Genomic DNA, 124904 nt, shown 5'->3' on the forward strand with positions numbered 1-124904 from the left:
TCTGTTCCGTTCTGGCTTCATCTGTCTGAAGAGGACGTCGCTGCCGTCGGTTCTGGTGAGTCACGAGTTCACGTCAGTGAATGCAGCTGCTGTAATTTCACTTCAGGTCTTCGTGAAACGTGTGAAAGTCTCACTGTGGAGATAAAAAAAAAAAAAAAAAAAACGCAATGAGGTGGACGTAGACAGAATATCTACTCTTATGATGTTATTCAACAACGATCTCTGCAGCATCAGAAATCATAAAATCCCTGTTTTTTTGGGGGGGGGGGGGGGTTTCTTCATTATTTCTACTTCTTAAGAAATGCAAGTGCATCAAATTCCCCAAAAAATGCATGTGACAAAGTATTGCGTGAGTTTGGAGTTTTTGCGGTTTTAGAATCTGTCTACTAGAATAATAATAATAATAATAATAATAATAATAATAATAGTAGTAATCTGTAGTCTGAAACAGAAAAAAAATAAATGAGGAAAAACTAAAAAGTAAAAAAAAAATTAAAATCTAAAGAGAGATTGATCATGACTGAAAGTACAACAAATGTTCTGTTGTCATTTGTGGTTTTGGCAGCGAGCAGCATGGCATAAACATTTTCTGAGTAAATTAACAGGAAAGAACAGCAGGCGGAAACATGCACACACGCACACTCAACACATAGCTGGAAGTGAACTCTGCCATGGTGCTCTGGTTGAGCTGTGGTGCAACAAGAGAAAAGAAAAACGCCAGCTGCAGGAGAGTTCTTCTTCCTTTTCGTTGTCTTTTTCTTCTTCTTCGTCTTGTTCTTTTTCGTTGGTGTTGTGTAGATGAGGTTGAGGTGGAGTCGAGGTTAGAGGATCAGAAAGATGAGAAGAGCTCAGAGAAAATGGCTTTTCAAAGTTCCTTAACAGTGTGTGTGTGTATGTATATATATATGTATATATGTGTATATATCTATATAAAAAAAAAAGTCCTGTAAACCAACAGCAGCAGCTAACGAGCCCGAAGATGGAGGAAAACAAAATCAGAGCTAAAAGCATCAGGAATATTGATATATATATACTTCACTGGAAAAACACTGTCGGCACAATGCGGCTAATTAACGCAAAACTCCCATAAAATGTTTTGAATTAAATGCTCATTATCAAAGGAATATTAAATTAGTTTTATCCACACGTCTAGTTGTCAGAGACGTCTCTTTGTTTGTGTGCATCCAGCAGGTCTATGTGTTGAATGAACATGAATTAAACAGCATCTAAAGCTCTTATTTTGACAGCTGATGGAGTCGTTGTTTCTATATTACAGCCACAGACTTTCTGTTCTGGAAAGAGACGTGGCTTTTAGGAGCTTTTAGGAACTTTTATCTCCGCGGTTCTTTAAGTCCAATAAATACATATAGAAAGATTATAACGAAAATATTTTACACAGGAATCAATTACAGATTTATTTCTTTATCAGGTAGTGCTTTAAAAAAACAAAAATCACACTTTTCATTCTGGGTTTGTGATTTTGTTTTGCTCATTCACGCAATTTTTACGTAACTCTTTTTTTTTCTTTATCAAAATGTATGAAGACTTAAATACGCAGATATAAAATAGAAAATTCATCTCATTTGTTACAAGTCATTTTCACACAGTCCTTCTTGGAAGAATCGGATTAATAATAAATCCGCTGCGATGAGGGGACTTACTGTGACATTAAAAGCTCTTGTCACTGATAGTTTGTGAAACGTTCCATTAATACCAGTATTTTCCTTGTTTCGCGATGGCGTGCCAGGATAGAAGAACCGTTGGGGACGTGGGTGCCGTTACGGTTAACCTTTTATTATTGGCTGCATCTGAGGGGGGATTCGAACACGCTTTGTATGAAGCAGCGTGCAGTTTCAGGTTCCATTATTAAGGGCCACAAATCAACCGGAGTGACAGCGAGATATATAGACAGAGGGGGTTTCCCCTCATACGAGGCAGGTTTGTGGCCGATGAATTCAAATTCGTAGAAAACGCTTGTCGCATTTTGTCGAAGCTTAACTTCCTCTGAAGTGATTCGGCAGCTTCTTTTTCACCCGGGGGGGGGGGGGGGGTTTGAGGTCGTTTTCCGTATGAGGTAAATGAGACAAATAAACCTATTATACATTGAAGTTTTAGTTTTAAACTTCTTCCTTACATATGAAATGCTCTTCATATCTGATGGTTGTAGATTTGATTATTTGTACAAAACTTGTGATTTGTCTGAATGTTTGCCTCTTCACAGATTTTATTTTTATAAGACGCAGCAGTCCTTTTAGTTTGAAGTTTCACACAGGAAACCTAGTGACTGTAGGACTGTTTACTCTGGTAGCGCCGGAACCCCCCCCGCCCCCCAACCACTGTGATTAAAACATTAAAAACAGTGACTGAAACATTAAGAACAGCCATTAAACATTAAAAAACAGTCATTCAAACATTAAAAACTGATTCAAACATTAAAAACAGTCATTCAAATATTACAGTCATTTAAACATTAAAAACTGATTCAAACATTAAAAATAGCCATTCAAACATTTAAAACTGATTCAAACATTGAAAACAGTCATTCAAACATTACAGTCATTTAAACATTAAAAACTGATTCAAACATTAAAAATAGTCATTCAAACATTTAAAACTGATTCAAACATTAAAAATAGTCATTCAAACATTAAAGACTGAAACGTTAAAAACACTGATTAAAATATTAAGAACAGCCATTAAACATTAAGAACAGTCATTCAAACATTAAAAACTGATTCAAACATTACAAACAGTCATTCAAACATTAAAAACTGATGCAAACATTAAAAACAGTCATTCAAACATTAAAAACTGATTCAAACATTAAAAATAGTCATTCAAACATTTAAAACTGATTGAAACATTACAAACAGTCATTTAAACATTAAAAACTGATTCAAACATTAAAAACAGTCATTCAAACATTAAAAACTGATGCAAACATTAAAAACAGTCATTCAAACATTAAAAACTGATTCAAACATTAAAAATAGTCATTCAAACATTTAAAACTGATTGAAACATTACAAACAGTCATTTAAACATTAAAAACTGATTCAAACATTAAAAATAGTCATTCAAACATTTAAAACTGATTGAAACATTAAAAACAGTCATTCAAACAGTCATTTAAACATTTAAAACTGATTCAAACATTAAAAATAGTCATTCAAACGTTAAAGACTGAAACATTAAAAACACTGATTAAAACATTAAGAACAGCCATTAAACATTAAAAACAGTCGTTCAAACATTAAAAACAGTCGTTCAAACATTAAAAACTGTGATTCAAACTTTAAAAACAGTCATTAAAACAGCAGATTATTATTTAATTCTTTTATTTATGTTTTAAATAATGACACGCAGAACATCAGAACAAAGTTTCCTCACAAAACACAAGCTGGAAATTTTTTGGGTTTTTTTGTTTTTGGTTTTGTTTTGTTTTGTTATAAGACATCATAATGAATAAAGTGTTTTCTTCATCAGATGTGTCTGTTCTCTGTCTCAGGAGACCGTCCATCACATCGAGGAGGTGCTGGTCATGACGCCCCGCCGCTCCTCCTCGTCCTCCTCCCTCCTCAATGTTTTGCAGATGGCGCCCTCTGCTGGTGAGAAGCGGAGCGGGCGGTCGTCGTCAGACGAGAGCGACGGAGAGAGCGAGCCGACGGAGGGAACCGGCGAGAGCACAGGGGGAGATTACAAACTGAAGATAGGCGCCAACCTCCTCTCTTCCTCCTCCTCCTCCTCTTCATCATCGCTGTCCGCCACTCCTCAACACCCGGCCGGCGTCCCCTCGGAGCGGCCGTCAGACTTCAACCTGCAGGTCAGAGGTCAGAGTTCAGACGGTGTGACCGGAGGAAGAAGAGACGAGGAGGAGGAGAAAGAGGAGGAGGAGGAGGAGGTGGTGGTGGGAGGAGGAGGAAGGGACAGCCACAGTGTGAACCTCCTCACGTTAACCTTCAGCAGGCTTGAAGAGGAGGAGGAGGAGGAGGAGGAGGAAGAGGAGGCGAAATCCCATCCTGACATAGAGTCTCTCTCTCCTCCTGTCCCGCCCTCACAAACATGTGGCGCCGAGGGAGTCGCCATGGAAACCGTCTCCCTGTTTGAGGAGGAGGAGGAGGAGGAGGAGGAGGAGGATGTAGACGAGCTCTGTGGATATATGAGGCGTTAGTGCCGGGCAGGACGTTGGCTGGTTTTGAAGGCTGCTTCACAGGAAGTGATGTCATCATCAGACAGACATTCCACATTCCCGATGATGACTGATCAAGAATCTCTTTTCTTAAATATTGCGAAGCGCCAAAAACTCATCAGAAATAATCCTGGTACTTGATTTTATGTGTCGGACAGCTAGAAGGTTCTTTTTTTTTTGCATAGGACGAAAACCACTGTGGAGGCGCACCAATCAAAAAAAGAAATGAGTACATCTCCCTCCGAAATGACTCTGAGCCGCTGATGGAAAAACTGGTCCACCGACCGGACCGAACCTCAGGACGAGACACGGCTTTCCCACTTTTATTTTTATTTTTTTTTTTTTTAAGGCAAACAAATCTGCCTTCAAACAGGATTAAACTGCTGCTAATCAAGTTTCCGGAATCTAAACTCTGAAATATGAAATAATACTCGGACGTAGTACAGATGAAATGAAAAGGCGGACTTCTCTCGACCTCTTTATTTCTTTTGAGCATCGCTGTCATGACAACGCCGACAGCAAAGCTGACGCTCGCATCGTTTCGTACTTCAAAATAAAAGCGCAGCAGCAGAAGTTCTGTAGACTTTAAAATTTAACGGTTCGTCTTTTCGTCCACACTCCAGGGGGGAAAAAATGGGCCCTAAAAGTGTGCCGGGACCCACCAGTTGAGAACCACCTCCTGATCCCCCTTTGAATCTTTTTTTTAAGCCGTTTGTTTGGTGAAGAACGATCTTTGAACTGTAAAAGTTTATTTAACAAAAGAAATGTCAGCTGTTTTATTGGAACAAAATCAAAAACTTGATATTGAATAATAATGATGAACTCTTGATAATGAAATATTGATATGAAACTCTTCAGGCGAGGAGAAGGAAAAGTTTCTAAAGTATCCTGTGTTTGCACCTCTTTGATGAGCAGCTAGAGGGCGAATGGAGGAGGTTTTATTGTTTGCAGAGACCAAACAAACACATTTGATCAAACATGACATCCTGACTTCATTGTTTTTATAATAATCTGAACAAAGAGCAGCATTTTCAAAGTGTCTTCAGATGTTTGTTTGTTTGTTTTTTTTACCTGAAACTGTAGAAACAGAAAAACTCAAGAGAATTGTAACTGAAAAATAAGGTTTTTAAGGGAATTAACTGTCAGCTCTGAACGCAGAACCGTTAATCAACTGACAGAAAATGGATTTTATTCTGAATCCTTCGTTCGTTTTGTCTCTCGGGAACCGTCAACAGAAACGACGGCACGTAAGTGACGAACCTTTTTCAACTGTTTAAGAACATTTATTTTTTATAATCGATAAGAAATAATTTAGTCTTTAAAACCATGATGTTTTCATGTTGTTACATCACTTACCTTCCGATAAAGTTGAATGTTTACTGCAGTGAAAGTTTAATATTGCACAGCCTGCTGTCATTTGTGCCATTATGTGTGTTTTTTTTTTTAATTATTATTAAATTCTGCCAGATTTCATGTTTAGAACAATATAATCCAACATATTTTGGTCCACTTTAATGTATTTATACCGACCAACGTGTATCAACTCAGTGTTACTCAGCCAACAATATGTTATAACTCATACATGTTCCATGTTACACCTACTGTCCTGTTTTTTTTTTTTATTTTTATTTGACTCTTCAATGTCAAACTTACTTTACACAAATAAAACCTCACAAACATGTGAAACCAGTGTGTGTGTGAGAGCTGCATGATCTGAGGTTCAGGGAGGGACTTCACGGGAAACAGAAACTCAGCAGCTGTGTGTGATAGCTGTGTTTGTTTCCCTCCCTCTGCGTTCTGCCAAGAGCTTCCAGCTTTATAATAAAACCCCCGGCAGCCTCCTCAGCGAGCCACAACACAGTCCATGGAGGGACGATGGAGCTGTGGACGCTTCTCCTGCTCCTCCACCTGGGTAAAACTAAAATGCTCCGCTCCCCGCCCTCCGAACGCCACGACTCGTCGCTGCATTTCTTTTTTTTTTTTTCTTTTTTTTTAACACCTTTTACAATCAGATTTGTGCATTTTGGTGTTGTAAATCTGCAGGAAGTCTCCCTTTTTAATTTGCAGGTTTAGTTGCAGATTTTATAACGGGAAGTTGTGATTGTTCTGCAGCGCCGTGCGTCTCCCTCCCGGCGCCCTCCAACGCCTCCATCTCCTCCTTCAACATGGAGCACACGCTGAGCTTCCTGCCGGGACCCCGGACGCCCTCCGACGCCCGCTTCGCGGTGGAGGTCCTCCGCTCCAGGTACCGGATCCTCGGAGGTTTTTCTCTCTCTGGCCTTACAGGAAGCTCCTTGCTGAGATCTTGGATCGTTGAGGTTTGGTTTCATCCTCAATGTCTTCGATTTGGCTCTCGGTTCATGTGTCGACTCACGGGTTTGGTTCAATTGTTACATTTTCCACCTAAAAAGCTCAGCCAGCACGTGGTTTGTTTTGCACATTGTAAATGAGGAGGTTTTTGTTGTTGATGAAGCTGTTTTTTGTTTTGCAAAGAGCTTCTGTTGACTTTTAGCAAAATTGAAAATTCGCGCAAATATGGCAATATGGAATATGCATTAATATTTTGATATTTCTTTAGTTTAGTTTTGTTTTACAGCTGTGTTCTCAGTTTTGTTTAGTTTTGTCTTGAAAACAGCAACTGGCTGCGACCTCAAAGGTCAGCACTGCCCAGGTCAAAGTTCATCCACACCACATGCTCATGTTAATGTTTTGGGTCTGAGGCTGATGGGATTGTCGTTAGTTCTGCAGTTCTCTCACTGAAAATCAACCTGTTGGTGGCGCTGATAGGACGGACAGGTCGCTATGGATACCTGTGGCAAATTTTAAATCGTAATTTACCGTCAATCCAAGCCGACAGCCAATAATCAATCATCAGGATTTGGATCAACATCCTTGATGTCACTGAATTGCATGACGATCCAATCAAAAGAGTCGTTGGAGATGTTTCGGTCCCAAAGTTGTTGACAGCTAGTTCATAAGTTTCATGTTTCATTTTGGTCCCTGAAGTGTCTCTGAGTCAGCACTTCCCTTTCTGAGTAATAGAGCACTTGAAACCATCTTCATAATCAATGTAAGTTTCCTTTTTACTCGGCTGTAAATGATTTATTGTTATTGACATGTGACTCTTGCCTGCGTTTGGTTGGTTGTTTTTTTTTCAATTTGGAGGAGGAGCTCGTGGAGGCCGGTTGTGTCGTGTTCGGAGCTGACGGCCGGACAGACGTGTAACCTCACCAAGGCCTTCAAGGACCCGTTCGACCACTACCAAGCCCGCGTCCAGGCCGCCGTGCCGGGCCAGAAGTCTGGTTGGACCGTAACCGGGCTGTTCCAGCCGCTGTCCGACAGTGAGACGCCGGCTTTACTCACATGACTCAAAAGTTTCAAATGTTCCTCACAGAGGGGTCAATTATTTATTATTAAATCCCATTTTTCAGTACTCGCCGGTCGTGTATAACAATAATTTATAATAATGTATGGAAGGATTAATCCAGTGATTCATGTTTTTGTTTTTTTCCCCACAGGTCCCAAAGTGCTATTTTTATTTGATTTTTAGCCGGAGGGTTTTTTAACAACAATACATGAAGTAATCATTTTAAAATATCATTTTTTGTTATTTGGTCAGTTTGTGTTCTTACGATTTTATTTTTATTCCGATGAAAAAAGTTTCAGCTATTTATCTATTTAGCAAACAATTTTGAACCGTTTTCCATCAACTATAGCTGCTTCTATCATTTAACCTTCACTTCAGCTGATTTTTTTTTTTTAGATGACAATTTAATCTGTTACTTTCATCTATTTATTACTTTTACTTAATTCAACCAAATCCATTCCATTAACTTTCATTCTCGCATCTTTGCTTCATTGATTTATTCTGAAACTAATCTCTTCCCACGTTGACTTGAGATTTGATTTGTTCCCACAGCCGTGTTGGGACCTCCCGACGTGTCCGTGTCCGGCTGCGGGAACTGTTTGGTCCTGACGCTCCGACTTCCTGCCGTCAAGACGTTCCAGCAGAACCCGCAGCTGAAAGACCTCTACAGAGAATTAATCTTCAACGTGCGGAGAACCAGGGACGGAGCGCAAGTACGTGTCCGGCTGAAAGATCGAGAACTGTTTGGGGATTTTGGTTTTGGTTTTGCAGTCCAGTAAAAACTCTTTCATTCACGGTATTTCCTGCAGGGAGCTGAAACATACCTCATAATAAATCATTTCACGATGGATTTTTAGACAAAAAGGTGACATTAAAAAAGGGTAAAACATAAATAATTGCACTAAACCAGTGCAGCGTTGATATCATGTGATATTAACAGCAGACGGACGCAGCGGAGCATTTAGTTGGCGGAGACCAAAAACAGAGCAAAAAGTAGCGGGAATATTGAAGTTAATTCGTGTGGTGGACGTAACAGGCTTCATATTAATATAGTCTTTTTGAAGCTTGTTTTTTAATGAATGTTTTATTATTTCCAGATGGACCTCCAGAAAACGAATAAGAAGGAGTGACTTTAGCTAACAACACCGAGATAACTGCTGGAGACATTTTATTAGGGCCCGAGCACCGATGGTGTGAAATCCCTATTGTTATCCAAGGAATTATTATTCTTTTCGTTCCTTATTTTTCTCCGCAAAGAACTGCATTTTTGGAGGCTTTATCATATTCAAGAACTCATGAAAGTTGGTACACGAATGTCTCCCGGCAACGGGTTTTTTTATTTTAGTGGCCCCGACCCGCCGGCTCCCCAATGTGCACCGTGCAAGGGCCTGCATATCACTACTTGCAGTTTTAATTGACTTTGTATTTGGTGAGAGATGTTGAATGATAGTCTATGGAGCCGGAGGCTTTTTGGAGCCAACGTCTAGTGGCACTCAGTGGTATTGCAGCTTAAGACACTTCTGCTTCGGCTTCCTTTTGAGATACAAGTCTCGCTTTTATTCTCCACACCATAAAATATGAGTTTTGTTTTCCACAGAGGCCTTTTGCAGCAAACAGGGACACGTAGCGGTCTGCCTTGAAGATTACAAGAGTTTTGACAGTAATAGGGTCCGTGTTCTGTGTTTCTACTGTTTTTTTTAAAACTGAAAAACCACAGCGGTGCAGTAATCTGAGCTGTTTATCCTCCCTACGATAGGTTAACCTGATAAGATATCGTGAAACCACATCTGCATGTTTTATCTGAAGTCGTGTGCGTTTAGATGATCTGAAACAGCAGCGTGGAATACGGAGAAATCACAGCACGGCCTGCAACTCTCAGAGGAATTCACATTGTTGAGCAGAACACACGAGCTGAGAGGCGTTCGAGTTCCCTCAGGCAGCTGGTGTTTTTTTTCTCTGACTGTGGTTTTAGTCTTCCTGTCTGCGACTTGTCTTCAAGGAAACACTCGGCCTCGATGAGAAAAACAAAAACAAAAACCTAAACTCTGTTTTTTTTTTACATCAGAACCGACAGTCGATGCTAAACTTCTGATATTTAAACGTCAAGCTGTCAGAGTTTACTCCCTGTTTCCTGTTCGTGTTCAAAACTTTATTTTCTTCAGCATGTTTTACTAAACTAAAACTAGAAATCTGAAGAGTTAACCCGACAGACATCAGTGATTCGTGTTCATTTCCTGTTTTGATGACCTGCCTGTCGGCAGCCCTTTATGGGAAAAACAACACTGAACCAGGAAAATAACGAGCATCACTATGTTTTTTTCTACTGAAACAGTTTCTCTGGAATTACAAGGAATGTAATTAAAGCAAATGGTGAGCTGGAGTCAGACAGAAAAGAGCGCCACATTTTGAGTGTAAAGACCAAATAACATTTGCGACTTTCATCTTGAAATGTCGACTTTTGTTTCTCAAACTTTCCATTTTAATCTGAAAATTCTAAACAGAAAAAGTTCTTTCTCTTACTTTGTGGCCGAAAGAAAACGAACAGCAGCATTTTTACAAATTGTATTTTTCATTTACATGTCATAAAAAGTGTATTAAAACGAGTACCGAGAACTTCTGGCGGAGGCTGTTGTTGTTTCTGTATTCTGAGAAAACTGGTTTTGCTTTTACGGTTACGTTTTTTTTTTTAAGACAGACACTTTCTCTCTCCGCAACATCCTGAACGCGCAAACCCGACCTCGTCTCGGGTCACGTGTGGGAGGTGTTTACCTGGAAATAAAAAACCGTCGCTTGGTATCTCTGCCTGTGTTTTCAGTTCTCGCTGAGTCTGCCTTACAAGGAGGAGACGGTGATCACGTACCTGCAGTCCGGCGTGGAGTACTGCGTGACCGTCTCCGTCAAGTCGCTCTTCAGCTCCAAAGCCGTCTCCAGTGCGCCCCGCTGCGCCCTCACCAGCCCTCCTCCGGCCCAAAGCTCGCGTACGTCACTGCCGTTTGCACCGTCACAGCATCCCACCGCGCCGAATACAAAATAGTTATGTTGTTGGTTAATATTCACAGTGCACGTGGTCTTCGGCCTGATAGGCGCCTTCTCCGTGCTGGCGCTGCTCTTCACGGTGCTGGTCGTCCACGGCGGTCAGCTGAGCTTCGACTCGCTCCGGCGGCGCTTTCCCGGATCTCTGGTAACACATCCGGCTGCTGCGCCCTGAAAAATTGACTGTTCATCATCAGCTGTAAAGTTTTCTCCAAAAAAAAAAAAAAAGAAATACTTCACCTGCTCGTAGTGTCTCCGATGCCTTTGCTGCTTGTTTTCGTAGAGATTATTCCTGTTAATTCTTGTTAAAAAAAAGGAGTTTTTGCTGTCGAAGGTTTTTATCCTTTTAAAAGCTTTTTTTTTTTTTTTTTTTTTTTTTTTTGTACTTGTTAAAAAGACATTTTTTCCTTCCCGCTGTCGGACATATCTTCATTTTTAAAGCGATTTTGTCCTTCCAGCTGTCATCCGTTTTATTCCTTTTAAAAGAGAGTTTTTCACTCTAGCTGCTGGAGCTTTTATTCCTGTTAAAAAGGGAAATGTCCTTTCCTGCTGGTTTTATTAATGCTAAAAGGGAGTTTTTCCTTCCAGCTGTCCGATGTTTTAATCCTGTTTAAAGCTAGTTTTTCTTTTTCATTCCCATCATTTCTGTTAAAACCAGCTGTTGAAGGTTTTTATTCCTTTTAAATGGAAGTTTTTCCTTCCAGCTGTTGAAGGTTTTTATTCCTGTTAAAAGGGAGTTTTTCCTTCCAGCTCTAAATTGAATTGACTCGTATCCACCGCCCTGCTTGCCTGAAATACTCACCAGATATAAATGTGCTAAAATTAGTCCCTGACACATGAACTGTTTTCTCCGATTAGAGTAAAAACTCTTATTGTAGGAACTTTTCTGTCTGATCCTTTGCAGTTATCGGAGGCTCCTAAACAGCCCTAATGAGACTTGAAGACGAGTTACTATTATCGGCGAGCTTGTTTGAGTCTGGCTCTCTTATCTGCAGTCGTACTTCCTCCTCCGAGGCCTGAACTGTGGGAGTGCGCCGCCCGACCTCTCGGGTTACGGCTCGGCCTCTCAGCTGCTTGACAACGACTCCTCCAACTGTCTGAGAGGAAGCTCAGACGGACCGGACGGAGGCCGGACGACCGCAGGAGCTTGTTTGGATGCGTCTGATTCGACCGACGGGTTCTGAGAGTTCTCGTCGAAACTTGGCATTTACGAGGAGAAAAATATGACCTTTGACCCCACTGAACACCAAGATATCACAGCACCTGATTATGTGTTCCCATTGTTATAAAACTGGAAAGCTTTTCACAATTATTTTCTTAATAAAAAAAACAGAATAAATTAACAGACATCTTGGAGATTTATTATCATGAATAGATCATCATTTCTTATTCAAATTTACTTTATTTAAATATTTTCACTACATTTATTTAATCTCAGATTGAGATTTTACAAACATCAGTTATTACATATTTGAAGCATTGTTACAGTTTTAAAGGCGCAAATCTGTACGATTTTGAGCACCGTCTTGCAATACCACTTTGTACGTTAGGGGGCGGTAGTGAGTCCCTCGCGTCCAGTATAGCGTTTCAGCAGTTGTTAGATTTTGCATACTCTTGCCTGCCAATATTTACCAGTTGTCTTTTTTATGTTCTAATAAATGATTTCAAAGTTAAATTGAATCGACTCAAGTTGTTGTTTGACTAAAAAAAAAAAAAAAAAGTGGCAGTTACATTACAGCTGTTTCGGTTTGGAATTGTCCAAACAAATGTCCAATATGTAATTAATGACGAGATTATTTATATTATTACAGAGCAGATCCACCATAGGTCTGTCCTCCTGTATGGTTAATTTCTAGTAGCGAAAACGAACCACAGACAGTTAAACAAAAAAAAAGCCAAAACAAAACGGGGGCGCACACACACACACACACACACACAAACACACACAGACACATAAATCAATGATGGAATTAATTTACCCGTATAATATGAGTGTAGGTGTGATTGTTGGACATTTAAAGGCAGACTGCGACTCTTGGATTCCTTGAAACGCGCACGTTCTTCTGCGCAAGAGAAGTTTCGTTTCCGCGTACTTCCCCGCCTTCTGTCACTGAACGCTACCAGGAAACAAACACACACACACACTCTCACACACTCTGCCGGACTACATGACAGTGAACGGATAACATGCCCGCTGCTGTTTGTGTCTTTGTCCTCGTGTTTTCATCTCTGTGCGGGTCCACAGGTAAAAAAAAAAAAAAAAAAAAGAGGAGAAGAAAAAAGTCGCTTTTTTCTGTTTGTTTTTTAATCGATCCGCTGATTTACAGCGTGTGTGTGTGTGTGTGTGTGCGTGCGCGGATCATTAACTGTCCTACCTGGATAAAACACTGCAGGCGAGAACTTCAGGCCGCTGTTAGTTTAATAATATTTACAAGTAGATGAATTGAAGGATATTTCAACACCTTTCAACTGAATTTATTTTATGTGAATTTAAAAACAGGTGTTTTTGTGGCTTGAAAGGTGATCAGCTGACTAAATATGCATCCGGGGAACCAGAAGCTTTTCTTTTAATCAAAAGGAATAAGAGGTGTGAACTTTGAACCCCCTGGACTGAGGTAGTAAAAACAACAACGGCAGTAGTAGTTATGTAAACTGACTGTGTACTTTGGATCTGTGCAGCGGTGTCGGGACTCCTCAGCGGACCCTCCAATGTCCGCCTGACCTCCTACAACATGAACCTGGTGCTGAGGTGGGACCGACCCGAGGGGGGGGGGCGACGGCCTGACCTACACCACCGAGTACAGGTGAGTCCATGCGGTTTATTCGTCAATAGAATCATAAGTTAGACTAAAAAAATGTCAGAAAAGTAATGAAAAATGACAACACAAACCAACAGATTATTCACATTTAAAGAGCTGGAAACAGATGGTTAAGAAACAAAGGATTTGATTGATAAAAAAAAAAAAAAAAAAAAAAAAAAAAAAAATTCCAGTTAATTGCTGGTTTCCAGCCAGCAGTGCCGGTTATTTATTTAAAAAATCTCCCAGTGTTTCACGTTTGAAGTTGTCTGACCTCACTCAGAGATTCACTCGGTCCTTTCCAGCTGGTTTAACGCTGCTTTGCGTATGAATAGGTGATAATGTGCTTCATTATTTGTGTGGTTCCGCTTCTCCGGTAAAGAACATTTTACTTCCTGTTAAAATAAATGATTAGAGAGCAGAGCTTTGGGTTTCTGTTAATCAGATGCCGCCGTGACATTCGAGACTTTTCTTGTTATGAATCTTCTCTTGTGACATAAAAAACGTGACTGAGTCATGATAAAAGACAAACAAAAGGTTGGTCTACTTCTGCAGGAATGTAGAAGGTGTTGTTCGTTGTGACCTACTTATAGAGAACTATCATCTATCTTAGGTTTTTCATCCTATGTTGGATTGTTTTGGTTTTTGCTGGACAGTGTTGTTTTTGAGGTCGTTCTTTCTCGGGACAAATCTCCAAGGACGCAATCGAGGGAATTCCTTCACAATTGGCGGAAACGCTTAGACGTACTGACTAGATTTTGGGGGTCAAAGGTCAAAGTCATCGTGACCTTTCGACCCCTTTCGTCCAATCGCGTTAGAGGAAATTCAAATTTGACACGAGGGTTCTTTCGGACTCGAGGAAGATGTGATTGGTTGACCGCACCTCCGTCTATATACTTGCACTTAGTTGCGTTTTGCGTGACTTTAAACGGAGTTGTGTCGTCTCAAATCACCGTTAACGCCAACACATCTGCAGCTTTGTTTGGTTATTTTACCCCCAAAAATGTACAGTGGTACTTAGTGAAACATTTTGAACAGTTTGAAAATACTTTACTGTCTGCTACGTGGCCACGATGGCGACTGTTGGAAAAACCAAAACAGCAAAATATAAAAAAAAAATTAAAAAAAGGAGTCTAAAAGTCCCCCGCCCAAAAAAACAGTAAATGAAGATGAATGCTAATGCTGCTCTGCTGGAAGTTTAAATAGTTTGATAACATATGAGCCATAAAAAAACAGTATGAGTATAATAATGTGTTAAGGTGGTCGTAACATGTTTTCAATGCATATTCACAAAAAATAGACCAAATGTCAGAGGATAATTTGGATTAATTAAAAAGTAATTTAAAAAAAAGAGTATTGACACACGGAAACACACTTTAAAACACACACACTGTCTCTCTTGGTGTTTCTCCCCACAGTCGAACTATCGAGGGTTTTTTTCTTCTTTTTTTTTTGTGTGTATTTTGTTGTCCCAAACACTTAAAACTGAAGATGTGTGATGTCAGAAGTGCGTGTTTGTTGTCTCAGGAGTTCAGTCACGGAGTACCGACCCGGCTGCGTGAACACCTCCGGCCTCCAGTGTGACTTCACCTCCTTCAACGTCACCGTGTACGGGAGGTATTCGGGCCGAGTTCGGGCGCAGCTCGGAGCCAAGAGCTCCTCCTGGGTGCAGAGCAACGAGATCACCTTGGACAAAGACAGTGAGTGAAAACAAAAAAAAAACTCTTCGTATTCAGTCTGAAACTCGGCACACGTGTCGTTTTTTTATTACCGGGGAAAAAAAACATTTGAATACATTGTTTAATGGATGGATTTAGAATATTTTGTGGAAGTTATTCTGATGAACTTTTGCTCTATTAAAAGTTAATGCAAAAACAACAACAAAAGTTCATAGTACACGATCTGATTAGCACCCAGCTAACAGATATTTACAGATTCAATAATATATATATATATATATATATATAAAATATAACTCTGGATTTACAGAAGTCCTCACGGAGCCGTGCAATTTCCATAATTAAACTCTGAGCTCTACTTTCCTACTTTCCTTTGCTGCTTTATCTACAAGCGGTTTGTCAGCTTTTACCTCCCGTTTCATGCGTATATGTTCTTCTCTCCTCGTCTTCCTCCTCAGGCGTCATCGGTCCGCCCGGCGTGTCTCTCCTCTCCAACAAGGCGACTCTGGAAGTGAGCATTATAGATCCGCAGTTCATGATCTCGCCGCTGAGGCACATGTACAGCGTGGCCACCTACAACATCACGTACTGGAAGGACGACCAGAGAGAAAAGGTCGGTCCCCCCCCCCCTGCGGACGTCTGTGGGAGGATTGTGGGAGTTGGAGTTTGTTGGACCAACTTCTTTTCTCTGCTGCTTTCCTTGCAGACCAGAAGCATCGGCAACCTCCAACAGAACCGGGTGGTCCTGAACGACCTGGAGCCCTGGAGCAAGTACTGCATCCAGGTCATAATCCTCACGGACAGGAACGTCAACCCCAGCGAGCCCAGTGCCATCGTCTGTGAGAGCACCACCAATGGTAGGCATCTTTACCGGCGAGTCAGCAAATCCTGAATCCGCCTAAAAGGATTTGATGTGCCAGTGCCGAAAATCAGTCATCGGTCAGCCATCCAAAATTATGTCAGAATATAAAAGATTAATTGTACTGCCAGCAAACCTCACTCACTCCTCAGAGACAGTTTGATCATGGAGTTTTAATGGTTTCTGAAGAAACTTTCTGGAACTGACCTTCATGTCTCAGAGCCAGTTCAGATCGTAGACTGAATATAAAAGTGTTCGTAGCTTCCGGGTCTGAAAAATGGTTCTGATGCAGAAGTTTCTTAAACTGCAATGTCACCGAGTGCTACTAGAGGTCGGCTCCAAAAAGCCTCCGGTTCCATAGACTCCTATTCAACTTCTCTCTTCAAATACAAGGTCAATAAAATGTCTCCAGCAGTTATCTCGGTGTTGTTAGTTAAAGTCACTCCTTCTTATTAGTTTTCTGGAGGTCCATATAAAAATAATCCCTCATTCATTAGAAAATAGGATTCAAAAAGACCTGTTTTTGGGGGTGTGTCTGTTTGATTGACAGGCCTGTGGTGCAGTCATGTTACAGCTATCGGTGGGGGGGATGTAGTATCGTCAGGTTTCCAATCAGATCAGTCAGATCCACCGCTGGCTCCTCCCCCCACATTATCCAAATATGGTTAATTCCTGCTCCAAACTGCTCCGAACTATCAAAGATGGTGACGGCTGAAATACTGAACTGAACTTGACGTGTAATGTCACTCTCGCTTTAGATTTGTGACGAGATGATTTAATTCCCGAGTCTACAACATCCTGAAAGCTGCCAGTTTTTTTTGTAAAAAACCACAGCAGCGACTACAATATATAGAAAATATTCATTTTTGTGTAACAAAAATAATCATAATAATACTAATCATAAATTGTTATTTTTATATAGCGCTTTTCAAGATACTCAAAGACACCTTACAGGTTAAATTGATCAAAACAACACAATAAAAAGTATAAATCACTCAAAAAAAATCACGTCAAAATCCGCTAATAACAGTAAAAACCATATGAGTCAGACATTAACTGTATTAACTGTAATATCAGCTTGTGTTTGTTTATATTCCATTTTTGTGGTCATATTTGCCTGTTGCTGCCTGCAGCTTCGATGTTGTCTGTGTACGAAGCTGGACAAAAATATTTACAGGATTTCACGTGTGAGTTTGACGGCGAGTCACACAGGATTTAAAGCCGTTGTCTATCTGGTTGTTTTGCAGAAGAAGAAGCTCCGTGGGTGGCGGCCGTGGTGGCGTTCGTCGTCATGGTGACGGCGCTGGTCGTGGTGGTGCTCGCCGTGGTGTACTGGAGGAAAATCTACCAGTTTCTCTGTCCCAAAGATACGCTGCCGGAGTACCTCAAAGATGTGTGTGTTGTTGTTGTTGTGTTTTTTATTTATGTGTCTGCACTGATTTTAGTGCACGAGGTTGTTTGTAATGACTGATTCACCCCCCCTCCCCCTCCCACTCCCACGCCCCCTCCCACTCCCCCCACCTCCACAGACGATGCTGGTGCCACTCAACTCGACCATTTACCTGGCCATGCGGGACTCGCACCCAGTCGAGGAGGTCTACCACCCTGTCAGCATCGTTGCTGTGGAGGAAAGGCTCCCTCTGGAGGCAGCAGGGAGCAGCTGCAGCGAGTAGCCCGAAGTCACGGTGGAGGAGAGGTGGAAGGTGGAGGAGGAAAAGGGCTGCAGGCTGCAGTCAGGTGGGACTCGTTAGAGATCACCGGCTGGGGCAACTTTTAAAGACTCTGACGTGGTCAGTTCTCGCTTGACCTTTGAGTTTTAAGGCGACGAATCCCACATTATTCCTGGAGGCAGGTGTGGAGCTGCAGAGACGAGCCGGTAGAGGATGGAGGCCTCATCCAGGTGGCGTATTTATGAGCTCTACGGTCGCAGCAGAAGACTGTAATTAACTGAAGGAGCACGGCACGGCGCACCGCGCCGCTCGCCGCCCACTCTGATAGTGATACTGTGAAAATACGGCTGCGGACCTGTGTGCGATCGGTGCATTGTGAGAAGCAGACATGGATTAACGTGCCCCCGTTGTGGCATTTTGAAGGTTTTTCTCAATGAAAGTAAATGGAGGAATCGGTAGTGATAGAAGCTCAGACTGGACGTGTGTCAGTCAGCAAACAAACACGAAGTATTTATGTTTTTACTCAGTCAAGCTTAAATAAAGTTTTGCTATGAGTTGGTGTGTTCATGTTGGGTTCATTTGGTTTTACTGTGTCACACTTTCATGTAAATAATGAGGAAGTTTGAAGGATTTTGGAAAACATTTAAAAATGTTCTGACGCGTAAACCGGAGAAGAAATATTCCAGAGTTGATCAATCGAACTGCAGCTGATCAGACGTATTGATCGTGTTTCCTCCTCTGTAGGAAAGGTTTGATTTCCTTGAGTTTCATCTTCCCGTTGAAGCAGCGTTCAGATTAAACTCTCTCAACAGGATGCATAAAGTAAAAAAATTATAAATAATAACCCTACAAACAGCAGGTTCCCGCTATTTCCTGGAATTTCTGGAATATCCTGGAGTTATAAAACATCTCTTCCAGGCATTAAAATCAGGGGGTTGGATCATTTTTTTCCCTGGAAAAACATGGTGTTTAGTTTAAATGTGATCACACTGTTATATTCTCCCTGCAGTATTTTTCTATCTGGTGTTATCGAACTTGTTTACAAAAATCATTTCAGTCAGCAACGAAGGCAAACATGCAGGAAAATCAACATTTCAAGCGCTTCGGCTCAAAAACGACGCTGTGTTTTGGCAGAGAAACGCCCGTCAACTAGTAAATAAAGCTCACAAACTGCTGGGAATAAAATAATGTGGCTGCATTTTGTCTGATTAACACAAAGATAACTGTTTTTCCTTCATTATAGGTCATGGAAATTCATTTTTAGTCAGTGACAGTCAGGGAATTTGACATTTGACTTTCCACAAAAATATATTTTTTTCCTGTAAGATGTGCTGTACACCTGGTTCACTGGTCATTTACTGAGTTTTAACCTGCATTTGTGGATGAGACTTTAAACATCAAACAAAAAGTGTGGAAATGTTCCTGAGCTCATGCAGTGATTTCCACTGTAAATCCGTGTCTGTTTTTATGCAGTGCCAAGGTAAAAAAAAAATGAAATAAAATAACTAAAAAAAAAACCTATTAAAGTTATTTCCAACACTACTTTATTCAATCTGTCAATTTACTACATACCTTTGAAATCCCCAATGAGGAAATATGATCAGAAACATGGAAGTGTTTGGGCCTTTATTTTCTTGAAAAATCGGTCGGTTAGAGTGAAGACAGCCAAAGGCAACTCTCCAACTCTCCTTGCCTCAACCTTCATCAAGCTGCAGATGTACCACTGGAAAAAACATTACTGTGAATATTTTGTGATTCTTGGTTATCTAGTCACAAATATTCTGTGTCAAAGACAAATACTGTAAAGCAGAGGAGACCATTTTGGGGCCCCGTGGGGAACATTTGGCTCCTTCTTTGTTTTGGCCAACCAATGCATTTAACAAACTCAGTGCTTGTTCTCCTTTTTCTTAAGTGCTGTGATATCCTAACAGTAATCACGGAAAAACTGTGTCTACCTGTGTCCCTATATAAACCTGTACTACTGTACTGTATTTACAGTAACTGTGTTCTCATATAAGCCTAACCATATCTAACGAGCACATTTTTGTTCCTCTTGCATGCGAGGGAGTTGACTGTATCCCCCCGCAGCTTGTTATCAGACCAGCACAGGGCCGATCTGAGCAAGGTGCGGTCAACCCTCCCGTTGTCCTTTGGTCAAAATGACCCACAGCTGTGTTCAACCAAGTTCTATTTCATTTTCATATTTATGGGGATCATTGGTGACAAGGAGGCTGTGAGGGTTTCTTTAAAGAATGATCACCAATGATCCCAAAAAATATAAAAATATTTCTATATTTTTATATTTTTATAAAATAGAACTTGGTTGAACACAGCTGCGGGTCATTTTGACCCGAGGACAACGGGATCGTTAACTCTATAAAAATGACACACACACTGCGCTCTGAGTCAGACTTTCACAGATTCTCTGTACTCTGTATTGTCTGAACCTTTCTGCAGAAAGCTTTGACTAAAGAACCGTAAAGACAAATCTCGACTCAGACTCATCATTTCCAGATTTCCACCACATTACTAACTGGAAATTTTGGGGAAACTGGCAAGATGACGATACAATTTCTGACAATCATTTCTGCAGAATACTAAAATTGCGCAATTTTGTATTTATTTTATTTTAGATTTGGTTGTTTAATTTAATTGAATTTAATTCTATTTTATTTGTATATACTGTACTTTTTTATACTTTTACTAGGTAGGTAGGTAGGTAGGTAGTTACTTTATTAATCCCCAAGGGGAAATTTTTTTTCGCTACAGCAGCATACAGGAAGCAATAAGATAATAATAGAATAATAAAAAGCAATAAAATAGCAGTAAAAAAAAAAAATTAAATATAAAATGCACAGTATATACAGTACAGTATATATCTATATATATTATATATATATTATATACAATATATATTTACTACCTCTATTTGTATTCTGTGCCCTCCTTGCTGTCTCTGAGCAGCTTCACACCGCTAGAGCAGCCTCTTTCTCCTCTGTCCTGATCCTTTTTGACCTTTCTGCTGCATTTGACACGGTGAACCTTCATGGAAAAATAATTTGACGTCTTTTATTTTGAAGCCCCACCGGAAGAGCGCATCCAGGCAGCAAGTCGGAGAAGAGGGGCGGGGCGAGCCGAGTCCGTCCGAGCGAGCGAGCGAGCTGGTGTCTGGCCGAAGTGCACGCGTCGAGCCCTCGGTGGGAGCTTAGCTGTCAGTCTCCGGCTAAATATCGACGATGGCCGTCGTGTTTTCCTTCGCTCTTCTGCTTCTGAGCCTCCGCAGCTCCGCCGGTGAGTTCCCCCCCCGCTGCTCCGTTTGTTCCACCGGAGCCACCGACTGTTAAATACTAGCACGGAGGCCTGATATTAGCTGTTAGCTTCTCCGCATATTTAGGGGAGGTCTTCACCCAAGCAGGGTTGAATTTATCGATATACATATATGTGTTTTTGTTTTTGTTTTTTTAAAGAGCCTCCTGTGTCGTAGTCAAGCAGCTATCAGTCTGTTGTCGTCGCGTTTCCAAGTCATTTACATCTGCTGGCGGCTTACAACGCGTAGTTACGACACTTTATTGTCTTTGTAGACGTGCAAAACGTGAAGTTTGGTGGGTTGTCAGCAGCAAGCGATGGATAAAATTGAATCAAAAACTTGATTAAGAAAACAAGGCGTAAGAAGGAAAACCACATGAGCTGCATTGTAATAAATAGACAAACTAAAACTGGCTCATGGAAATGAACATTATCGTCCATATACATGTTTTTGTAATTCTACGTACGTGCAGGTTGTGCAGTTAAAAAGGTGACATCTGGTTTTAAAGGTGCTCAATAACCCACAAATAGGTTTTCCTAATAACAGCTTTATTAGTGTAATGCAGTTACTCTAATGCAATGGACTAAATGCACCACTGGGATTTATTTTTATTTTTTATTCTTTATACCAGGATAAGGTTTGGGAGTAGACCCTATGATGCCAAATTAAATAAAAATCACCAAAAGGTTTTGTCATTAAGCTCTTTGGATGTTGTTTATTTCTTACTTTCTCCAGCTTTTTTTTTTTTTTTCAATTCTTTTGGAATATCGTACACAGATATGGTGACCGACGAAGGTGAAACGTAATGTGAAATTGCATAATTTTTAAGCACATTTTGGGGAAAACGCTGGGTATTTTTCTGATTGTTTGTTTTGGCGGTTTGCTGATTGCAGATATCTCATTTTTATCTTCTTCTGCAAACCAAAAATACAGCATTTATGCTTTTTAAAATCAAATTGGCCACATTAAAAACATAAAAGTCGTCAACATTAAGAGCCCGTTCCACCCCTTTACTATCTATTGAAGCAATCTCCAGTCGGCCAGTGTTTATTCGTTCTAAAACCAGCTGTGACCCATATCGTCTTGCAAAGGTGATTTAAATGTTGGTTTGCATGCTGAATTGTTTTCCTTACCTTTTATAACACTTAAGCGCAGCACCAACGTGTTTATTCTCTGCACCTAAACCCACAATATCTTCACTGCAAGCTTAATTATTTCTGTGCTTGGTGATTATGCAGCACAGACAGTACATTTTTAAACAGTCATTGTCATGATAATAGTCCAAAATTATGTAGAAATGCAGAGTTTATAGTTCCAGTAAAACCTGACTTCTCTTCATGAGAAAAATGTGGCTTGAAAAGTCCAAATTAAACCGTGTGTTTTTGGGAGATGTTTCCAGTTCCTCTATCGAGCGCCTGTGAACACTGCGCTGACTAGAACTTTTCTCTTGTTTGAAAAAAAAAATGGGGAGTTTCAGTCCCGGTTGGTCTCTTCCTGTTCATGGGATATAAATAAAACAACAGCGTGTGTGTTTGAAGAGCAGGGAGGAGCTGGCTAAAGTTGATCTTACTTTTTAAAAGACAAAAAAAAAAGAAACAATTTTAATCGTTATATAGACAGAAAAAACATACTAGGTCTTATTTTATGTTGGATTTTAAACTGAAGAGTTTGCTTCCATCATGTAGCGTGTGGTCTCTGTCTTCTAGAGGGATCGTTGCACCCACAGACTGGATATAAAAGTGTTCGTAGCTTCCGGGTCTGAAAAATGAGGACGATGCGGAAGTGTCTTAAGCTGCAATACCACCGAGTGCCACTAGAGGTCGGCTCCAAAAAAAGCCTCCGGCTCCGTAGACTCCCATTCAACTTCTCATTAAATTTGAAGTCAATACATTTCAGTTTAACTAAAGTCTCTCCTTCTTATTATTTTCTGGCGGTCTGTCACTGAAGGCTTTATTTGCATGTTTTAGTTTTTTACAGAAGCGTCTAATCTCACACGTTTTTACCAGTTCTTCGTTTTAATGCCGTCTTCTTCTGCGTAGTTTTTGGTACATTGCCGCCACCTTCTGGTGACAGTACCGCGCCACTACCACCAGGCGGTAGTAAAAATCAGGGAAAAAGACGGGACGATAGTCGCATTAACTAGTCACTTATTTGTAATTTCATAACTATTCAAGCGTTCGAACATCACGATCTTCCTCTTTTAGTCCGTTTATAGTGAGACATTTAGACTCGATTTGGATAATATAATTATTTGGTCGTAATCATTAAAGTTGACAGCGATTAGTTTCCATAATTGTCATCTGAATAAAAATAGAAAAGTCACATTTCCATCAATAATTCGACATCGTTTTAAGGTTTGACTCTTTTGATGACAACATCTTTTTACTTCTTCTGTGGTTTAATGGCACACGAGTGGTGAATTGGCTTCCCACAGCTGTTTATCTCAAATCTTTTAACTTGTAATATTTTACATTTCAATGAGATTCTTCTGACATTCACTTCCTGCTGTTTCAAAAACGATAAAGGAGCCCGAAGACTTGAACGAATGTTTTCCAACATTCAGAGCCAATAAATGACTCACTCTCCTTTACGATATGTTGACAATACAAACATTAACGGTTGTAGAAAATCATGCAGACCTTCCTGCAGCAGCTTGACAGACTCTGGTCTGGTATTTTTTTTCTTAATGTTTTGCTCTGCTGTAAAACTTGAGATGAAACGATAAATCAAAATTCATAAATCAACTTTTCTCTCATGCCGAGTCTTCGTTTGGTTTCAGTTTGACGGTTTCTGTGTGTGACTCAGAGGCTTTTTCTATTGAAGGTTGTAAAGGTGCCCCACCTTTATAACCTTTATATCCTCAGTGCTATGAAAGCTACGTGTTTATGGAAAAAGGAAGCTCTTTATCTGCCCTGACTTAAAAAAAAAAAAAAAAAAAAAGATGCCATGACTGCGGCGTTTTTTTTTTTTCTTCCTTCTTGCATTACACGTTAACAGGACTTTGGTTTTAGGTCAAAGTGGAGATTTAAAAGAAGCTATTAATAGTGTAAGATGGGTGTGTTGAAGGTGACACACCATTGGTGTATTTAGAGTTGTGAAACACCATCACAGTGGGAGGACAGTTTTCTGGACTCACCCCAGTAAAACTTTTATTAAACTTTTAACTTATCACAGCAGTAATCTTTGATTTGAGGGATTTTTAGAGTTGCGAAAAATCAGTTCTGTGTTGTTCAGAAAGTCGCAAACTTGCAGTTGCAACAATGAATAAAAAATGTAAGCAATCTGCGTGATAGTTATTGCAAAATGTCCTCTATTTTCTAGAGAATGTTGACAACAGAGGTGTTACAGCACAAATTAAGCCTTTCAAAATGAAACTTGTGACATCAACAAAAATAACTTCTCGTAAACTGCATCGATTTTATGAATTTTAATGGTTAATTTTTTTTTTTTTAATTCTCTTAGCTAATTTTGGCAATTTTATCGCAAAAATAAAATCCCGTAATACTGCAAATTACATCACTATTAAAAAAAAAAAAAGAAGCCTTTTTGTAACTCTTATTTGTGTTGATTTTGATGAATTAATCAAACTTGAGAGGACTTCCTCACGAAGGTTGCGACTTCTCGGCACCCCGCGCTCGTTGCGATGCAGCTCACTGTTCACGCGCAACAGGAACCGACTCGAGACTTTCTGATCTACCGTCCATAAAAAAAAATTTTTTGTTGTTTTTTTTTTAAATAAAATACGTACAAATGGTCCTGTTCTAAAACCCTTTGGAGACTTTAGGTATCATACTCGGAGGATTTAAAGTGGTTGGTCTCATGTTTTTCGGAGGTACGTTGTTCACAACAAACTTCATTCGTAACGCAGAATACTGCTTTGTTTCAGTAGTTGATTGTAGGAGATGATTGTGATTTTTCTTTTTGGGTATTTGTGCGGCGGCGGCTGGGAAACCGTCATGAGACGGACAGACGATAAAAGATTGAGAAGAACTGAGTCGGTGAGGAAAAATAGCTTTCAACCATTTCGTCCAAAAACGATTCCACAGAGACCGAGACTCTGCATAATATCGCGGTCCACCGCTCAGACATTTCCTGCTTTTGTCATGTGAGTCATGACGGGGATCGAAACTTCTTTCATGCACTTTTTTTTTTGTAACACTCTTTCCCCTTCTTTTTTTGGAAGCAGCAGGTGGTGGTGTATTGTTAGAGTTCACCATGTTCCTTCGTGTCTCATCTAAACACAGGTGTTGGAAACAGACAGAATTATCCGGTGATTACTTCCTCTTTTTGCAGGTCTCGGTCTCAAGTTTAGATTTTTCTTCTTCACATAATTAATATTTATGTTCTTATTTCTTTTCTTTTTCATAATGAGTTTTCTAAATGCAACTTCCTCTGGTTTACCGAGAGGCAGTTCAAAACTACACGAAATGTCTTCAGTACTCTATAAAAACGTCATATTTTGATACACATTTTTGGAAACCTTTCTGCTTCTCGGGCGGCAGGGGACATTTCTGCATTCTCACTTCCAGTGCTGTCGCAGTAGTTTCTGTTCCACACCAATGCTGCACTCACGGCATTTGTTGTGAAACCTTTTCTAAATGCTTCTGCTTGATGTTCTGCATTCGTCTCGGTGTCGGCCGGGTTCACGTGCAGAGCCGAAGCAACGCTGAATGAGTCCCACCAACAAGTCCTGTGTGGAGGCTGCTGTTGTGTGGTAGAGGGAGGAGAAACTGGAGCAGAGGAACATCAGATTTTAGGGAACAATAATCTTCAACATCAAGAGCAAAGTGTTCCTGAGCCCATGCGGTGATTTCCACCACAGAGTCATGGCTGTTTTAAAGCAGCGCCATATGGTCCCTTGCGTCAGATTTTCGGTCCATTCTCTTGCCTCTTCGCAGGCAGAGAACCCTGGAGAACCCTGTTGCCGTGGCGCCACAGCTCAGGTAGTTTCCAGGTGAATGTTTTCTCCCTCAGGGTCCTGAGGGCAGAGACTGAGATACTGACTCGCACACGATGTTCGGATTTGTTCAGCCAGAGAAACACTGCAGCTTCCTCCAGACCTCATGTCCTCATGTAAGTCTCTCTCTCTCTCTCTCTCTCTCTCTCTTTCTCGCCCCCACCCCCCTTCGTCTTTTTTCCTTTTTCAGCTGGAACGGAGCTGCCTCCGCCGCGGGACGTCACTATGGTTACCCTGAACACAAATTACACCGTGACCTGGGACTGGGACGACGAGGGCGCCCCGGAGCCCGAGGCCGTCACCTTCACCACGCAGTTCGTCGGGTAGGCGACACGCTGCTATGTTCGGCCGAATCTGTGGTTTCCCCGTCGACGTTAATCTCTCCACTTTGCGATCGGATCGACCGTTACGTCGAGCGGCCAACATCCTCTCAGACACGTTTGTTCGCTCCGTTCCGGCGAGGAGACACAAAAACATCTGTCCGAGGTCCGCTGCCGTGGGCTGAGGCGGCGAGAGCGCCCCCGCCGGACCTCCAGAGTGTGTAACCCAACACAATGAGAGGAAACGGCGTCGGGAACTCAAAAGCCAGGAAGTTTGTCACACTTGAAGGAGCTGAGGAGTAATTCGAGATTATACATCGCACAGTGAAAACTAGCGCCGATATGAGAGCCAAGATAACAAAGAAGAAAATATGATTCAATTTCTTCACGCGGACTTGAGTCCCGGTGCTTCTCACCGTCGGGAAGGTTCCTCGGTGATTCTCGGTTCCACCGAATCCGTCGCTCCAGGGTCTTTGTGTGCGTGTGTGTGTGTGTGTGTGCGTGCGTGCGTGTGTGTTTGTTGCGATTTAAAATAAACCCCAAAAATACTTGTTTTTTCAGCCGCTTTCCTTTATAATTTATAATGTGATCGTTGCAGGGAGGAAACGTATGAAGTAACGAATGCCTCTCGTGCTCTCCGGTCTCCTTCAGGAAGTACCAGCTGAAGCGGGAGACTGCGAAGTGGAAGCCGAAGCCTCCGAAGTGGATCACGCCGTGCGACGGGGCCGCGGGCCGCTCGTGTGACCTCACGCCATCGAACCTGCACTACCTGAGCATCTACGCGATCCGAGTGCGAGCCAGCGCCAACGGGCGTCACTCGACGTGGGTGATGAAGTTGTTCTGTCCCGACAAAGACGGTGAGACATAAACCTGTTGTTTTTTTTTATTATTATTTAAACCAGGCGTTCACGTTGACGACTGCACCTGCCTCCGCGCAGGAGGGGATCTTGGTAGAAGAAGAACATCTGGATTTTCCCGATGTAAACGATTAGCAGGGCGGGGGGGGGGGGGACGACAAAACAACACAACAAACGCTCAACAAACCAAAGACTTTTGAGGCGGCCGTCAAACGTGTAGTTTACAGCGGAGTTTTTAATCTCGCCTTAAATGTTCAGGCGGGCGGATACTTAGAGAGTCTACAGGTGTTCACACCAGCCTGCTGCAGCACGCGATCTCAGGGTGGTTCACCACAAACCATCAAAACAGGGACAGTCTGCTCTTAACGTGCAAGAGGCGCAAACAGAAGAGCGAAACCAGTCTCGCGGGGTAAGAGCAAACACCATCAGGAAGTGGAAACACGAGTTTCACAAACGGAGAAAAAAAAAAAAAAAAGGAATCTCACAGCTCACAATTGTTTAACCGTTTTGATTCCTTGGTTTAAACTTCAGTATTTATTTATTGTTTTGGGACGACATTGCGGACAGAACAGGAACCTCGCGCGGTCGCCGACCTGACCTCTGACCTCTCACTAACGCTCCGCCCCCTCCTCTCTCTCCTCCAGCTGCGGTGGGCCCGCCGTCCCGAGTGGTCCTCACTCCGGCCGGAAGCGACCTGGACGTCGTCATCTCGGACCCTCTGAGCAGCGCCAACACCTCCATGAAGGAGCACATCCCCGAACTGAACTACCTCATCATGTACTGGGAACGCTCGGCGCAGGTAAGAGGGGAACGCCTCCTCTACGAAACACCAACCGCCCCGTTGTGTCACGCTTCACCGATTCCTTTTCCCCTCTCCCGGAATGCACCTGCCGAACCCTCTGAAGCCGCGCTGTCAAACCCAGCGGCGTCCGTACGAGCGACATACCGGCGGGCCAGTTATGAAAGACGCACGATATTTGTTCACGGGGCGGATGTCGTCGCCACTCTTTACACGCCCGCTCTGAAGGCTGCAGCAGTCGCACGGCGAAGAGCACCTGCTCTGTTGTCGCACGTCTGCAGCAGGGTGGAGTGTGTGTGTGTGTGTGTGTGTGTGTGTGTGTGTGTTTTTTTCTTTTGTGGTTTGTTTTGTTTGCATTCGCACTCGTTTCCTTTCTCCGTTGCATGGCAGGTTTTAATGACACGGGTCGCCATGAGAAAACCGGTTTTGACGAGAGTGAATGCGGCTCATTGCAGCACGTCCTAAAATAAGGAGCGAGGCGGGAGACTGAGACGAACTCGCGTCCCTCCTCCTCCCTCGCGAAAGCACAAGGAAAACAAAATGAGGCTGCAGGGAGATCGATCCGCCCGACTCTCTGAGTGTTGCAGCTGTCGCGCAGATAAGAAGCCGACAATAAGACATCCGAAGTGTAAACGGTGAACGCACGCGATTAAAAAAAAAAAACAACACAAAAACTTTATAAAAGAAGGCGTCAATGAGACGGAAAAGAAGGTTTAAAATGTGAACGCAGTATGCAAATCGAGAGTCGGGCTGCAGAGGCGGGTTTTAAAAGGTGTGACGCAGCATTAAAAAAAAAACAAAAAAAACTACAAATATTCACGACAGCGTGTCAGAATTGGACCGTTGCATTAAAAGTACTTTAGAAATGAATGCATTTTTTATATTAAATATCGATCATAATGTTCCTTTTTTAAACTTAGAATTTTCCCTGTTTAAAAAAAAAAAAAAAAAAAAAATCTGGATACTTTGTTATTTCATTTAATTCAACAAATATACAACTTATTTTTTTCAATAATGCCTATTTCCTCAGATAGAAAGCTGTGATGTCCTGCAGGCAGTCTTCATCTGAAACGCCTCTATTTGCCCGTCTGCTTTGCTTTTAAATTCTTCACTTGTTTCGTACACTGCAGCTCTGAAAACACTGTCTCGCTGGTCGTCACACTAATGCACCGAGGTCACAGAGGACTGTCTGGACCCTTTTTAAGTAGATTCTTTATGGGAGGCAAATAAATGATGTAATGGTTGAATGCGCAGCAATATGCTGATCAACATTCATGAATCCTGATCAACAGTTAACTTTGTGGTAGAACTACATCCTTCCTTATTTACTTACATACTTACTTAATTGCCCTCCCCCCCCCCCTCCCACCCCACCCTCTTGCCTTCCCCTCAACGTGCTCACAGATCCAGACTCTGACTGTAACTGTACCGTGAAGTTTAAACCGTCTCTGTCCCATGATCCTTCAGGGCCCGACGACCCAGACTCTGATCAGCAAAGTCAACATGGTGACTCTGCCCAGCCTGAAGTCCTGGACCTGGTACTGTGTGAGCGTTCAGACCCACTGCGACTACTACAACAGGACCAGCGGCTTCACGGTGCCGCACTGCATGCAGACGGAAGGTAACGCCACAACAACACGTTTACATCCGACTGGAAAGAGTGGACAGACCAGCATTCACTGTGAAGACTGAACGCAGCCGTGGCAGACTGATGATCTGCTCGCTCCACCTGCACCTCATCTTCTTTTATTTTGAAGGAGTTCCACTCAGAGCTTCCTGTTGACGTCTTTGCATGTTCAGTAAATAAACATCTGGTCTTCAACTGTCGACTGCACATATATAACTGTGTGTATGTGTTTCCTCACAGGTGCGATCCCCTGGTGGCAGATCTTCCGCTACTTCCTGGCATCTCTGGTGGTCTGCTTCCTGATCATGCTGATCTCGCTCTCCGGCTCCTTTTGGTGCTGCAAGACCCTGAAGGCGACGTTTTATCCGACCAACCAGCTGCCCCACCACTTCAAGGAGGTACAGCACAGTGTCACCACGTGTCACTACGTGCATGCAGCCAGTAAAAACGAGGTGATTAAAATAAAAGACGTCTCCTCTCTCTCTCTCGTGTCCGTCCCACCTGCAGTACCTCTACGGCCCCCCGGGCTCCGAAGCTCCTCGCCTCCTCAGCCCTCAGCCCTCGGAGTCCGAGCTGGTGTATGATCACGTGATCGTCTGCACTGAGCCGGCCGTCCTGGAAATCCACAACCTTCCTCCGGAGACCCTGCCGGCGCCCCCCTCAGGCCTGGAGCTCGACAGCAGGTCACTTTTAAATCTCTGCCGTCTGCTGCTTCACGTGTTCACGAAGAACCACGTCCTGGTATCGAAACGTTCATCGTCCTTCTTTTTTTTTTGCTCTCCAGTGGCCGACACAGCCGTCAGAACAGCAGCAGCAGCGGAGACTCGGGGGTTTACTCCGCGGGGGGGAGCTCCAACTCGCGGCAGCCCGACAGCAGGCAGAGCCTGGCCGACGGCCCGAAGGGCCCGTCGGACCCGGAGCAAGTGAAGCTGCGGGAGATGGACCCGCGGCCGAAGACTCGTCCCCCGATCGTGGACGAGGGCGTCGTCGTCGACGTGTGCGTCTGAGGCGGGAAAAGGAAAAAAGACGTTTGGTAAGAAGGAAAAAAAACACGAAAGACGGTCTGTGCAGCGGTGCCTTTATTTCCAGCCGTCACTGTGAAATCAGGAGAGGAGAAGCTGCCTGGCATTAAAAAAAAATATATATATATATGTATATATATTACGAAGCTGATGAGAAACAGAACTAAACCACCTCAGTGCTGACTCGGCTCTCTTCACACACATGTTTGAAGATCCTTGTTTGGACCCTACAGGAAGTCCTGCTGGTGCTGATTTGAAATGTTTTCGTTCCCCACCCCTCGTCTCCTGCAGCCGCCGTCTTCACGCTGACGGAGGAATAAATCACTGTCTCGTTGCTCTAATCAGTGGACGTAATCAATCAACATTAACGGAGATGAAGTTACAGCGAGGGGGAGGAGCCTCCTGCGGGTGTTTCCATCTGCTCCTTCGTGAAGGTTTTAATGTTTCAGTTCATGTAGAAACATGTCTACTTCAGGTCTGGTTGTAGGCCCCTCCCCCTCTGAGGCCAAAAAAGGTTTGGACGCAATCAGAAAACAAAGACAAAAACAGCGTCTCTAACGAGAGAAACGTAATCTGAAGAGTCTCATTCACATTTCATTCGAGTATTTCTCCGACCTCGCCCTACGAAATTCTTAAACTTAGAAAACGTCACCGTTTTTCGTAGGATTTTCGTCACCGGGAGGAACTTTTTTGTCGGAGGAATCTTTTGCCTCAAGAGTTTCACCAAAAGAAAAGAATGTGAGGACGAGAAGAGCAGAAACAAAACGACCACTTTCTCCCGCATGTCGTTTCAACTCATTATTTGATGTCGATAAACAGTGAAAAGATTTCTGTTGACTTCCATCTAAAAATCAGCCGAAACCATTTCCGCCTGCTGAAATACTTTGTGAGGTGTTTGTGTCTGAAAGCGAGGAAAGGAAAGGGTTAAAAAAAAAAAAAAAAAAAAAAAAAGAAATCTTTGTAGAAATATAAAAACGTGGCTGTTCACCTTTATCAATGTAAAAGTCTTCTTTCTTTCTTTTTTTTTTTTTTTCCCCGCATTTTCATTCTTCCATTTATGATTCTTATAGAATCTCGGTGCTGTGTTTGTTGTCGTGTTTTTTTTTTTTTTTTTCCCCCCACACTTATCCTCGACATTTTGAGGCGGCGGGTCAGACTGATCCGAAAACTGTCGGCAAAACAAACCAGATGTTAGAGAAAATGGAAATGTGTTTCAAAAGAGGCTGAAAACATTCATTGTGCTGCGTCGCCTCAACGTGTCGTCCGCCGCTGCTGTTCAAACTGTAAATAAGCGTATTGTGTAACAGGTGAAATGAGCGTCGCTCGAAGGCGTGCTGACGTCCATGAACACGTTCATGGACCGATCAGAATAATAAAAATAAAAAAAATCAATAAATGTCCTGTGATAAGAAACCATTTGTGGATTTTCATATCGTCATTGATGAACCTTTTCAGTATTTCCTTGATTAATCAATAAATCTTTTCTCTCAGAAAATGTTCAAGAATTAAAAAAAAAACAACAATAAACATCACAGCAGTGTTCTGATAAACAAGTTTATTTATAGGTCAGTTTTTTACAGTTTCAGGAAAATGACAAGAAAATGTTCAAATGCTGAATTAATTACGACTTCATTGGTTAATTTCTACCTGATTCTTCTTCAATGTAAACAAAACAGAATCATGTTTGATGGCTTAAATGGAAGAAAATTCTTGTACCATTAAATGTCTAAACACATAAACGAGTGAATTTATTTATCTCCGTTGAAATATAGGATGGTACGTTATAAAGTGGGGTTTATAAAACTCTTTACATTTGACATATTCTGCCTCCTGTAGCTCTTTATAATCGTTCCAAATTTCAGACTGATCTGTTGAAGTCATCTTTTTTCTTTAAAGTTGAAATCGTTGTCCCCCTAATCAAACTGAAATCTCTAAAACAGCAACTAGGACCAAAAAAAAAAAAAGAAGAAGTGTGAATCGTTCTTTTTAAAGTCTGGAAGAAACCCTTCAAGAAAAGATCGCTCTTTTCATATTAAAAAAAAAAAAAAAAAAATCACACGTTTTTTACAGAAGGATTCCTTCCACTGAGAGGTTTCCAGATGTCTGACTGCACCTGAACACAACAGCTTCCTGTTTCTTCCAGAATATGTGTCGCAGACATGGCTTTGTGCGCTGCTCTATTCAAAACTCCCTTTCCTGTCACGCCTTTGTTTTTGCAGCATGTGACATGAGATCTACGGAAAAGACCTGCTGGGTTGGTTGCAATCGAGGCAGAAACTGGGACGAGTAAAACCAGAACTACTGACTAAAACAGGAAAGTTATCGGGGGAAATGTGACTTACTGATTATGTTTTTGTGTTGTTTTGATGTGTTCTCAGGCCTCAAGACTGTTATTTTGTATGAAGTGAGCAGCGGGTCCACACAAACACAAACACACACACACAAACACAAACACAAACACACACACACAAGCACACCCACAGAGAGAGAGAGAGAGAAGGACAGACAAGAGTCCTGGAGTTGTTTCACAGGTTCAGGTTCCTGGTTTTTCCCGTCTGCTGCCGGCTCGTCTCTCGTCAGAAGGAAAGTGAAAGGAATCATTACCGAGGATGATGACGGGAAAGTTAAATGAGGCAGAGCAGGTTGAAACCTGTCCCCCTTTCATGGAACAAACGGACGCCTCGAAATGTGACACCACTGAGGGCTCCGATAGACTCCCATTCAAAAAGCATCAACTTCTCTCCTGAAGTCAGTAAATGTTTTTTCCGTGAGTCATTATTGTGTCTTAACAGGAGAGAGAGCGTCAACACGACGGAATCCTTCTGATAAATGTCGCCCTCTGCTGGAGTGAATTACATGCTTGGTTTTATTTTAATTCACTGAAGCTCTATCCGGGAGTTAAAATGTTGGATAAAACACTTATCCAAGTGTTTTGTTTTTTTTGTTATGTTTTTTTTAGCCCCATTCGGTCAAACTTTTACAAAAATTATCAGGAGTATTAATCTGATCAGACACAGATAATTATAATTTTCACCATAATGAAAGCGTGTTCCCTTCTGATGAATCAAAAGTGAGAAAAAATATAACCGCGAGCAGCAATGATAGGGGTTCAAGTATCAAGGTGTTTCTGTCTTTATTATGCAAGCAAAAAAAAATATGAAACGAGAATAAAATAACTTGCGTTAAACAAATTTGCTCTTACAGTTTTGGTCACAGAATTAAGAATTTTGCTTATGAAACTAGACTTTTTGGCTGCAAATTGAAACTCTATTGTACTTTATGGAAATGAATTTGCAATGCAATAATTCTATTCTCAGTTTATATGTTTTTGCTGACAAACTTGATTTTTGATTGCAGTGCAAGAAATTTGCTTTTGAAACAGTTTTTTTTTGTTTTTTTTTTGCTTGCATAATAAAGACAGAAATACCTTCATACCAAGCAAATTGCAAGCAGTAGAAGAGAAGTAGCAAACCACTTTCACATAATGCAGAATTATTGGTGAGGTGTACTCGTCCAGAGGCGGATCCGAACCAGCAACCTTTCGGATCCGAACCAGCATCCTTTCGGATCCGAACCAGTAAAGGTGACCTACAGATTGTAACACCAGATAAACCTGCATTTGAATAATGAGCATACAAAGGTATTATTTTTTTTTTTTTAAAAAAACGTTTTACAAATAGTTATAGTGTTTGTATGTATTTTGACTTTTAACATAAAGTGCGCCGACTTTTTTTTTAAGAAAAAAAAGGGCTCTGTTTAAAAAGAAAAAAGATTAACATTATTCCGCTAACAAACTTTAAAAAAAAAAGAAAATGCTTTATTGTTATTATTATTATTATTATTATTATTATTATTATTATTATTATTATTCGGACGTTACCTTTAAGGGGCGTTTCAGGAAATGTCGACAATTAAGGAGAAGTGACTCCAACGCGGAACCTTCCCAGATTCCCTCGCCGTCCTCCTACGCTGGAAGTCGGAGCAGCGGGATGTCCGCATGAGGCCACAGACCCGTCGACCTCTGGGAAATGAGGCCGCCACGATGTTTGTCCGCCTGGCGTGTTTTCTGATAGTCGTCCGAGGTAAACTACTCGCCATTAGACGGGGTTTCCGGTTAGCCGTTCGTGCTAGTGGCGCACTGCGTGTGCGTGCGTGTGTGTGTGTGTGTGTGTGTGGTTTAGCGCAGCCTGTCACTACGTTCTATTTTATTCAGGAAAAAAACAGCGCGCCAGACTCGGTCGTAAACTCAACCTTTTTTTAACGTTTTGTTTCAGTTCGGCACGCGAACACCAGTTTTCTTGGTCTAAATGCTTTTGATTTATCTAATATAAAGTGTTGTGGTAAATTCGGCATAACGTTATTCCACCAATTCATGTCAATATAATATATTTGGTCACTCTGATGCTGAAATATGTTGCTGAAAACTACACCAAAACTTTTAGTATTTGATTTCAAATCCAAAAATACATTCTTTATTTAGTTTTTTTTTTGGCCTCATAAATGCAAAAACAAAACCATACAAAACAAAAATGGTGCCACTTGGAGGGTTGAATGTCATTTGAAATGAATGAAGTGGATTTCGAAAAGCCAAACCTTTTTAAGCAGCACGTACATAAGGATCCTTGAGCAACAGGAAATTACAGAAGATTAATGGAATGGGTCTTTTATTGTTACTGCCGTTCAGCCTTCAGTCTAAAGAGACGACGGCGACCGGCGAGATAATCAGCAGCTGTCTTTGTGTGTCTGTAGATGTGTAAAATTTCTGTTAAATTTCAAAACCTGAAAACACAAAAAGTCCCGTCCCGAAGAAACTCAGTCAAAAGATCTTTCTCTGCTTCGTCCTCCTCGTTTATCAGACTTGATGATTCAAATCAACCGGGTCTTTTTTTTCAATTTTTTAAAATCAGTTTCTGTTTAAAATCAAAATTATTTATTGCGAAGTGTAGTGAGGAAGAGAAACATGCTGCATAAACCTTCTGTGCAAATGAAATACAACATTTTAAATGTATTGACTCATCAGAAGAAGAAACGGTCCCGTCTGAATGACTGAATGATTTATCACACAACCAGTTTGTTGATTATCTGAAAGGCTTTTCAGATACTGTTCAGAAGAAAGTAGATCCCCAAAAAGAAAAGTAAACGTTCCCTCTTCTCCGTGTTCTTCCCCGTCTGTCCCAGCGCTGCCTGAGCCGCCGCCGCCGCCGCTGCCGCTGGACGTCCATGTTGAAAAGGGGCAGCTGAGGTGGACTCCTGCCACCGACGAGCCGGACGTCACCTTCAAGGTCCAGTACCGCAGGTGACCACTCAACACGGGCAGAATTTCAAACCAAACACACACTTTGAAAGAAATACGTTTAAAAGCTGTTAAATCGTTGAAGGATTGTTGTTGTTGTTGTTGTTGTTTTTTTTTTAAGTGAAATTCGGTCGTTTTCAGCTTCTCGCGTGAAGATTCGGTCGTTTTCTTTGTCATAGCAAACTGAATAACTTTGGACTGTTTTTGACAAACCTGAAAAGAAAATTCAGAGTTTTCCTGCAGATTAAATCACGAATGAAAATAAGTGTTAGTTGTGTTTTATAGTTCAGATAAAAGTTATTATCACGTGTCCCTGCTTTATTTATTTTCTGTCAGGCACATATTTTTTTCAAATTGCTGAGTCATACAGTGTCCCACAAACATGGTTCAGATATTTCCAGATTCAAAACAATCTCCTCCACACAACTATACAAATATATTTTTACTGACAATATTTCATGGTGAGATACATGTAAAAACACAACTTCATTGGACGAAATCATCGATATTATCCCGTGATATAAAGACTGTAAAATATATTTTTTTAAATCTCCAGTTGTGTTTTATAGTTTAGATAAAAAAAAAAAAAAGTTTCTGTCGACAGGACGCAGATTACGGAGCTCGTGTGATTTTTTTTTGTTTTTGTTTGTCGTCCTCAGTTCCAACGTCAAAAAGTGGAGCGACGTGCCGGGGTGCGGCCGGACATCCAACACTTCCTGTGACTTCGCCGACGCCGCGGCGACGGCCGAGCACGGCTGCGTGATGCTGCGCGTGCGAGCGGTGCGGCGCGGCGTCGCCTCGGAGGAGGTTGCGGCCTGCAGCCGGCACGGTGAGGACGCATTCGAACACAAATCTCTCCCGGCATCGTCAGACGGCATCGTCAGTGCTGACATCATCTCCCCTCCTCCCCATCCTCCAGGCGACTCGTGCAGCCCCGAGTTCAGCCTGAAGGCGTGGCCCCCCGGCTCCCTCACCGTCCTACTGACCAGGAACCACAGTCTGCATCGGGACTACGCCGACCACACACAACACAGGGTTTACTACGGGAAGGAGGGAGAGAAGCCGCAGGTGAGGGCGCCCACGAAACCATCCTGACATTTGACCTTTTATTCATATGAGCCCGATTATAGTTTAACAAAACGCGCTTTTTTAAAAAAATGTTTTTATTGACATCAAACAGAAGACGAATTTTTGCGCTCCAAATACGATAAACGATCCTCCGAACGATCAGATTCCGCTTCTGCTTATTTTTCATACAAGGAACGCAGTGTTTCGCATAAAAACGGACACGAAGGAACATTTAAAAAAAAAATATGTATATATATAGAAAAGGATTCAATTCCGTAAGAACAGATGAAATTAAACGCAAACAGAAGTATATAATAAAGCAATTCAAGCAGTTCAGGTGACATCAGGTGGCACAACGTCTGCTGCTCTTCACCAGCTGTACGGAGATTACATTTCCCAAGCAATTATCAACGACCTGGAGGTGGGGCAGAGGTACTGCGTGGAGGTGGAGTTCGTCACCCACCGTCAGCCCGTCGGACTGTCCAGCTGCGCCCAGTGTGAGGTCGTCCTCAAGCCAGGTAAGAGACGCCCCCCCCCACCCGCCCCGCTCTGTGTTATGGTGCCTTCCAGACGCCGATTTTTAACGCAGTGTTCCTTTAAAGGTGCTTCAACATGCTGATGTGTGAAGTTGTGTTTTATTTAAAGCTCTTAAATCCTCTGAAGAATAAATGGACTCTGTGTGTGTGTGTGTGTGTGTGTGTGTGTGTGTGTGTGTGTGTGTGTGTGTGTGTGTGTGTGTCCTGCACCCTCTCTCCAGGAGACACCTCGCACGCGGGGACGATCACCGTGGTGGTGTTCGCCGTCGTCGTCCTGTTCGTCGGGGTGCCCACGATCGCCTACTTCATCATCTTCCATCACGGCAAACTCAAACAGTGCCTGCGACCGCCGTACCAGATCACAGACGTGAGCACCAAAACACTCTCGCAGGGCGCACGCTGACCTTAACGACCACTAGGTGGGGGCGTAAATGCTCTGTGTTGATGATTTGATTTGACGTCTCCCGCTGAGCTGTTGGCTGGGATTGAGAGGGGAGGTGATTCCACTTCTAGAGAAGGAGCAGCAGCACAAAGCTGTGTGATGAATGTACATGTGATCCGACAGGAAGAGCCTCCTGATGCGGATCTCGTGTTTTCCTCTCCAGTCAGTCTGAAAGTTTTAGCTTTTTTTTTTCTTTTCTTTTTTTTTTTGTCCGGATGTTTATTTCCGACTTTCTCGCTTCAACCCAAATCTCTACCAATCAGCACTGCCAATGAGCTCAGACCCCCGTGATGTGTACACAGGGTGGACCGGGTGGACCGGGTGTGAGATGTAGCGTCTCCTAGGTAACCGATGATGTTCTTCTCTCCTGCAGTTGATGGAGCGTCCTCCTGAGCGAGCCGTCCAGCTCCTCGACAGCCCGACCGAGAACTACGACGTCATTACCAGCATCGAGCCGAAGGACTGAAACCAGTCGTCCTCCCCCTTGTCCTCGTCCTCATCCTCGTCCTCGTCCTCATCATCGTCCTCGTGTGTTACTAAACGTTATCATGATTGGAAAAGGGGTGGCGCGCCCAGGATACCTTACTTCGCGCCTTACTTCTGTGAACTTTTTTTGTTTGTTTTATCAATCACAGCATTAAGTCAGTTTGTAAAACTATTGGCACACACACACACACACAATGTCCACCACCTCCGCCTTACTTCTGTGCATTTTTTGGGCCTGTTGTTGTTCATAAAATATGTTTTTTCTAAAAGTTTAAATGCATTTTTTGGAGGCTTTATCTCATGAAAGTGGACACACATATGTCTCCCGCCGAAAAATTTCGTATTCTAGTGGAGTCGCGAATGGGCGTGGCCAAATGGCTCGCTAGCGCCCCCTAAAGAGATTCCCCGGCAGCTACATTTACGTACACGCGCGAAATCCGGTGGACACGTGTATCACACCGAGACGCGCAAAAAAGTTATATTGCACCGTTACGTCAACTCAACAGAAAGTCCGCCATTTTGAATTTAGTCGCCATTTTTGGCGATTCGCACGTTGTACTTTAACGAACTCCTCCTCGGGGATTTTGTCGGACCGACTTGGACATTTTTTCCGTGCACTATGAAACATTTATTTTCATACTTTCAAATGCTACATCGAGCCGGTTGATCACATGAACCTAAAGTCGGGTCGCAATAACCTAAACATGCGGTCGATGATATATTGAGAATTTCGTTCGATTTGTTTCAAAGGGCGTCGCCGTGGCGATGCGGCAAAGTTTGACGTTTCACCGGGACACAGGAAGTTGATGTTTAAGGTGATGGGATGCTTGAAACCTCATGAAACGTGTCGCATACATCCGGCGTGGTGAGACGACACATCTGATATGCGTTTTGCGAGTGGGCGTGGCCAAACGGCTCGTCAGCGCCCCCTAAACTGCAGCCCCGGCACCCAGTTGCACATACATACACCAAATTTGTTGGGACAACTGTATCACACCGAGATGTAGTCATGCAGTGTCCCACAAACATGGCTCAGATATTTCCAAAATTATAGGCAATCTCCTCTACACAACCATTAAAAGATATCTCTACTGACAATATTTTATGGTGTACATGTCAAAACATAACATAAAATGTTTTCCCTTGATTTAAAGGCTAATCTAAAAAAAACAACCTCTAAGCCTCACCTCCTGCTGTCAGTATGTGGGGTAAAACTATGAACCCCAAGTTTCCCCCGATATCATCAGAGGACCTTTTTGTCATAATGTGGTCCAAGATGTCAAAGAAGTATAATATCTGGAAATTGACATAGGAGGTGATCAAACCACCAACCTTCTGATGACAAGGCAACCCCACTGTACAAGCTGAGCTACAGCCAGTATTTATTGTACACTTACCAAAATGTGAAAAAAGTCATACTATATGTCGTCATTCACGTCATCCGAAATGTCATAAAAAAGTCATAATATAGCATGTCATCTAAAATGTTGAAAAAAAAAGTCATTTTATAGCATGTCATCCGAAATGAGAAAAAGAAAGAAGAAAGTCATCAAAAATGGTATAAAAAAAAAAACTCGTCCGAAATATTACAAAAAGTCATGTTGTATCCAAAATTTGAAAAAAGTTATACTATAGCATGTCGTCTAAAATATCATAAAAAAGTCATACTGTAGCATGTCGTATAAAAAGTCATCCAAAATATGAAAAACAAATTCGTCCAAAATAGCGACATACCCATCGTACCATATCGCTGCGTTCAAAGCCACCAGATTAAACTGCAACTGGGAATCGGACAATTATGTTTTCCTTCACAACGGGAAATACATAGAAAATATACAGCAAATAACGAGAGACAGACGCGTTGATGTTCACAAAAGGAGAATTTATTTAACTTATTTTCTACTCTATATTGGGGGTGTGTGTTATGGTTAATGTGTGTGTGTGTGTGTGTGTGTGTGTGTGTGTGTGTGTGTGTGTGTGTCATCCATTGCCATTGTCGTTGCCGTTGACGATCTTATTGGAGATGGCCCCCGGCAGTGTGTAGAAGAGCAGAGCGAGGAAGAGGAAGGTGATGAGCAGCAGGAGGGCGATGATGATGTACTTCTTGTAGCTTTTCCACACGAGGTGGAAGAAACACTTGAAGGGGTTGATGAACCAGGAGAAAGACGTGTCCGGGCGGCTGGGGGACAAAAACGCCGTGTTTGTTTACGCGGTACGACAACACAAACAAACAACAACGACTGTTCTTTTCACGTCGGTTAGCTCCCTGAAGTTGAACTCTTACTTGGGTTTGGGCAGCGGCTCCGGCTCCTTTCGCGCTCGGCCAACGGGGTTTTTCTCGGCCTCCTCGACGCTCACAAGATGAAACTCCGCCTCCACTTTCCCCTGCAGCATTAAAGCACGACTGTCCATCGGTGCCTCACGTTGTTGTTTATGCTGTTGTGTACAGTGTGTGTGTGTGTGTGTGTGTGTGTGTGTGTGTGTGCGTGCGTACCGTCAGCTCTGCAGACTTGCAGAAGGGCCACCAGCCTCGCGCTCGCTTCTGTTGGAAGATGGAGATTCTCTCCGTCACGTCCGTCAACATGTCCGCCTTACAGGACTTGGAGGTTTTTGCTCCACGAGGAAATCCGTGGAGGTCCAATTCCAGTGTGCCTGCACACACACACACACACACACACACACACACACAGACATTAACCATAACACACACAACACACACACACACACACACACACACACACACATTAACCATAAGACACACACAAACACACACACACATTAACCTTAACACACACACAAACAAACACAGCGCGCGCACACACATGCACAACACACACACACACTGTGGTAGATTATGCTTAAATGTGGTAGCTTATGCTATGCCCATTTATATATATATATATATATATATATATATATATATATATATATATATATATATATGTTTGATCCAGTCTTTAATCAAATGCTATTATGATACTATATGTAACCCTGTCGACTCAGCATTAAGATGTGCTGCACACAGCTGTGTGCCCAAGGTCATGAGAACACGAAGTAAGTTTCGGTACGTGACAACTCACACGCGAGCTGAACTCAGATTCAGGAGGTCACGGTACCAACTCTCGATAAGGAGTTGGTACTCCTCTTGTGGAACATCCGAGACTAAAGTCCCCGCCCTACCTGTATAAAAATATGTAATATCGAGTGCTCAGATCAGACTCCAACAGAGAGACCTCTGGTTGATGTTGGGCTCTCCGTGATATCATGTATGCTGAAGTTGCTGAATAAATCAACTTGCTGATTGAATCTGCCTATTGGTGTCTCTGATCAAAACAACTCGGTGGAATCAATTGGTGAATTCCAACAACACATACAAACAAACAAACACACACACACACACACACACACACAGAGTCAGACGGACAGAAACAGGAGTGCCATTCGTTCACTCACCCAGGAAGTCGTCTGACGACAGCGTCTCAAAGTCCCAGACCTGCAGGATGAGGATGGCGGGAAGCTTCTGCTCCGTTTTATCCAGAGAGAAAATACTCTCCCTCTTCCTCACCACCACCACCTGCGGGGGGAGGGGGGGAGAGGAGGTTTACTGTTTCACCGCTTTCCTCCTGGGGATTACAGATCAGGTTTATCTGGTCCGGTCGGACCCGGCCTGTCGGTCGGTACCTTCTCGGCGGGCAGGTAGCTGAAGGGGAACACGAAGCGCCAGTTGAAGTTTCCTTCTCCGGTCAGAGAGTTGTAGTGCACGTCGGTCTCCTGCCGGTCGTCCTCCAAACCTTTCAGCCAGCTGCAGAAGGAGTCGTGTTTTACAGCCACACACACATGTTGTTCCTCCATCCTGTTCTCGTGAAAGCGATACCTCAAAAAAACTTCTCCATACCTCAAAGAAACGCCTCCATACCTCAAAAAAACATCTCCATACCTCAAAAAACGTCTCCATTCCTCAAAAAACGCCTCCATACCTAAAAAAAACCCCGTCTCTATACCTAAAAAAAACCCGCCTCCATACCTTAAAAAAACGCCTCCATACCTCAAAAAAACGTCTCCATACCTAAAAAAAAAACGCCTCCATACCTCAAAAAAATGTCTCCATACCTCAAAAAAACGCCTTCATACCTAAAAAAAACCCCGTCTATACCTCAAAAAAACGCCTCCATACCTCAAAAAAACGTTTCTATACCTCAAAAAAACGCCTCCATACCTCAAAAAAACGCCTCCATATCTAACAAAAATGTCTCCATACCTCAAAAAAAACATCTCCATACCTCAAAAAACGTCTCCATACCTCAAAAAACATCTCCATACCTCAAAAAACGTCTCCATTCCTCAAAAAACGCCTCCATACCTAAAAAAAAACCGTCTCTATACCTAAAAAAAAACCCGCCTCCATACCTTAAAAAAACGCCTCCATACCTCAAAAAACGCCTCCATACCTAACAAAAATGTCTCCATACCTCAAAAAAACATCTCCATACCTTAAAAAAACGCCTCCATACCTAACAAAAATGTCTCCATACCTCAAAAAAACGCCTCCATACCTCAAAAAAACGCCTCCATACCTAACAAAAATGTCTCCATACCTCAAAAAACGCCTTCATACCTAAAAAAAAAAACCCTCCATACCTCAAAAAAACGCCTCCATACCTAACAAAAATGTCTCCATACCTCAAAAAACGCCTGCATACCTAAAAAAAAAAAACGTCTCCATACCTCGAAAAAACGCCTCCATACCTCAAAAAAACATCTCCATACCTCAAAAAAACGCCTCCATACCTCAAAAAAACGCCTCCATACCTAAAAAAAACGTCTCTATACCTCAAAAAAACGCCTCCATACCTAAAAAAAAACGCCTCCATACCTAAAAAAAACCGTCTCTATACCTCAAAAAAACGCCTCCATACCTCAAAAAAACATCTCCATACCTCAAAAAAACGCCTCCATACCTCAAAAAAACGCCTCCATACCTAAAAAAACCCGTCTCTATACCTCAAAAAAACGCCTCCATACCTAAAAAAACGCCTCCATACCTAAAAAAAAAAACGTCTCTATACCTCAAAAAAACGCCTCCATACCTCAAAAAAAACGTTTCCATACCTCAAAAAAACGCCTCCATACCTCAAAAAACGCCTACATACTTCAAAAAAACGTCTCTATACCTCAAAAAACCGTCTCTATACTTAAAAAAAAAACGTCTCCATACCTCAAAATAAACGCCTCAATGGAATTTCTTCAAACTTGGCCTAAACCTTCACTTGGTCCCAGATTTTAACTGATTAGAATTTGAGGGTCAAAGGTCACCAATTCAACCCATTCTTACCAACATCATATCTCAAGGATTCATACATTAATTGTGACAAAATTTCAAACAAATATCTAATAGGATCGAATGACGAGGCAGGACATTTCATATCCAAAAGGTTAAAGGTCACCTTATAGAGAAACAATCCATCTAATGACTGACTAAAAGTCCCAGATGTGGAACAGATTATAACAAAATCTCATTAATTTGTAGCCTCTGATTTATGAACTTCATCCTAATTAAAAAAAAACAAAAAAAACTAAAAAGCAAACTGATTTGGATTAAATGTCTGCAGTCTGAACAGAAGGGAGGCTTTTAATTTTGAATCACCCCTTAATGTAGATATCACTGGACTGTTGACCGGTCAGGAAGTTGCTGTCCTCCAGAATCACATCCTCCGTGTTCCAGATGATGATCCGCAGCTCGTACCTGAACACGAACACGAACACACACACACACACACACACACACACACACACACACACACACACACCTGAGTGTCAGTTGGTCCTTTTCAAAAACAAAACTTTTTCTCGGGTCTCCAGCTGCTGCCGAGAGACACTCACTCACCCTTTTGGTTTTCGAGGTGAGATGTCCACTGAAGGTCCTGGATGTGGCAGGTCCATGGGAAAGATGTCCACCCACATCTGGACCTGTCCCTACACACACACACACACACACACACACACACACACACACACACACACACACACACACACAGTAACATGTCTTATACAACTTCATTTTGGCATTTGCTGCCTGAATGTTTATGTTTTGATCGTTGGTGTTGGTACCCGACCAACAGACTGGACTATTCCAGTCAGTTGGATCTTTGTTGGCTGCCAACAAACCTTTAGTTATGAAGACGGATTGACCAGGATACGAATTAGATCAGACCTGGAGTGAGGTCATGTAAAGAAAATACCTGGTCCATTCCAGGCCGAGCCTTGTTGAACAGGGTCCTGGTCTCGATGTGTTCAGGTACCAGTTTGCAGCCGACCGCCGGGATCTCGGCCCAGCGGTGCAGGATCTTCAGGGACAAGTGCTCGTAGGACTCCACCGGCTCGTCTGAGACGTAAACACATCTATTTGCCACATGTCGACAAGCTGCAGACGAACCGGTGAAACGGATGATTTCCACGTGTCTCTACCTTCATGCATGAACAGCGTCTTGCCAGCGAAGACTTTGCCGGCCACGACGATGCGTCCCGGGTTGAAGTGAGGACCGTCCACACCGTTCTCTCTGCACATCTTGGACAGCAGCTCTGACGGCTTCAGGCAGTCTCTCCAGGCGTTGTAACCCTCACTGACAGACAGACAGACGGACGGACGGACAGACAGCACGTCATTCCTTCAACTCTCCACCCAGTAAGAGTGCGGCGACGAGGTCGGACGCCTGGACTTACAGACTGTACTCGCTGGGCAGTCCGCAGGTGGCTCTGTGTCGGCTGAAGAAGCGGTTCTCCAGGTCGACGCGAGTCTCGCCGATCAGGTCGTCCCCTCCCACCAGGTCGTAGTCGTAGATGACCACCGACAGCAGGGACTCCTGAGGAAACCTCGCCTGCATCTCGAACGATCTGAAAAAGGAGGAGAGCGAGCTTCGGGAAACATGAAACCACCGGGACGGGTTCGACTCGAGCTCGGTCCGTTCATTTACCTTCCAAAAACAGGGTTCAGCTGTTTAGGAATGTAGTTGTCTCTGTCTTTGATTTCGTTTTTGCCAAGTCGGAGGACAATGTAAGGGTCCGCCTTCCCGTCCGGGTCGGCCGGGTGCAGGTTGGATGCCTGGCGAGGGGAGGGGGAGTTCATTCAGCAACGTCTGAGACAGTAATTTAGAAAGGAGGCTCGGAACAGAGCGGGACTCACAGAGACGATGTAAACCCGGATGAGGACTTGGGTCGGCCCGTTTGGGGGGATTCCTCTACTGACTCTGAGGCTCCCGGTGTCCGCGACTTCGTCCCAGTCCTCCGCCTCGTCCTCAGTCAGTTTGTAGAGGCAGAATTTGCCCTGAGGGAGCAGCACACGAGGAGATGCGTGAAGATCTGTTTCAGAGACACGGGGGACGTTCAACCTGCGCAGCTGTCTCACCTTAAACTTTCCGACGAACCTCTCCTCGCTCGCTCCTTCCTCCTCGTTGGCTTTTCCTCTGAACAGCTCGTACGTGTTCACCCAGTCGTCAAACGGCCCGAACTCTGCCTCCAGCTCCTTGTTGTACAGCTGCAGACAAACGCGGTGCAGTTCAAAGCGGGAGAGTCCAACACTCTACTAAACCACCAGATTTGTTCCAAAACTACAACCCGGATTCCCCAAAAGAGTTGAGACGCTGTGTAAAATGTAAATGAAAAAACTGAATGTGATGAAATCACGTAAACTCATTCAATTTAAAATAAACCAAAGACAACATATCAGATGTTATTGCTTTATGTCAAATAAATGCTTATTTTGATGACAGCAACACGTGTCTAAAAAGTTAAGTTGAAGTCTAAGTACAAGTTTGTAAAATTCAGGAGTTCTGCCTTTTATGAGTAATTTTTACAAACATTTTAAACACATCTGTGATATTTTGACAAACGCTGTTTGGATTTAAATCTTTCAAAATAGCCTCCAAAGCTATTCCCATAGAAATCGAACAGTGAAGTACCTGAAGTGTGGCTAGTTTAGTGCGTAGAGCAACGGTGGGCTCCAGGGTTGCCTTTCCTTTCTGCTTCTTCTTCTTGTCTCCGTCCGAGTGGCCGCTGACTGACGGAACAAACATGACATACGATCAGCAGGAAGCGCAGGAATGTATTTACAGCCAGGTGGAACCGTTATTTTAGCAAGCAGGAAACAAACTCCAGCAAACGTTTCACAGCAGGTACAATCGTTTGTTTCCATTCAGAGCTGTCTTGTCTGTCTTTTAGCAGTTTGTCGTAAACCTTTGCGTATATTATCTCTGATATTTACCAAAATGCCATGCAGATCATGCAGCGCCAGGACCCGACCCAGTACGTGAACAGTGCAACATCATAATCACAGGTCCCTACAGTTGGTCTGCAGGGTCGGACCACCGCAGCCGATACGTTCCCAGGGTTACCAGGAAGAACATTTCCTGAGTGTAACAGAGGCTTAGCGTGACCCTGCGTGTTTTGATCCTTACCCAAAGAGTCTATTCCATCGCTGAGCAAGCTCTGGTACGGCAAAGCTGCAACGCACAACAGTGTGTGTGTGGGTCAGAGGGCAGAAGACGGGGCGACAACCCTCCCTACGACCAGGTCGCTCACAAAATGTGTCCCAGAGGTACATTTACGGTTCCTGAACTCAACGCCGATCGGCGGTGAGACAGAGGTGCACTTTAAAGATGTTTTAGAACGGTTTCCTCACTGACATGAGGTGTGAGAAGTGAAAAAAAAACAAAAAAAAAAACAACAACAAAAAAACCCACTTTGTGTGTAGGTTTGTTTGTTGCTTTCGGTTTACGCAACATTTTAAAACCCGCAGTAACGGATATTCTGCCTCGCTGACATACGATCAACTTTAAAGCTGATACGCGCAACCAGTTAGTTTCCTATTTACACGTTTAGCAGTTGAACATCGGAATGAATTTGGAGTTGTTTTAAGTCCATTTACTTTCTTTTAGCTCTGTTTTTGGTCTCTACCACCTTGCTCGTCTGTAACCGACAATGACCTTCGACTCTTACCTTTCTGAAAGACCTGTGGTAACGGAGGGACGTCCTTCTGTTTGGCCTGAAACACACACAGTTTACACTTTACATCTTTAAAAACACGTGTTTTCCTTGTTGAGATGACGGCGAACCATCAGAGCCACCTGTTTCTCCACAGACGCGTAGTATTTGGACCACCAGTCGATGACGCTCTCGGCCGACTCGTCGGCGATGGTCCGCCTCCTTCTCTTGGTCGAGCGACTTCGCGTGCTCTTCGTCCTGTCGTCCTGGGTGTAAAACGTGGTGCACACGTGAGGAGTGTGTGGCTAGATGTGTGTGAGTGATCCACAAGAACACGTTGCTGCAGAAACCTTACCCTCTTCTTCCCGAACTTTTGGTGAAGAATGGGCGGGGCTGGAGGCGGGACTTCTTTCTCGACGGTGATTAGGAAATCCTGGTGGGCTACGACATTTGAACTGGTCTCTCCAGCGTCCTGCGACGGTCCTGCGGGACGACGGACATGCTGTAAGTCCTCGATCAAAAGTGGCAGTGAAAGGACCCGCGAGCTTCCAGCCACATCAGCACATCAGAGTTTGATGAAGATCAAATGTGACGGCACCCACCTGTCACTCAAAGCAGCCCCGCCCCTTAATTCTGCATAACTTTAATACTATTTAAAAAGTGAATTCTATAAAAGTTCGTACGGTTGTCGTGAACGGGAAAGTTAGCTACAAGGACCGAAACAGTTTGTTGTGCCAAGCTGTAAACATGTTTATTTCTACTATAAACATTTTTATTTCTGCTGTAAATATATTTATTTCTGTAAACATGTTTATTTCTGCTGTAAAGTTTTAACATGGAGGTCTGTGTCTCCACAGCCTCTCTGCTGGAGCCTCTAGTGGACATTTGAGGAACTGCATGTTTTTCATTGACGGTTGCTGCTTGAAAAAAATGCAACAATTTGTTTTAGTTTTTTGCCAATTTATGGTAATTTTTCAGTGCTTTTGTGCCCCTTTATAGACGTTTTTTTTTTATTTTTTATTTATGATCATTTTTCTTTTTCTTTATGAATGTTTCAGTGTCTACATTTGTTTTTTGTTTTTTTATACATAAGTTTGTGATCATTATCCTTCGTTTTTGGATCGTTTTAATCATCAGCAGTGCCTCTTGCCGCTCAGGTCAGTTTCTCTGTCTCTTAACCACCAGGTTTCTAATGATCAAAATGTGCTGTCTGTCGTATGGAGATGCAGCAGGTGTTTGATCATATTTATGGGCAGTAAAGTGTTTTTTTTCCAATAACACCAACACATAAAATCATTGTACCCCCCCCCCCCCCCCCCCCCCCCCCACACACACACACACACACAGGTTACCCTCAGCGCTGTGTGGCTCTGGTGTCGGATCTGGCGCAGGTGTGTGTGTGACCTCGGCTGGTTTGTGTGTGTGCGTGCGAGGCGGCGGCGGTGGAGGTGGGAGGTACTTGAAGGCCTTCAGGTTGTTGATGATGTGGTTTCCCACCAGCGTGCTGCGACCGAACGCCCGCCAGTCGACCACAGTGATGCTGAGAGGAGGATGGAGGTGTTCGTTCTCCGGTAACTCCTGCAGCACAGCGACAGGACAACGATAAACGCATCGAAGCTTCAGTCAGAGGACGCTGCATAACCGCAAAGCACGTGGACACCCGAACGCCACATCCGTACATTACCCCGCGGCTCGAACTAACCCCTCCTCATCAGCTCTTACTACCTTTGTTCACATGCTAGGGAAGTGTTGGTCTCACCAGCTCGATGGCGTCGACCAGCGTGCTGAAGTTGGGGTTGGACTTGTACTTCTGAATCACGGAGGAACGCAACGTTTTACCCGCACACTCTATGAAGACCTGCGGACAGAGAGGGAACCGATCCAGGACACATGAGGACGCATCAGGGGGACAGTGAGTTTCTACTGTGTTTTACTGCCGCGGTCAGACTGCACACACAGAATCAGGCGTAAACCGGTTGAAGCAGATGTTCAAACAGGTTCAAACAGGTGTATACAGGTTTGTAAACAGGAGAAAACAGGTGTACAGACAGGTGTACTCTCATCAGAGTTGCTCTCTGAGACGGTGTGTCTGACAGTTTGTGTGTTTGCACCTGAGGCCGATCAACTGACAGGAACTGAACCTTCTTCAGCTCCCTCAGACCCCAGAATAACACCTGGAGGAGAGACAGACACACAGACACACAGACACACACACACACACACACACACACACACACACTACAGTGTCAGAAGTGTGCCAGTGTGATTGATGACTAATTCTCACACACACTCGAGCAGCCGAACCTCGAGCCTGTAGGTGCTGAGAACCGGCCGGATGTTGGCAGGAACTGAGTAGACGCCTCCTTCCTGCTCCTCTAACTCGGGCAGACGCTGCTCTCCCGACTCCGGGATCTGCAGACACGAGACACTTATCAGCACCTCAAACCCCGCTTTAATCTGACGGGCTTCACGACCGACCGGCCGACCGACCTGCAGCAGCTCGAAGGCGGCCAGCAGTTCTCCTCCCTCCTGGCTGCCGCAGTGCAGAGGGCTGTACTGCAGAATCGGAGGAGTGTAGGGGTCAGAGGTCAGGCGGACTTCAGGCACCGCCACCGTGGCTCCCAGATACTCAGCCTTTCCCTGCCGGGGCGGTTCAGAGAGAGAGAGAGAGAGAGAGAGAAGGAAAGAAAAAGAAAAAGCCGTCACCATCTGCAGCAACAGGTGTGAAGCGGCGATGTGTCCGGACGGAGCGTTACCAGGGCGTCGTCGTCGTACACCTCGACGAGGACGCGCGGCGGCTCCTCCCGGATGTGCTGCAGGTCTCCGCTCAGCAGCAGCCGGCTCATCGGCAGACACTGATTCCAGGTGGGACTGAGAGTCTGACTGATGATCTGACAAACACACACGAAAAGACAGCAGCGCATCAACACTTCATTCAGACGGACCCCCGACGGCGGTGAGGAGGCGAGCCGCTCCGTCTCCCCTCGGTACCTGGCGGTCGTGAGCTTTGGTGCCGCGACTGACAGAACGAGATCGCAGGTACACGGAATGAGAAGAGTCCAGCTGGTAGGAGACGCCCCCGGGTCAGAACCAGAACTCACCGCGGGTATTTTTAGATCTCTACTGGTCTTGAGGACGCCTCGGGGTAGCGGGAATGGACGGTGTTGGACCGGTTTCTGAGCCCAGACAGACTCCATGATGCTGAGGTCAGGACTCTTGTTTTGGACCTGGTTCAAGACTTGGTTTGGACCTGGTTTCTGGCCTTTTTCTAGCGTGGTTCTGGGTGTAATTTTGGGACCTTTCTCTAGTTTCAGTTCTGGTTTCAAAGCTGGTTTCAGACTTTGTTTAGGACTAGTTTGGGCCTGGTTTTAGACTGGTTTCTGCTCTGGTTCTGGACCCAATTTAGACTTTGTCTCGAACATTTCTTTTGGACCTGCTTCCTGACTGTCTCAGTCCCAGTTGAGGTGGTTCAGCATCTGATCAGGATCCTCCTGGACGCCTTCCATTGGAGGTTTTCTGTGGGAGACCCCGGGTCAGAACCAGAACACACCGGAGGGATCATAGATCTCATCTGGTCTGGGGGTAGTCCAGGAGGAGCTGGAACATGTTGGAGTGGAAGGGGAGGTCTGGACTAACCCGCTCCAGGTGCTGCCTCCGAGACCGGACCGGGACCGGGTCAAAGGAGGAGGATTAACGGATGATTTTTTTTTTTAACAGTGGCAGAAAAATGTGGAATTATGGAATTGCGTTTTGGTTAAAAGTTACTTGCACCTCTCAGATTTTATCCAAATATAAAAATGATGACATTAAAAGCACACACACACACACACATACACACATACTTACGTTGGTGGTCTGGCTGTGTGACAGGTAGGTGACCCGAGCGAAGGGGTCGGACAGGCCGGAGGTGTCGGCAGCGATCAGACCGCGAGCCTGGTACATGTGACACCTGAGCAGGAAGTGATGCTGCTCTGCAGACAGAAGCAGTTCGATCGATTAACTTGACTCTCCGCTGATCCGACTGTTCTTCCTCCTTAAACCGAATGTCATCTTCCTCTTCCTCACCTGTGCAGAGCAGGTGAGCGGGAGGGGAGCTGGCGTTGGCGCCCCCCGAGGCCGGACTGAATCCTGCAGGCAGGTCGTCCAGCATGTGGGCGGAGTCTGAACAGGCTCCGAACCACAGGGACACATCGAGCTTCGCCTGGACCGACAAGCCAGCAACGCGCTTCCCTGGAGGCTGCGCACAAACGCACACAGACGCACACACACACGCACACAGGTTGTTGTTTTTTTTTACATTTTAACCATCGCTATCTTGTTGTTGTTTTTTGTAGTCAGCAGTGACCATATTTGGACGACCAAGTGGATCTGACTGGGAACACGCGACACTATGCCCCGCCCACCTATACTGGAAAAAACGGCATGTCAATCAATGTAGCCCCGACCCCCAAAACATATCTGAGTCGTCATATCTAATGAATGCTGGAGTTATTTATTTAGGGAGTTTATCTAACGACACCACGATGACTCGTGGAAAACATTTACTGACTTTGTATTTCAGGAGAGAACTTGATACTTTTTCCGTGGGAGTCTATTGGAGCCCGCCCCTAGTGGCCATCGGTGGTACTGCACTCTAAGGTACTTCAGAGACTACGAAACATATTGATAAACAGTCTGTGGTTTTGGGAAGAGAAGGTGTGTTCAGCCAGCTGTAATCTGCAACCTCACCACCAGATGCCACCAAGTCCTACACACTGCTGCTGTGTGTGTGAGAGAGAGTGAAGTGTGTGTGTGTGTACCTTCAGGAACAGCGTGATTATCTTGCCACAGTGGATTCCTCGGGCCTCCCGGCTGCCGGAGAACAGCAGGTCTCTGGTTCGAACCCGAGCGTACGCCACGCGCTTGTTGTTGCTCAGCAACCACACAAACATGTCCGGCACCGTGTGCTGGGGCTGCAGTGCATGACCAGGAAGAGTTTAGGATGCACCGAGGTGAAACAAAGAGATAACGCACACACACACAAACACATACTGTTGAGGTGTTCGTTGTACCTCCTCCACGAGGAAGCGAAGTCTGTGTGTGAGTTTTGTTGCGTCCTGCAGCATTTCTTTCACACCGCCAGTTTTTCTCTTCCTCTCTCCCATCGACTGGGCCTCTCCTATCATACTCTCCTGCAACACACACACACACACACACACACACACACACACACACACACACACACACACACGTGGTTGTATGCGATTGTATGTGATTAAACAGCTTGCATATGGGACATTCTTGTGGTAATAAACAAAAAACAAATCAAAATGTGTGTGTGTGTGTGTGTGCATGCACTCTCCCCACCAGCTCCTGTTTACACATGGTCAGGCGCTTCTTGTCCAGCTGTGTCAGGTAGGTGGACTTTAGCTCCGCCTTCAGCTTGGCCTCCGCAGCTGTGATGAAACTCCTGCAGCAACGACAGCACACAGACGGAGTTCAAACACCCGTCAGTATCTCGCTCACCGACCGACCGACAACGTCTGCTTCAGTACCTGGCGTCCAGGCAGAAGTCTGAGAGGACGGTTTTGATCGTGGGCTCGGCTGCCGGGTCGGACTTTCTGTGGAGCTCGGCGGCGCCGGCCACGCCTTCCTCCTACGAGACACGGAGAGCTTTATTCGTCAGCAGGAAGGCGTTTAAACCCGCAGGAGTAAAAAGACACACTCGCAGGATCAGACGATGTATGATGTTATTCTGGGTCTAAATGGGATCATACGGTGTGTGTGTGTGTGTGTGTGTGCGTGCGTACAAACAGAACAGCTATGTTCTCCAGCATGTTTGAGTTGTACAGTCGGTAGGTTCGGTCCTCCCAGTGAGTCAGAACATTAACACACGGCTTCTGCTTCTCCAGGGGCAAATACATGTAGTACCTGAACACACACACACACACACACACACACACACACACACACACACACACACACACAGAAATATACACACATTAAACCAGGAGATGAACGACATCATGAGGATTCAATAATATCAAACTTGATGTCTAACATCGACTAGCAGCTACTCGCAGCTCCACAGGGAACATTCTTTATGCTGTTCTTTTCTCTCTCTGCTCTCCTCTCCAACCGCTAGCGACAGATGCTCCGCCCACCTCTGAGCCAGGTTCTTACAGAGGTTTCTTCCTGTTAAAAGAGAGTTTTTTCCTTCTGTTGGAGAATTTTTAACCCACTCCCTTACGTGGCAATTGTTGAATTCCTCCGTATAACGCTGTAAAGTTCTGTTGTAAGGACTTCACTTTATATAAATTTGGCCCAATATAAGTAAAATTGAATTGAACTCAACATGGAAAAACAAGGCATTTTCCAAAATCAACAACTTTGGAGATACATGGTTTTTAGCAGAAAAACTGTTACCTGAAAAGTAACTCAAGTTATCAGAATTTTTTTTTTTATAAATCACAAATTTACACTTGAGTACAGAACTGACTAACATCACAAAGTTCATGAACAAAAGCGACTCCACCTGTTTCCCTCGACGATGAGCGGCTTCTCCGGAGCCGTGCTGGACTTGCAGCTGCCGCCGGGTTCCTGAGGCTCTCGGGGCAGGAGGAGGGAGGAGGCGCGAGTGGGGGAGGAGCCGCGGGAGGAGGAGGAGCCAAACACGTCGCCGGCGTCCGGGAGGTCCAGCGCTCTTCTCCTCCGAGCGATGCCGGGGCTGGTGACGCTGATGAGGGGTTGGGCGGTCGGCTCCAAGACGTTACCATAGTTACCTGAGGGAGGAGACACGAGCAGAGGATGGAGGGGTTTTTACGTCCCTCCGGCCACACGAAGGCCGTAAACACACGGAGCCTCATGGGCTCTTTACAGACGGCGTTTGTTGTTTTGTCGACTCACCCAGTGAGAACTCGAAGCTGATGGGTCGGTCTCCGATCTTCCTGTCGATCATGGTGGCTTCAAACACGACGCCGAACAGCAGGAAGCTCCGCATGTGGTCGGCGTTCAGCTGCACACAGAAACATTCCTTCATTTCTCGGTATTCTGACGTGCCACCACAGTCGCCCAACACCATCCTCCTCGCTTCTTACCGCCGGAGGAGCTTCCACCGGCAGGACCTCTGCTGCTGCAGCTTTTCCTTTGTCGTCATCAGCTGCTCCTCCTCCTCCTCCTCCGCCTCCTCCTCCAGCAGGAGTCTTCCCATCCTTCCCTCCAGCTTTTCCCGCTTTAGCGTCTTTCACAGGTTTGACCATCCGGCTGAGTTTGGACTCTGAGCCCGTCCCTCCTGACAGGATCTCCACGGCGAGCTCCAGGTAGACCCGCCCCCTGACAGCACACACGATCAGTCAGCTCGTTTATTACATTATTCATCCATCAATCCATTTTTCTTTTAATGGAAACGTTTTGAATAAAGATCGACCTGTAGGACACGCCCTCTCCAATGCCTTCGTTCAGCTCCGCTGTGTCATCACCCAAAGAGAAGTTTTGGGCCGAGCCGTACAAGTTGATCCAAGCAGGGCCGAACGTCGGTAAAAACCCTGGAGACAGAAAGAACCAGAATTACCGACTAGCGGTTGTTTGCCTCCGCTAACCGCTCAAGTTGTAGTTCACGCGTATGTCTGGAGTCACAAGAACAGACGTACAGATGAAGGGGAACATGAGGTCACAGTGACCTCGAACTTTGACCTTTGACCGCCAAATTCGAATCTGCTCATCCCTGGGGCCGAGTGAACGATTGTGTCACATTTGCAGAAACTCCACGTCTGCCTACCTTTGTCGCCGTCCTGCTCATTGGAGATGCGTCTCAGGTCAAAGTAGTGGGTTCCTATGGCGACGTCACTCATGCTCCCCTCATCCCAGACCTGTGTGGAGACAGCAGACTGCTGACTACTTTTCTTAAACGTCTCTCTAGATAGTGCTGAGGTCTGCAGGCGGTTCCCGACCTGGATCTTCATTCTCTGACACAAAGGGGGAAACATCTCGGTGAAGACGATCTGCTCGTTCCACACCGGGTCGGCCGTGGACTTCTGGGTGGATGTGCGACCCTGAGAGGTGACGCAAGGAGAGTAGACAACTAATGATGACGACAACAACACCCGCTTAACCGCACAATCGTCTGAAGAGGACGCAGGACTGGACCCAGCAGGAGTCATTCAGTCTGTGTTCATGTTTCCTTTGGAGGATGCAGCGGTGTCTGTTTGATTGACAGGCCTCCGGCGTCTCTGCCCCGGGGCTCCTGGTTTATCTCCTACATCGATTTATGAAGCTGCCTCTAATCGTTGGAATCTAACTGCCAAAATTTATAAGTAAAACCGCCACGACTTCAATAATTGCTGTTAAACACCTCAGGGTAGTTTCACGCAAATCTCTCTGGAACCACAGATTCCCAGTCTCTCTCCGATCCATTTTAAAACAACGTCCAACCCACCACTTGCTTGAAGAAGCCGACGACCACATACGGGTCGATGAGCGCCGTGTTGTCTCCGATGAAGGCTTTGGTAACGTTGGCCATGATGCTGGAGTTGTTCCGGGGGAGGCCTTCGGCACGGTACACCTTCACGCAGAAACGAGCCCACGGTCGCTCGGAGGGGAAGCCCTCGGGAACCAGCAGGTTCCTGAGGACAAATAGGACGTTACGAATACATCACGATGCTAAGAAACCACCAAGAGAGGAAACACATCACAGCCAGTTGAAAGCCTCTGGGGACCATGAATATACCAAATTTTCTTTTTTTCCATGCACTTCCAAGAAGTCAAATATTATTTACCTAAAAATATCAGTGTGTCATCTGTGTATAAGGAGATATAAGTTACTATAAAGTGAAATTAGAGGAGGCAATAGAATATAATAAAGACATACAAGAGGACGTCGCTCCCCATGAAGACTATTCAACATGTTTTAGAGGATCTCACTTGTCTATCTGTTCCTCGGTATCACTCGCTTTCGGTCCCGGCTTTATGGCGTCCCCCTTCGCTGAGACGCTGATGTCACACTTGACGTAACCTTTGACCCCGGTGCTGATGTCGCTAGGATTGGTGAGCATGGCCCACTTATTGATGAACTGGTGACCTGTAGGGAGCAGAGATCGACAGACAGACGGACGGGTGATGCGTCTGGAGGCAGGAGGGCAAACGAGAGGAACGCTGCAGGAGGAGAGAGAGCAGAACGTCCTCGGAGAACCACGTCGACCGGATCAATGTCTGCTGGAGATGACGATGCAACCTCAGTTCACCTCTTCAATCTTATTTAGGGATTATCATCAGTTATAAGACGAGTAGGTCCAACCCAGAGAGCTGATTGGTCAACTGAACGTTTGGAACAAATCATCATGACATCACACCCTACTCATCATTACAAATATCACTCCGCCTTCTCAATGGGAATATAGAATTAGAATAGAATTTCATATAATATGTAATATAATGTAGTTTCTACTTGTTATAGGTCTATTAAATGACCCATTTGGTGAAGTCAGGTCTCTTTTAGTTTTTAGTCACACCCAAAGTGTTGCCATGGAAACAGAAATCGCACTCACAAAAAGTATAATATTTTGAGAGTGAATCACTCCACAATATGAACACATTCAGATTTTACATGTTTTATTTAGTCGGTAATATGTTGTGTAATCGCAGTATCACACGTGCCTTGACGTTGTTATTGTTATCGGGGGTTATGCGGCCGTTAAAGCGTCGCCCTCTGTTTTTTTAATATTACTGAATGTCAGCCTCTCGAGTAGAAGCCATGAGTGGAAACCAGCAGACGTGACCTCGAATGCACCGCGCAGCTCCGAGAAAGCTCCACTCCACTTCAACCACGAGATACCTGGCTGCTTGTACACCGTCCACACGTCCAGCTTGAAGGATCCCACGCAGAAACTCCGCAGCATCTTGGAGTGCATCACCTGGACAGACAGACAAGGGGAGCAGCTCGCGTTTCATTCTTCCAACCGACGACCAAAAAGCATTTCTGATTTGCTCACCGTCAGCTTGATGACTTTGTCAAAGAAGAGTTCTCTGTGGGCGAAGAAGTCGAACACGAAATACTGATGGAGAGAAAGGAGGACGGAGACACATTAACACGGAGACGGAAGATTCAAATGTTTGTTTTTCCTATGACTTCTCCTCCTCACCTCGTTGTAAAAGGGAGCGTTGGTTCCTTCTTTGACCGTCGTCTGCTTCTTCTCGTCCCCGATCTCGATGACCACGTTGGGGTCGATGTTTTCTCCTACCAGCTGCCGTGCCTCCGTGATGTTGATGGCGATCTACGAGACGGACCGGCAATAAGACACTTTCAAACAAAAAGAAGTCTGTCCAGACGACGGTTAAAGCTGCGTTCTGGTGTTACCTGGAAGCTCTGCGGTTTCCCTTCGCTCTCCTGGACCAGAGTTTTCAGTTTGGACCTGAGGAGGTTTTACTGAAGACGTCAGTGTCACATGGTATCGTCACTAACATTATCAGTCCTTATCAGTAAACCTTATTGTTTTTTAAACAGGTCGTAACATCTTTATTTAACAGGAGGGACCTGAAGACTCATCAAAAAAAAAAATCTATCATAATTAAAAGAGACATAAAAACATCAAATAACAAAGTTGTAAAAACTGGAGTTTGAGGGCAGTTCAGACGTTTAACTGATTTCTAGTGCGCAGGTTGTCAGAAACATCCACCTGAACCACTTCGCAAAAACGGGGGGACGAAACGACGAAACTTTGAGAACTTCCTCACGAAGGTTTCAGTTTCTCCGTGCTCAAAGCACATGGCGATACTGTGCACCGTTCACGCGCAACAGGAACTGTCTGATCTATCTGAAAAGAAGAGGACCCAACACGGAGCCATGTGGCATCCCACTTATGAGGACGCTTTACTGGGAACAATCGATAATCTGATGGAGCCTTTGGTTTTAGTCTCGGAGCGAATAATTGTATTTACTAATACTAATACCCATATCTATTCATTTGTGGACTACGTTGTTCATATCATTACTTCGATTCATTTGAGTAATTGTTGATGCTTTTATTTTGAAGGCTCCAGGAAGGGTTTATGTTTTTTTTTTGTTTTGTTACCAGGATGACAGAGGCAGCAAACGCCGTCGGTTTGTTTGCTTGAAATGGTCAAATTCATCTTCTGAAACGTTCCGCTGCCTAACGGACCATTTTCCTTTCCCTTGATTTATTGTTGTTGTTAAGTTGTCACTAAAAGGACACATTTAATACTCATTTAATACTTTACAACCTGCTGTGAGTCCACGATCTGGACATTCAATGTCTCCCACCTCTTGTTGTTGGGGAGGTTTCTGGTTCTGGTTCTGGCTGCAGAGGTTTCCGGTTGATCCTCCGTCTTTTCTTTGTCCTGCAGCGTAGATGCTTCAGCCGTCCCCTCCACCTCGCTCTCTGTACGATGAGACCAACAGAGTGACTACAAGTGGACCTGTCCCACGGCTGGATGTGGACCAGCGGGGGAGTGGGGAGGAGGAGGAGCGGTGGGGTGGGGGGAATCCCTGAACCACTTCCTGTCATAATAATCATCTTAAAATCATTTCACAGGACGTTTATTGTCAAACCAGACAGCCGGATGATCTACATCAAGGAGAACCATGTTTAACAAAGGTTCGTCTCTGCGTGTGTGTGTGTGTGTGTGTGTGTGTGTGTGTGTGTGTGTGTGTGTGTGTGTGTGTTTTGCAGGCCTTACCCTCAGCTCCTTTGTTTGCCAGGACCAGATCAATGTTGACTTTCTTCTTCTTCTTCTTCACTTTCAGGCCAAACATTATCTTGGCCTTTCTGTTCACAGAAAAAGAAGAAGAAGAAGAAGAAGAAGAAGAAGAAGAAGAAGAAGGAGAAGGTGTTCAAACATCCTCCAAACGATTTGTTTTCCTGTAAAGTTAGTTGAGATGATCAGATCATCATTTACAATAACTGAATATTAACATCAGGTGTCGGAGGCTTCAGACTGTTCACACTCTTTCACTCGATATTGTGCCTGAATAAATGAATAAAATAGCAATTGTTTTTTTCCAACACTCAGAATCCCAGAAAACATGTTTTTAGAATGTAAATTGAAAACCTTTTCACTATATTATATTTACTTTTACAATTTATTTGTATTTATTTATTTTTATTTGATTGTCCTTTTTATTACTTATCTAATTCTTTATTGTAGCTCCTATCAACTCTAACTTGTTATTACTTTTTTAGAATTAAAGCTTTGATCTTTTTAATACATTTTACTGTCCTCATTTTTATTCTTCTATTTTGGTTTCTTACTCTTATTGTTATTTCTTCTAACATATTGTTTCTCTTGTCAAAGCGTCTTTTTAAAATTTTATTTTATTTTTTAAAATTTTTCTTTTTGAAATTATGTCTTCAAATTGTTTTTAAATGTATTTTATTTTTTCTGGTCTACAACTGTCTGTCTGATTATTGACCTGTCAATCATCTGTTGAGCATTTCGAACCGGACCAAAATGTATGAAAAGTGCTAAATAGATCACATTTGATTGATTGATTGATTGATGATTGATTGATTTAGATTTTTTTTTTTTTTTATGAAATCCTTTAACGTGTTCCTTTCAAGATGCTCATCTTTTCAAGTATTAAAACTCCTAAACGATGTGACGAGGCGGTTTATGACTTTTACGTCCGTTTGACTAGAATTTAGACTTTTCTGACCTAAATTGTACATGATGTTCTTAATTTGAATTAACGAGACATTAATCGGAACTTTTTCTTCCTGTTTCAAAACAAAATATCCTCCTCTGACATCTTAAAACTGTTGAACATTTTCTCGAATAAAACAATCAGACTGATGCTGCAGAGGTCATTAAGAAACTCAAGTGTTCACGAACTAAGATCGTCGGCGCTCGTGCTGCTCACCGCTGCTGGCTCTGAGGACTCTCCGAAGGATCCATTCTGTCCGCACGGGTGATCCGTTTTCTTTCACAACCGGCAGGTTCTTCAGTTCACACCTCAACATGGACTTGACTGACTCAGACTAAATTATTTCTGTCCTCACCGCAGCTGAAGGATCTCTGCACAATGATCCTGTCAGTAAACAGACTTATCACAACATCCCTTAACTTCTGCTGCCTGATAAACCACCTCGGTCCGGCTCAGCCCGTATGTACGCCCGCCTCTCCTCAGAAAAAAAATCCCTCCCTCCGTGTGGTGGTTTCAGTAGAGAGTTTGTGGTTTCTATCAAGTGGACCTGCCCTCCACTTTTCTCACGCTGCCTAAACTGTCACCTGCTTTTCTTGCTTTATAGTTTATGTTGTACAGGTGAGAGGTACGCTGCACGACAGACGACCAAACAAACCAAAAAGGCGCAACGCATTCTGGGTAGAAGAATATGATGGAACCATAGACTGTATAAAAACATGTTCGTAGCTTCTGGGTCTGAAAAATGAGGCCGATGTAGAAGTGTCTTAACAGACACGCCCCCAAAAACAGATCTTTTTGAATCTTATTTTCTAATGAATGAGGGATTATTTTCAGATGGACCTCCAGAAAACTAATAAGAAGGAGTGACTTTAGCTAACAACACCGAGATAAATAATGGAGACATTTTATTGACTTTGTATTTGATGAGAGAAGTTGAATGGGAGTCTATGGAGCCGGAGGCATTTTGGAGCCGACCTCTAGTGGCACTCGGTGGTATTGCAGTTTAAGGCACTTCTGCATTGGAACCATTTTGGAACATTGGAACCTATGAACACTTTTATAAACAGTTTACACATCGGGAAGTTCCAAAATCAGGAAATGTGACGTCACCGTTACTCGAACCTCGTAAATCTGATGGAAGACGTCGACACTTCTTTGTGACAGAATATGACGAGCGAATGTGTCGAGTGTTTCCTTCATCCGAGCGCCCAAAACTGAAGCAGCTGCAACGTGAAGCGGTACTTCGTAGTAAATTAAAATAGGAGAAAAAATATACTGGCAGTGATTGTCAGTGGCTCAAACAAACAGCCAATGTATTTCATGAGAGAAGTTGAATGGGAGTCTATGGAGCCGATTCTTTTTGGAGTTGACCTCTTTTGGCACTCGGTGGTATTGCAGCTTAAGACACTTCTGCATTGGAACCATTTTTCAGAAGCTACGAACACTTTTATATCCAGTCTGCGGATGGATCTTCAACAATCTTTTCCATGAATGAACTCTGACACTTCACACACATCCGGTTTTAACATTTGAAAAAGTCAAACAGATCACGAGTGAGGAGAGCAGGCGTCCTACCTCTGTTTGGGATCCATGCTTCAGTGCGAGGACGGTGTCACTCGTCTGTCTGGCTGCTTGACACGCTCTGCTGCAAGCGGGAGGAGTGTTTGTTCAGAGGATGAAGCTGCAAAGCCGAAGCAGCAGGTTTCCCTTCATCACCCGCCAGAGGTCCACAGCCTGGGAAGCTCTCCAAAAATCAACTTTTTATTATTTTTATTTTTTTTTTAATTAGATTTTTTTGCTGCATATTTGATAGATTTCTGTTATATAATATTTATGTTTTTAAATGTGGTAGCCGTACATCATGGAGCAGGTAGAAATTAGTATCCAATAATCCACCAATAACAACAATAAAGAGGAGTTGTCATCTGTGTGTCGCCTTACAGGAGGATGGAGGGACATTAAGATGCAGGCAGGAGCTGTTTAACTCTGTGTGTGTGTGTGGACTGTTGATCATGTGACCAGGATGTAAGCCGCCGGCAGAGTTAACAAACCCGCCCCTGGTAAACAGCTGACGCCCTGCTGTCAGCACGGAGGATCACGAATTCTCTGACAGCCGACTTCATGTTTTAAATCAGCTGCTGATTAAACCTGACACCGATTCAACACGTTTCACGTTGACGTTCGGCCCAACCATGACGATGTCTGTGCTTTAAATCAGCGAGACGTCCTGAAGCCAAACAGCCCTCAGGTGTGCGTGTTTGCAGGAAGTGTGACTTGGTGTTTAATGTAAAGTATTATGAAAGGAAACAGACAAACTCTCAATGAGATCCCCACTTTTCTAGCAAGGAGGCGGAGCTTCGGGGGAAACTTCTCTGAGGAAAGAAAGCGTGGAAACTTTTATCTCGGTGAGGAGGTGTGGTCGACGCTGTTGCCAGGTGACACATCCTTTTAAAGCAAACGGCAACCACCAGTGATGTCACCCGTTGGTTTGTTAACATTATGAAACCTCCAGTTCAGATTCTGTCTGTCGCCATTTTGCTAGTTCGAGGCGGTTTGGAGCAGGAAGTGACCATATTTGGAAGAGCTGGGGGAGGAGCCAACGGTGGATCTGCCTGATCTGATTGGAAACCTGACTATACTACGTCCCGCCCACCGATAGCTGTAACCTGACTGCACCACAGGAATGTCAATCAAACAGACACGCCCCCAAAATCAGGTCTTTTTGAAGGTTATTTTCTAATGAATGAGGGATTATTTTCAGATGGACCTCCAGAAAAATAATAAGAACGGATACAGAGCCGGATGCCTTTTGTAGCCGACCTCTAGTGGCACTCGGTGGTATTGCAGCTTAACACACCTCATTTTTCAGACTGTTCACAAACTGGTTGGCTCAGGCCAGGCAAAACGCGACACTGCCACGCTGCCCTCTAGTGGACTGACGGGTGTATTACATGCTGAATTGCATTATGATTAGCACGGATTAGCAGTAAACCAGTATTATACTGGTTTCTTTTCATGCGAGTTTGAATATTTATTTTTATTCTTTGGTTTATGTTTTTTAGTTTGTGTTTGATTTTCTGAAAATTCTTTGTGTCAATAGTTTTGTGTTAGTATGCTTTTATTTTGATAATGCCTATTTTTGATAATATTATTATCTGATGGATCAATTACCAGGCAAATACAGGCTATTTGTAATTACAACCCTGTTGCTCCTCCAACATTTCACTTCTCCTCCTGCTGTGTCTTCCGTGATCACTTTAAATTTTCAGGAAACAAAAAGATAAGGCACCTGACCGTTTCTGTATCACCGTAAAGTTTTAATATCCTCATCAAAATAAGATACAGATACATATCGGATGAGTTTGAAAGTTTTCCTCCCCCGTCATAACTAAATCGTCTCACAGCAAAACAGAAACTACAGCGTTTCTCTGAATTTGTCTGAAAACACAGCAACACGTTTATTTCCTCACAACGACTGGAGCACAAATGCTTTTCCAAAAATCTCATCTCCGTTTCCAGGATCCAGTGTTTTTCCTCCGAGACCAGGAAGTGACATCACTTCATGTGAGTAACCCGGCGGACCAAACGAGTCTCTGGATGTTCGCCGACCATTCCAGGACAGGATGCTTCACTCTGGAACAAAAGGCGTTGCCCCTGACAACCCCGCTCTGCTCAACTCTGTCCACTTTGTCACCTCCGGATGTCTCGATTCATGGAATCAGCCACCATCTTGTTTTATTTCACTCTTGACAGGACGGTTGCTCGTAAATGTCTGGAAAATTAACAACGAAGGAAAATATTATCCTTCTGACAGAGTTCAACCTACAACATGACTAAAAACCTCACTCACAACTGCAGGAAGTAGTCACACCTTCACCTTCAGTACAGGATCTCTTGTAGATTTAATTTAAAGTGGATAAAATTGGCCTTTTTTTTCTTTTCGTCTAAACTCAGTGACCCAGCGTGAAGTAGAAATAAATCTTTCCACCTCATCATTCTGGGTTATTTAGTGTCGATTAATCTGGAAAAAAAAAAGACCATTCTTATTAATTTGAATTCAAATCAGCATCACAATGAAGTGTGATTGCTTCCTGATGCCACTGCGACTCAGCGTTGGTGGACAGAAGGGAAGCACTGAAAGACGCAGGCTCAGATTTAAATCCGTGTTCACATCATATCAGAGGAACCAGAGGACCCGGACGACCGGGCGCATTCAGATGTGGCCGCAAAGGTGGGAAGTGTCACATCCGAGATGGCCTCTTATATCTGAGTGAATCTGGTATGATGCAGAGACATGCTGACGGAGATCCGGAGAGACAACTCGGGTCTGGTTTGGTGCTCTTCAGCCGGGCAGCAAAACAAGAGGCGGCATACAAAGTACGATCAATAAGTTCAGAGGGTGTTCCTGAACGCAGCACAGCGATGCACACGGAGCTGCAGGAAGCAGCAGGAGTTCCACACGTTAACGTGACCGCTAGTACGCAGGAGAAAAATAACGTCAACACGCCAAACAAGTGTTCCTGAGCCCATGCAGCGATTTCCACAACAGAATCACGTCTTTTTTTAAAGCGGTGCCGCCTGAGGGTCCAGAGAAACATCAGATTTGAAGTCAAACTCTGTATATGGTCAACAGAGACCGTTGAAATGCTTCAGAAAGTCGGTAAAGTGACGAGCCAGGCGAGGTGTTCTGAGTGAAGTTCAACATTTCAAGAGGGGCGGAGCTTCACTGTCCGAGACCGAAGAAGGTGCATCAGGTCAGGAGACACCAAGTGGATTTTCTTTGTGTCAATGTGAATTCGTCCCCCAGAGTCAGACTGTCAACGCCGAGTTCTACTGGCACTTTCTAAAGGGGAAAATATTCGCTGCAAACTGCCTAAATTGTGGCGCCATGGCAACAGGATTCTCCAACATGACAACACACCAGCTCACAGTGAGTTGTAGATTTTCTGTTATTGGCAGGTTATTAGCAATATTGGACGATGGTGATCTTTGAGCCCTCAGGTGGGACCGCTTTAAAACACAGCCATGATTCTGTGGTGGAAATCACTGCATGGGCTGAGGAACACTCGGCTGTAAGCGGGCGTGTTGAAGATTTTTTTTCACTCCCAAAATCTGATGTTTCTCTGCTCCAGTTTTAGGTCCGTGGTGAAATCACTAATGTTCACGTACCAGCGGTCACATTAACGTGTGGAGCTCAGTGATGATATTGAACTTTGAATACTTCCTCATGAATGTTGTTGCTTCTTGTTGCTCCGTGTGCGTCGCTGTACTGCGTTCAGGAACACTTTCATAAACCTATTGATCGACCTTCATACAAGCAAACTAAATTCAAACAATCGTGACATGACTTAGATTCAAGTGTGTTTTGGATGTGAATGTTGGGATTTCCAGTGAAGAACAAAACTGAAGTGGGATGCATTGAAGCGCAGACGTAGCTTCACATTCTCCTTATATGTTTCATATAAAGATGCAAGCTTAATGCCAATTCTACATGTAATTCTCCTGATATTCTCCTTTTTTGTAGAATCAGCAGGTAAAGCCACAGCAGGCGGCAGCGAGGCGTCGCTGCTAGAAGGAAAAGAGAAGATGCAGGCTCGGCAGACCAGCAACATGGCGTCCTACCTGAGAGCCGGGGAGATTTGATTGGTTACTCGGCAGGATGACAGAAAACCTGGGAGAGGTGCGGTGACTAAAGTGGACGATTACGGCCGAGATGGAGCAGATGGTTGGTTAGATTTCAAACGGGATGGGTTTTTGGTTGATTTAGCAGGCGGCGTCCTGGCAGGTTTCGGACGGGAGCTCTTAACGGAGGTGGAAGGACGTTGGTGGGAGCAAAGCGAGGTCTCTGGAGGAACAGAGGATCTTCGAAAAAAGGTAGATCAGACGACTTCTCGGTGGAAACGGGGGCTTCGGATTTGTCAGAGAGTAAAAAGAAAAAGGCAGCTGGTTTGGATGCATCGGTTGGTGATTGTCGGAAGCAGCAGGAGGCTGTTAGATTGGGTGGAGGGAAAGAGGAAGGGTTGGCGTCAGGAGTACAGGGCGTCAATACCTGCAGGAGTGAGGACCAGAGCCTGTAGGAGGTCGGACAGGGAGACGATCCCCCTCACCACATCGTCACCGTCGACCAGCACCAACCGATGCACCTGAAGGGGGGAAACACAGCGCGGGTTCGCTTATGACACCCGGTTTACTGGCAGATCCGATCCAATGGGACGGATTTCAGGTAATGTCTGGTTTCATTTTGGAAAAAAAAAAAAGCAAAAGACACGGCCTAAAATATTCCCCATTTTTATTCAATTCTGCATCTTTTAGTTTTTACCTCGGCCTCGGCGATGCGGTCGATGACGGCCTCCAGCGTTTCGTGCGGGTAACACTTGAGGACTCCCTCCATCCAGCCGGCTCTGGACGAGATGGCCTCCCGCATCGTCATGTTCAGGTTGTTGTAGTTTTTCTGGGCTGCGAGGTTCTTCGTGAACAGAGAAAAATAAGGGAACGGAGTTGTTTCAGGTTCTTTCTTTTGCACTCTTGAAATACTCGCGTTGGACCATTTTCTGCAGAAGGACTGAACGAATCAAATAAAATGTACTTACGATGACGTCGAACCGGGAGTACAGAGCCACCACTTTACCTGCAGAGGAGAAAGAAATAACAGATGTAGAGGAGCATAAAGTAGTTCTTATGATAAAATGTTCTTTAAACGTACCATCTAGGTGCACGACTGACATTAGCTGGTGTAGGCTAAAGTAGCCGCTGATATTATTGTTTAGGCTAATAATAGCGTCTAACTTTAGCTTACTAAAGCTCGCGTAACAGCTAAGACTAGCTTGTTTAGGTTAATTTAGGAATGAAATTGTTTGGGCTCATGTAGCAGCTAACGAGGGAATTAACGTGAGCTACTAATGTTAGAAACTACCTTCATTAACACTTTGTTCATTGAAATATAAGGTCATGACAGGTGCAGCAGTTGTATTTAACTATCCTCCTCTGCAACAGAAATAACCTCCCCCCCCCCCAAAAAAAAAGAAAAGTTTTCCAGGTGAACGTCGTGTTAGCACGACGGCGAACCACCTCGCTCGTCGACCACCGGCAGAGCCGACACTCTCCGCTCCACAAAGACGGTCAGCGCGTCGTAGACAGAAGCCGACTCCTGGACCGTCGCGATCTGTGTGAAGGTGCCGATCCCGACTTCGCCGATCCGCTTCTGCAGAAACCTCGGTTTAGGATACATGGAGCCCTGCGGGCGAGCGGGGGGGTGGGTGAGGGTGGAGGTGGTCTAATGTCAATCAGAAATATGCTAAAACGTGTTTCAGGATTCTGCGTGCGATTGCGGAGTCGCTCACAAAGATGTGGAGGAACTTGAGGATGCGTTTGTGCGTGAGGATGTGGAGGACGTTTCCCGACGCCGGGTCGACGACGGGCAGCCGGTGGATCTTATTCTTTAACAGGGAGTAGATGGCGTCAAACAGACTGAAGAGACAAACACAGGGATTACAGGTCGTTCGTCGTGACGACTCAGCGTGTTTCAGACAGCTCGGATGTTCAGCTGGTCTGAGGTCGGCGCGTGCACGTCGTACACGCTGATCATGTTCTCAGTCTTAATCACAAAAACCTGCAGCGGCGGCCGATTGTAAAAGCTTCACCTGCAGTCGGGAGTGATGCTGATGAGCCTGCTGATGGAGTGCAGGTAGATTTCTGGAAAGAGACGACGCAGAATGAATGAATGAATGCACACGAAGTCTTTACAGAGGAGATGCTGCAGTTTGTCGGCGGCGACGAACCTCTCCACGTCTCGATCTTGTGCTCTTCCAGCTCGTAGATCTGAACCTGCGGAAAAAAACACAACGGACACCCTCAGATGGAGCAGCGACGGATCTCTCCGCTGTTTTACCGGATAATTCGATTCGTCAGCACCTGGCATGGCTTCGCGTAATTTACTTTTCATTCGGAGGCTCACCAGAGGAGACTTGTAGTAACGATGGAGAATGTTGATGAAGTCGGTGATGGTCAGCATACCTGCAAACAAGCACACAAATAGTAAATACAGACTCATCGGTAGTCAGTTTAAAAGGATTTTCAAGCTTGAAACGTGGTTTAATAACGAAGGGCAAAGCAAGTGTCTCCGATGATGTCAGTCCACTGGAGGGCGCTGTATTAGTGTCACGTTTTGCTTTGCCGAGCTTTGGGCACACAGACTGGATATAAAAGTGTTCGTAGCTACCAGGTATGAAAAACGAGGTCGATGCGCAAGTGTCTTTAAACTGCAATACCACCGAGTGCCACCAGAGGTCGGTTCCAAAAAGCCTCCGGCTCCATAGACTCCCATTCAACTTCTCTCATCAAATAAAAAGTGAATAAAATGTCTCCAGCAGTTATCTCTGTGTTGTTAGCTAAAGTCGCTCCTTCTTATTAGTTTTCTGGAGGTCCATCTGAAAATAATCCCTCATTCATTAGAAAATAAACTTCTATAAGACCTGTTTGTGGGGGCGTCTCTGTTTGATTGACAGGCCTGTGGCGCAGTCATGGTTACGGCTATAGGTGGGCGGGACGTAGTATCGTTAGATTTCCAGTCAGATCGGTCAGATCCACCGCTCAAATACAGAAGAGGTTTCAAGCTTCCCAAGTCCTCCACGAGATGTACTTCACGAGCACGTGTCTTCACGCTACAAACACTCACTGAGCACTTTATAAGGAACAGCAGAGCTCTAGATGACATGTTGGAAACCTTTCTTTAAAGGATACTTTAAACATGCATGTTTTCAGGTATTTTCTACTGCATTTATAAACCTAACTGTAAATCAAACAGCCCCGCCCCCAAACATATCTGAGTTTGAGTCCTAATATCTTAATGAATGATAAATTATTTCCAGAAGGAAACACTGATCAGAAGGAGTTTATGACTCGTGGAAAACATTTACTGACTTTTGTATTTCAGCAGAGAACTTGATGCTTTTTCAATGGAAGTCTATTGGAGACGCAGGGTTTTTTTTAGACGACCCCCAGTGGCCCTCAGTGGTACTGCACATTAAGACACTTCTGCATTGAGTTCACTTTTCATACCCGAAGACTAAAAACATTTTTATATAAATTATATGCGAGTACGGTAAACTATGATTGCAGAGATGATTCAGATCATCCAGATTATTCAGTTACTGTGATAGAATAGAAATAGAAATAAAAGGGTGTAGAGATATGGAGATTTGAAGATAAAGGGGTGTAAAGATGTAGAGATACAAAGATAAAGAGATTTAGAGATAAAGAGATTGAGAGATAAAAAGATGTAGATGGAGATAAAGGGTTGTGGAGGTGTTGAGATTTAGAGATATAGAGATTTACTGTGGCTCACCCACAAAGCACTTGAGCTTGTTGTCCCACAGCGGCGCTGCCCTCACACCGTTGGCCACCAGAGCAAAGAAAGCCTTCTTCACCTGTAGAAACATGAACTCAGTCGTTTACAACCTCGAATCTCACGTCACTTTTTAGCATTTCGAGTCTTTTCGCCGTCAGAAAGCGAGAAGTGGTTTTAAACCGCGACCTGCAGCGTTGTGTCGAAGATGACCAGTTTGGAGCTGGTGGGAACGGCGTCGTAGCAGCAGTGACTCTTCATGAAGTTCATGTAGATGTAGGTGTCGGGGTCGGAGTCTGCAGGGGGCGCCGGAGCGTTTGCTGCATACGAACAGCCAACTGCGAACAAACAATTAACAGACGACAAACGGTGGCGTCAAAAGTGTTCTTGAAAATCACAACCAGGTTCAATTCTGGCTCCTGAAGTTTAATTTAAGTCTTCTGGCGAAAATTTGTTTTAATTAGGGTTTTAATGTCAGTCCAAAAAACAAAACCAATGGAGGCCGCCTGTATCTTTTTTGCATGGTTACCATGGTTACAGCGTTATTGCGGTCTGTGGCAGGTCGATGCCGAAGCTCTGCAGGGAATCCGGCCATCAACTCCGCTCACCTAGCATTGGCATTTCCCTAAAATCCTGTTCGATAGCTACACATTCGCCTCCTCTTTACCTGCGCTCTTCATGGCGAGCACCTCCTCCTCTTCGTCCTCGTCCAGCTCAAACAAGGGAACCTGGGAGACGAAAAAATATCCACAGACTTTAGTGTTTTGTTCGCTCCCTGAGGGCCTGACACCGCTCTCCGAGATCTGGATTAGCTCCTGACTGTTTGAGCTCGTCTTCGAGTCTGTAAGCGAGACGAACAGCCTCGGACACCGAACACTGCAGCACGAGTCTGCGGATCCGGGAGGTCAGTGCTGCTGCTCAGGTTTAAAGGTTGCAGGTGGTTGAACTCCTGCGAGAGGTCATCGAAGGCTTTTTAACCTTCACGGGCACCAAAAGATGATGCAACCTTGGCGGGACGAAGAAAATGTCTCTGCTGTAGTAGTTTTGAGGATTCAATACCATCTTCAGGTTTCAATTCAATTCCATTTTCATTTTTAAAGGCCCAATCACAACACAGGTTATTTCATGGCACTTGACACAGTGAAGTTCTTCCAACAGAACGTTAACAGTTTCATACAGAGAAACCCAACAGTTCAACACTTCATACGTAGCCTAGGAGGGAAAACCTCCTCTTTCAACAGAAGAAACCTCCAACAGAAACACTTAATAATGAGGACTTTCTGGAAACCATTAGAGACTAAACTTTCAGTGAGAAAATAGTTGCAAACTAACAATGTGTTTGATTTGAGCGTAAAACTGTCAGGTAAAGTTTAGTGATGTTTCTAAAGTTACAGAGAACTGTTCTTACTTTATTAATGCAGAATGTTTCAAATAAATCAGTGACAAAAGGGTGCTTTAAAAAAAGACAAAAAAAACCCAACAAGTTTCTTGATGTGTGGCAGGTTCGGCCTCATTTTAAAAACATAATCCTAAACGGAGCAGGACGGTGAAAACATTGGGCATCAGAAAATGTAAAAGTAGCTCCACTGTTGTCCCTCTGCAGCTTCTTCAGTTACAAAGGCTTGTCCAGACACATACCAGCGCGCACACGCTTCAGACCCGGAGGAGGGAGGGGACGGGGGACGGGGGGTGTCCTACCTCAGCGAGAGGCTCCATGGCTGGGGAGGAGCAGCGGGACGTCTGCCTCTGTGGAGCTGGGGCATCAGAACATAAGTCCCAGACCCTCAGTCAGCCCGAAGGACCCGCGAGGCTCCGCCACCATGACAGGTGACGAGGTGATGACGGAGGAGGAGGAGGAGGAGAAAGAGGAGGAGGAAGAGGAGGACGAGGAAGCAGCAGAGCGAGGAAGACGACGAGGGGGATCTGCGGAGCGGCCGGGCAGCTGGGTCTGAACGTCTGGGAAAGACTGAGGTCTAAATCTGGACTGAGAGGGTGAGAGGCCTGTGGCATTCACAGAGGGGGTGAGGTGGTGAGGGGGGAGTGGTGGTGGTGGTGGTGTGTGTGTGTGTGTGGGGGGTGTTATCTATCAAACACGGGTAGCAGCTTCATTAACATTTGGAGAGGTGAGACGCTCGGCTCGTGTGACTGACGGACCGACGCTCATCAGAGGATTTACTCAAAAAATAATAATAATAAAAAAAAAATGTAAAAAAAAAAAAATGTTGAAAATGTGATTATTAAAACACAAAACATACAAAAGCAAACAAAGAAATCCGGTTAATAAGAATAATTCCGTTCAGAATCCTCAACTTAACTTTCGTAGCGAAAAGATTTCCCCTTGGGGATTAATAACGTAACTACCTAACCTAACCTAACAACCGCCCGTGGTGATCTTGACACACAAGTTGCACTATTTTTAAAGTGCCCTTCAGCCCTCAGCCGGTCTCAGTTATCAGTGACAGCGACACGTTTCTTCCTGTTGCTTCAAGCGTCGGCCGCTAAATAATATCATCATGATGAGGTCGCCCTTAAAACGTAAATCAGTCACAGAAAATAAAACTCAATTTAGTTCATCGTCAAAACAAACCACTCGTTGGTTTACGCCCCGCCCACCGATAGCTGTGACCTGACTGCACATCAAGCCTGTCAATCAAACAGACGAGCCCCCCCCCCCCAAAATAAAAAACAAAACAAAAAAAAAACAGCCAACATCACCGAGATAACTGCTGGAGACATTTTATTGACTTTGTATTTGATGAGAGGAGTTCAATGGGAGTCTATGGAGCCGGAGGCTTTTTGGAGCCGACCTCTCGTGGCAGGAAGTTTAAAAAAGAAAAATTATAACTTTGAGCGGTTCTTTAAGTTCAGAAAGTAAAAACGATGAGAACTGAAATATTTGCAGATATATTATTGTCACAGGAATTGCATACACACTGACTCTTTCTTTTTTTTAGCAAAATCAAAAACTTTCCTCGACTTGCAGTTTTTGCCGATTCATGCCAATTTACTCAGAACAAATATTCACATGAAACTGCAAATGGAATTTAAATATGTTTAAAAAGCTGCTGCAAAAATCCTTTTTCTCAACAAAGAAAAACCTGGTGCGACTGCCCTCCATATAAAGCTGCAGTAGCTGGTTGTGACCACTCGGGGGCAGTGCGACAGGGCCGTAATTGACGAAGCAGTCCGGCAGACGAAAGAGCAACATTGCAATTCCTCTGGATTATTATAATATTTTCTTTCTCCTCATGCTAACCGTGCTAACGAGCCAGCTGCTAACTACGGGAGAGGAACCAACTCTGATGAGAGCCGTGAGAGTCAACCGAGCTGTAAAACCAAAACGACAGGCTGAAAGGCGTTGAATGCTAAATGCTGTGCAGCCGTGTGGCAACCTTCTGCGTGTCGAAGCAAATCTTCCTCAACATATTTTGAAGTTTACGCGCCGATAAAACCGCCAGCGCGAAAAAAAAATTCTCCGAATACAAACGTTCCAAATTTGAATTTTCGGATTCGAAATTCGGGAAGTCGAGTTTCCAAAAAGTTTCCGGTTGCTCAAACTCAGCAGAAATCTAATTTCAAAAATCAAATCAAATTTCCGAAATCAAATCAAAATCCAGCCAATCAGGTTACCGGTCCAGCGGTCATGTGACATCGATGCCCGAGATCAGAGGAAGAGCAATCGACGGCCCTCCAGCAGGTGTATTAACTCTCTGATTGGCCTCAGCAGGTAACAAGATGTGATGCTAGCTGGGGTTATTGTTTGTGCAGCTTTAAGGCTCTGCTGGTCCTTCAGAGTGAGACGTTCAGGTTTCATTGGCTCATTAACTATTTATAGACACACCGAGCAGCTCCAGTCAAACTTGTCCTCCTTTGACCTGCGGCCTCTAAAATCATAGCACGGCTCAACGTTTCCTTTTTTTTGGTAAAAAGGTTTAAATTTTGCAAACTTTAAAAACCAGCTGCACATATTTAGTGAAACTGTGGTCTCTAAGTCCAACAGAGCATCTGTGTGGGAATAAAAGGATCATGACTGTAGGTCAGACTAAGAGTTTGGGCAGTAAATTATACATATATGTATATATAAATATATATATGTATCATTTAATGGACTGCTTTACTTTCATGCTGCTTTGTGTTCATTGGAATTGAACAACAGAAATCAAATAAAAATAAATATGAATTTGCTGTGGCCTCACAGCAGTTGTAGAACAGTAGTTCTCAAATGGTCGGTCACGACCCCAAAGAGCGTCACGAATGTGCACGAGAGACCAAAAAAAAAAGAGTCAAACTTTTATTTATAAGTCTGCAGAATTTCTGCTGCTGTGCTTTTATTTTGAAGGGGCAGGTTTTCCATTAAAGCAGCGCCCATGCAGTTAACCATCTGGAGCCAGTGATGTCATGAAAGTAACGACCAAGAACGACGTCATCACATCAGCAGTCAACTCACCTGAGCATCTGTGGACGGAGCTGGGACTCGAAACGTCTGCTTTTTTATGTCATTTAAGATAATTCAGACTTTTTATTTCATCCAAGATAAATCACTTTTTATTTAATTTAAGATAAGTCTGACTTTTTTTTTTAAGCCAAGATAAGTCTGACTTTTTATGTCATTTAAGATAAGTCAGACTTTATTTAAACCAAGATAAGTCTGACTATTTATTTAAACCAAGATAAGTCAGACTTTTCATTTAATTTAAGATAAGTCTGACTACTTATTTTCATTAGGGTTTTAGCCCAATTTACACTTTTTTTTTAACAGGGCATTCAGGCGTTGTGTGTCTCAGCACCATGTTTGTGAAATCTGGTTTGTAAAATCCTCGTTATCAATGTGGGTCCTGGCGTCGGACCCGTTGAGAGCAACTGCTTCAGAACATTTCAAACAGGAAAATAAATGCTGCTCTGTTTTCCTGCAGTTTTCCACCGGAGGTCCACGGCAGGTTGGATTTACCGTCGGTAAATATTCCACGTCGTGTTTTAACGGTCGGCTACGGGGAGGCTTGTTTGAAATAAACTCCCTTGTGCTCCCAGAAACGCTGAAAACATGTTTTAAATCAGCATATAGAGACCCCATCATGAGAGTTGTACCACAAATTAACTTTTATTTTGAAATCCTGAGCAATTGAAACAGCCCTTTTAACACGTGACAGCTGTCGGTCAGTAAAAATAATCTGCACTCAGCATTTCACTTGTTCAAAACAACTTCAAATGCAACTCTGGAATTGAAACTGTGCGGAGCAACACGGACAGGGTCGGGGGAGGGAGAGGGGAGGGAGGGGAGGCGGCGGCGTCACCACGTGTGTCCAGGTTTGCATATTAACTCTTAAAGTGTTAATAAAAGCTGCTACATCCTGCAGCTGCACAGCAGTTTGGCATCTGTTAGTATTTTGCATAATAAAACTCATCATGTAAACATGTTAGTTTCCGTCCACGCGGCTTCTCTGCTTCACATCAGTTAGTTCGGAGAATTTCAAAATTCTAAAAGTATAAAGTTGTTTTGATCTCTGGCGTTTCAAGAAGTCCGACGTTGTTTCTATCAAAGCGTCTCCTGACAGCAGATGTACGCCAACGTCGTTATTATTCCTGAGGAAACAATAAGAACCGCAGGCGGTGCTTTGTGGGAAAACTCGGCCTCTGCAGTGAAACGAAGATTCCGCCAGCAGCGGGATCGAACGCGGCGCGACGACCCTTTAAATTCTGCTGCTTCACTTTGGCAGCTTTCAAGAAATCCTATTTAAAAAAAAAAAGCGGCACAGAGGAGCGAGAGCCCCCTTTTTTTTTTTCTTTTTTCTTTTCTTCCTTTCTTTTTTAAAGGTAAAGTGAGTAACGAACATGCGTCTGATCATCGAGCATCGGGTGCGTGCCTCGGCCTCGTAAACCGAAAGCGGACGCGGCTCTCGCCATGATGGAATCGGGATACTCCAGCGCAGAACCAGAACACACTCCATCCTCCTAAACTACAGTGTTTGGCATGTTGGTGGCGTTCAGTAGAAACTCTGGTCCGCTCCTTTAAAAGTGTCGATTAGTGGCAGAGAAGGAGAGGCGGAGCCTCCCAAGAACGCAGGCGTCGGCAGTGAATCCCCGCGAGGAGAGGCGCGTTTGTGAGGAGGGTGGAGCCCTGAGCCGTGTGGTGTCTGTTCTGGGTACCGGGCGTCGGACCGGGGCGGTCACAGCGAGGCGAACTGCTGAGGCAGCAGGCTGTGGGCGAGGCCGGGCTGAGGACTCGCGCAGGCGCTGCTGCTCACGCTCGATCCGGGACTCGCCGAGGTGGGCAGGCTGGAGGCGGAGGCGGAGGCGTCCTCCCCGTCTGAGCCGTCCTCGTCGTCGCCGCTTCGAAGGCAGCGGTGCTGATGGCTGACCACCACCCTGGAGAGCAACACGGGAGGGAGTGAACTCGCTGTGTCCACAGAAAGAAAGCCCCGATCCCGCTCTGAATAACTCTGATGGTGACGCCACGTTATACAGTGAGAGATCAGACGGAGTCGGTTCCTGTTGAACACGGCATGCGTTTTTGTGCCCGCTGGTACGTGAATATTAGTGATTTCACCACGGACCTGAAACTGGACCAGAGAAACATCCGATTTTAGGGAGAGGAAAAAAAAAAGTTTCAACGCGCCCCCTTACAGCCGAGTGTTCCTGAGCCCATGCAGTGATTTCCACCACAGAATAATGGCTGCCAAAGCGGTGCCACCTGAGGGCCCGAAAATCAGAGACATCCAAATATTGGTTTTCAGCCTTGCTCCTTGCATCATTCTGGGAAAAACCTAAATCAACTCGCTGTGAGCTGGCGTGTTGTCATGTTGGAGAACCCTGTTGCCGTGGCGCCACAGTTCTGGCGGTTTGAAGCGAATATTTTTCCTTCAGACGCCCCAGAAGGTCCCAGTTTCAGGTCCGTGGTGAAATCACTAATGCTCACGTACCAGCGGTCACGTTAACGTGTGGAACTCAGTGCTGATGTTGAACTCTGAATACGTCCTCATGAAGGCCGTTGCTTCCTGCTGCTCCGTGTGCGTCTCCGTGCTGCGTTCAGGAACAGTCTCTGAACGTATCGATTCGCATGTCGTATGCACCAGGGTGCAGGAGGTTCTTTACTGTATCAACCGTATTTTACACATTCAAAAACGTGCTTTATATAGGAAATAATTGTGCGAGTCTGTGTAGAGTGTGTACCTGGTGTGTGTGTAGGAGTGTGGAGAGTGTGTACCTGGTGTGTGTGTGTGTGTGTGTGTGTAGGCGTGTGCAGAGTGTGTACCTGGATCTGGATGAGCCAACGAGGTCTCGTCTGTGGGGTTCGAACCTGGAGACGTAGCTGCACTTGGACCACTGAAAAAAGACACAACGAGGGACGGATAGACGGTTCAGTTCAGGACACTTCCTTCCTCCCCTTCGGTCTCACGGACGTTCGGGCGGAGACTCACCATGTGGGCGGGGTCGCTGGTCCCCAGGTGGACTCCTTTCTGGCAGAGAGTCCTCAGCAGGCTGATACCTGCACACCAGACACATTGTTTCAGCGTCTGCTCAAACATCTGTACGTAAAAACAGTCTGAACAATAATAATAATTTCTAGTTTCCTCATCATATTTGTGCGAATCGAATATCGGACCAAGATCGGCTTCCAAACTGCTTGTGATGTCACAAATCCTGCTCATAGCCCCGCCCCCCTACAAAAAAAATAAAATAAAATAAAATAAAATTTTCTTTAGAGAGCTCTGAGGAACTTTGAGCTTCAGCAGCTGAACGTTACATGTCTGAAAACAGTTTTCCTCAGCGGACTGACAGATGTGGTAAGAGGCGGAGATTATCTCTACTTTGTTCTCTGTTTGACAATCCAGCTGCACATCTACAGGTTCACTATAATGAAGCCTGAAAACCAAACCAGCGATCACCAGCCGGGGGGACGGTCCAGCTGCGGACAGATGGACGATGTCAAACACACCTTTTATCAGGTGGACAAGGGGACATTCAGAGGACGGACCTTTGCTCCGGCTGCTCCAGAACTTCTGCTCCCACTGGTCCAGCAGGATGTTGAGGTATCTGGGAAACTCGAAGAAGCGCAGGTAGTGAGACGAGGACGGAGACGGGAAGATGCGCTCGAACTCTCCTCGACGACTCAGCTCATCTTCGCTCTCGGCCAGCATGCGGACGTCCCCTGGAGTCAACACGTCCAGCACTGTGGACAGGAAGTCCTGACGGGGGGGGAGAGTGATGGGGTCAGGAAATGGACAGACAAGATCAGGAGAGGACCGACGAGGTAAGACGAGATCAGACGAGAGGACAGACGAGGTCAGACGAGAGGACAGATGAGGTCAGACGGGGATAGGTGAGGTCAAGGGAGGACAGACGAGGTCAGACGAGAGGACAGACGAAGTCAGACGAGATCAGACAAGGTCAGGAGAGGACAGACGAGGTCAAGGGAGGACAGACGAGGACAGACAAGGTCAGGAGAGGACGGATGAGAGGACAGACGAGGTCAGGAGAGGACAGACAAGGTCAGGAGAGGACAGACGAGAGAGAGGACAGACGAGGTCAGGAGAGGACAGGATTTACAGGTCTACCTGGTCTGCGTAACACTGCGTGAGGTAAAAGGCCCGTTTGCCCTTCTCGCCGGCCGACAGATCCGATTTGGCCCGGTCCCGGCTCCCTCCACACAAACTGCAAACAGACACACAAGTACCGGGTTATTTCTGAAGGCCGTAGTCCGACCTGGGTTTGATCTCAGCTACGGGATCCGGAGGCTGCTGAGGTTGCAGTGCCTCCTCCCTACCTGCTGGTGGAGCTGGAGGCGCTGCTGCAGGGTGTGACCACATCCTCTGTCGGAGGGATACGGAAGCCGGCCAGGTTCAGGAGGTCTCTGATCATCTGACCTTTGATGGAAAGGTCCAGCGCCGTGTTGGAGTGGAGGCTGAGGGGACGGCAGTTAGCATAGAGGCTGAACACCTGTGTGTGTGTGTGTGTGTGTGTGTGTGTGTGTGTGTGTGTGTGTGTGTGTGTGTGTGTGTGTGTGTCACCTGGGCGATATGTTGACCTCCAGGATCCACGGTTTGAGGTTCTCGTCCAGCATGATGTCGAAGCCGAACAGCTCGTGGCAGCTGTACGGCGTCCCGACGTTCATCTTCATCAGGCTGTTAACGTACGGCTCCGACCTGAGAGCCCACACACAGCAATGATGTCATCTTCATCATCATCATCATGGATGTCATTTAAACTGTATTTACTGTGTCACAATCAGCTGAACAGACACAACGACACTGAACAAACACTCAAAATAAAAGAGGAGGCATAAACAAAATTAAATAAAGCTTTATAATGTATGAAGTTCCTTGTGGTGAATCTCTGAGGTGAAGTCGGGGAGCGAAACTTACGCGATGACAGTTTTGATGACGATGTCTTTGATCTTCTCCCATATCAGCGTGGTGTTTACTCCCTTTGAGCCCAGGTACTGCCACAAGGCCTTCAGAGCCCTGACGACACACACACAGACACATCTGTTGACACCTTCATGGATTTACTGACCCCGCCCCCGTGTGTGTGTTTCCCTTCTGTGCGTTACCACTTGTGTCCCTGGCAGGCCTTGTCGTCGCTGTTGGTCTGGTACTCGGAGTTCTTCTTGTTCACGCTGTAGTTGGTCAGGTGCATGAACTTGTTACCCAGCGTCTTCATGGAAGACGAATACCTGGAGGGACGGACAGAGATGTGTTTGGACACGTGTTTGTACATGTGTTTGGACCCGTGTGTTTTAATAGTTCAGTGTGGTGGATGTGATGAAGACTCACTTGCAGCTGGCGAATCGGACCAGTCCGTCAGAGAACATGTAAAGGCGGAGCGGGTCGTAGGACGTGGCGTAAACGTAGATCCGCAGGTCGAACTTGTTGCCGCCGATGAGGTAGGGCTTGTGAAGATACCTGCCACCATAAAGAAATATTTCATCCCAGAGACGTGGTGTCGGGTCCTGTAAACCGGCTCCGAACCGCTGAAGGACTACTTACTTCTGGACCAGGAGCGGTCTCTTCCGGGGCAACTGGCCCCATTTGTGGATGACCTGGATCCCGAGTCCTCTGGCTGAGGCAGGCTGTTAAAAGACGAGAAATGATACCATGTTAAAACAAATAATAATAATCATCATCCTGCAACTGAAGTCCAAGGGACTAAAATTTTAATATAAATAAATAAATAATCCTCAGACAGAACCAGAACCCCCTCCTCGTGTTTTTTTTCTCCCCTTTAACAGTCAGCTGTCAGTCTCCCTCCATGTCTGTCCAGAATCATGGACCCAGGATGAAACCAGTTTAAATCAGGCCCAAAGTCGGTCCAAAACCTGTTAAAAATTAGCCCTAAACCAAGAACCAGTCCATTATTTGTTGAAAACCGAGTGCAAAACCAGTTTAATATGAGTCAAAAACCAGCCCCAAACCAATTCCACAACTTATCCTAAACTTGTCCAGAACCAGTTTAAAACCAAATCAGCTGGAAGTTTCCGATTCAGTATCAAACCAAACGTGAAATAAGGTCAGTCTCTGCTTCCACTCCTCAATTATGGCACCTCGTTCACAAGAATGGGAGGGACGCGAGGCCGCAGTGACCTTTGACCCCCAAAATCACATCAGTTCATTGTTAAGTCCAGGTGAACGTTTTTGCCAATTTTGAAGAAATTCCCTCGAGGCCCTACTGAGACACCGAGTCCACGAGAACGGAATGGACCATAATGCTTTCGCTTTCCGTCAGCAGTGTGTAAAGGCACAAATCCACAAACCCGTCTTCCTGTCGAGGCCGAAATTATACACTTACCGCCCCGGAGTCCAACACGGACAAACGGATTTGTGCGCGAGCCGAACGTACCGGTTTGATGATCCATTTCTGCTTGGAGCCTTTGTCCTCCCAGGCCTTGCGGAGGTGCTTGATGTCCTGAGGAAGGATAAAGGTCCGGGGGAAAAAGCTGAATTCCTTTTTGCCGAAGCGAGCTTGCATCTTGGACAGGTTCCTCCACAGCCGGTCCTTCCTGCCGATCTGAAATGTTCCCGGGAAGTGGTTCAACTACAAAAAAAAGAAGAGACCAGAACAGCTGAGGTGAGTGTGGTGCTGGACTTCAAGCTGGGGGTGAAGAGTCCGTGGACGGTTTCTGACCTTCTGGTGCTCTGCGAGCACCTTGAAGCCCGGAGACTTCATGTGGTGTCCCCAGCAGCCCAACCAGTCGTGGCTTTCTGCAGGAAAAACAAAGAGTTACATCTCAGCGTGAAATCAATATTATCTGCTACGTCCACGTTTATATGCAGTGTAAGAAAACAAAACAAAAAACCTGGAAGAGAAGAAAGAAAAATGAGCCGCGGTAACACAAGGGTAGGAGCCAAAGGATTTAACTGAAGTTCGGTTTCACGAAAAAAAATCAAAGTCAAATGGAAAAAAGGCTCAATTAAGTAATTTAGTTAAGTTCTTTCGTGTGCTTATAAAAATCGCCACGGGAAACCAAAACTAAGCGGATCAAATGATTACAATGGAACAAAAACATGGACCCCGCTTCGGACCTCCAGGTGTGGAAACAGAGTTTGAATCCGATTTTAAACTCTTGGCTTGTCACCACTGAACTATTTCCGAGTCCAGCGTGCCAAATGGAAGCCGGTCCCGCCGCCACGTAGCGAACGACTTACTCTTGGTGAACGTGAAGTGGGACCTGGTGACGGCGTGCTTGACCACGTTGGGAGTGACGCTGCTCAGCTTCCACTTTAACAGCTGTATTTGTTCATCAGACAGCAGCTCCACTGCAGAGAGAACGACACAACACAGAGGTTCTATGACGCTTCTACGGAGGTGACCGCGAATACCGAAATGTTTCACGGCAACCAACCGATCCCTCAGTGCATTGGAGCGCCGACCTTTCTCATTGGCGGAGCTGAAGTAGAGTGTCGGCGGGACGAGGGGGAACAGACTGGGAACCAGCGCCGGTTGCTCTTTGCGATGGTCTTCTGCCCCCAGCAGCATGGGCTCCTCGACACTGAGGGAAACAGAAGAAACGGGAAAGAGAGCAAGAGATGGGAGTGATGAGAGGGAGTCACGATCGAGACGTTCTTCGAAACAAGGCCCGTCAACATTTCACAAAGTACGATCACTCAGTTCAGAGTCTGTTCTTGTTGAACGCGGCACAGCGACGCACACGGAGCTTAACATCAACATCGGTTAACGTGACATCTGGTACGCGCGAAAAAAAAAAAAAAAAAAATCATCAACACGCCAACTTACGGCCGAGTGTTCCTGAGCCCGTGCAGTGATTTCCACCACAGAATCATGGGCTGTTTTTTAAAGCGGCGTGTCAAACTCCGTAAATGTTGTGTCGCCGCGAATTCGTCCCCCAGAGTCAAACTGTCAAAACATTCGCTGCGAACCACCTGAACTGTGGCGCCATGGCAACAGGGTTCTCCGTGAATCACAGATGTTCACGTACCAGCGGTCACGTGGAACTCGGTGCTGATGCTGAACTCTGAATTCTTCCTCCTGCTGCTGCGTTCAACAGGAACTTCACGCTCGAACGGCGTATTAAGCACTTTTAGTGGTAAACTTTTCACTGAATGTGTCGGTTGACATCAACTGAAGCGTCACGACGAGCCTACAGACAGTTCAACGACACATTTTCCCTCGAACGCAGAAGAATGGCATCTGGTTGCCGACGTCTCACCGCGTCTTGTCCCGTGTTTGGCTCCGCAGCGCGGCTCGTCTTTCGAACAACTACAACAAAACAAACACTGATCCCACAACAGGATTAAAGATTAATGCGGCTCGAGTTCCCCCCCGCTGACTTCTAACTAACGGAAGTCGGGCGTCAAGTCACCGGTCCAGCTCGTAACACAAGTCGAGGTGTGCCGGCGGGCAGGTAACGCGATGCCCGTGTGAATCCAGACTTTCCCGTCGGCCTCTCTGGGACACGGCGACGGCTTCGTTTTGACAAAAACATTTCATCCAGCAGATGTCGACGAAGTCGCACAGGTGCTCCGAATAAAAGAAGAGCCTTGGCTTATCGGCGACATTAACTTATCTTTACATCGGACGCACAGACCGCCGACACTCACATGACCGTCATATGGGAAGGAAGGAGGCGACGAACGGGAGGATGAAGGGCGGCAGTTCCAGATCTCCTCTCCACTCAAAAAACAAAAACTCTTCCACCGCCGACCGGCTGGCGTTCAGACTGACCCGACTTACCAGTGCACGGTACATACAGGAGCTGTGGCTCTGTCAGGTTGGGGGGAGAGGGGGAGGCGCAGGGCGGTATGTAAATGGACATAAACAGTTCAGCAGGTTGTGGTTTAAAAAAAAGATCCCTATCCAGGCTGTTTTAGCAGAGAATCAGCTGCGAGCGTTCGGTGGGGAGTTCGACTGTTGAGGCCATCACACTGCAGAACAATGTGACGCACAAAGCAGCCGAGCTTTCCACCACGCTCTGCTGCATTCAGCCCCGCGCAACAATGCAAGGGGGCGGTGGAGGGGTGGTGGAGGGGGGGGGGGTGGGGGGGGGGGTCGGTGGTTGGAAAGAGTCGACAGGACCCTGGACGGATGGAGACTTTAGGAGAGCAATTAGAAATGGACGTAAAAGTTTAACTGCAGAGGGAGTTTATGTGGTAAAGAAAGAGAAATCTTCTGCTACGAGAGCAACAAGAGTGCACTGGATCACAGGAGGAAATGATGGTTTTTGTTTTTATACATCATCGGTTGTTTTATGGTCGGCCAAACTCTGACTTTCACTGATGAAAAAAAGTTGAATTTAATGAGCTCTAATTAAAAACAGTCACGGTTTTTTGGGCTGATCAGAATGAAATCCAGCCGTGTTATTTGATTCCCAGCAGTAAACAAAACTTTATTTAGATGCTTTTAAATCGATGAATACCAACTTTGTAATCTTATTATGAAGATATACCGCAATTCAGGCGATAATTATTGTCAAAAGCGTGTGTGTGTGTGTGTGTGTGTGTGTGTGTGTCTTACCCGGAGAGAAGAGCGATGGAGGCTGTGGATGACGTGCCAATAATGGATGAACAGTCTGAGCCATCTGGAAACAACAGCAGATGATCATCATCTTCGTAGATCATCATCATCATGAAATCATCATCAGAGATCATCATCTTCGTAGATCATCATTATCATCGTCATCATATATCATCATCATCATCGTCATAGATCATCATCGTCCTCACAACTCCAGTGTGATCAGAGCGTCATCTCACCTTCGTCGTGGCTGCAGCCGTCCTCCAGCTCGTCTGGCTCCTCCCCCTCCTCCTCCTCGGCTCCGCCCCCCTGCGTGATACAGTCCACTCTGCAAAACACAAACAACAGGTGAAATATTCAAACTGTGATGCGGGAAAAAACGGAGGGAAACACGGTGAAGCCGCTTCTCACCCTGACGGCCGAGGCTCTCCGACGGCACGCTTCTCTGTGGGTGAAGGCGAGGAAGAGGACGACGTGGAGGAAGGCCGGCCGCGTCCGCCGAGATGAAAGGCGGAGATCTGATTGGTCACCGGGCCGAGCAGGGCTCCTGCAGGACGGAGGAAGAGGAGGGTGAGAGGGGTTTCACGTGTTGGAGGCGTTCTGTTCCTCTCTGACCGCCGACCGAACCTGGTTCTACTGAGGCTTCCTGTGTCCTCGCCAAAATAAAAGCATCACCAAGCGTTGGAGCATTTAGAAATGAGACGTCCGTATCGTGATTTGAATTGACTAACGGTGCAGCTGCAAATAAAAGGTGAAGACTGATATCAGTAAACAGAAGCAGAAAAAGTACGGAGGGAGGAAACAGATTTCTGCGATTACCTGCGCTGGGCTCCGGCGGTGGGAGAGGCTCCTCCCCTCTGGCACTGAGCGCAGTTGGCGTGAGGCCCGGCGGAGGCCCGGTCCTCCTGCAGGTGAACCCGGTGATCCTCAGTGGACTCGGACTCCGCCGTTCGTCCGGCGGTGTTTTCGTTTCGGCCGGAGACGGCGTCAGAGCTGCCGGAGGACCTCCTCTTACGGACACGGAGGAGCAGCCGTTCGGCGCCTGACTGCGTCTCACCGCCGATTTGGCCGAGCGGATCCTCCGCCTCCTTTTCGTGCTCCTGGTTTCTGCGGTTTTGGGGCTGTGAAGGCCGGAGGCGGCGCTCCCCACCGCCGCCCCCTGGTGTTTACTGAGAGTAAGGCACAGATGAGGCGCCGCGGGCAGCGAGGAAGAGTCTGCAGCTCCAGGCTGAGGAGACACAACCGGGAGAAGCTCACCTCGATGTGCAACACGGGCGTCATGCGGATCCACAGCCTCCGCTGCGACGCCGTGATTTCAAAATAAAAGCAGGGTTTATAAAGGCGTAACAGTTAATGATAGGCCCCCGTTGACACCATGATGACTCGTGGAAACATTTACTGACTTTGTATATCAGGAGGGAACTTGATGTTTTTTCAGTGGGCGTCAACTGGAGGTTTTTTGGAGCCCCTGGTGGCTCTCGGTGGTATTGCAGTAAAAGTGACTTCTGCATTGGAGACTTTGTCCAGGTTTATATAAAGTCTACATCCAAGTCACTTTAAGACACTAGGATTTTTTTTTTCTGGAGTAAACTTCTAAATATTTTGATGAATTTTTCGAGGTTTAATTGACGCTCAAAACTTTTGATTTATTTTTGGCGGGGGATCGTGTGCTGTGGTTTCAGGAGACATCGGTACTCACCGTCAGTGTGTCGGTGGGCTGTAGAGTGGCCTGTCCTTTAACGAACAGGTCCCGGTGACGGACTGATAGAACGGCCCGGGTTCCCTGCAGAACCTCACCGGCTGCAGCCCGATGGCTCCTCGCTGCCGAACTCTCTCCGGGCTCGGCGGCTCGGACCGGCGTACCTATCCGCGTGGCATCCGCCTGCTGGACATCAGACCAGTACCTCCAGGAGAGGCAGGAGGAGACGCCGGTCCCCGTGAGGCTGCCGCTGCTGGCCGGGTTCGGTCCCCAGCTCGGGCTTCGGTTCCCGCTGGGTGGTTGTGGCGGCATGGCGGTGAGTTGGCTCCAGCTTTTGGTGTCAGCTCGGTCCCCTTGGTCCCACGCCGAGGCGTCCTGAGAGGACAGAGGCGTGTCCGGGTCCTCCCTCCTGGACAGCTTGAGGGACGTCTGACTAAAAGGCACTTTGGTGGCCACGGAGGTCTCCGAGGGGGGACTGTCAGACCGCAGCTTCCCTCCTCCCCAGGGGGACGACTGGTTGGTGGGCATGGCGCGGCCCGACGAACGCGGGCTTCTTTCTGAGGGGCTGAAGGTGGTGGCGGAGGTCCGAGCTGGCGGTGGAGAAACCCCCGCTTCTCCTGGCGGCTCCCCGCTCGGAGAGACTCTGAGAGAGGTGTCAGCTCCGACCCGACCGACAACAAGTTCTGGACGAACCGGGACTCATGCCTGCTGCCACGGACGCAGCGCCGGCAGCAGGTGACGATCCTTCGGAGAGGCACGGACGGCCGATTGAACTCCGCTTGGTGACAGAACGGTCGCAGAGTCTCAAGGACATCGGCTGCAGACGAGGCGCGAGCGTCACGGGAAGGACGAGGGAGCGGCCCCGTCGTCCTCAGACCTGAAACCAAAGACACGACGCCGTGTCAGTCTGAGAGACTCTCTGAAAGGAATCAGTTATTGTATTAATCGGTATTGTGCAGAAATAAAACACGTCCGTCAGGCTGTTGTACGAAACTGTCACGAAATCAGGCGAAGACCAACGTTTTCTATTCATCTATTAACTTCTGCTTTAACACATGCAAGCAGGACACACAAACACACAAACACACACACACACAAGCACACACACACACACTTTGATTTGTATTTCCTCCTGACGCTGACTTCATTCTGGACTCATTTCAAGTGAAAAACACAAAACTTGATGCACTAATTAGGCAAAATTATAAAAAAAAAAAAATTAAAAAAGGAGCCTCCAAAATATGTTCTCCTGTTTAAAGCAGTTTCTCAGACTGGAATCATGCAGGACGTAAATAAAGGGCACCTGGTGGTGACCTGAGTGTCCTGATGGTGACCTGAGTGACCTGATGGTGACCTGAGTGACTTGATGGCGACCTGAGTGACCTGATGGTGACCTGAATGACCTGGTGGTGACCTGAGTGACTTGGTGGCGACCTGAGCGACTTGATGGTGACCTGAATGACCTGGTGGCGACCTGGGTGACTTGATGGTGACCTGAATGACCTGATGGCGACCCGAATGACTTGATGGTGACCTGAATGACCTGGTGGCGACCTGAATGACCTGATGGCGACCTGAGCGACTTGATGGCGACCTGGTTCAGGAGCTTCTTTACTTTGTGGTTCGGTCTAACTGCAGGAGGACGTCGCGGCTAACCGAGTCAGACCACCGTCTCACCTTCACCTTCACGGATGACGTTTATCTTCACGTCTCGAGTGTCTTCACGGGTGTCGCGCGGACGGATGTCCAGGGACAGGAGCGGACCTTTTCACGTGCGCGCTGACGGAACACGCGCCGCTTCCCCCGTTAGCTTCACGTTAGCTTTATTTTACAGGTATTAAACTTAAACAACACCGTTCTTCTGAACACCGAGCACCCAGCTGTCAGTTTATTGAAGCCACATGACGTGTAAACCGGTTAGTATTTACCTGACGCTGGTTGAACCAACCGGCAGCTGCTCCTGTTTACCGCTTCGACGCCATTAGCTTAGCAACAACGACCACTTCAATACAAACTCCCGTCCGGTGTTTGAGAGACCGGCACAGTGGAAACCGGAACCGGCACCGGTACCGACACACACACGGCCTCTTCTCTCAGTTCACTCACTCACACACACACACATACATACATACACAAACGTTCACACCCGCTGCGTCTCCTGTGGTGCCGCAAACATGTTTGTTCAGTTGCTCCGACGAGCCGCTGGAGTTTCTGACATTGCAATCACAAAGCTGGAGAGTCCGAGTGACACATCCGCGGCCGAAGATCGTCTACTGGAGCCGAAGATCGTCTACTGGAGCCGAAACTTCCTCTGCGTGAGGTTTAGCAGTAATGAAGCAGCGCCACCTGCTGGTGCGGAGGGGAGTCAGGATTCTGAACGACTGAGACTAAAATAAATGAAATAAAATAAAATTGCAAATTAATAAAAGAAAGCAAAAGAAAAGAAAAGACAATTAGATTACATTTAATTAAATAAATAAAAATGTAATTTATTTAAATTAAATTAAATGCAATTAAATTGAATGAAGAAATGCATTCAATTAATTTTTTTTTTTTAAAGAATTACTTTTAAAAACATTAAATTAAATACAATAAAATGTAATACAGTTAAAGTAAATTAAATTTAAACTTCATTCAATTTTTTTTTTGGTGCCTTTGACTTTCTTTGTTCTTTAATAAATACATTTTAATATGTTGTTTTTTCAAGGACCTTCTCATTATTATTTATCCGGTTTGTTGTTGTTTGACAAATGTTAGGAAGATTTTCTTAAAAATGTGAACTTTAATTTTTTCTGAAAACATTTTGGATTAAAATAAATTAAACACTTTTTAAATGTCAGTTGGTAACATTCCTTTCTTTTTTTAAGATAAATGTTTTCCCTAATAATTGTCTTTTCTTCCTGTTTCTTTCACAGCTCACAGTGATGCTGTCTGCTGTTCAAACTGATAATTATTTTTAAAATGAAAAGTTTAACTTTATACTGCAGGGTCTTGTACTTCCTGCATTTCACCACTAGAGGGCTCAGAGGAGGCGAACCTTTGACTTCCTCCTGTCCTTCCTCTTCTCTACTTTTTCTCCTTATGCCCTTTTTTCCTCTTCGTCTCTCCATCTTCCTCCTTTTCCTCTCAGTTTTTGCTTTTACTCTTCCTCCCCTTGTTCCTCTTCCTCTTCTTCTCCTCCCTCGTTTCTTCTGAACGTCCCGCTTCTTCTCATTTTCTTCCTTCACTTTCATCTTCATCTTTTCTTCACTTTCATCTTCATCTTTCCTTCTCTTCTTTGAAGTCTCCTTCCTCTCTTCCCTTTTCTTTTCCTCTGTTCTCCACTTCTGACCGGTTTCATGTCCTTTCCTTTTTCCTTCTTCCTTTCACTTCCTCCCACTTTTCCTCCTTCGTCCTCTCTTTGCCTTAATTTTGTATCAACAGTCCTCCTCTTCATTTCTTTCCTCCTTCTATTTCTCTGCGTGTCAGAGCCTGTAGACAGAAGGAAGTGTGTGTGTGTGTGTGTGTGTGTGCGTGCGCGCGCGTGTGTGTGTGTGTGTGTGTGTGTGTGTGTGAGGTGGAGAGAGAGAGTCGGAGGACAGATAAAGGGAGGAGGAGGAGGGAGCGATCAGACTGAAGCTGAGCAGCAGTTGAGCTTCTTTCCTCGGAGCTGTTGGACAAACTAAAGACAAGAAGAAGAGGAGGAAGAGGAGAATCTGTCACCTTCCTCACCAACTCTCAACCTGAAGTGGCTCCACAGAGGAACAAGGAAGGGGGAAAAAAACCCCACCAAAAAGTTGCATTTCTCTGGAGATTATTGGATTTATTTTTTTCCAGAAGAAAATCCGAATAAAGAAGAGAAAAAGGTTTTGGGTGTGAAATCACAGGATGTTGGTTTGTTTTGCGTCCGCTCAAAGAAAAGAAGAAATAAAAGAGAAAACGGATGAAAAATAATGACGGAGTAACAGCAGAAAACAAACACAAGTGGGACTAAAAAAAAAGGGGGGAAAAAAAGAAAGAACAGACGGACGAAGGGAGGCCAGAAAAATCCATCTGACTGATCTGTTTTGTTTTTGGTGATTTGAATAAATGATTCTGAAAAACAGAGAAGAAAGAATCTGAAAAGAGTCTGAATTTACAGACAGAAAAGTTTAAGAAGCAAAAAAAACAACAAAGGAAACAAGTCAAACAGTGACAGATTGGAGAGGAAATAAAATAAAAAAGAGGAGGAGGAGAAAAGGATGAAACAAGACGAGAAATTTTTTTAAAACAAAGACAAACCAAAAAAAAAAAGAGAAAGAGGAAGAATTTCATCTGAAGAACTGAGAGGAGATTTGAACCAGCAGCTGACTGACGATGCTCCCCCCCCTCCTCTCTCTCCTCTCCGTCCTCGCCCTCCACCCGGTGGGCGCCATGGCGCCGGCCCGGCTGGAGCGCTGGGTCCGCTCGGGCCTGCAGTCACTGCAATGGGACCAGATGGACCGCTGCCTCCGCACGTCCTCGCTGTCCGAGGCCGAGTGCCGGCGGCTCGCCCACCTGTCGCTGTCCGCCGTGGCCGTTTACGTGTCGGAGCCCCGCGCCGCCGCCGCCGCAGGTAGGGGTCAAAGGTCACACGTCACACAGGTACCCTGCCAGAGTTTATACAGCAACGGTAACATGTCAGAGAGAATTCAGACAAACCAGGGACGCGGTTAAAAATCCAAATCAAAGAGTTAAACATTCAGAAAATATGATCAAATCTGTTTTATAATAAAGAAAAAAAATAATGATTCACGACAGCAGACGTCTAAATTTACTGTTCAAAACCTTCAAAACCTGTCAAACAGGATCAGATCCATCATCCATTAATTTAGCATAAATCTTCAAAATGTTGTTTTCGAAAAGCAATGTTAAAATCAGAGGTAATGATCAAATACATCTGTACATCACAAACACAGTTTACATGGTAGAATATAAGTGCTTGCATTGGATGGATGGATAAATAAATAAATAAATAAATAAATAGATAAATACAGTGGATTAAAATCAAGAATGATTACTGAAATCAACCTGTAAGAAACTGATAAAAGTAAATAGAGGCGGTTGTAAAATGTTGTCACGGTGCTGCTGATTGCAGTTAAAGGCAAAGTTATGAAATATTTAATTTCATATTTAATTTTAATTATTTTAATTTTATTTAAGCGGATCTTTAAACCTTTTTGGGGTGGCGGCACCTCAAAGGTCAAACCAGGAGGTCAACGCACACCAACGTAACGCTGCTCATCAGGAACGTCTTCATCAGGCTTTAAATAATAACAATAATAATGATCAAATATTTAATTTAAATGCAGGTCGGAGAGGCGGAAGAAGAAATCTGTCAACTCTGAATGTGAACGTGTCCAAGTTAATGTCCACGGTCCCATCAGCCTCCTAAATCTACTAAATCGATTTATAAATCAAACAGACTGGACCGAGAGTTGTAGGAGGAGCCTGTTGCCGTGGAGACACAGTTCAGGCGGTTCACAGCGAATGTTTTACCTCAGACGCCTCAGAAGGTCCCAGTGGAACTCGGTGTTGACAGTCTGACTCTGGGGGATGAATTCACGGTGATACAAAGAAAACCCACCTTGTGTCCCCTGACCTCATGCGCCTTCTTCGCTCTTGGACAGTGACGCTCCGCCCCTTTTGAAATGTTGAACGTCACTCAGAAACACCTTGCCCGGCTCGTTGTTTCATCGCCGTAGACTTTCTGAAGCGTTTCAATGGTCTCTGTTCACCGTTTACACAGTTTGAACCAGAAATCTGATGTTTCTCTGCCACAGTTTTAGGTCTGCGGTGAAATCACTAATGTTCACGTACCAGCGGTGACGTTAACGTGTGGAACTCAGTGTTGAACTCTTGAATATTTCCTCATGAAGATTGTTGCTTCCTGCTGTGCATCGCTGTGCTGCGTTCAGGAACAGTCCGGCCATTATTTCAGTTAAATCACCAGCTTCACTGCAGACAGACACTTGGCCACGTTAGGTATTCCAGCATTTATAACCACCAGGTGATTTCCTGCCTTTAACAGCAGCAGATCCTCCAGGTAACAGTCTCTTGTTCTGAACCCTCCAGGTCCATCAGACAAGGTTCTGGCCATCCTGCCGGACTCCTCCGGTGGGGTGGCGGGCTCCAAGCTGCGGGGAGGTTTCGGCGTCGGTACGGCACTGAACGGAGGGGAAGGGCCCCGCCGGCACCAGCAGCCTCTCGCCGCCCCCCCGGCCCACGACGCCGTGCTGGTTCTGGATCCGAGCCCCGGGGAGAACTTCGGACACCCGGTGGTCCTCTTCTACGTGGACGTGAACGTGACGAAGAAGAGGTGCTCCCACATGGACGGCATCTACCTGGGTGAGTCAGCGCCTGGATGGACTGCGGTGTCACGGTAGATGAGGTCACTAAGGTGGCACTGCAGGGGTAAATTCTTGGCCCACTACTTTTTAAACTACACATAAAAACATTTATTTCTCCTCATTATCACTTCACTGTGTGTTTTTACAGAGATGACACAGTTTTATTTGCCCCAACCTGGCCGCGGAGGTCCCTGTACGAGGACCAGACCAGTTTCTGGCCGCTCGGTCGTACTGTGATTTAAACGGATGAAGAATTGTTGGGCTTTTATTTTTGACAGTCGGTTACGTATTCTCTGATGTACAGTTGATGAGACGGAAGTAAAGAAGTCTGGAGATCAAAGGTCTGAACATAAATGTTCGTCGTCTTCAGGTCTGAAATATAAAGTGAGTGCAAAAGTCCCTTAAAGTGCAGTACCACAGAGCGCCACAAGGGGCTGGCTCCCAAAAAAAACCTCTGATTCCAATAGAGTAAAAAAAAACCATAAAATAAGATTCACAGATTTAACAACGCTGTAGTATCAGAACAGCTAAATAACAACAACATAAGGCCAAAAATCACATTTTTAAAATGATTAATGTCTAATTTTCCATCATTGTAATGAGTATATATGTAATAAATGTTACGTTTAACATTATAAAACTAAACTTATATTCAGACAAAGGGTTTTCGTGTTTGTTTGCACTTTTCTGTTAAAATTTTTCAAACATTGATGCTTTATTTGTGGCTGTTTTTTCTTTTTCTGTACTTGTAAAGTGTGTCAGCACCGAAGCTGCAGGGTCGGTTAGGACTCAAAAATAATATGGAACTGTAAAGTAATGAAATTAAATGACAGTTTCTGGGACTTTTTTTTGGGGCCAGTTGGAGTTCAGTTGGTCCTTTCAGCATTGCTCTTGCGTACCAGCAGTGGGACACGAACCACAGTTTCGGAATAAACGATCTACAACAAGACTCTTAAGTAGTCCTGAAAGATTGTTCGCCGTAAACAACAAACTTGTGTAAGTGGCTTCGGAGAACTTCACGAGGCGTTGGTTGTATTTTGGTGAAAGGCTCGACGATCAAACGTTTCTACTTTTAGTGGCGACACGTCGCTGCGGATAAAAGGCCAAACGGGAGAGCAGAAGAAGAAGTGTTTCCAAAGTGCAGAAATAGTCTGAAGGGACTTGAAGCGTGTGTTAAAGTGCAAGTCGGTGACCCCCCCGCTGTGAGAGAGGTTAGGGCCAGATGTTAGGTTGGATTTGGCCCCGTGTTACACGAACACACACACACCTGTCAATTATTCATACCGGCTTCACCGGGCCCCCCTGCTGGGTGCTGCAGATGGATCGTGGACCGGTGACTTTCAGAGAGAAACTTTCTTTAGACCTCATTTAACCTGCTGAGGGCAGGAAGGAAGAGAAAAAGGAAAAGGGAGAAGAAACATGCGAGACAAAGTAAAATCTCAGGATAAAAGGAGGTAAAGTGGAAACACGAGCAACCAACCGTCCCGGAGGTTCCTGTCGCCGCTTCAGGTCATAAATCTCTCTAAAACATAACCTGCCACCATTTTAGAAGTTCGCAGAGGAAGACGCAGTCAACGAGCTGGTGTTTTATATCCTGCCGATCCATCGCGTGGACCGACTCAACTCAACATCGGGCAAAAGTCGTGGATAGTCGATGAGCTGGTGCTCAAAGTGGATCTAAAAACACTGCAGGCTTTTTGTTCGTTAGCTTTTCCATGTGTGATTAACTGAGCACTTATAACAAAGTGATAAACGGAATCAGTCGGGTTTCTGACAAGCAACGTCCAAAAACCCGAAGCTGTAACTGGTGGCTTTGTTAAGAAAGTAAAAATCCTGATCAGTGTTTAAAAAGGTTTTAAACAAGTCTTCAGTATTAAAGGTCGATGTTTTGTTGACCTTGAATGAATCTCCATTTCATGATGTCACATTTTGACCTATAAAGCGGTTCTAGTTTTAATCCGGTTTGACCTCCCGAGTGTTCAAAGTTTGCGTCTGTCTGCGTGTCTTCAGGTGAGGAGTGTTTGACGCTGGCGCTGAAGGGTCGTTGTCAGAACCAGCTGAAACGTCGCCAAGCCGGGCCGGAGAGGCTGATGGGAAACGGCCGGCTGGCGGGCGGGGCGTTGCGCGGCGGCGCTGTCACCGCGAGCGGCGGCGGCGGCCGTCTGGTGGAGCGCACCATCGGAGGGCTCTGCGAGGTCCACTTCCTCCCCCTGGTGGTCGGAGTCGGCGACAGCAACATGACGCAGAGACTCAGATGTGTTGGTAGGTCGAAATTTTTTAAAATTTTCTTTCATTAGGTCCAAACAGAACGCAGCTCACTCCTTCTCCACAAACATGAAACAGCTGGATGGCGTGTTGCTTTTAATGGTTGTCCGATTATCGCAAACGTAGTATCTCAAGAACACGTTGTGTGAATTTCTTCAAATTTGGCAGAAATGTTAACTTGGTCTTGAGGATGGACTGGTTCGAATTCGGAGGTCAAAGGTCACTGTGACCTCACGCCCCTCCCATTCATTTGTTCAGCTCTCGTGAACACGTTATCTCGGTGACACCATCACAGAATTTCTTCAAATCTGGTACTAAGGTTAACTAGGTCCCATGGATGAAGTGATCAGAATCTGGTGGTCACTGTGTCCTCAATAAACATGTTTGCTGCCTCAGCTCAGGAATTTATGCACTAATTATGACAAAATTTCCCACAAACGGAGGGGAGACGGTGAGCATATTCCACATGTCGTCAGATCCTGAGTTGGTGACGCTAATCTTGGGTATCCACATTGAAACTGTGCTGATTGTATAAATCTTTAAAGAGTCAACTCAGAAGGATCAAACTTGCTGATGATGTAAAGGAAAAAGTCAGGAGAGCCATCGGGATTCATCCTCAGGAGACCTTCAAGTTCGGTGCCAAACTTCAAGGCGATCCACTTTCAGCTTTGTGTCGGAGCTCTTTAGAAGAGAAGAAAAAACAAACAAATTTGGAGTCATGTAGTCGTGGGGAAACCGGGGTTGTTAAACTCCACCTGAATCCAATTCTGTTTCCTCCTTCTGGTTGGAGAGAAAGGGATGCCAGGACCACCCACACCTGCAGCCTCTGCCAGCAGCCTGGGCCTCATGAGAAACCCTGCTGGGAACACGTTATCTCCCGGATCAGACCACAAACCCACGTCTGGCACGCTGCAAATATGTGAAGATGAAGATAATTGTTGACCCTTACGACGTGTCAGAACTCTGCTGTGTTTACAGGTTGTGTTTACAGGTTGTCTTTTAGCCTTTTTCTGTGATATCTTCTCCTTGTCTGAACCGTTTCCTCCCTCAGACCACGTGGAGTTTGCGAGGTGTCCTCAGCCGCTGCCCATGAGCTCTCCGAGTCTCCCCGTGTCGAGCTGTGAGCTGAATAAAAACACGAGACGCTGCCACCAGCAGCCTCTCGCCACTCACCTCTCCTGTCGGCTGTACCAGACCTGCGACCACGCCGTGCTCATCTCAGGTCTGATTCAGATTTGTTAGTTTGGAGACTCCGTTTGAGGTAAAGTCTCCAATAAATGAATATAAGTCGGTGTGAGATGTTTTGTGTTTGTGCGCAGGTGGCTGGCAGCAGCAGATGACCTTCCAGCATCACGTTCAGAATCTTCAGAGGTTTTATAAAATGCTGCGAAACAACGGCTTCCACAAAGATCACATCAAGACCTTCTTCGCCAGCAGTGGACAGCTGCCCGGTAGGACACACTGACTGTGTGGGACATGTTCGTAGACTCCGGGTCCGAAAAGTCAAGCCAATGGGGAAGAGACGTAAAGCTGCAATACCACTGAGTGCCATTAGAGGTTCTTCCTAATTTCGGAATGACCCGATGCCTACCGTAAACTGTATATAAAAGTGTTGGTAGCTTCCAGGTCTGAAAAATGAGGCAAATGCAGAAATGCCTTAAGCTGCAATACCACCGAGTGCCACTAGAGGTCAGCTCCAAAAAGCCTCCAGCTCCATAGACTCCCACTCAACTTCTCTCATCAAATACAAAGTCAATAAAATGTCTCCAGCAGTTATCTCGGTGTTGTTAGCGAAAGTCACTCCTTATTAGTTTTCTGGAGGTCCATCTGAAAATAATCCCTTATTCATTAGAAAAGAAGCTCCAAAAAGACCTGTTTTTGGGGGCGTGTCTGTTTGATTGACAGGCCTGTGGGGAAGTCAGGTTACAGCTATCGGTGGGCGGGACGTAGTATCCTCAGGTTTTCAATCAGATCAGTCAGATCCACCGCTGGCTCCTCCCCCAGCTCATCCAAATATGGTCACTTCTTGCTCCAAACTGCTCCGAACTAGCAGAAATGGTGACGGACAGAATCTGAACTGGAGGCTTCATAATGTTCACAAACCAACAATGACATCACTGCTGGTTGATGGTTGGTTTTACAGAGTATGTTTAACAACAGTTGGCCAGAAATTTAGATCTAATAAAAACCTGATATTTTACAGCAGATGAAGGGAAGCTGTGTGTGAGCAGGTTAAATAAAACAGTAAAACAGTTAAACAGCAGAACTCCAGCAGATGTTGACCAACTAACTTCACCCGTAAAAAACGTCTCCGTTCCTACATCTGTTTCCCTTCAGAGGAAGTCGAAGGTGTGTACTCGGCAACAGAGAAGGCGGTGATCCGTAACCACGTGTCGTACGTCTGCAGGAAGCAGCACTGCGCCGACACTCTGGTTCTGTACCTGAACTCGCCGACACGCAACGACGGCACCATGCTGTTGTGGGACGCCAACCTCAACGGCATCGTAAGAGCGACACACACATACAGACTTTGGACTTTTCAGTTTGTTCTGAACTAACATATCAGGTGTGAAGGTAGCTTCGGACCGCAGTCCTCATCAAAGGACCAAAACTAGGTCTAGTCAAGAGAGGCGGTGAAAACGCTTTTGGGATGGTTTGGACTTTTTGAGTAATTACAGAAAAGTGAGGCAGGTTATTATCGCTGAAGCAGCAGCGGGAGGATTTTATTGGAATTTGGTCCAACGAAAGGAATCGAAACTCACAACAATGTGGAAGTGACTTTATCACATTGACTTCCTGAGTTAACACTGCAGACTGTATGTAAAGCTGTTCGTAGCTTCCAATGCCGATGCAGAAGTGCCTTAAACTGCAATACTACCGAGTGCCACTAGAGGTCGGCTCCAAAATACCTCAGGCTCCATAGACTCCCATTCAACTTCTCTCATAAAATACAAAGTCAATAAAATGTCTCCAGCAGTTATCTCAGTGTTGTTAGCTAAAGTCACTCCTTCTTATTAGTTTTCTGGAGGTCCATCTGAAAATAATCCCTCATTCAAATAAGATTAAAAAAGACCTGTTTTTGGGGGCGTGTCTGTTTGATTGACAGGCCTGTGGTGCTGTCAGGTTACAGCTATTGGTGGGCGGGACATAGTATCATCAGGTTTCCAATCAGATCAGTCAGATCCACCACTGGCTCCTCCCTCAGCTCGTCCAATTATGGTCACTTCCTGCTCCAAACCGCGCTGAACTAGCAAAGATGGTGACGGACAGAATCTGAACTGGAGGCTTCATAACGTTCACAAACCAACTCATCACTGCTTTGACTGCTTTGAGCTTTGACTGCTCTGTGCATGTTCCCGTGTCTGTCTCTAACTCGTCCTCTGTCCTTCCAGGCCGACCTGAAGGAGCGGTACTCGGTCAACGAGCTGCTGGCTGACCTGGCCGGCTGCAGGGCGACTCGGGTTCTGCTGTTTGTGGACCAGAGCTACAGCGGCGTTCTGTCCAAGAGGCTGCGAGGCTCCCAGAAACACCTCAACGTGGTCCTGATCCAGAGCCAGGCCCGGCAGAGCCACGCCCTCCAGAACCAGAGGCTAAACCCGGTCTGGGAGGATAGTGGCTGGTCGTTCGTCGGTCCGGCCACCTGCCTGCTGGACCACCTGGGGAAGGTACCGCTTCATGCCTCAGTTTGGTTTTTCCTTCTTGCTCTCCTCAACGATCTAATCTGGTCTTCCTCCGGCGGCGTTTCCAGGGCGCCGGGATGTCCCGCCTCCTGGAGCCGTGGGCCGGCCTTTTGAACGTGACGCTCGCCGGTGCCCCCTGCAACGCCACGCCGCCTCTGACGGACGGCGAGATGCGACGCGAGTACCAGGGCTGCCAGAACCTGCCGACGGCCCTCTGGCACCAGAAACACCGGAGGACCAACTGAGAGAGAGAACGATGGACACACACACACACACACACCCACACACACACACACATAAAACACACACACACAATACACACAAATGTGTCGGTGGGTGTGGGTGTGTGTGTGTGTTTTCTGTCCTAACTCTGAACTTACACTGTTACCGTGGCGAAGATAGCTCATCCCAATGGGGGCGTCCTAAGCACCATGTGACCAGCGTGTGTGTGTGTGTGTGTGTGTGTGTGTGTGAGTTCAGGGAGAGGACAACCACTCTCAGAAACCAGCGCTCGCTCATGCTCGGGTCAGTGTGTGTGTGTGTGTGTGTGTGTGTGTGTGTGTGTGTGTGTGTGTGTGTGTGTGTGTGTGTGTGTGTGTGCGCGCGCCACATCTCCTGGGCACTTTAACATTTCAGATCCAATCGTCTGCCTCTATTTCAGTTTCCTCTCTCGATCTCGTCTAACCTTCCTCTTCCTCCTCTTCTGAACATGTTCCACTCTTTCTGCCGACCTCGGCTCCACCTTCCTCCTCCTCTTCTTCCTCCTCTCTGCCGTCACGCAGTGAAAACCTGAATGCTGAGATAATCAGCAGAACTGACAAACACTAAAAAAACACCACGTCTAATGGACACTTTGAAGAAAACGTGAACGAAAACCAGACTGAAACTGAATTGAACAGGATTCATTCCACTTTGTTTCAGCCTGCTGTGTTTCCATGAATGTGTCTGCTGTGTCTCTGGCATCAGGCTGAGATCCACTAAACAGAAAAACCTCCAGCTCCCTGCTGTGGAGTCTTTTCGTTTTTACCACACCAAAAAAGTATTTTTGTTGCAGGAAAAGTAGACAATAAAAAGCATTGAGCTGCGTTTCGTTCACTTCAAAAGTCGGGTTTCCTCGTTCCAAAACAACTCATCAATACGAACCATCAGTGAGGTCATCGTTGGTTTGTGAACGTTATGAAGCCTCCAGTTCAGATTCTGTCCATCACCATCTTTGCTAGTTCAGAGCGGTTTGGAGCAGGAAGTGACCATATTTGGACGAGCTGGGGGAGGAGCCAGCGGTGAATCTGACCGATCTGATTGGAAACCTGACGATACTACTTCCCGCCCACCGATAGCTGTAACCTGACTGCCCCACAGGCCTGTCAATTAAACAGACACGCCCCCAAAAACAGGTCTTTTTGAATCTTATTTTCTAATGAATGAGGGATTATTTTCAGATGGACCTCCAGAAAACTAATAAGAGGGAGTGACTTTAGCTAACAACACCGAGATAACTGCTGGAGACATTTTATTGACTTTATATTTGATGAGAGAAGTTGAATGGGAGTCTATGGAGCCGGAGGCTTTTTGGAGCCGACCTCTAGTGGCACTCTGTGGTATTGCGGCTTAAGACACTTCTGCATCTGAACCATTTTTCAGGCCTGGAACCTATGAACACTTTTATATCCAGTTTACACATCGGGTCGTTCCAAAATCAGGAAGTGTGCCACTGTCGAGGCGATGACATCACCATTACTCGAACCTCATAAATCTGACGGAAGATGTCGACACTTTGTGACAGAATAAGACAAGTGAATGTTTCGAGTGTTTTCTTCATCCGAGCACCCAAAACTGAAGCAGCTGCAACGTGAAGCGGTACTTCGTAGTAAATTAAAATAGGAGAAAAAATATCCTGGCAGTGATTGTCAGTGGTTCAAACAAACAGCCAACACCGTCATCTTTTAGAGAGGATGGTTTCTATTGAGCTTCACTGTCCTTCGACCAGCAGCGTGTTCACACAACCAAACCAGAAGTAAAGCAAACATTCGGCTTTAAGTCAACGATCTTATTAACGGTTTATTTGGTCGTCACCATAAAGTGAATACAGGAAATCGTCCTTTTGTTTTTTTGGTCTTTGGTTTGATCTCAACAAGTTTTCATAAATGGCACCCGGAGTTTAAAATAGAGACTTGACACTTAGCCGTCGTGTGTGAAGTCGGGAGGTTAAAGATTTAGAGGTGCAGGACTTTTAAAGGAGGGAAAGATGGAGAGACACGGCGACACATCCAGGAAATAAGAGACGGAGAAGTTGGCTGGCAGCGATCATCATGATTAAGACATGAAGCACTGAGACTGCCCTCCCCGCGACACAGACCGGCCATGGCATTTTAATAAGGGCACCGCTCAGGCACATGAAACATGCACGGTATTAACCCGTCCTCACACGAACAACGTGCACATGGTCCTCCACCGACTTCTGTCTCTACGTAACTCCGCCCCCTTTTGCTGTGTTTTTTTTTTTTTGTACAGATACGTGCTGTTGTTTTATATTAGAGATTTGTTTCATGCAAAAGACGGGAAGTTGCGGTTTCGGAGCAAAAAGTTGACGTGTGCATATTCACAGTTTGTGTAACGATGTGTACGAGTGTCATTTAGCTCCAGTGTTTCTAGCTGCATGCTGCAAAATCACAACGTGTAGTCAATAAAGTGATTTTAGAAAACCAGCAAAGTTCATGAGATTTATTTTGTCTGTGCTCGAAGATCTGAGAGGGAAACCCGGCCGAGCAGCTGTTAGATTAAACCTTGGTGAGCTTTAGATCGCAGATGTTTTGCAAGAAAATAAAAAAAATCCAGCGAGAGTTCGTGTCGTCCGGTCCCGACGTTACTGATGTTGACAGTTCAAAGTCCCGTCTTCAATTTTTTTACTGGAAATCTTGTTAATTTTGCTGCGTCACCACAAAGACGGGGACGGTAGGACGTGCAACTCCGACCGGCTGCAGCTCAGTTTGTTCTCCAAACATGAAATCGACAGTAAATTTCCACGTAGGTCCGTCGGTAGCGCTTTAAAAAAAAAAAAAAAAAAAAAAAGCAAACAACTTCGACACAAGTCGTTGTTTCCGAGACGCCGTCTGGGGTGAAACCATCTGTTGTCCTGCGCCCTCGGGCTGCTCGTATAGTTTTACTCCCGAACGGTGACCTTTGACCCCAAACGCTTTCAGCCCATCCAGGATGTTTTCACCAAAACAATCTGTAACACGATCACCTCGATCACCTTCCTCCTGCTGCAGACGAGCTTTCACCCGGACGTCAGTAAAACTGCCTCCGACAGTCGTCACGGCATCGCGAGCACGTTTGGTACCACATTCACACGCAGCGACCTTTTCTTAAAGCGCTGGAAAATGTGATGATATTTGTTTGTCTTTGGTCCCGAAGCGTGGACGCTGCAGGTCCAGGAGACACCGGACCACCACCAGAAAACGCAGATGAAGTCGTTAACTGGTGTTCGAGTCGAAGTCAGCTCAAATAAAACACAACATCAACGGTTCCTGAACGGTTCCTGTCACTGTTGGCGACCTGAGACAGCTGCATCGGCTCCACACGCAACATTAGCCTGTTTAGGCTAATGTCGCAGTGGACATTATCTTGTTCAGACCAACATAGCGGCTGTGTGTGTGTGTGTGTGTGTGTGTGTGTGTGTGTGTGTGTGTGTGTGTGTGTGTGTGTGTGTGTGTGTGTGTGTGTGTGTGTGTGTTGGCACATTTTGCGCACAGCAGTGTGTTTTTACAAAAAATATATGTTGATGTGACTGATTTATTATTTTTGACATTGAACGGTAACAGTTGTAATTTCTGTGGTCGTTGTACGAACATCAGCAGCTGACGGGAAAATCCTGCGTTGGAGTTTTAATAATGTTCCTGAAATTTAAAATAAAAAAAAACAAAAAAATCATATTTGAAACCATCATGTGTCGTCTTGAGTCAAAGTTTTGGTGTTTGTTTTTGTGTCGAGACTTTTCTGCTGTTTCCTCCACATGGCTGCGTACAGTCCTCCTCGGACCAGCAGCTCCTCGTGTCTGGACAGAACCGAGAGAGGAGGGGAAGAGGAGGAGGAGAAGATAGAAGAAGATAAAGAGGCGATGATGAAGAGGAGATGATGAAGATGAAGAAGAGAAGATGAAGAAGATAAAGAGGAGATGAAGAGGAGATGATGAGATGAAGAGGAGAAGATGAACTTCATCATTCAGGAAACATTTCTATCTTCTCTTTGACTTTGTACTTTATGAATTATCATTAAACTTGAACACACCTGTTTCTACAGACACTTGAATATCTGGTTTTAACGATGGCATCTCAAAAGACCAAAAAACAACAACATTTAAATATAAAAACTGACTTATTTAACTTTTGAGAAGAGAAAAATGGAGGATCAAGTCCCATTTGGGATGAGACAAAACCCTGTGCGGAGGAGCAGGTGGGTCACCGATAATGTCTTGTGACACTGGCGCTGCTTTAAGAACAAAGTTGAGCTGTCTGGAATCCTCCTGCAGACTTCAAGCAACTTTACTATGAATTAATAAAAACCACAAGTCTGTCAGTGTCTGAACCGGCAGACGAGAGGAGAGAGGGGACGTAGATAGAAAGGACGTAGAGAGAGAGGACGTAGATAGAGGGGACGTAGATAGAGAAGACGTAGAGAGAGAGGACGTAGATAGAGAGGACGTAGAGAGAGGGGACGTAGAGAGAGAGGACGTAGATAGAGGGGACGTAGATAGAGGGGACGTAGATAGAGAGGGCGTAGAGAGAGAGGGCTGGGGAAGGAGCCAGCGGTGAATCTGACAGATCTGATTGGAAACCTGACGATACTACGTCCCGCCCACTGATAGCTGTAACCTGACTGCACCACAGGCCTGTCAATCAAACAGACACGCCCCCAAAAAACAGGTCTTTTTGAAGCTTATTTTCTAATGAATGAGGGATTATTTTCAGATGGATGTCCAGAAAACTAATAAGAAGGAGTGACTTTAGCTTAACAACACTGAGATAACTGCTGGAGACATTTTATTGACTTTGTATTTGATGAGAGAAGTTGAATGGGAGTCTATGGAGCTGAAGGCTTTTTGGAGCCGACCTCTGGTGGCACTCGGTGGTATTACAGCTGAAGGCACTTCTGCATCGGCCTAATGTTTTTACTCCCGTGTAAACGACAGAATCCAAACAATCCACATCAGTTAACCGGATCAATATAAATTCTCCAATAGTAACTCAGTGGTGTAGAGACGCTGTTCTCCAGTAGAGAGAACCAGTGAGAAGTTAAAGGGAAGTGACAGCAGCTGTGTGGATATCTATCAGCCTCCTGACGGACCACCTGCCCAGAGACGAAATCCGAAGGGGAAAAGGTCACCTGTGATCAGTGACGCTAAATAATAATAAGATGACAAAATGAAAGCCATGTTGATGTCAGTGGACGGGATGAGGACTCTTCCCGTCTCAGTTTCCTGATACGCTCCCACGCTTTGTGAAAGGACGCCGGGTGGATTCTGACACCGGAGGTGAGCTGTGTTTACATCACACTGTCAATCAAAAGATGAACGTCTTCAGGTCGCTATGCACGCCTGCAGGGAGCGACGGACAGTGGGCTCCCATCGATATCACAGCCAGCTCCGATATCAAAGGGCGAGCGTGTGTGTGTGTGTGTGTGTGTGTGTGTGTGTGTGTGTGTGTGTGTGTGTGTGTGTGTGTGTGCCTCTGGGGGCTGAGAAAGATACCAGAAGGTTTAACCGTATCTCACACACACACACACACACACACACACACACACACCCGGTGACCTGCCTCACCTTCCTCTCTCTGCGATCCGCCCGCTGTGAAGCACCAGGATCTGGTCGGCGGCGATGACGGTGGACAACCTGCAGCGTCACACAGACGTTTTTCTGGAGCCGTTTACGACAAACACGACAGCGAATGATCACATTTAAACAAATAAAAATAAACCATTTTCTCCAAACGAAGAGGATCAATCAGTACGACGGATATCAGCGACACGCTGAGGACAAAAAAAAAAATTGAGGAGGAAGATCATTTTTTTTTCTTTTGCATTTCGTAAATAAAGAAGAAATATCACGAATAAAGTGCAAATGTTGATAATAAGATGAAGCTCGTCTGGATATCTGTTGCGACGGGCGTAACCATGGATACCATCACATCGGTCTGTTTCCAATTGTTTCGGTGCGCACGAACACGGCCACGTTGTCCAAGTTGGTGTTTCTCTTTCTGAACAGATGACATTTTAGAAACGATCTGTTCAAAGTCCTGAAACTTTTTTACCGAAAACTGCGTTCATGTTACTGAACGTGATTCTGAAGTTCGTCCACACACGACGCGTCTCGGAGAATCATAATCCATAAATAAAATGTCAACTTTTTTATTGACATTTTGGCAAAATTTGAAAATAATCCTCTTCCTCTTGTTTTTTTTTCCTTATTGTGGCCCTGATACTCTATCATACAATCATTTACTTCAATATATCATCTTTATTTATTATCTTTATCAACCAGATACAAAAATTAGTTAGTACATAAATTAACATTTAAATCTTTAATAAATGTTATTAAGAGACATGTTAACAGTTACTTAATGCTTATTAATGAGTTAATTAACTGGTAGTTGATGCTTATTACTGAATTTACTTCTGTTTATAGACTCTTTGTGTACTAAATAAAAAGTGTATAAATTAAAACCTTACTAAACATGGACACATTTAATAAAAGATTCTAAACACAGTAGTTAACTGTTAGTTAACGCTTATTAAAGTAATATTAACAGTAAATGAATGCACCTTTTTAGTGAAGTGTTACCCATTATTCCTCAAGTTTTAATGAAATTAAAAATACTCTGTAAAGAACTAAAACACACTTCACTGCTGACGCACACACACAAACAGCCGAGTGTGTCGCTCCGGGTTGGAGAACTCTGCATGAACTTGCTCGTAAATTATTCACGTTATTATAAATGGCCGCTCTCTGATGAGAGTCTGATTAAAGCCACACCCAGTGATGTAAATGGCTCCACACCGGACTGTACCGGACTGGACCGGACCGGGTCATGTGACCCAAAGAGGAATCCAAAGAGTTGGTTCCTGATGTGCACAGATGAAATGTCCCTCACGGACACCTGCTGTGACTTCATGAAGGAATTAGAAGGTGTGAATCTGAGGGAGCGATGAGGACGTGTCGCCACGGCGACGGAGCTCTGCCGCCTCTCCGAACTGCTGAGTGTCACTTTAAGCTCCAGCAGGAGCACCACTCTGCTTTAATGTCATCACGGCTATCTTTGGACGGCCACCTTCAATATTTGATAGAAACCCTCGGTCACAGGTAGAAATATCTTTCCCCAGAGACTGCAGACGTCAGAGTTTTTTTTTCTTCTTTTTTTTCTCTGCGCTCATTGAGGCTTTGTCAGCGAGAATAAATCACCCAGCGTGTTTACGGGCAGAAAGGACACTCAGGGTCGACAATTCACATCCTGGTTTTAAGGTCAGCTTCAGCAGAAATTTTAATCCGTGAACGCAATGGAGGATGAAGTCACATCAGCTCGTGGTGAGTTTGAAGGCCTCGTGTGAATGTTTGTGACACTAATTCACGATAAAAAGACCTCGTAGTAACAAGTCAAGAGTTAAACCTACAAATAAAAGTGTTCGTAGCTTCCGGTTCTGATAAATGAGGCCGATGCAGAAGTGCCTTAAGCTGCAATACCACCGAGTGCCACTAGAGGTCGGCTCCAAAAAGCCTCCGGCTCCGTAGACTCCCATTCAACTTCTCTCATCAAATACAAAGTCAATAAAATGTCTCCAGCAGTTATCTCGGTGTTGTTAGCTAAAGTCACTCCTTCTTATTAGTTTTCTGGAGGTCCATCTGAAAATAATCCCTCATTCATTAGAAAATAAGCTTAAAAAAGCCATCTCTCTGTTTGATTGACAGGCCTGTGGTGCAGTCAGGTGACAGCTACCGGTTGGCGGGACGTAGTATCGTCAGGTTTTCAATCAGATCAGTTAGATCCACCGCTGGCTCCTCCCCCAGCTCGTCCAAATATGGTCACTTCCTGCTCCAAACCACTCCGAACTAGCAAAGATGGTGACGGACAGAATCTGAACTGGAGACTTCATAACGTTCACAAGCCAATGATGACATCACTGATGGTTGCTGATTGGTTTTATCTCACGACGGTTAAATCAACAATAAAATGTGCAGAAACTGACGAAGTCTGATTACTTCCTGAAGAAATTGAGGTTTATAGACCCGCACGGGATTACGAGTAATCAACAGGAAATGAACGCAATAATCTTTTTTTTTTTTTAAATGTATCCTGGTTAAATCAATGAAAGCTTAAAGAGGCCTCTCTCAGGTGTATTTACTAAATATTTATCCATCTTTTTATGTCGGTTTATTGTGAATAACAAGGTGACATATTGATGGTTTTCTTGTACCTTCAGGAAAAGGGTAAAAAAAAATAAAAATCCTCCATCCTATAAGTGAACTTGATGAAAAGGTGATTTCAGCTCGGCCTTCGACTGTGGTGATTGTGTGTGTATGTGTGTGTGTGTGTGTGTGTGTATATGTGTTTTAATTTCATTTTGGGCTTCGGGTCCATAAACAGTCCTGATCCCGGCAGCAGACTCCATCTGCCGCTGCCGTCGGAGGATTAAGAAGCTGCTGGATCAATTTGTTGGAAGATTACGGCTCAATATCGCGTCGAAAAAAAGTCTCCACGCGACTCTTTTTAAATCAGACATCTGCACCTCTCACTTTTGTTGACCTGTCATCACCTCGTATCGTCCAATCAGCTTTAAGGTAATCTTTCCATCCCTCTCTTTGTGTTGCGTCTAATCCCGTTCTCTCCTCTCATGTTTGTTTTGTTGTTTTTTTTCCTCTTCGGGTTGATCCCGTGTCACCGCCGTTAATCCGCCTGAAACGCACCGCGACCAGACTTCCACCTGGAACACCTGCACGTCTCTGAGCTCAGACTGACGGCCCGCTCGACAGCTGAACGTTCATCGAACCATTTCTAGACGAGACGACGGGGTCCGATGCTCTGACTCTGTTAGTGTGCATGAAGTTTGCTGATTAAATCTGGCTTCTGGATTAAACTTCAGGTACACTAATGTGGAGCTAATTAATATAAAACCCTGAATAAGAAACCAAACATGTTCTACAAATGTCCAACTATTTACCAACATAGAGGGAGTGTTGTTAATGTATTAGACGGCAGGTTTTTAAAGATGGTGACGGACAGAATCTGAACTGGAGGATTCATAACGTTCACAAACCAACGGGTGACCTCACTGATGGTTGATGTCTGACTGCATCACAGGCACTAATTAGAAGGAGTTTATATAACGACACCATGATGACTCAAAACATTCACTGAAACATTTTGTATTTCAGGAGAGAACTTGATGCTTTTTCATTGGGAGTCTGTCGGAGCCGACCTCTAGTGGCACTCGGTGGTATTGCAGCTTAAGTCACTTCTACATCGGCCTAAATTTTCAGAGCCAGAAGCTACTAACACTTATATATCCAGTCTGTGGTTTAAACAAGAGACCTCCTCGATCGTAAAACACCAGCTTCTAGCCTGTCTCTGTCTCAGATGACGTTCGAACCTCTCGTTAACGCTCACCTGTGTGCGACCACCACGGTCGTCCGGTTGCTGCAGACCTCGGCCAGTGAAGCCTGGATGTTGCTCTCGGTCTGGGTGTCAAGGGAAGATGTGGCCTGCGGGGCAAAAACACACAGCGTGTCAGGGAGAGAATAGGAAGTGACACGGACAGAAATCAGGATTGATGTTGAAGATGTGTCACACTTTCCAAAATGTTGTTGTTATTGTGTTATTAGGTTTGTGTTGAAAGTTATTGAGGAGCCATGAACAGGTGCACGTGCTGCCGTTTTAACCTGTCAGGTGTTCACTATGTCTCTTAGCGGTTCAGTGTGTGTTGGAGCCAATCAGCAACCAGCAGTGACGTCACCCGTTGGTTTGTGAACATTATGAAGCCTCCAGTTCGGATTCTGTCAGTCACCAACTTTGCTAGTTCGGAGCGGTTTGGAGCAGGAAGTGACCATATTTGGACGAGCTGGGGGAGGAGCCAGCGGTGGATCTGACTGATCTGATTGGAAGCATAACTGTACTACGTCCCGCGTACCGATAGCTCAAACAGACACGCCCCTAAAACAGGTCTTTTTGAAGCTTATTTTCTAATGAATGAGGGATTCTTTTCAGATGGATCTCCAGAAAACTAATAATAAGGAGTGACTTTAGCTAACAACACCGAGATAACTGCTGGAGACATTTTATTGACTTTGTATTTGATGAGAGAAGTTGAATGGGAGTCTATGGAGCCTTTTTTGGAGCCGACCTCTAGTGGCACTCGGTGGTATTGCAGCTTAAGACACTTCTGCATCGGACACATTTTTCAGAAGCTGCGAACACTTTTATAACCGCTCTGCGTTCGGAGCTCTCGGGGAGTTGAAGAGGATCTTCATGTCCTCACCTCGTCCAGCAGGATGATCCGAGGCGCCTTCAAGATTGTTCGAGCGATCGCGACTCTCTGCTTCTCCCCCCCACTGAGCTTCAGACCCCGCTCGCCCACCTCGGTGTCGTAACCTGCTGGGAAACAATGACATCATCCTCAACACATCCTCAACACACACACACACACACACACACACACACACACACACACACACACACACACACACACACACACACACACACACACACACACAGAGAGCCTGACCCTGAGGCAGCTCTAGGATGCGGTTGTGGATGTCGGCAGCTCTGGCCGCTCTCTCCATCTCGCAGCTGCTGGCTGTGACTCGGCTGTAGCGGATGTTGTTGCCGATGGTGTCGTTGAACAAGACTGTGTCCTGGGGAACCACGCCGATGTACGACCTCAGAGACGTCTGACGCACCTTGAAAGGAGGGGGAGATCGATCTGTCAGAAACATGTGGACGTTTTACGGAACTGCATGCGTTGGGAACCGACTCTGAAGGCGTCGCTTTGATCAGACATTTTTATTTTGAAGCAGCTTTCTGTATCTGCTGTTAAAATAAGAGCTTTAAATGCTTTTTAAATCACATTCATTCAACACTAAAACAAAGTTCAGTCTCTTCCAGCTGGAAGTGGAGAAAACTAATTTAACATGTTCCTCGTTCCATCATAAGACTACATTTCCCAAAAACCCCGTCACGTCCTGTTGTTGCGGTTAGCTAGCAGCGGTTTGTTTTGATGGTGAGAGGAGAAGGGGGCGGAGCCTCGCTGATTGGAAATGAACACTTATTTTTGGCAATACAGTCAGTATTATTTTGAATCTGACTTAATGATGTCATACTTTCAGCAGAGCTTCTGTTCACCACGTTTTTTGGAGAAAAATGTTGGCAAAATTGCAAACTGCTGCAAATATTGTGGATAATTACTTCAATTTGCGTTAATTATTGCGATCGCAATTTGCTGGCGGGACGAATTAATGGATGATTCCACTTTATTTCAACCTGCCGTGTCTCAGTGGGTCGGGTTAACTTCAATTCTCCACCTCCTCGCAGCTTTCCAACTAACCAGGAATCGGTTTTAGATGAATTCATGGGGAAACACAGTCACTCTGAAATAAAGCGGAACAACCCTTTAAATCTTCATCATGTCATCATGAGTGCATGTCGAACCTGTGGAATTAAAAACCACGTCTCAGTTGGTGAGATGTTCACATAATAAACTTATTACATGCTTCTGTTGAACTGGGTGGAACTCTCTCTCTGCTTTCTGTCACACACACACACACACACACACACACACACACACACACACACACACACACACACACACACACACATCATACATCTGCATGAATGTTGCATGGCTTAATTCATCCTATACTATATAATGCATGCTGCCCCAGGTCACAGACAGCGCGCACACACACACACACACACACACACACACACACACACACACACACACACACACACACACGCGTCTCTTCGTCTCTGCAGCCTTCTCACATCTGCTTTTACCCGGTCGCCTCCTTTTTCTCCTCCACATCTGATTTATTTCACTCTTTATTTGGCCTCATGTGATGTTTTTTTTTACATTTATTTTTAGAGAACATACATGTTTATCTTCTGTGTGTTTCAGGGCTGAATCTACATTTTTATACACCAAGCCGAGCGTCTGAGTCTTCGTCGCTTCCTGTGTACACCTCGGAGCCTCGTTTGTATTTCATGTTACTAATATTTCATACTGAGGCCGACGACAGGACAGCGCACGTGTTTTGAACAGGAAAATATCAGCAAAATATATACAAGAAAACCCATCATTTTAGGGTGTTGGCAGCAACATCTTAAATTGTATGAAACATAAAACATTGACTCGAGCTGCGTGTCAGCGCTGCAGTGATTTAAAGGTCCCGTATTCTATGAATTCAGGTTTCTTTTATTTTTTTTTATTTTTTTATTTTTTTAGAAAGCAGCTGTAAATCCTGTGAAAGTGTCGCAACAAAGTGTAGGAAGAAATACACAGCTCGTATTCAGCAGCTGTAACATTCGGACTTCTGCAGGTTTGTGATGTCACAAACTCACGCCGACGTCACATCATCGCACTTGGCGCGATCCCGCTGAGTCCAACTTTTGTTTTCGGGGAAGAAAACACGGAGCGGTCGTTCTGTCGTGGAGCTAACGAGATGCAGAACGGAAGAAAACCTGCGGTCGTGCCGGGCCGTGTGTCACTCAAGAAAAGTCAGCCAATCAGAAGAGAGGGAGGGTCTCTTATATCAACAGGACTTAAAGACACAGATAGTCCATTGTTGCAGTGGAGAGGAGATGGAAAACGATACCGAGATGCATGCTGGTTCTTAAAACTACAAAAATGTCTTCTGATGGGAATCAAATAATGAATGAAAATAAAACACAGGAAAAGTGTAAAATATGGGACCTTTAAGCTCCACTGATCGATATCTTCATATTAATAACGGGGCAGGAGCTGCTTGTATTTATCTTTACATCCTTCATTCTTTTGCTTTTACCGTCCGCAAATCCAACGCTCTCCTTAATTTCTGGTTTATTTTTGCACTTCATGTCGCCTCCCCTCCGTGTTTTATTTCCAGAAACTACGACTGCTGTATGGAATTAATGTTAACGCCCCATAAAGAAGCTGAACATCACGTCTGACCGGAGCTCTGCAGCATCAATACGAACGAACGAGCTGGAAACCCAACAGGTGGTGAAGAGATGTCACACTTCCTGATTTGATCTGTTGTTTCTGAGCTGTTTAAACGATCAGTGAATCAGTCGTCACGTGTTTACTCTGTTCGAGTAGAAACGTCTTTGGCTCTGGATCGCTCCAGAAATAATCTCCGGTTAGTGCGCAGCGCTCTGAGACTTTCCTGTGGAAAAGCTTCTCTTCACAACCACAACAATACAAATTTCCTGCACCGGCTCGGTTTGGCTGGTAATCACTCACTTTCCCCTAATTTGATCTTTGCTTTTGGTATTTATTCCGCCAAGGAGCAACATGATGGAGCATCTGTTTCTGATCGAGGAGGGTTACCAGCACATGTTGGAGGGACGGGAAGGCGTCAGACGAGGTTTTTTATTAAGGCATCTCATAGAAAAATCAAGTGAGGAACGAAGAAGGAAACATTGTGGTATGAGTTCCACACGTTTTTCTTGCGCAGTGGTCCGGGTGTGTCTGCGATTCTTTACGCAACTGAAACTTGAGCAGAGAAACATCAGATTTTAGGGAATAAAGATCTTCAACATTTACAGCCAAGTGTTCCTGAGCCCATGCAATGATTTCCAATCTGTTTTTAAAGCGGTGCCGCCTGAGAGCCCGAAGATCACCGTCGTCAAATATCGGTTTTCAGCCTTCTCTCTTTCCTTTGGATTTTTCAGGAACAGATATTGTTCCACTCGCCCGCTCACAGCACATTTAAAATGGGCAAAAAACTTGACGTGTTGTGGGGCTGGAGAAGCCTGTTGCCATGGCGCCACAGTTCAGGTGGTTTGCAGCGAGTGTTTTCCTCTTCAGAAGCCTCAGAAGGTCCCAGAAGACCTCAGTGTTGACAGTCTGACAAACAGCTAACAAACAGATAATTTCGCTAAAACCAGCTGAACTCAAGTTAACAAAAAGCTAACAATGCTAACAACCAGCTAACAACAGTTAATTTTGCTAAAAAAAAATACCCAACAACAAATAAACCAAAGTTAAAAAACAGATAATTACACTCAACCCTCAGAAGGTCCGTTCACCTTGATAAATGCTGTAAAGTGGATAAAGTGGGCGGGACAGCAGCACCAACACGCCTTAGCAGCAACTAAATTCAAACTGCTGTTTATAAACATTAAAAATCTAAAAAAAAAAAAAAAAAACCTCACTAATAAAGGACAAACAGATGAGTCACGCCATCGTTCAGGCGTCGGCCTGCCGAGTCATCGGAGCTTCACCACATGTGGCGTCCACATGCAACACCGGCCCGGCCAGACGGAATAAAAACATCCCCCGAGGTCTGAGAGTCTGAGCGGCATCCACGCTGTCGCCTGATGAAGCATGAACGTGTCGGACGCAGTAAAACGCACATGTGAAACAGAACCACAGGACTCAGGGATGCAAATAATCCGGCGCCGAACCCACTGTAAGACCAGAACCTGCAGGTTTGTAGAGATCATTAAAACAACTTTACATTATTTACAGTTGAGAAGACTTATTGTTTTTGGTGTCTGTTTGATTGACAGTCCTGTGGTGCAGTCAGGTTACAGCTATCGGTGGGCGGGACGTAGTGTCGTCAGGTTTCCAGTCAGATCCACCGCTGGCTCCTCCCCCAGCTCGTCCAAATATGGTCACTTCCTGCTCTAAACTGCTCCGATGGTGCAAGGATGGTGATGGACAGAATCTGAACTGGAGGCTTCATAACGTTCACAAACCAACGATGACATCACTGATGGTTGTCAATCAAACAGACACGCCATCAAAAACAGGTTGTTGTTTTTTTAGCTTATTTTCTAATGAATGAGGGATTATTTTCAGATGGACCTCCAGAAAACTAATAAGAAGGAGTGACTTTAGCTAACAACACCGAGATAACTGCTGGAGACATTTTATTGACTTTGTATTTCATGAGAGAAGTTGAATGGGAGTTTATGGAGCCGGAGGCATTTTGGAGCCGACCTCTAGTGGCACTCGGTGGTATTGCAGTTTAAGGCACTTCTGCATCGGCCTCATTTTGCAGACCTGGAAGCTACGCACACTTTTATGTACAGACTGTGGATGTAACCCAACACAACAACAGAGTTAAGCCTGAGGAATTTTACCATCTCCACCTCCTCCTCCTCCTCCTCCTCTTCCTCTTCCTCTTCCTCCTCAAAAAAACCCAACACATTGATAAACAGTCTGAATCTCATTAAAGAGACGCTCACATGTGTGGATGTGCGTGCTGATTTAACAATCCTCCTGCGGTGAAATTAAAAATGAGCGTCATCATGACCAGAACGAGCAGGTGTTTGTGTGTGTTTGTTGTTAAGTTGTTGTTTGAGACTTTTGGAAAATCATAAACAGAGTTACTTCAAAGAGACAATAAATGGACTGACACACACACATACACACACACACACACACACACACACACACACACACACACACACACACACACACATCTGGTGTCTGGACTCGTTGATGCATTATTCAGAAACCTTTTACTATGATTTATTCACAGTGTGACTGGAGCTCAGGCCAGCTGTGTGTGTGTGTGTGTGTGTGTGTGTGTGTGTGTGTGTGTGTGTGTGTGTGTGTGTGTGTGTGTGTGTGTGTGTGTGTGTGTGTGTGTGACAGAGGAAGGGAGGAGGATGGAAACAGCAGTAAAAAGTGAACGACAGAGATAAAGACCAGACTGAAGAGCGATGAAACGGGCAGTGTAATTGAGACACGTGAACAGGAAGAGAAGAAGAAATGGACGTGACGCCGGCTCCTTCAGGTGATTGATTTGGTCGTTAGTTGAGGAGTAAACGTGTGTTTGGTCAAAAAACATTTCAATAAAGTGTCTTTAAAAACCGTCAAACTCTGATGAGGAGAAGAAGTCGTTCGTATGAACAACGCAAACCTCCTGTAAGTTTAAAAGTGCTGACTCAGCTGTTAAAACACGCCGAGTCGGCAGTTTTAAACTCCAGCCTGACTCATACAGACATGTTTTGCACATCACTGAATTAGAAAGGGTTCAACCACACTATTTCTCATACAGAGGTTAGTTGTGATTTTAACCCGCTAACTGCCCAATGTAATCGACAGCTTATTTAGGCTGATATAGCAGTTAATATTAGTTGATCTGGGTTCATGTAGCTGCTTACGTTATTTATGCTGATCTAGCAGTAAACAGTTGCTTACTGAGGCTGCTGTAGCAGTTAACGTGTAATGTTAGCGTGTTTAGGCTGAAGTAGCGATGATGCTGCTCAATGTTAAAGGCTACGACCATTAACATTAAGTTTATGAAAATATGAAAATATGAAAATATAAAGCCACGCATGTGCCTGCTGATTCAGAGGTGTGTTTTCCTCTGTGCGGTTACCGTGGAGACGTCCTGCCCGTCGATTCGGATGCAGCCGCTCTGAGGGTCGTAGAATCTGAACAGCAGACGCAGGATGGTGCTTTTCCCGGATCCAGACGGGCCAACCTGCACGGACCAACTCTCACTGAGTGTTTACGACATACAGCAGCGTCAAAATAAAGGTTCAAACTACATTAAAAAAAAAAACTCATAGCTTCAAAATTAAGTGTTTTTAATGAATTACCAGTGATGGAGAATGTTTTTTTTATTGTTTGAGTACTGAAGCATCTAAATAAGTCCAACCATCAGACTTTGTATTTGATGAGAGAAGTTGAATGGGAGTCTATGGAGCCGGAGGCTTTTTGGAGCCGACCTCTAGTGGTACTCGGTGGTATTGCAGCTTAAGGCACTTCTGCATCGGCCTCATTTTTCAGACATGGAAGCTGCGAACACTTTTATATACAGTCTGTGGTGGAGACAGAAGTCTAATTAAAATAAAAACTAAAACTATCAAGTTTATCTTTTTAAACCGGTAATAGTGACTCATTTAAAAAAAGGACTTGAGAGATGATGTGAACATAGAAAGACGTACCAAAGCGACGGTCTTTCCTGCCTCCACTGTAAAGGTCACATCCCGGAGGACCTCAATGCTGCATGCAAACACATGTAGAAAAAGTCAGGATCAAATCAACCTTGTTTATTTCAAGTTCGCATTTTTAATTCTGGCAGAAAAAAAAAAAAAGTTTGTGGAGTCAAAAAAAAATCAAGCAGGACCAAAAAAACAAAATAAATATTTCTCCGAACTGACTTATAAAAGTTGGCCAGTTTTTCACAAAATTCCTCCTGATGTCAGGTGATGGCAACCAGGTGTGATCCTACAGAGGAAGTGGCTTCTTGTCTTTCAAAATAAAAGCCATTAGAACACCGATCAGGATGTTATACTGACTGAATGTGTGTCCGATATAGTTCAACACTCATCCAAGCTACATTAGAGAAGAGTGGATGAACTACAGGACGCTAACGATGCTGATTGCGTGCCATAAAATCCGGCAACTTATGACTTTGATTCTCAGGGACGAAGATCGTTATTTAACCAGCCTCCACAGAAAAGCAGAAAAACAGTCTGTTGGCCATTTTAAGTCTTTGTTTTTATGAACAACTGAATTAAAATCGAATGATATAAAAACCATCAACAGATCTTGTGTTGGCTACGCACCCAGACACGTAGCTGAAAGTGACTCTGTCAAACTCCACCTGACCTGCTGAGAGGTGCAAGTCATCTGCATGCTCAGCATCCTGAACCTGAGAGGAGGAGGAGGAGAAGGAAGAGGAGGAGAGGGGAAAAAAACAAGGAGCACATGAGAAGTGATAGCAGCGTGGAAATGACATTCCTTCGTTTTAATTTATTGCCGGAAATATGATCCCGATAAAAGAAAAACTAATCTGAACTCAAGTCTGTAACGGTTTGATGCTTCGGCTTCAGGGCGCCGATTGGGATTTGGCCGTCGTATGTCTTTCAAGCCGATGGCTAAATGGTGTGAAATCGACTGTTGGTTTGTGAATGTTACGAAGCCTCCAGTTCAGATTCTGTCCGTCACCATCTTTTGGTAGTTCGGAGCGGTTTGGAGCAGGAAGTGACCATATTTGGACAAGTTGGGGGAGGAGCCAACGGTGAATCTAACTGATCTGATTGGAAACCTGACGATATTACGTCCCGCCCACCGATAGCTGTAACCTGACTGCACCACAGGCCTGTCAATCAAACAGACATGCCCCCAAAAACAGGTATTTTTGAGACATTTTACTGACTTTGTATTCGATGAGAGAAGTTGAATGGGAGTCTATGGAGCCAGAGGCTTTTTGGAGCCGACCTCTAGTGGCACTCGGTGGTATTGCAGCTTAAGACACTTCTGCATCGGAGTCATTTTACAGAGCCGGAAGCTACGAACACTTTTACATCCAGTCTGTGGATGTCCATTTTGTGTCAAATTAAATGAGTGAGTTTGGAAGCAGCTTACTGTTTTGTGCAGTTAATAATAAGTCGATGTTAATAATAAATAGATGCATCTCCTCATAAGGAGGGCAGATGATGAATAAGATGCAAACAGCAGTGGTCTAAGTATAGATCCCTGTGGGACACCTCTGGAGGTGGATCTATAGCGCAGCGGTTGGGGGTGTGGAGGAAACTTCAGAAGTTTAATGGTGCAGTTTGTTATTTTTCTTTCCTTTTACCTCTTTGTTCACCTCATTCCTCTTCCTCCAGTTTACGGAGTTCTTCCCTTAAATCTTCATCCCTTCATTTTCTCATTTCCCTTTTTAAAACTTAACAAGTTTGATTGCTGTCTAAAAAAAAAAGGATCCCTCTCTCCTTCCTGACCTCCTCCTTCTCCTCCTCCCTCTTCCCTCCTCCTCTTCCTCCTCCTCGCCTGCAGCTTCCCAAGCCAAAGAAAAGGGCCGCTGTGTTTTTAAGGTGCTCTAATGCTTTTGTCTACATTCATGTGGCTGTTTAACATATCAAGGGCCTGTGAATGTAGGAGCCTTTAGTGAGGCAGCCGGAGGACGCCCTTTCCCACCGAAACACACACACACACACACACACACACACACACACACACACACACACACACACACACACACACACACACAGACTCTGTGTTTTAGTATGTGCACTAATACGCACAGTCACACACAAACACTTGTTGACCTCCTAATCCGCTGACCTCTGGCTGCGCGAGTCTTTTTCCGAGCAGCACTGAAGCCGACTGACTCCGATCAGAAGTCAACAATAAAAAAGAGTCAAGTTCTCATCATCTACTCATCTGTAATTCTTACACTTCATTTATATTTTCTTCTGATTACACAACTCTGTGATCGACATGATGTTCTGTCATATAGAAACTAATTTAACTTTTATCTTGTTTTACTGCATTTCTAATGGCAGTCTGTTACTTTTCATGCTGATTATTAATAAGATCAGGAAATTTTTATTTTATTTTATATAATTTACAATAATTCAGAAATATTATTTAAACGTATTTCCAATTGATAATAATTGTCGAAAAAATGTGTTACAAATAAACACATACAAATTACATAAATATTCAACATGATAATCCGGAAATGAGTAAATGAACAGTTGAGAAACACTGTGGGATTAAAGTCAAAGTCAGGGCGTGACTCATCACTGAAGAACCTCATCACAAACTCCTCGTGAAGTTTCTGTGGCCTTTAGGGGGGCGTCCAACCCGCTGGTCGCAATCTAACAGTCTGTTGCAAGATCGACTGAATATGGAGCAACTACAAACCCCCCCTCCCGCCGCCGCCGCTGCCCTCCCTTACAGCAACCACCTCCACACCCGAAGCTGTAAATTTTGAGACTCACCTCCTTCTGCTCTGTCAGCAGCACCAGCATGTTCTCCATGTCCACAAAGGCACTCTGAATCAGCCTGCAGACACACACACACACACACACACACACACACACACACACACACACACACACACAACACACACACACACACACACACGAGATGCACAAGTGTTTCCACTGCAGCGGTAGAAACAGATTGTTTTTTTTTTTAGATTCAAAGCCACCAGATTTCCGTCAAATCTGGAAATATTTAGAAGAATTTAGAAACCTTTGAAAACAATTGTGATTTTTTTTTCTGAAGACCTTGAAAGTCTTCAGAAAGTTTACAGCGATGAAGCAAAAGGAAAACACCCCAAAACAATATTGAATGACGGCTTTGATCACGTTAACTTTCTTGTACAGACGTCACGTCACATGTAAACACGCGTCTGACTAAATTTGAACATATGAGGAGCCGGTTTTGAATTCATTCAGCCCCTGAAGTGTGCATCTCACCTGTAGTAGGTACCGAACCAGTTGAGAGGAGTGTACAGCTGGATGATGTAGGTACCAAACAGGACGTAGTCTCCAACCTGCAGGACAGAAGAGACACGGCGCAACGCACCCGTCGGCCCACTAGAGGACACTGTTGTCAGTCACGCGTGTCCTCGATTTAGCCGTCAAAAACTACGCGATTAGTTTGAGAAAAAAAAAAATACTTGTTTCAGGTTCGTTTTTTTTTGTGTTTTTTTAAGAAATCCACGTCGCTTTCTCACAAACTCAAACCCCCGTTTCCACGGCGACAGTTCGATGCGACCGCCCCGTCCTCTCTGCTCCTCCGACGCTGGCTGTATGTGCGTGTACTTTCACATTACGTCCCATTAGACAATAACTAAAAGCTGCTAATTGATTTTCTCTGAACGCAACAGTCATTGACTTATTAACATGAAATAAATGTGACACCTGGAATCGTCCCTCGGAGACCAGGTGGGCGCAGAGCAGCGACCCGGCGAGCAGTCCCGACCCGATGATGACGTTCTGGGTTTGATTCAGCAGAGCGAGCGACGCCGAGCTCTTCCACTCGCACTGCTGCACAAACACAAGCAGTACACAAAACCAAGAAGTTAAACGTACGGGAGACTGAACTGTGTGAATGTTATGATAAGGAGGGATTTTATTCTCCAGCCGACAGCCACGCGATCCCACCTGATATTTGAGAATGGCCTCCTCAAAGCACTGGACCTCGTAATCTTCAGCGTTGAAATATTTCACCTGTGAGAAACAGGAAGTGAAAGGCAGTTTGCAAAATGTTCAACCAAGCAGTGAAAACCAAACAACGAACATTCACAGCCTTCACGACGGAACGATTTCTCCAATAACTGCTGCGTCAGTTCGAGCCAGGCGTCCCTAATAAATTGGCATCTAAGTGTGATGTGTTTGTGTCATTGAACATATGAACAATGTAAACTAACAGCAACGCTCTGTAAATGCAGACTTCCTGTAAAGTGACGTACGGTTCATACAGGAGGCCGTGACGGGAATAAAATAAGGTTTCCGTGTCGTGTCGTGTCGTCATAGCAACAGACGCGCAGCGAACGTTTTTCTACCGTCTCGAAGTTGAGCAGGGAGTCGACGGCTCTGGACTTGGCGTTGTTGTCTTGATTGTTCATCTCTCTCCTGTATTTGGTCCTCCACTCTGTGATCAGGATGGTGCAGGCTGCAGGTGGGGAACAGGCTGGTCAGTCAATCAATCAATCAATCAATCAATCAATCAATCAATCAATCAATCAATCAATCAGTGTGCCCTACACAGACTGTATGTAAAAGTGTTCGTAGCTTCCGGGTCTGAAAAATGGTTCCAATGCAGAAACGTCTTAAACTGCAATACCACCGAGTGCCACCAGAGGTTCAACTCCTCCAATTAAAATACAAAGTTACGTAGTTATAGAGCTTCAGGTTTCATATGGCAGAGGTTGGGGTGGAAGGATGGGTCAACAAAACACTAGAACTGACGGCCAACGTCGTCTTTTTTTTTTTTTTAACCACGACTGTTCTTTTATTATTGTAACCATGACGACTGAAGGTCCGTAACTTTAGCAACTTGTGCTAACCCCAACCAGGGTCTTTCCCTGATTATAACGCGAGTTGTTTAATAACCACAACAATTTATTTCTAAGCAGCGATTCTTAATAAAAAACATTTTTTTAAAAGGCTGGATAATCAGGAAGCGACTCACTGAGGTAGAGGAGCATGCAGGTGAAGACGATGAGTCCGAACCAGACGCTGAAGTAGGACACGAAGTAGATGATGGCGATGAAGATGTCGCAGACGGTGGGGATGATGCTGAACAGGATGTAGCTAGGAGACAAAAGGACAGTCGCGGGTTACCCGTCGCCCCGCTGCATCGTGCAGCCACGGTTACCGCGGTGACGCCTCCTTTCCGTCCCACCTCAGCAGGCTGTTGATGGAGGAGGTGCCGCGGTCGATGCTCCTCAGCACGTCGCCGGTGTGCCTCTCCAGGTGCCAGCGCAGCGACAGGCCGTGCAGGTGGGAAAACAAACGCACCTGAAGAGCGGAGGGGGGAAGGACAGAGAGAGAGGCCATCACACCACGACGGGTTCAAAACAACGCGCAGAAGAAGACATAGACGACGGGTACCTGAACGCCTCGGCTGGTGAACTGCTGCACTTTGATCCACAGAAACTGACGAAGGTTGCTGATGAAACCGGACGTACCTGCAGGGAAAGAAACGTCAAAAGAGCTTCAATTTGACATATATATTTACACATTTGAGAGTTCAGAGAGTGTTTCTGAACGCAGCACAGCGATGCAAACGGAGCAGCAGGAAGCAACGACCTTCATGAGGAAGTATTCAGAGTTCAACAAGCGTTAACGTGACCCCTGGTACGTGAACATTTGTGATGTCACTGCTGGACCTGAAACTGGAGCAGAGGAACATCAGATTTTGGGGTCAAACTCTGTAAATGGTCAACAGAGACCCTCGAAAGTCTTCAGAAAGTCTACGGCGATGAAGCAAAGGGAAGACGTCCCAAAACAATATTGAATGACGATGATCTTCGGGCTCTGCTGCCATGATTCTGTAGTGGAAATGACTGCATGGGCTCAGGAACACTCAGCTGTAAGTGGGCGTGTTAAAGATTTTTGTTGCCCAAAATCTGATGTTCCTCTGCTCCAGTTTCAGGTCCGCGGTGAAATCACTAATGTTCTCGTACCAGCGGTCACGTTAACGTGTGGAACTCAGTGACGATGTTGAACTCTGAATACGTCCTCATGAAGGTCGTTGCTTCCTGCTACTCCGCGTGCATCGCTGTGCTGCGTTCAGGAACACTCTCTGAACTTATTGATCCACCTTCGTACATAACGTACACATACCTGCACCTCCTCCTTGTAGGAACTTGAGCAGCGTGTAGATGCAGACGGTGGCCGTCAGTGAAGTCCACGGGCCTCCTGCTGAAAGCTCGTTCACTGCACGCACACGCACACACACACACACACACACACACACACACACACACACACACACACACACTCTCAGGTGTCCAGTTTAAAGCAGAACTTTGTGTATATTTGTAATGCAGCAGGTTTTCATGCGGCTGAGGCCTCTGATCCTATTAAACTTGGTCACAGTGGAAACCAACCAAACACACAAACACTCCCCGCTGCCACACAGACACAGTCGCATTCACATTCATTACCGTTTTGTACAAGTGCTGGGAATCGGGATGAAACGAAACGAATGGGGAGAGATGAAGGGAGGAGGAGGAGGAGGAGGAGGAGGAGGAAGAAGAGGAAGACTATATCCCAGACAGAGACAGAAGAAAGGAGATGGACATGAAAATAAGATACAAAGATGAATAAAGAAATGTGTGTATTGTACGTTCTTGAACTTTCCAGTGTTTGTTTTCAGCGGGTGGTGGTGGTGGTGGTGTGGGGATGTGGGGGGGGTGTTCAGCTCTTTGGCATAGGGTCGTGGAGTCGGAGGGGTGAGGGAGGGGGGTGTCAGACCGGGAGACAAAACGGCCGTTGTACCGGTGTGTTAACTCCACGAGAAAGGCCACTAATGCCGGCTAAGCATGACTGGCAGGAGGGGTGACCTCCCACAAAACCCTCACACACACACACACACACACACACACACACACACACACGCACAACAACCCCTCTCCCCTCCCTTCCCCCCTTGAAACCGTCTCCACGCCTTCCTCATCACACAAAGCCACGGCCGGCCTCCTCCAGCAGCTTTCATGTTGCTCCAGAAGCCAAACGGCCGCTTCGCTTCCCTGAAAGCAGCCAAAGACAAACTGTGACTCTGACTTCCTGTGAAGTGGCGGCGCTGGTTCGTCGGACGCACACCTGCCTACAAAGCAGGCTGCAAAAGACCTCCGCAGGGGATGACATCACTTCCTGTTGGAGGCTGAGTCCTCCTCTTCATCATCATCATCATCATCATCCTCCTCCTCCTCCTCATCCTCCGCATCATCCTCTGCATCATCCTCCGCATCCTCATCATCATCCCTATCATCATCATCATCATCATCCGCATCCTTATCATCATCATCATCATACTCGTCCCTCAGCAGCTCCACTGGTTTGTAACCGAGGCAGCATTACTGTTTGTAACGATGGAAGGTAGATTTCCATCCATCCAAGCGTCCATCCATCCGTCCATCCAAGCGTCCATTCAACCATCCAACCGTCCATCCATCTGTCCATCCAACCGTCCGTCCAACCTTCCATCCGTGTAAAACTGCAGATCCACTCTGACACTCCACAGACTTCTTAAAGGCTAAAGTTTAAAGTTACCCCGGTTCACCTCTGACTCACCTCTAATAGCTCTCTCTTTTTTTTTTTTTTTTTATCAGCGACTGAATGAAATAGGTGAAACCAAAATACATTTCGTTGTGATTATCAGACAAAACAAAAGAGCGGCCACATAAAGCGCCACATCACCAGAGAGCTGTCCGTCAGAGCTCTGCAGGGAACACACGTCTCCTCAGCAGCCTGAACTGAGCACAGGTCTGCAGCTGGTTATCAGGAGAACACGAGCTTACGGTAGAGTCAGCCACAGGTACGGAGAAGGTAGGACGGGCTTCAAACACGTGACCACAGCACCATCTAGAGGATTACAAACTGAAGTGCAGCCGCCCGGCAATCAACGGGAGCCGCAGACAACAAGCTCAACGGAGCAGCTTCATCTACTTTAAAAGCAGCAGGTTGAGTTTCGGAGTTTGGAGCCTCTGTTTTTTTTTTTTTTTTTTGGCTTCTTACCGATGTTCTTGGAGTAGACGGGCACCAGGACGTTCACCAGCCGCTCGGCCACCAGCAGGCCCCCACAGAGCAGCACCAGGCCCTGCAGCGCTGCAGCGCCCCGGGGCCACACGTAGGGCAGCAGCAGCCTCACCTTCATCCCGAAGCCCTTCCACGCGGAGGAGGAGGAGAAGGAGGAGGGAGGGGAGGACGGTCGGATCTGAGGATGGAAACACGGGAAGTACTGATGACTGCTGACTCACCTGTCACGCTGAAACACCAGATGTTTGTAGAGGAGGCAGGAATGGATTTTAATTTCCATGTTTGATGTTTCATGTGTAGTTTTTGTAAAAAAAAAAATTGTCATTTTCAGACTCGGCATGAAAAAAGTAAAAAAAAAAAAAAAATTGTGATGATAGTAAAAAGTACTTGGTTAAAGGATCGTTCTACTTTATTTCAGCCACAGACTGTTTATAAAAGTGTTCGTAGCTTCCGGGTCTGAAAAATTAGAAGTGTCTTAAGCTGCAATACCACCGAGTGCCACTAGAGGTCGGCTCCAAAAAGCCTCCGGCTCCATAGACTCCCATTCAACTTCTCTCATCAAATACAAAGTCAATAAAATGTCTCCAGCAGTTATCTCGGTGTTGTTAGCTAAAGTCACTCCTTCTTATTAGTTTTCTGGAGGTCCATCGGAAAATAATCGCTCATTCATTGGAAAATAAAGCAGCTACACAGAAGCGAGATTCAAACTAAATATATATCAGAGTATAATCGGTGTAAAGGTGAAAGGGCACCGCTGTGTGTTTAGAGGATCTGAGAGTTAGCATATACGCAAATCGTTGTTATTCCTTCTATTAAAACCTGGTGCTTTCATTACCCACAATGCAGCTGGATGGCTGACAGATTTATAAAACACCTGTAAACACGCGTAGATGTGTGAAATCTGTGTGGAGCGTCGAACTTCATTGAGTTACAGCAGAATTTGTTAAAAACTAAAATCCCGTGAGTCTCAGAGTTACCTCGACGTTTACCGCTCCTCTTCGTCCTCCGGGTTCCCTCCTCGACGTCACGCCACCGTCGGCCATCGCACTCTGTTTTAATTAACTGGAGCTGTGCTGCTGCCTCGGAGTTCAACCTGCTGAGAGGCGGTTTCAGTGGACACACACACACACACACACACACACACACACACACACACACACACACACACACACAAACACATGATTCTGTTGTGGTTTGAGCTTTGAGTTAAAGTAGCTGTGGTCAGCGATTTGCTTTGACCTGCAGGTGTGTGTGTGTGTGTGTGTGTGTGTGTGTGTGTGTGTGTGTGTACTCACTCTCAATGCTTTCAAAATAAAAGCCTCAGATTTGTCAAATTTAAACCAGGTAATAAAAAACATTTGACCTCCTGAAAGTGTCTAAACTTTATTTTACAAGAGTCTCACTTCATTATTTTCTGTTTATCTGCTCAACAAAGTTTATTTTCATTTAGTAAATGAGATGAATGAAGGCTTTTTGACCCCACCTCCTGCCCCGCCCACACACGAGGCCACACCCCTTAAACGTCACTTCGCCCGGCTGCCTCCACCTCAACTGTGTTGGACGTCCTCATCTTTTTTCGACGTAAGCGCGATCAGTGGCTGCTGGCTGTCGAGCTAGCTAGCTGCGTATCAATTTAATGATTTGTACGCTAAACTTGAGGGGGTGGGCGGGGCTTAATTGATGCCATGTCTCCACCCACTCAGATGGATCAGATGAAGGACGTCTTTACAGGAAACTATCAACAGTTTTAAAAGAGAAATTTGACGCACCTGTTTTCTTTGTGACTCCCTTCCGATCGGCAAAATCTCTTCTGTCACATCGACATCAGCGGCGGTTAGTTTCCCATGTTGCCTCCACAGTCTTTGCGTACAGCGGGTTGCTGTAGCAACCGTAAAATGCATGATACCGAGGCTCCATTCAAGATGAGGTGATACGGCGGCCCAGTGGTTCAATGTTGTTAATTATCATTATGTTATTATATTACTATCGTTATTGACTCTTCAGCTCAGGCTGAAGATGCAAACTGATGATACTTTTCAAGGAGGATGATTTTAATATATTTTAGTTTTTAAATTAATCAGAGCAATTGTTGTTTTCAGGATGAAAACCGTCACATCGATTCAAACATGTCAACAGGAAGTCGCAGTCTCGTGAATAACTTAACGAAACAGGGAGTGACAGGGTTTGTGGGAGATGTGGTCTTATGATGGAATGAGGAACATGTTAAGTTTTCTCCACTTCCAGCTGGAAGAGACTGAACTTTGTTTTCGTGTTGAGTGAATGTGATTTAAAAAGCATCTAAAGCTCTTATTTTGACAGCAGATGGAGCTTCTGTATTCTATATTACAGTATAAAGCTCTTATTTTGAAGGCAGATGTATTCACAGTCACAGACTGTCTGTTCTGGAAAAAATACGGCACTTTTAGACAGTTTGAGCTCAGAAAATAGTAAATTATAGATGACCTCTTTCTT

The 124904-nt window shown here is 45.1% G+C and overlaps 10 protein-coding genes across 25 annotated transcripts in view; 6 read left to right on the forward strand and 4 right to left on the reverse strand.

Annotated features, from left to right (window-relative positions):
• LOC138201173 (interleukin-10 receptor subunit beta-like) overlaps positions 1-5875 on the forward strand; it is a 10029-nt gene extending 4154 nt beyond the window's left edge. For both annotated transcript variants that reach the window (XM_069154403.1, XM_069154402.1), the window contains 2 exons: positions 1-55; positions 3509-5875. The exon at positions 1-55 is cut by the window's left edge and continues 58 nt beyond it. In XM_069154403.1, the coding sequence (XP_069010504.1) occupies positions 1-55; positions 3509-4171 (718 nt within the window). In that variant the 3' untranslated portion in view covers positions 4172-5875. The remainder of the gene's footprint in view (positions 56-3508) is intronic.
• Positions 5876-5942: 67 nt separating this feature from the next.
• On the forward strand, positions 5943-12264 carry LOC138201176 (interferon alpha/beta receptor 2-like). 3 transcript variants are annotated; one of them, XM_069154408.1, is made up of 7 exons: positions 5943-6101; positions 6302-6434; positions 7355-7530; positions 8109-8269; positions 10372-10534; positions 10616-10737; positions 11585-12264. In XM_069154408.1, the coding sequence occupies exons 1-7, from the start codon at positions 6065-6067 to the stop codon at positions 11771-11773; spliced, it is 981 nt and encodes a 326-aa protein (XP_069010509.1). In that variant the 5' UTR covers positions 5943-6064; the 3' UTR covers positions 11774-12264. The 3 variants fall into 3 exon arrangements, with proteins under 3 accessions (XP_069010509.1, XP_069010510.1, XP_069010511.1); XM_069154409.1 differs by having other exon boundaries at positions 7358-7530; XM_069154410.1 differs by having other exon boundaries at positions 11494-11677.
• Positions 12265-12734: 470 nt separating this feature from the next.
• On the forward strand, positions 12735-18149 carry crfb4 (cytokine receptor family member b4). Its single transcript, XM_069154413.1, is given in 8 exon segments — positions 12735-12834; positions 13269-13354; positions 13356-13393; positions 14915-15087; positions 15525-15679; positions 15773-15923; positions 17173-17318; positions 17455-18149. Coding segments are annotated over 8 exon segments (951 nt in total). The 5' UTR covers positions 12735-12776; the 3' UTR covers positions 17599-18149.
• Positions 18150-20724: 2575 nt separating this feature from the next.
• Positions 20725-31603, forward strand: il10rb (interleukin 10 receptor, beta). Of its 2 annotated transcripts, XM_069154412.1 has the most exons (9): positions 20725-20886; positions 26050-26182; positions 26831-27036; positions 27681-27835; positions 29303-29456; positions 29703-29860; positions 29970-30145; positions 30247-30495; positions 30776-31603. In XM_069154412.1, exons 1-8 carry the CDS (start codon positions 20832-20834, stop codon positions 30467-30469), a joined length of 1260 nt encoding a protein of 419 aa, XP_069010513.1. In that variant the 5' UTR covers positions 20725-20831; the 3' UTR covers positions 30470-30495; positions 30776-31603. The 2 variants fall into 2 exon arrangements, with proteins under 2 accessions (XP_069010513.1, XP_069010512.1); XM_069154411.1 differs by having other exon boundaries at positions 30247-31603.
• Positions 31604-34404: 2801 nt separating this feature from the next.
• Positions 34405-41615, forward strand: ifngr2 (interferon gamma receptor 2). Its single transcript, XM_069154420.1, has 7 exons — positions 34405-34566; positions 35663-35780; positions 36437-36606; positions 36697-36845; positions 37222-37363; positions 37603-37748; positions 38197-41615. Exons 1-7 carry the CDS (start codon positions 34482-34484, stop codon positions 38287-38289), a joined length of 903 nt encoding a protein of 300 aa, XP_069010521.1. The 5' UTR covers positions 34405-34481; the 3' UTR covers positions 38290-41615.
• On the reverse strand, positions 40244-61521 carry fer1l6 (fer-1 like family member 6). Of its 5 annotated transcripts, XM_069154418.1 has the most exons (46): positions 60136-60328; positions 58956-59044; positions 58540-58657; positions 57616-57670; positions 57401-57532; positions 57251-57313; positions 57094-57172; positions 56184-56340; positions 55699-55885; positions 55214-55315; positions 55042-55132; positions 54691-54808; positions 54362-54596; positions 54171-54279; positions 53800-54046; positions 53075-53195; positions 52820-52920; positions 52632-52734; positions 52337-52456; positions 52085-52237; positions 51351-51522; positions 51132-51256; positions 50042-50176; positions 49776-49925; positions 49590-49697; positions 49397-49459; positions 49045-49143; positions 48638-48863; positions 47641-47768; positions 47429-47551; positions 47301-47346; positions 46760-46804; positions 46265-46362; positions 45712-45840; positions 45490-45630; positions 45281-45408; positions 45030-45200; positions 44775-44929; positions 44549-44691; positions 44194-44282; positions 43954-44052; positions 41991-42111; positions 41763-41883; positions 40804-40961; positions 40594-40694; positions 40244-40488 (listed from the first exon to the last, which is right to left on the reverse strand). In XM_069154418.1, the coding sequence occupies exons 1-46, from the start codon at positions 60168-60170 to the stop codon at positions 40290-40292; spliced, it is 5688 nt and encodes a 1895-aa protein (XP_069010519.1). In that variant the 5' UTR covers positions 60171-60328; the 3' UTR covers positions 40244-40289. The 5 variants fall into 5 exon arrangements, with proteins under 5 accessions (XP_069010519.1, XP_069010516.1, XP_069010520.1 ...); XM_069154415.1 differs by lacking the exon at positions 60136-60328 and adding an exon at positions 61495-61521 and having other exon boundaries at positions 49590-49925; XM_069154419.1 differs by lacking the exon at positions 46760-46804.
• Positions 61522-63342: 1821 nt separating this feature from the next.
• prkag3b (protein kinase, AMP-activated, gamma 3b non-catalytic subunit) lies at positions 63343-71206 on the reverse strand. Of its 6 annotated transcripts, none has more exons than XR_011178473.1 (13): positions 70961-71199; positions 69930-69990; positions 69452-69600; positions 69263-69344; positions 67874-67932; positions 67698-67743; positions 67560-67611; positions 67260-67386; positions 66988-67153; positions 66510-66547; positions 66239-66385; positions 65542-66062; positions 63343-63691 (listed from the first exon to the last, which is right to left on the reverse strand). XR_011178473.1 is itself a non-coding variant. In XM_069154427.1 (13 exons), the coding sequence occupies exons 1-13, from the start codon at positions 70976-70978 to the stop codon at positions 63660-63662; spliced, it is 1062 nt and encodes a 353-aa protein (XP_069010528.1). In that variant the 5' UTR covers positions 70979-71206; the 3' UTR covers positions 63343-63659. The 6 variants fall into 6 exon arrangements, 4 of the variants coding, with proteins under 4 accessions (XP_069010528.1, XP_069010527.1, XP_069010525.1 ...); XR_011178472.1 differs by having other exon boundaries at positions 66985-67153; XM_069154427.1 differs by having other exon boundaries at positions 65969-66062; positions 66985-67153; positions 67260-67355; positions 67855-67932; positions 70961-71206.
• Positions 71207-74161: 2955 nt separating this feature from the next.
• On the reverse strand, positions 74162-87176 carry ttll4 (tubulin tyrosine ligase-like family, member 4). Of its 3 annotated transcripts, none has more exons than XM_069154421.1 (21): positions 86855-87176; positions 84927-85803; positions 84047-84455; positions 83639-83774; positions 83467-83555; positions 83228-83291; positions 81127-81245; positions 80902-81012; positions 80381-80457; positions 80096-80290; positions 79246-79328; positions 79033-79161; positions 78810-78932; positions 78622-78720; positions 78268-78402; positions 78024-78161; positions 77815-77911; positions 77235-77445; positions 76678-76745; positions 76512-76582; positions 74162-75625 (listed from the first exon to the last, which is right to left on the reverse strand). In XM_069154421.1, the coding sequence occupies exons 2-21, from the start codon at positions 85452-85454 to the stop codon at positions 75427-75429; spliced, it is 3081 nt and encodes a 1026-aa protein (XP_069010522.1). In that variant the 5' UTR covers positions 85455-85803; positions 86855-87176; the 3' UTR covers positions 74162-75426. The 3 variants fall into 3 exon arrangements, with proteins under 3 accessions (XP_069010522.1, XP_069010524.1, XP_069010523.1); XM_069154423.1 differs by having other exon boundaries at positions 87059-87175; XM_069154422.1 differs by lacking the exon at positions 86855-87176 and having other exon boundaries at positions 84927-85819.
• A 1309-nt stretch (positions 87177-88485) lies between these two features.
• On the forward strand, positions 88486-99928 carry LOC138201183 (uncharacterized). Its single transcript, XM_069154429.1, has 8 exons — positions 88486-89499; positions 90999-91271; positions 93284-93535; positions 94590-94760; positions 94858-94989; positions 95876-96042; positions 96931-97203; positions 97287-99928. Exons 1-8 carry the CDS (start codon positions 89262-89264, stop codon positions 97461-97463), a joined length of 1683 nt encoding a protein of 560 aa, XP_069010530.1. The 5' UTR covers positions 88486-89261; the 3' UTR covers positions 97464-99928.
• Positions 99929-99938: 10 nt separating this feature from the next.
• abcb6b (ATP binding cassette subfamily B member 6 (LAN blood group) b) lies at positions 99939-119456 on the reverse strand. The gene is made up of 14 exons (XM_069154430.1): positions 119359-119456; positions 118730-118839; positions 118329-118394; positions 118086-118211; positions 117639-117715; positions 117156-117219; positions 114990-115075; positions 114366-114423; positions 113795-113899; positions 107986-108160; positions 107740-107852; positions 106872-106966; positions 103037-103105; positions 99939-101272 (listed from the first exon to the last, which is right to left on the reverse strand). Exons 1-14 carry the CDS (start codon positions 119372-119374, stop codon positions 101161-101163), a joined length of 1272 nt encoding a protein of 423 aa, XP_069010531.1. The 5' UTR covers positions 119375-119456; the 3' UTR covers positions 99939-101160.
• Between the last annotated feature and the right edge of the window lie 5448 nt (positions 119457-124904).

Source organism: Embiotoca jacksoni, unplaced genomic scaffold, assembly GCF_022577435.1.
Source record: "Embiotoca jacksoni isolate LCO1_2020_lvr unplaced genomic scaffold, fEmbJac1.0.p SCAF_2, whole genome shotgun sequence".
Classification (NCBI taxonomy): domain Eukaryota; kingdom Metazoa; phylum Chordata; class Actinopteri; family Embiotocidae; genus Embiotoca; species Embiotoca jacksoni.

Coding starts and splice junctions, on each gene's coding strand:
- LOC138201176 (XM_069154408.1), top strand. CDS start 6,065: ATGGAGCTGTGGACGCTTCTCCTGCTCCTCCACCTGG. Junction 8,270..10,371: donor GAACCAGGGACGGAGCGCAA/GTACGTGTCCGG, acceptor CTGTGTTTTCAG/TTCTCGCTGAGTCTGCCTTA. Junction 10,535..10,615: donor TCCTCCGGCCCAAAGCTCGC/GTACGTCACTGC, acceptor TAATATTCACAG/TGCACGTGGTCTTCGGCCTG.
- il10rb (XM_069154411.1), top strand. CDS start 20,832: ATGGCCGTCGTGTTTTCCTTCGCTCTTCTGCTTCTGAGCCTCCGCAGC. Junction 27,836..29,302: donor ACTGGGAACGCTCGGCGCAG/GTAAGAGGGGAA, acceptor ATGATCCTTCAG/GGCCCGACGACCCAGACTCT. Junction 29,861..29,969: donor TGCCCCACCACTTCAAGGAG/GTACAGCACAGT, acceptor TCCCACCTGCAG/TACCTCTACGGCCCCCCGGG.
- ifngr2 (XM_069154420.1), top strand. CDS start 34,482: ATGAGGCCACAGACCCGTCGACCTCTGGGAAATGAGGCCGCCACGATG. Junction 35,781..36,436: donor TTCAAGGTCCAGTACCGCAG/GTGACCACTCAA, acceptor TGTCGTCCTCAG/TTCCAACGTCAAAAAGTGGA. Junction 37,364..37,602: donor TGAGGTCGTCCTCAAGCCAG/GTAAGAGACGCC, acceptor CCCTCTCTCCAG/GAGACACCTCGCACGCGGGG.
- fer1l6 (XM_069154414.1), bottom strand. CDS start 60,170: ATGGATCCTTCGGAGAGTCCTCAGAGCCAGCAGCG. Junction 57,533..57,615: donor GGAAACCGCAGAGCTTCCAG/GTAACACCAGAA, acceptor TCCGTCTCGTAG/ATCGCCATCAACATCACGGA. Junction 45,409..45,489: donor TCCGGGTTTACATCGTCTCT/GTGAGTCCCGCT, acceptor TCCCCTCGCCAG/GCATCCAACCTGCACCCGGC.
- prkag3b (XM_069154424.1), bottom strand. Junction 67,387..67,559: donor AGCATCACTCCCGACTGCAG/GTGAAGCTTTTA, acceptor TTGTCTCTTCAG/TCTGTTTGACGCCATCTACT. Junction 63,692..65,968: donor TCTGGTCCTCACTCCTGCAG/GTATTGACGCCC, acceptor TTAATTTTCCAG/ACATTTACGAGCAACCGTCC.
- ttll4 (XM_069154421.1), bottom strand. CDS start 85,454: ATGCCCACCAACCAGTCGTCCCCCTGGGGAGGAGGGAAGCTGCGGTCT. Junction 83,556..83,638: donor GGAGAGCCTCGGCCGTCAGG/GTGAGAAGCGGC, acceptor TGTGTTTTGCAG/AGTGGACTGTATCACGCAGG. Junction 76,583..76,677: donor CCAGCGACCCCGCCCACATG/GTGAGTCTCCGC, acceptor GTCTTTTTTCAG/TGGTCCAAGTGCAGCTACGT.
- LOC138201183 (XM_069154429.1), top strand. CDS start 89,262: ATGCTCCCCCCCCTCCTCTCTCTCCTCTCCGTCCTCGCCCTCCACCCG. Junction 93,536..94,589: donor GCAGAGACTCAGATGTGTTG/GTAGGTCGAAAT, acceptor TTCCTCCCTCAG/ACCACGTGGAGTTTGCGAGG. Junction 94,761..94,857: donor CCACGCCGTGCTCATCTCAG/GTCTGATTCAGA, acceptor GTTTGTGCGCAG/GTGGCTGGCAGCAGCAGATG.
- abcb6b (XM_069154430.1), bottom strand. Junction 117,716..118,085: donor TCTCCGAGGGACGATTCCAG/GTGTCACATTTA, acceptor TCTGTCCTGCAG/GTTGGAGACTACGTCCTGTT. Junction 101,273..103,036: donor CGGATCGCAGAGAGAGGAAG/GTGAGGCAGGTC, acceptor GGTTCTGTCCAG/ACACGAGGAGCTGCTGGTCC.